The 140,059-nt window shown below is 41.3% G+C and overlaps 1 protein-coding gene across 1 annotated transcript; it reads left to right on the top strand.

The window, feature by feature from the left end:
• The first annotated feature begins 76,448 nt into the window (after positions 1–76,448).
• Positions 76,449–139,795, top strand: LOC126456375 (trypsin-like). Its single transcript, XM_050092132.1, has 6 exons — positions 76,449–76,506; positions 85,910–85,995; positions 91,287–91,384; positions 96,915–97,050; positions 120,633–120,749; positions 139,625–139,795. Exons 1-6 carry the CDS (start codon positions 76,449–76,451, stop codon positions 139,793–139,795), a joined length of 666 nt encoding a protein of 221 aa, XP_049948089.1.
• The last annotated feature ends 264 nt before the right edge of the window (positions 139,796–140,059 follow it).

Genomic DNA, 140,059 nt, shown 5'->3' with positions numbered 1-140,059 from the left:
TCCGCTCACGCCCCAACATCGTGCAGCCCGCCTCCAGTGGTGTCGCGACAGGCGTGAATGGAGGGACGAATGGAGACGTGTCGTCTTCAGCGATGAGAGTCGCTTCTGCCTTGGTGCCAATGATGGTCGTATGCGTGTTTGGCGCCGTGCAGGTGAGCGCCACAATCAGGACTGCATACGACCGAGGCACACAGGGCCAACACCCGGCATCATGGTGTGGGGAGCGATCTCCTACACTGGCCGTACACCACTGGTGATCGTCGAGGGAACACTGAATAGTGCACGGTACATCCAAACCGTCATCGAACCCATCGTTCTACCATTCCTAGACCGGCAAGGGAACTTGCTGTTCCAACAGGACAATGCACGTCCGCACGTATCCCGTGCCACCCAACGTGCTCTAGAAGGTGTAAGTCAACTACCCTGGCCAGCAAGATCTCCGGATCTGTCCCCCATTGAGCATGTTTGGGACTGGATGAAGCGTCGTTTCACGCGGTCTGCACGTCCAGCACGAACGCTGGTCCAACTGAGGCGCCAGGTGGAAATGGCATGGCAAGCCGTTCCACAGGACTACATCCAGCATCTCTACGATCGTCTCCATGGGAGAATAGCAGCCTGCATTGCTGCGAAAGGTGGATATACACTGTACTAGTGCCGACATTGTGCATGCTCTGTTGCCTGTGTCTATGTGCCTGTGGTTCTGTCAGTGTGATCATGTGATGTATCTCACCCCAGGAATGTGTCAATAAAGTTTCCCCTTCCTGGGACAATGAATTCACGGTGTTCTTATTTCAGTTTCCAGGAGTGTATTTACGAAATTTCAGTCACCAACTTTCTCTTTTGTTGAGCCCAGCCTACATAGGTAGGAATGATCATCAAAATAAAATAAGAGAAATCAGAGCTCGAACAGAAAGGTTTAGGTGTTCGTTTTCCCGCGCACTGTTCGGGAGTGGAATGTGAATTGCAGAGTAATCATGTAGATGTAAAAGCAATCAAAGAAGAGATACAATATCTAACACATGGCACCATCTGTTGGCATGAGAAGCAAGGACAAAAAGGCCATAAGAAATACGTGGATATTACAACTTGTTTACAGAACAGACATAAAATACATAAAAAATTTCTATAAGTGAAATGTGAAATTTAGGATATAGGATTAAATTATCATTCTTGTAAGGAGAATTATGCCAGTGATTAGTTTTACTTTTTGAAAATTTGTTATTATTGAATCACAAAATATCTGATTCTTGGTAATCAGTTGGTCATTAAGAGTTACATCTCCAATTATTCCAGCAAAGTTAATATTTTTTCACTTAGGCGCAAGTGCAAAATCTGGAGCGGATTTAGTACAGGTTCTGCGTGCCCTCTAGCTTTTAACTGCTCGGCGAATGAAGAGTTGTTTTTAAATGAACTTTTTTCAGTCACCATATGTTCCTGAAATCTTGTTCTAAACATTTAGCCAGTCTGCCCAAAGGCAAGCATTGTCCGCATGTTAATTTACAAACGCCAGAATGAGCGAATTTACCTTCACACCTAATTGTGTATAAAGTCATACTGGATCTTGTCATGAGTGGTGTAAGCTACGTTACAGCTCCTAAACAGCCTAGCGAGTTGATGGGAAAGGCAACCGAAGAACGCTAAGGCAACAAGCTTTGCTTTTGGAATTTCGCATAGGTGGTCTACTACAACTCTGAAGAATTTAATTTTTTGCTGATATGGATGACATGACGACGCGTGAATAATTGACTCACTGGTGGTTGGCTTACGAAACAAGCCAAAATTTATTTCCATAATGACGAGCTGAAAATGTCGTCGACACAATGACAGTAAAATACAATTTTTTGCAGAGAGCGGAAGCTTGCTGAAAGTGTTTGCTACTTAGTATATACATAGAGAGCAGCCATGTGAACACAAATTCTCCCATTCCGGTGTTTGTAAATTAACATGCGCTCTATGTCTTATGTCTTACACTGGGCATACTGGCCGGATGTCCAGAATAAGATTTCAGGAGCATGTGCTCACTAAGAAAGATGCTGTTAGAAGTAGTTCTTCATTCGCTGAGGATTTATAAGCTAGCGGACACGCAGAACCTGTAGTAAATCCGCCCCAGATTCTGCACGTGCACCCAAGAGAAAAAAAAGAAAAAAAGACTTTGCTGGAGGAATCGGAGATTGTGGCACACTCTCTAGCTAAAAATGGAAGTCTTAATGACCAACTGATTACCAAGAACCAGACATTTTCTGATTCAATGGTGACAATTGTTCCAAAGAGTGTAACTGAGTACTGGCATAATTCTCCCCACAAAGAATATCAAGAGCTCAGATGGAAACCCAATTCTAGGCAAAGACGGGAAAGCAGAAAGGTGGAAGGAGTATATAGAGGGTCTATACAAGGGCGATGTACTTGACAGTATTATGGAAATGGAAGAGGAGGTAGAAGAAGATGAAATGGGAGATATGACACTGCGCGAAGTGTTTGACAGAGCACTGAAACACCTGAGTCGAAACAAAGCTCCGGGAGTAGACAACATTCCGTTAGAACTACTGATAGCCTTGGGAGAGCCAGTCCTGACAAAACTCTACCATCTGGTGAGCAAGATGTATGAGACAGGCGAAATACCCTCAGACTTCAAGAAGAATATAATAATTCCAATACCAAAGAAAACAGGTGTAGACAGATGTGAAAATTGCCGAACTATCAGTTGAATAAGTCACAGCTGCAAAATACTAACGCGAATTCTTTACAGACGAATGGAAAAACTGGTAGAAGCTGACCTCGGGGAGGATCAGTTTGGATTCCCTAGAAATGTTGGAACACGTGAGGCAATACTGACTTTACGACTTATCTTAGAAGAAAGATTAATGAAAGGCAAACCTACGTTTCTAGCATTTGTAGACTTAAAGAAAGCTTTTGACAATGTTGACTGGAATACTCTCTTTCATTCATGTATTCTAAATTTTACATTTGGCTTACAGAATTTTTTTTGCATATTTGATGTCTGTTCTGTAAAAGAACCGTAATGCCCTTGTATGTCTTACGAACTTCTTGTCCTTGTTTTTGACGCCAAAATATGGACCATATGGTAGATATTTTATCTCTTCATTAGTTGTTTTTACATCTGTTTTTCTTCTGGCTCTTGTTTCAGATGTGTTTTTCATTTGCACCGACTTTAGCACTCGCTATACGTTTGACTTTAACCTTATTTTCTGCACTTTCAGACATCTAAACGCCACCTAGCTGAACTTCCGTCTGCTCCGTCGACAGCGTCCTATCACTGAGTCTCACGTAGCGCGCGCACATGTGGTCACGTATACGAGGGCGCTACGACATGTATACCAATTATTTGTGTCAAGATTAGAAGTATGTCCGTTTCTGAGCACAGCTGAATGCCTTCGCTGAAGTTAACGATAGTCAACTCTTTCACACTTCCACTACCAGTTTGGTTCTTCGTTGTTAATCTATGGCAACTTTTTCAAAAATTCCTTTACTTTTGAATTTTAGTTGCACACCAAAAGTTTTCCCTACTTGTGATAATGTGTACCTTCATTTCCTAAACTTAAGTCCCCCTTCACTCTGATGTTTTTTATAGTATATTAAAAAAGATTTCACCCCCTTCTTCTGCCAGATAGGACCGTAGCCTTAATCTTTCTTTATGTATTTTTCCCAAGTAGAAATCCTGTAGATGCCTAAAAAAGGGGAAACGCCTCAATAAAACTTCGGCCGTCTTTGCAGTATTGACTGTTTTTTCCTGCTGAAAATATATCACGTTTGCTGCACTATGGCCATAGAGTGTGAGGACTTACATTTTCGATAGAATCATTTCAAGATCTAATAGGTTACGTTTGTTAGACTTTATTGAAAATTTCTTGTTCGTTTCTTTCACTGTATAAGATCTCAACATTTGTTCAAAATGGTTCAAATGGCTCTGAGCACTATGCGACTGATTTTCTGAGGTCATCAGTCGCCTAGAACTTAGAACTAATTAAACCTAAGTAACGTAAGGACATCACACACATCCATGCCCGAGGCACGATTCGAACCTGCGACCGTAGCGGTCGCTCGGCTCCAGACTGTAGCGCCTAGAACCGCACGGCCACTCCGGCCGGCTCAACATTTGTCTTTAGGTTTTTGATTCGAAGTACTTCTCTTTCGACTTACAGCTGTACTTTCTTAGTACGTCATATTTGCCTCTTAGCGGAAGTGAGTCACTCTTCTTAGAATTCTTGACACCTCTTGGTGTGACGTTAGCCTAGGTCATGGCCGCGGAGTAATTCTGCGCACGCTCAGTGGCTACGGCCGCCGGCTTTCACAGACAGCGTACTAACGACGCTCCGCGCTAGGAGAGAACGCGGTCGTCAGCCCTTCCTTTCTCTGGAGTCAGGTCGGTCTCCGCAGCGTACAGTTTTTCTTCTACTTTTGTAGTGTCTTCGAGTCTCGAACTGATGAAGTAGTGGCTAAATTCCGCCACTAGTAATAAATATGCGGTATAGTTTAGACACAGAAATCTAACACAAATTCCTCTAGCAGGCTCTAGGCAACAACTTCTACTCTAATAGCCTGATGGCACTGAAAAATAAACATTTTGTTACGTGTATTTTTGTGTGTGTGAAAGATAGAGTTTACATACAGGTATTAGTGAAAATAATGTGGCGTATGTCCGCCCTTCATATGCATGAAGGCTTCAATTGTACAGGGGAAACTTCCGTGGAGGAATCTGATGGTCTTTTCAGGAATCGCAGATCCTTCTTCCTCAAGAGAAAAAAAAAAAAAAAAACCTGAGGTGTTCTGTTGGGTTCAGGTCGGGGCTCTGGGCAGGCCGGGATATTCCAGGAATGTTGTTATCTACAAACCACTGCCTAACAGGCGGTGCTTAATGACAGCCGTATCGTCGTGCTGATAAAATCATCCTCTCCGAACTGTTTCTGTAATATACGCGGTACAGATTGCTCTGAAAAGTTTCACAGGCTCCGACATGGTCGCGAATAAAACAGTGTCGTGTTTTTATAGAACATATCTGAACAATGGGCCTTGCCATTGGTGGAGAGGCTTGCATGCCTGAACGATACACATAGCCAAACCGTAGGTGCAACCACAACGAAGGGGTATCTGTTGAGAGGCCAGACAAACGTGTGGTTCCCAAAGAGGGGCAGCAGCCTTTTCAGTAGTTGCAGGGGCAACAGTCTGGATGATTGACTGATCTGGCCTTGTAACACTAACCAAAACGGCCTTGCTGTGCTGGTACTGCGAACGGCTGAAAGCAAGGGGAAACTACGGCCGTAATTTTTCCCGAGGGCATGCAGCTTTACTGTATGATTAAATGATGATGGCGTCCTCTTGGGTGAAATATTCCGGAGGTAAAATAGTCCCCCATTCGGATCTCCGGGCGGGGACTACTCAAGAGGACGCCGTTATCAGGAGAAAGAAAACTGGCGTTCTACGGATCGGAGCGTGGAATGTCAGATCCCTTAATCGGGCAGGTGGGTCAGAAAATTTAAAAAGGAAAATGGATAGGTTAAAGTTAGGTATTGTGGGAATTAGTGAAGTTCGGTGGCAGGAGGAACAAGACTTGTGGTCAGGTGAATATAGGGTTATAAATACAAAATCAAATAGGGGTAATGCAGGAGTACGTTTAATAATGAATAAAAAAATAGGAGTGCGGGTTAGCTACTACAAACAGCATAGTGAACGCATTATTGTGACCAAGATAGACACAAAGCCCATGCCTACTACAGTAGTACAAGTTTATATGCCAACTCGCTCTGCAGATGATGAAGAAATTGATGAAATGTATGACGAGATAAAAGAAATTATTCAGGTAGTGAAGGGAGACGAAAATTTAATAGTCAAGGGTGACTGGAATTCGACAGTAGGAAAAGGAAGAGAAGGAAACGTAGTAGGTGAATATGGATTGGGGCTAAGAAATGAAAGAGGAAACCGCCTGGTAGAATTTTGCACAGAGCATAACTTAATCATAGCTAACACTTGGTTCAAGAATCATGAAAGAAGGTTGTATACATGGAAGAACCCTGGAGATACTAAAAGGTATGAGATAGATTATATAATTGTAAAACAGAGATTTAGGAATCAGGTTTTAAACTGTAAGACATTTCCAGGGGCAGATGTGGATTCTGACCACAATCTATTGGTTATGAACTGCAGATTGAAACTGAAGAAACTGCAAAAAGGTGGGAATTTAAGGAGATGGGACCTGGATAAACTGAAAGAACCAGAGGTTGTACAGAGTTTCAGGGAGAGCATAAGGGAACAATTGACAGGAATGGGGGAAAGAAATACAGTAGAAGAAGAATGGGTAGCTCTGAGGGATGAAGTAGTGAAGGCAGCAGACGATCAAGTAGGTAAAAAGACGAGGGCTAATAGAAATCCTTGGGTAACAGAAGAAATATTGAATTTAATTGATGAAAGGAGAAAATACAAAAATGCAGTAAGTGAAGCAGGCAAAAAGGAACACAAACGTCTCAAAAATGAGATCGACAGGAAGTGCAAAATGGCTAAGCAGGGATGGCTAGAGGACAAATGTAAGGATGTAGAGGCTTATCGCACGAGGGGTAAGATAGATACTACCTACAGGCAAATTAAAGAGACCTTTGGAGAAAAGAGAACCACTTGTATGAATATCAAGAGCTCAGATGGAAACCCAGTTCTAAGCAAAGACGGGAAAGCAGAAAGGTGGAAGGGGTGTATAGAGGGTCTATACAAGGGCGATGTTCTTGAGGACAATATTATAGAAATGCAAGAGGAGGTAGAAGAAGATGAAATGAGAGATACGATACTGCGTGAAGAATTTGACAGAGCACTGAAAGACCTAAGTCGAAACAAGGCCCCGGGAGTAGACAACATTCCATTAGAACTACTGACACCCTTGAGAGAGCCAGTCCTGACAAAACTCTACCATCTGGTGAGCAAGATGTATGAGTCAGGCGAAATTCCCTCAGACTTCAAGAAGAATATAATAATTCCAATACCAAAGAAAACAGGTGTTGACAGATGTGAAAATTGCCGAACTATCAGTTGAATAAGTCACAGCTGCAAAATACTAACGCGAATTCTTTACAGACGAATGGAAAAACTGGTAGAAGCTGACCTCGGGGAAGATCAGTTTGGATTCCTTAGAAATGTTGGAATACGTGAGGCAATACTGACTTTACGACTTATCTTAGAAGAAAGATTAAGGAAAGGCAAACCTACGTTTCTAGCATTTGTAGACTTAGAGAAAGCTTTTGACAATGTTGACTGGAATTCTCTCTTTCAAATTCTGAAGGTGGCAGGAACAATATACAGGGAGCGAAAGGCTATTTACACTTTGTACAGAAAGCAGATGGCAGTTATAAGAGTCGAGAGACATGAAAGGGAAGCAGTGGTTGGGAAGGGAGTGAAACAGCGTTGTGGCCTCTCCCCGATGTTATTCAATCTGTGTATTGAGCAAGCAGTAAAGGAAACAAAAGAAAAGTTCGGAGTAGGTATTAAAATCCATGGAGAAGAAATAAAAACTTTGAGGTTCGCCGATGACATTGTAATTCTGTCAGTGACAGCAAAGGACTTGGAAGAGCAGTTGAATGGAATTGACAGTGTCTTGAAAGGAGGATATAAGATGAACATCAACAAAAACAAAACAAGGATAATGGAATATAGTCGAATTAAGTCGGGTGATGCTGAGGTAATTAGATTAGGAAATGAGACACTTAAAGTAGTAAAGGAGTTTTCCTATTTGGGGAGCAAAATAACTGATGATGGTCGAAGTAGAGAGGATATAAAATGTAGACTGGCAATGGCGAGGAAAGCGTTTCTGAAGAAGAGAAGTTTGTTAACATCGAGTACAGATTTAAGTGTCAGGAAGTCGTTTCTGAAAGTATTAGTATGAAGTGTAGCCATGTATGGAAGTGAAACATGGACGAAAAATAGTTTAGACAAGAAGAGAATAGAAGCTTTCGAAATGTGGTGCTACACTAAGAGATGAATACACTAAGCAGATTCAGAAGGATGTGGGTTGCAGTAGGTACTGGGAGATGAAGAAGCTTGCACAGGATAGAGTAGCATGGAGAGCTGCATCAAACCAGTGTCAGGACTGAAGACTACAACAACAACAACAACATCTGAAGATGGTCATTATAGACCGAAACGGGTAGTCTGATGCCAAAAAATCGAGACCGTAGACGTGTAGTAAAGGAAATTTTTTCTTCTAAAATGTGTTCATATTCTTCCGCATTTAGCGTTTCCTTAAGTGCAGTGAGAGCACCAAGCCCACCCTGACCACGAAGGACACACTCACACTCTAACACCACCTCCTCTGGACTTCAGCATTGGCATTACACATGAGGCAGGTAATATTCTCCAGGCTCTCACCAAAACCAAACCCTTCCATCGGATTGCAACAGGGTACAGGGTGAATCATCACGCCAAGCGATTCTTTTCAAGTCATCGACTGTAGAGTGGCGTCAGTCTTCATATCATTTCAAGCGTAGTTGATCACTGACTTCAGTAATGTGTACCTTATGAGGAACTGCTCGACCTTTGCAACTGATTCTTTTGAACTCCTCACACTAAGCAGATTCAGAAGGATGTAGGTTGCAGTAGGTACTGGGAGATGAAGAAGCTTGCACAGGATAGAGTAGCATGGAGAGCTGCATCAAACCAGTCTCAGGACTGAAGACCACAACACACACGCACGTTATATGGTAACTGGACTGTTTTTAGCATCCTTTGGAGATGACGAGTGATACCTTTCATTGATTTCATGTGATATTTTAACAAACACCTTCCGCAGTACTCGATGGTCTCTGTTCGACACTACATGAGGTCTGCCCGGTCTTGGTTTTAGTGTGGTCGTTCCTTCACGTTTCCCCTTCACAGCCACATCATCAACACTCAACTTGGATATCTTTAGAAGGATTGATGTGTCCCTGACGGATTCGCTACTAATTTGACATCCAGTGACTACTTCAAAGGCACTGACCTCTCCACATCGATCCATTCTGTTGTTACCATTTCTCTACTTACAATGCACCCCACCTCCATTTATGCTGGCGGCTCCACCTCTTACGACACCTAGTGACCAGTGCCATATTTGATAGGATTGTCCGGATAGTTTTGATCAAGTAGTGTATGTCTAAAATAGATCTTCAGTGCACAATAACGAACATTATTTTCCAGAGAACAGATTGTTTTCAGGCAAAGAACTTGTGGCTAAGGCAGGGCACGTTTGAAACGTACAAACATGCTGTGTAGTTACAGCACAAGCAACGCCAATATCAGCTGCGATAACTCAGGAACACTACAGCACGACAATGTGGTGTGGTGCTGTTTATGTCAATGCGTGATCTATATAGGATGTAAACAGCAAAATGGTTCAAATGGCTCTGAGCGCTATGGGACTTAACTTCTGTGGTCATCAGTCTCCTAGAACTTAGAACTACTTAAACCTAACTAACCTAAGGACATCACACACATCCATGCCCGAGGCAGGATTCGAACCTGCGACCGTAGCAGTCGCGCGGTTCCGGACTGAGCGCCTTAACCGCGAGATGTAAACAGCAGTCTCCTCACAAATCACCTAAGCCTGCAACTAGGACCTAGGGTGGAGGTTTTATGAGCTGTAACATATCTGCTAAGTGTCCTAATTATCACTACATGATGGTCGTCCAGAGCTTTGAATTACGCACTGTTGAAAATATTCCAACATGAGACAAAGTCTCATCGAACACGCTTTTTTTGAGGATGAGATTACAGCCTTGACAAGTGTATAAGCTTCTATGCCTGTGCAACAGCTGATGAGCTCTTATGCAAGCAGAGTGAAGTGCACGCTCACATCAAGGGCGTAATTTCTCTCGACCTGCACACTCAAGCAACAGCATGCCTGTCTGTAATTTATGTAACTTAGCAGCTCCAAAAATTCCCCTTAGAGGTTTGTTTGAGAATGTTCTTGGTGATGTGCGTTTGATCCTACCGCAGTAAGGTGCCTGGTATTCCTACCAACACGCTCTGATAAATACCTACTGGTAGAGAACTGAAATTTCCAGACCCTATTAGTACTAATTTTGTATTATTTTTGTGTTTTGTATACTGAGTGGCCAACAATCATGGCAAAGGTTGTCTCATTCTCTTATGTCGTTAGGGGAATTGGTCAGTTAACACACTCATACATGCACAAAAGGGTAACGAACTTCAATTAATTTATTTATCTTAAGTACACATAATAACTGAGTAACACATAACTCTGAATGCTGTAGGTTCTTCTGTGGTGCTGAGTTATGTACAATGACAGTAATATCCTTGTTAGAACCAAATAGTGTTGAGGGCTGAGACATTTATACACTAAGGTGACAAAAGTCACGGGATACCTCTTATTATCGTGCCGGATCTTGTTTTGCCCGGCGTAAGGAAGCGACGACGTAGTGCGAAATCAAGTCGTTGGAAACCCCTGCAGAAATACTGATCCACGCTACCTCTATAGCCGTTCACAGCTCTTAAAGTGTTGCCGGTCCAGGATTTTCAGCACAAGGTGACCCCTCGATCGCCAGCCGCTGTGGCCGAGCGGTTCTAGGCACTTCAGTTTGGAACCGCGTGACCGTTACGGTCGCAGGTTCGAATCTTGCCACGGGCATGGATGTGTGTGATGTCCTTAGGTTAGTTAGGTTTAAGTAGTTCTAAGTTACAGGGGACTGATGACCTCCGATGTTAAGTCCTATGTGCTCAGAGCCATTTGAACCATTTTGAACCCTCGATCATATGCCACAAATGTTCGATGGGATTGATGTTGCCCGATCTGGGTGACCAGATCATTCGCACGACTTGTCCAGAATGTCCTTCAAGCCAGTTGCGAACAACTGTGGCCTAGTGACGTGGCGCAATTTAATTCATAAAAATTCCATCTGTTTGGGAACATTAAATACATGGTATGCAAGTAGCCGAAAATAACCGAGGACCCAGTCCATTCCAAGAAAACACAGCCCACGCCATTACAGAGCCGCCACCATCTTCCACATCTACATCTACATGGCTACTCTGCAAATCACATTTAAGTGTCTGGCAGAGGGTTCATCGAACCACCTTCACAATTCCCAATTATTCCAATCTCGTATAGTGCGCGGAAAGAATGAACACCTGTATCTTTCCGTACGAGCTCTGATTTCTCTTATGTTATGGTGGTGATCGTTCCTCCCTATGTAGGTCGGTGTCAACAAAATATTTTCGCATTCTGAGAAAGTTGGTGATTGGAATTTCGTGAGAATATTCCGTCGCAACGAAAAACGCCTTTCTTTTAATGATTTACAGCCCAAATCCTGTATCATTTCTGTGACGCTCTCTCCCATATTTCGCGATAATACAAAACGTGCTGCCCTTCTTTCAACTTTTTCGATGTACTCCGTCAGTCCTATCTGGTAAGGATCCCACACCGCGCAGCAGCATTCTAAAAGAGGACGGACAAGCGTAGTGTAGGCAATCTCCTAAGTAGGTCTGTTACATTTTCTAAGTGTCCTGTCAATAAAACGCAGTCTTTGGTTATCCTTCCCCACAACATTTTCTATGTGTTCCTTCCAATTTAAGTTGTTCGTAATTGTAATACCTAGGTATTTAGTTGAATTTACGGCTTTTAGATTAGACTGATTTATCGTGTAACCGAAGTTTAACGAGTTCCTTTTAGCACTCATGTTGTTGACCTCACACTTTTCGTTATTTAGGGTCAGCTACCAATTTTCGCACCATTCAGATATCTTTTCTAAATCGTTTTGCAGTTTGTTTTGATCTTCTGGCGACTTTATTAGTCGATAAGTGACAGCGTCATCTCCAAACAACCGAAGACCGCTGCTCAGATTGTCTCCAAAATCGTTTATATAGATAAGGAACAGCAAAGGGCCTCTAACACTACCTTGGGGAACGCCTGAAATCACTTCTGTTTTACTTGATAACTTTCCGTCAATTACTACGAATTGTGACCTGTCTGACAGGGAATCACAAATCCAGTCACATAACTGAGACGATATTCTATAAGCACACAATTTCACTACGAGCCGCTTGTGTGGTACAGTGTCAAAAGCCTTCCGGAAATCCAGGAATACGGAATCGATCTGAACTCCCTTGTCAATATCACTCAATACTTCATGTGAATAAAGAGATAGTTGCGTTTCACAGAAACTATGTTTTCTAAACCCATGTTGACCGTGTGTCAATAGAACGTTTCCTTCGAAGCAATTCATAATGTTCGAACACAGTATATTTTCTAAAATCCTGCTGCATATCGACGTTAACGATATGGGTCTGTAATTTAGTGGATTACTCCTACTACCTTTCTTGAATATTGGTGTGACCTGTGAAACTTTCCAGACTTCGGGTACGAATCTTTCGTCAAGCGAACGGTTGTATATGATTGTTAAGTATGGCGGTAATGCATCAGCGTACTGCGAAAGGAACCTAATTGGTATACAGTCGGGACCAGAAGACTTGCTTTTATTAACCCTCTAACGGTAAGGTTGGGGTTGGATGCGACCCCAGCGAGTCTGTTTTGTTTATAACTCCCCACCCCCCTTTTCTGAGAGCGCTGTGGTTCCAGCTACCCTACCAGCCAGTCGTCCCGAGAACGCCGAGGAGGCTACGTCAGTCTGGTGAGTGACCTGCAGCTACCCTCTCTATCCGAAACCTACATTACCCGCTCTCGTGTTGGATACGACCGCACCTTACTGTTTACGTCACACTTATTAGTTTCTTTTGTGGGGAGGATTCAACCCCATATTGATGTTTATATTACATAAGTTTTGTTTCCTCTTCTAGTCTCTGACTAAAATAGCGCATCAACTCCGTAGAACTCCTGGGGAGATGTACAACGAGTTTCTCCGACAGGAGGCCGAGTCAGAGGATGGCGACAATATCGAAGCAGAAAACTGTTCAGAAACCGAGGATGACGCATTATCTAGTACTGATGACGAGGATGATGTATTTCATTGTGCGGCAGGAGCAGTCGAGTTTGATAATTCTCAGTCAGATGTAGATGATGAGAGAAATTTTGAGCTAGGTAAAGACTTAGAGACAATATGGACCAACAAACCCAGCCATTCAAAATTTTCTAGGACACCAGCGTCAAATAATCTTACTCATCTCCCTGGTCCACGGGGGGAAGCAAGGGCGGTCACTAGTGAATTGGAAATATTTTTATTATTTATAAATTCGAAAACTATAGAAAAAATTGTTTTGTCCACAAATCTTGAACTCGAGAAATCTAGGCAAAAGTACAATACGGTCCAGTGGTTTCATTCACCAACAGAGAGCGTTGAAATGAAGGGGTTGATGGGCCTTCTCTTCATGAGTGGTGCCGAAAAAATTCTATGCTCAGTGTAGATGAGATGTTCTCAGCAACCTATGGACCTCCGGTATTCCGTTGCACTATGTGCAAGAAAAGTTTTGCATTTCTTCTAGAAAACCTCCGCTTCGATGATAAAGCCACCAGAGAGGCCAGAAAAATCAACGACAAATTTGCGGCTTTCAGAGGGGTGTGGGACATGTTTGAATTTAACAGTGAAAAAAATTATAGTCCATCTGAATATGTCACAGTAGATGAGACTCTACTGAGTTTTCGGGGTGCCTGTCCATTCAAAACGTATATCCCATCGAAACCCAACAAATATTGGTTGAAAATAATGTCACTATGCGATGCAAGGACATTCTATTTTTTTCGTGGCATTCCGTACACTGGCAAGGGCAACAGAATAAGGAGGAGACCTGGAGATTTGCCTTTACCTGCCCAGTATGTTTTGCGCCTGACGGAATCTATCAGGGGTTCTAATAGAAACATTACAGCGGACAACTGGTTCTCCTCACGGGAGGTGACTGACGCCCTCCTCCAAAAGAAACTCACATTTGTAGGTACATTGAGGAGGAACAAACCGCAAATATCACCATCAGTCCTGCTTTCCGCTCCAGTAGGCTCTTCCACATTTATGTATCAGGACGACAAAACTTTGGTGTCATTTACCCCAAAGAAAAATAAAAAAGTTTTACTTATATCGTCTATGCACGTCTCTGGAGAGATAAATGAAAAATCAAATAAGCCTGAAATTGTGGAGCTCTACAATCTAACTAAACGAGGGGTCGATGTATTAGATATGCTTTGCCACAGCAGGACCACAAAAAGAAAATCGAGAAGCTGGCCCATGCGGTACTTTTATGCTGTTTTAGACATCGCTGATATAAAGAGTTTTATCATTTACAAAAGCAATAGCAAAATGGACAGCTTTTCAAATGACGCGAGAATATCACTTCTCAAAGATCTTGCGCTCTCTTTGACAAAACCTCTTATGGAAAAGAGGTTGAATAACGCATATCTTCCCCGTGAGCTCCGTTCGTCTACTGGAAAACTTTTAGAAAAAGAACCAATCGAATTAGACAAGCCTACCCAAGCACAGCCACTAAAGAAAAGAAGATTGGATTTTTTGACAGATCAAAAGATAGGAAGGGGAATGCTTTTTGTAGTAAGTGTAATCGTTCTATATGTGGGGAGCATAAAGTAATTATATGCCGTGGCTGTAAAGAAACTGAGATGTGATAAATTGTGCCAAATATGTATTTTCAGGGCTGTGTGTGATCGTTTCCAGGATGACATTATACATTTATTATTTGTTCCTATTACATTATGTGTACAAAGACATTTATTATTGAGAACTTTATATTTAGAAACTGCTGACACTATTATTATTTTCTACAATTAGTAAGAGATGTTTCTCATTTAGTTCCTATCTTTAGAATTTCTAAAACACTCAAGTTCCTAGTTGACGACTGAATCTATTGATTTTTACTATGTTTTCAATAATTTTGTAGAGAATATTTCTATTAAGGTATTTTTTTTGTAATCAGATTCCTATTTTTTTCAAAAGTACTTTATATTCTTACTTATTGACTATAAAAATAAAAAACTTGTCGTTATAACAAATATTATATGTGTTTAATTGATAATAAAACTTTTTCCCAGTATTTATTTTTTTATTTTACCCCGAAATATCGATATTTGGAGGGTGGGGTCTGATCCAACCCCACCTTACCGTTTATGTCAAGAAACTTCACCTTACCGTTAGAGGGTTAAGTGATTTAAGTTGCTTCACTACTCCGAGGATATTTACCTCGGTGCATGGCTTGGTGGGGTGCACATCACACGCGAACCTATCATCACCGATTACCAATTGAAATTGGGACTCATTTGAACAGGCCACGGTATTCCAGTCGTCTAGAGTCCAACCGATATGGTCACGAGCCCAGGAGAGGCGCTGCAGGCGATGTCGTGCTGGTAGCAAAGGCACTCGCATCGGTCGTCTGCAGCCATAGCCCATTAACGCCATATTTCATCGGACAGTCCTAACGAATACGTTCTTCATTCGTTCCACGTTTGTTTCTGCGGTTATGTACACAGTGTTGCTTGTCTGTCAGTACAGACAACTCCACGCAAACGCCACTGTTCTCGGTCGTTACGCGTAGGCCGTCGATCACTGTGCTGTTCGTGATGAGAGGTAATGCCTGAAATTTTGTATTCTCGGCACGCTCTTGACGCTGTGTATCTCGGCATATAGAATTCCCTAACAATGTCCGAAGTGAAATGTCCCATGCGTCTATCTCCACCTACCATTTCACGTGCAACGTCAGTTAATTCTCATCAGACGGTCATAATCACTTAGAACACTTGCAATACGGCGGCCGAACTCCTCCCGAATGGGGCCTCCCGGCTAACAACGCCATACGATCATTTCCAACTACACTACTACTCCCATTTTAGCTCCATACGTAACAATCATGTATAACCGTTCGCTCGACGAAAGATCCGTACCCGAAGACTGGAAAGTTGCACAGGTCACACCAATATTCAACAAAGGTTGTAGGAATAATCCACTAAATTACAGGCCCATATCGTTGAGGGGAGTACATACGTCCGATGCCCACAGTGTTAAATCTGTAATATTGATGACCCATTATCTCAGAACCTGTGACAGACAGAGATCTGAAATTTTTGGGATATATAGTATCACTCCTTTTCTGATTACTGAACCAGAATCAAAATGTACAGAGAAACAATTAGCGAATTATGATTTTTGAAATATGTTGTTCAATATTTTCTTTTAAAAGTCCACTTTTTCTTCCGTAAGTAAAAAAAAAACCGTTAGAGGTAGAGATGTTTTGGGAGGTTCAGTTGCTGCAGTGTACTAAGTGGTAACATAGTGTAAAAATAGAGATATGTATCTGTAATAGTTCCTGAGATAATGGGTCAAATAATTTTAAAAATGTCATTTCCGGCAAATCAAGTTCAAACATTTTATTTCATATTAACTTACACATGGAGGCATGCCAGCTTCTAGAAACAGCCAGGCCCTTAATCAGAATTATCTAGATCCTGCTCTTGACTATCCTGCAAACCTAGAAGCTTCCTTCTTTTCGTGCCTCTTGCTTTTTCAGTCATTTCTTCTGCTGCATGCTGGGTTTTTATGATCCTAAGTCGATACATTCGCTGAAAGTGAAGGAGAATTTTATCGTGCCTTCCTCCTCAGCATATTGGTCTCAAGCTACACAAGACCGAGTAAAACATATAGCATCATAATGATAAAATATTTCGAACAATCTGAATTTTCCGGTCTTCTGACATATTTTGAAGACATGTTGCATAAGAATCAGTATCTGTCAAACCCATACGGCCCCTCAGAACTCATCCGCATTTGCTTAATCAAATTTCCTGAACATTTGCGACATATTACTTTGGCAGGGCGTTGCAAAGACGACATTGAAGCTTTTCAGGGACTCTTACAACAATTGGAAATTGACACTGACAATCGCAGGGCGCGAAAACAGGAACAAAACAATTACAGGTCACTTGCGTCCCAATTCCGTGACGACAAAAATAGTAACTTGACACGACAAGGCTATTCTTACAACCCAAATTGTGACCAAAACAGACACCACACGTATGACAACCGTTGGCAGAGTAAAAATAATTACAGAGAAAGATTGCATTTCCAAAGTAATGAATATGACAGAGACAATCAGAGAAACAGACAATATGGGAACCAAAATAATTATTATCAACGGAGACAGTATAACTTCAGACGCAACAGTTCAGCGCGCAGTTACGATTCAGGGAGAAATTCTCCACCACGTGACCGACAAGAAAGAAACTATGGAATCTTCCGACATGACTACATACGATATAATCATAACGACAGACCTGAATTTCATCAGAACTGGCGGGATTCAAACAGGGTAGGGCCCTCTTGACAAGGTGAATTTGTCGAAGTTAGGTCTCCTAATCCTAATAACGACGCGCGCCAACGAAGAGACACAATGACTCGAACCACAGGCAGCCACGTGCGCCGGCTGGCTCAGAGAAAAATAACATAGACGCTCACCTTGAAAAAAATTCCAGTATTCTTTACTGACGTATATCGCATGATAATTGCGTTCAAGTTGAAACTCTGTGTACTAGGAAGAGTAAAGGTTTAAACCATATTTCACATGTAAAACCGTTTATTGAAAGATAATCTGCTTTTTAACTTAGTCTTTGCTATAAAATTTTTCACTTCACGTTACTAGTACGCTTTGTCAGACTTAGAAACTGTTAACATGTGACTATGTTTGAAGTTAACTATCCAGTCAATAACCAAGAGAACTTATTTAAACAGTAATTACGAATGCATTGTTATAGTGAACAGACGGCACAGTGTTGTTATTTGTACACTCTTGCTTGTTCGTTGCACGATTGCGTAACGACTATAAGGCTTACATACTTAGAACATACACTCCTGGAAATTGAAATAAGAACACCGTGAATTCATTGTCCCAGGAAGGGGAAACTTTATTGACACATTCCTGGGGTCAGATACATCACATGATCACACTGACAGAACCACAGGCACATAGACACAGGCAACAGAGCATGCACAATGTCGGCACTAGTACAGTGTATATCCACCTTTCGCAGCAATGCAGGCTGCTATTCTCCCATGGAGACGATCGTAGAGATGCTGGATGTAGTCCTGTGGAACGGCTTGCCATGCCATTTCCACCTGGCGCCTCAGTTGGACCAGCGTTCGTGCTGGACGTGCAGACCGCGTGAGACGACGCTTCATCCAGTCCCAAACATGCTCAATGGGGGACAGATCCGGAGATCTTGCTGGCCAGGGTAGTTGACTTACACCTTCTAGAGCACATTGGGTGGCACGGGATACATGCGGACGTGCATTGTCCTGTTGGAACAGCAAGTTCCCTTGCCGGTCTAGGAATGGTAGAACGATGGGTTCGATGACGGTTTGGATGTATCGTGCACTATTCAGTGTCCCATCGACGATCACCAGTGGTGTACGGCCAGTGTAGGAGATCGCTCCCCACAACATGATGCCGGGTGTTGGAACTGTGTGCCTCGGACGTACGCAGTCCTGATTGTGGCGCTCACCTGCACGGCGCCAAACACGCATACGACCATCATTGGCACCAAGGCAGAAGCGACTCTCATCGCTGAAGACGACACGTCTCCATTCGTCCCTCCATTCACGCCTGTCGCGACACCACTGGAGGCGGGCTGCACGATGTTGGGGCGTGAGCGGAAGACGGCCTAACGGTGTGCGGGACCGTAGCCCAGCTTCATGGAGACGGTTGCGAATGGTCCTCGCCGATACCCCAGGAGCAACAGTGTCCCTAATTTGCTGGGAAGTGGCGGTGCGGTCCCCTACGGCACTGCGTAGGATCCTACGGTCTTGGCGTGCATCCGTGCGTCGCTGCGGTCCGGTCCCAGGTCGACGGGTACGTGCACCTTCCGCCGACCACTGGCGACAACATCGATGTACTGTGGAGACCTCACGCCCCACGTGTTGAGCAATTCGGCGGTACGTCCACCCGGCCTCCCGCATGCTCACTATACGCCCTCGCTCAAAGTCCGTCAACTGCACATACGGTTCACGTCCACGCTGTCGCGGCATGCTACCAGTGTTAAAGACTGCGATGGAGCTCCGTATGCCACGGCAAACTGGCTGACACTGACGGCGGCGGTGCACAAATGCTGCGCAGCTAGCGCCATTCGACGGCCAACACCGCGGTTCCTGGTGTGTCCGCTGTGCCGTGCGTGTGATCATTGCTTGTACAGCCCTCTCGCAGTGTCCGGAGCAAGTATGGTGGGTCTGACACACCGGTGTCAATGTGTTCTTTTTTCCATTTCCAGGAGTGTATACTGCTAATGATATTTTAATGCAACGTCTTGGTTTACTTGAAAATACATTCTGGATTTAAAGTACTTTCTGAGAGGTACCAGTTGACACAGTGGTTAGTTTACTTGACGGCTACACGATTATATCACAATGCTACTAATGAGTGACACAATTTATATTATTGCTTTTGCGCTGTATCTGTTTCATATCTGCACAGTTTTTCTGAATTATTCTGGAAAGTAAAACAAGTTTTAGTAGCAACTTTGTGGTATAGCTACAATGAGACAGCCTTTTCCCTAGCACAACAATACTTTACAGTATAACACTTTCATGGTCACGATACTGTACGTAATAACTACGATATCTATATGCGTAGCATTTTGCTTTTGTTTATTACGAGGTAAGTACATTGACTTCTACAGAACTTTGCTTACGGACGAAGATAATTACGACACTTGGCACATTTTTTACCGTTAAGTAATGACAGAGATTACCTTACAACAAGATGCACAGTTTAGCGCTGCAGTACACGAATTTGAGTGATTAATTTTGAACTTAAAACATTTATTTTTAAAGATTTTTGAATTACAAAGCTACAAAGGTTTTCCATGATACATTTCATTCCATTGCTATAATCTGTAACACCTGAGGGTATAATTACATTAATCCTCAGGGGGTGCACGCCTAATTTGTGCACTAAACGTGGCAAGTACTATAAGCCCTAGCTAATAGGGTATTTGCTTATACAACTTTACACATCGGCACCATATATCTGTAACACAGAATTACACAGCTATATGATCATTTAACTGAGAGAGACAACCATTTTTTTTACTGTATCAGTGACACATTTTTACGCAATTACACAGTTGGATAACTTCACACTTATGAAATTGTATTTTGTCTGTACTTTGTGAAATCATCATATTTTTTCGGAAACATTTTGATACTATGAGAACTTTGAATGATGTATTTGGTATGGGATCATGATTTTTAAAGTACATTTGAGGTATGTATCATCCACGAGATAAATTTTAGCTACAGTGCGACGAGAGGAAATTATGCCTGTAACAGTTATAAACATTATCTGTTCGACATATGAAAAAATAGTGAAAACGATGATAAATATTAATTATTTATATAATGTTCTATGATGTAATTGGACATATCGATATGTATTGTACAAAGACAATGATAATTGTAAATTCCATTTATGATCTGCGTTTGTTTTCCTATGTTTTTACCTTTTGTCGGTTGTCTTTTGTAGGTTGCGGACGCATATCAAACTGAGGTCTGTTAAGAAATTGTAATTATTGGTTAATTATTACTTGAAAATAGAGTAAATTATTATTATAAATATGAGTGAATAATTATTTGTAACTTTAATTCTTCTCTCAGTAAGCATTATCTGTGTTAAATATTTCTTTCCGCTGCAACGAGCGCAGCCATTGATGATAGCGATTTGTATCGCGTTTTTGTCTGTGTTTTCCTTAGAAACAAAATCAAATGTTTGCTTGATGAAGTCTAAATAGTGCACAATACGAAAGTAGAATTTATAGAGTTTAATAAGCGTTTCAAATACTTACTTATTTGGTTTAACAATAGAAAGTCTCTATGAATTGTCTGCCGCCATCTTAACAATTATCTCAGCGGCAAATTCAAATTACACAACTCTGCAGACATAAATGCCGAACGTAATACAAATGTGTAAAAATAAATGTGCACCGGTGATCCCGAACTCATTTTAATGAAAATAATTCGAGTCAGATTGGATCTTTAAAAACAGTGCTCATAGCACAATCCTTATAAGAAACTTTTGTAGCTGATGTATGGAGTGAAATTAATTACGCACGAGTTGCGAAGAACGTTGTTCCAGGTAACATACGTCAGTGTTGTGCGCGGCTTATATTAGGTGGTTTTAATGATCATTTTGCTGAAGATAACTATTTCCATCATAATCAATAGTTGTATAGAATCTGTTGTATGAACTGTGATTTAGCGACACTTACACAACTTACAGACAACACTTTAACACAACGTTAACTTGGAGTTCCTTAGCAACTTGACCAATTCTTTATTTGGGAGAAAAATAACTTGGTAATTACTCAATGTAATAAAATAAGATTATAATTTTCATTTACAAATTAGTTAAATACCAAACCACTGAATAACACAGTGAACGCCACAGGTAGATGACACTATTGAAACGAGCAGAGAATTTTTTTAGGTTTTGAAATTATTGCAGAATGCTACGACGTTTTTGAGATTTGGCTAAGGTTTTATGATGTTATTATTATGACAACAATGTGTATTATGCTCTTGAGGTATGTTTATGATCAATAAGCTGACGCTATATGAGGAATTTGACTATGTTACATATTTATTATGACGAACTATTGAAGAAGTGTCGACGAATATGTTTATGTGTAATAAAGTAACGAATAATAAATAGTCGTTAGGGACTCTGATTTGTGAAAATGGATGCTGGAAACCAAGAATCGTACTTTAAGAGGTATGAAATGTGTGACCATGTGTGAATGTACCACAATGCTGGCGAAAATTTTTTGGACACTGATATATTTGTAGGATTTTGTTTCTACACATTTCTAACGCAAATTCCCGACCTGTGAAATTTTTTTTATATGAGACTGTGACTGTAGCGCAAAGTGCTGTCGTAAATATTTCGGTAAGAAAGCTAAGTGACCTTGACATAATGCATTGTGGGTGCCCAGTTGTACCAGTCGCCTAGAGAAAAAGCCACTAGGCGGAGAAAAAAAAAAGGCCATTAACCTCGCTATTGACATTTCTTTCTAGAAAACATTTCAAATAAGACACTCTCATACTTGAAACATATGATTACAATTTTGAGCTCATGCTTTCTGATTTTTACTGAAATGTCTAATGAAACGATGAGAAATATTTTATGTCTATACACCTGATTATGACTACTGTCTTTCTATTCTTTTACTGCCTTATGAAATTCCAAATGGCTAGTGAATGATGTTTCATGCTTTGCTATTTTATTTAATATCTAGTTTCTAGCTGCACTGCAGCATTGGTTAAAATAAAATTTAATAGATGTAGTAATGTAAATATTATCTGTCTACAGATCCATTAAACAGTAATTTTATGATCTAATTTCTTAAAAAAAAGGGAACACAAATAGGCATTTCCCTTCACAGGAATTGCATAAATAATTTTTTAATGATTTGGTAACTTGTCTGCTGGAGTAAGTTGTCGTGATGCAGCACTCTAGTGTTAAGATATGATATAGGTATTAGACATAACCATCTTTACTGTAACATTTTTTCTGCGTGAGCTTTGTCGTGTTTAGGTATAAGTTATAGCATTTGCTGCTGCAGTTTTCCAGGCATAGTGCTACTGAATTTCACTTTGTATTACTCTGTTAAGCCAGATTTACTACTGATTTATTTTTCTTGTTGCTGCACATTGGCTCATATTAGTTGTAATGTTGCATTTACTTCGCTAATTTATATTTATTGCTGCTAGCTTTGCCAATTTGCATTTTTTTTGTCATTGCTGTTTGTGTTAATTGTTTTGTGCTGCTGCATTGCCTTGTCCCTTAGTTTATGCATCTGAGCTCAGTAGATTTAAGTTCGCTTAAGAGGGTGTACTCTATATAGGAGAGCGAGTTGTGATGAATTGGAAGAAAGGCATTGAACAGCTATAAGAAAATGTTTTTCCCAAAAAAAGTAGTGTAGAGTGGAGAATAATTATTTTGAAAGAGGATATGAACAAAAAAGTAGGCTTTAGGAACAACAGGTTTAGACAGGACTTTTTTTGCGGAAACAAATGTTGAAATAAGAGGAAAGATCTATGGAATGAAGTTTTGGGTTGGACTGCAGTACCACCAGGCGTCTCACTGAAAACGAACCCTGTCCTTTCCTTTTGTGTTCTTCCGCTATGTGTTTGTGTACTTATAACACTTCTGTCCACTACTACTATAACATAACCTCAAATCTGAAGGCGGTTCGTATGATGAAATTATTTTTGTTAAAGCAATTATGGTATAAAGCAACCGAGCAGTGTTACCCTCTGAGAGGAATTTTGTTATGTTGACCGTGTTGTACCTAACGGAAGTGGCTTATTAGAAGTGAAAGTCAGAATTATGTAAACATTTAAACAGTAACAAATAACATTTTACCTAGCTACACTGTTTAAAGAGTAAAGAAAACGGTCACCAGCTTAATTAGGCAAGAGAATGATTAACATTCTTGTTTAAGAAATTAGGTATGAGTAACTTCAACAGACAAACACAGCCTATACTTTGCTACACGCGAGTCCAATGAACTCTGGCACCTGGATATAGTGTTTTCAGGTTAAGGTTGGGGTTAACAGATCAGAACAAACTACTGGCATAAATATAACGGATATCAATACACACTACTACTTTCATGGATTATTCAAACTGAATGGTCTTTATAACATTACTATTAATATTCACTGTAGAATCATAAATTGGACATAGGTTCAGTATTACTTTCTAAACATTTTCCTAGCCAACATAAAATTGTAAATGTAGTTCATTGAAAAATTATGAACTGGCCACAGGTTAAGCCTCTCTCAGCTAAATACTTTTCTATTTAGAATGAAAGTTAAATGGAATTCACTAGCAGGTTACTTCTCACTGTTTTATTGAATAAAGAAATTATTGCTTTCATGAATAGTGGTCTGTCTATTAATTATTATTTATCATGAGCATAAAGGATCCTATTACACTATCAATACACTTTCAATACCCAAAAGAAACAAGTGCTTAGCAAGCATGAGTATATAACTTTTCAAAACAGCAGTGTTCCACTTTTATTACAGTGAGACACAAAATTATCATATTTGTAAGATACTTACTCACCTTCTGCGATTTACAACAGGCAGCATTGTGATCATTTACTAAGCAAAACTTTATAAGCCTCAGTCTTAAGAACTTTTAATTTTGAAGTTGGCAACAACACTTTAATAAGCAGTTTTAATAGGAAAATTATTTTCAGCAAGCATTATTTACTTTAAATCACTCTCTTGCCACATTAACTTTAACTTTCTTTTTACTATGTTCAAGATGCATTAATTAGCAAAACACTGGGCTTTAATGTTCTTTCAGTAGGGACACTCGGTAATCACTTTAGTTCAAACAGAGAGGAACCTGAGAGGTGTTATGATAAGGAAAAAATCAAGGTAGGTACATAAATTCAGCTATATATTACCTTATATTTGAGCACACTAACACATCCAGTAAGCTGATCCTTCACTGTACATTATTATAGTATTCCGTTACAGTGATTGCGCAATTTGGTGGCGATTGCATGTTAGTAGGTGGATTTGCAGGTAGAACTGCTGGACTCTGTCATTTCTGAGTGGCAATGATAGATACCAATTCCAGAAAAATTCCAGCTCTTCATCCATCCATCCGAAGCATTGGAAAGCGTCAGGAAAAGCCTCTCTCGGAACCAGCACAATATACAACTTTCACATGAGCAGTTGACAATTTGGTAGCTCGTCCCCGACTGACTCTCAATTTCACCTTTTCTACCTAGGCCAACCACAATTTGCGCGCGCTTCACGGTTCCGTTCCTGAGGGGAACCACAACACCTTTTGCATATCACATAATTAAGAACCCTAAGTGAGGATCAGCAATTACATAACAACAGCCAAACATTTCAAATAAAACAGAACCTTTCCACATATTGACATTTCTATTAAAATTTTTTTTAAACAAGTTTCAAATATATACAGTAAGTTTTGTCTCCCTCCAATGGGAACAAAGAATTCAAATAACAGATACACTACATTGCATAGAATCAAATCATGACATCAAAGTCTTAACAAAGAAAGGAGTATACAATTTCGTGTTATCGATTCAAACACATTTACAGAAGCCCAACGATGTAACATTAAATAAAACAAAAGGCAAAATAAATAAATAGAGCATTAGAGCTATGGTGTTACATACTCTTGTGCATTTGTGTTTTTCCTTTCTTTATGTGTTTTGCTAATAAGATTTATGTTGTAGAATTTTTCTAATACTAAGCTACATTCACTATGATGAGGCATACTGTTATCCTCAAATATAATTTGGATTAATAATACGCTCTTTACTTTGTAAAGATGTTTGGACATTATTTTCGAAAGTTATTCTGTTCTTTTATGTATTTACTTATGTCATAATTCCTGTAACACGGATGTATATGTTTATTTCTATTTTTTTGTAAAGCCTGCGTTACTACAAATTTTATCTGTACTATTATGTTTCTAATGAGGTTTTCTGTACCTTTGTAATTGTATTCTCATGTTATAAAATTGTAATTGATACCAGTTCATCAGATTAAGTAACTTGTAAGCATTCATTTCAGTGCACACATTTCTGTTGGTCATAGTACAGGGTGTTACAAAAAGGTACGGCCAAACTTTCAGGAAACATTCCTCACACACAAAGAAAGAAAATATTTTATGTGGACATGAGTCCAGAAACGCTAACTTTCCATGTTAGAGCTCAATTTATTACTTCTCTTCAAATCACATTAACCATGGAATGGAACCACACAGCAACAGAACGTACCATCGTGACTTCAAACACCTTGTTACAGGAAATGTTCAAAATGTCCTCCGTTAGCGAGGATACATGCATCCACCCTCCGTCGCATGGAATCCCTGATGCGCTGATGCAGCCCTGGAGAATGGCGTATTGTATCACAGCCGTCCACAATACGAGCACAAAGAGTCTCTACATTTGGTACCGGGGTTGCGTTGACAAGAGCTTTCAAATGCCTCCATAAATGAAAATCAAGAGGGTTGAGGTTGGAGAGCGTGGAGGCCATGGAATTGGTCCACCTCTACCAATCCATCGGTCACCGAATCTGTTGTTGAGAAGTGTACGAACACTTCGACTGAAATGTGCAGGAGCTCCATCGTGCATGAAGCACATGTTGTGTCGTACTTGTAAAGGCACATGTTCTAGCAGCACAGGTAGAGTATCCCATATGAAATCATGATAACGTGCTCCATTGAGCGTAGGTGGAAGAACATGGGGCCCAATCAAGACATCACCAACAATGCCTGCCCAAACGTTCACAGAAAATCTGTGTTGATGACTTGATTGCACAATTGCGTGCGGATTCTCGTCAGCCCACACATGTTGATTGTGAAAATTTACAATTTGATCACGTTGGAATGAAGCCTCATCCATAAAGAGAACAGTTACACTGAAATGAGGATTGACACATTGTTGGATGAACCATTCGCAGAAGTGTACCCGTGGAGGCCAATCAGCTGCTGATAGTGCCTGCACACGCTGTACATGGTCAGGAAACAACTGGTTCTCCCGTAGCACTCTCCGTACAGTGACGTGATCAACCTTACCTTGTACAGCAACAACTTTTCTGACGCTGACATTAGGGTTATCGTCAACTGCATGAAGAATTGCTTCGTCCATTGTAGGTGTCCTCGTCGTTCTAGGTCTTCCCCAGTCGCGAGTCATACGCTGGAATGTTCCGTGCTCCCTAAGACGCCGATCAATTGCTTCGAACGTCTTCCTGTCGGGACACCTTCGTTCTGGAAATCTGTCTCGATACAAACGTACCGCGCCACGACTATTGCCCCGTGCTAATCCATACATGAAATGGGCATCTGCCAACTCCGCATTTGTAAACATTGCACTGACTGCAAAACCACGTTCGTGATGAACACTAACCTGTTGATGCTACGTACTGATGTGCTTGATGCTAGTACTGTAGAGCAATGAGTCGCATGTCAACACAAGCACCGAAGTCACATTACCTTCCTTCAATTGGGCCCAGCGGCGGTGAATCGAGGAAGTACAGTACATACTGACGAAACTAAAATGAGCTCTAAATGGAAATTAAGCGTTTCCGGACACATGTCCACATAACATCTTTTCTTTATTTGTGTGTGAGGAATGTTTCCTGAAAGTTTGGTCGTAGCTTTTTTGTAACACCCTGTATATGCACAATATGTGAGAAGTTGGGACTGTTAGTGTTTGCACGTGAGTTAATAATTCAGCAAGGGACTGGTTAACAGTATTGCTGGTTCTAAGGACAATTCCAAAAACTCTGTGAGCGCACAAGTCGTGGTTTATGGACTTGCTATATTGTCCGCAAGACTCTTCGATTGTGATTGGGAACCTGCACGGTCACAACGGATGGCTGCTGGTCATCTCTACAAGGACTGCAGTGGGTCTACACCTTTGATGACCCACCAATACCATACTCTCTACCAGGACTACAGTGGGTCTGCCCTGTGATGACCTATCTACCAATATTCTTCAAACCTTCGACTGACTCTGCTGTGGGTTTGCTCTACTGTGGCCCATTACCCGTCTGCATGTCAATAGACAGCACTGTCTTTCTGTTGGAAGGACAACACTACTTCTTCAAAACTGCATGGAAATCCCCTACTTCCGTGTGCATTTTCTTTTACTGCTCAGAGTTTGAAAAAAAAAAAAAACTGTGATTACTGTTGTGAAGAATGATCAGGACTGTCTTTATGAGAACAATTTTTGCTTTTGACCAACGTTGCATCAAAATGTGTGTGCATCTGATATTTTTGTTATTGTAATTATGAAAAATTTAATCAAACCATTATTGGCCACTGCCCAAAACAATTTGTAAAATTTTTTGTGGGGAGCATGGGGCTATGTAAGTAGGCTGTTTAGGTTTTTATGTTGGTAACGCCACGTAGCGCTCTGCATGAAAATCACTGACTATGCTGTGTGCAGTCTGTGGCTGGTTTGCATTGCTGGAATATTTGCTATTGTACTGTTGCACAGTTGGATGCGAAATGCGCACAGCGTTGCACAGTTGGAGGTGAGCTGCCAGCAGTGGTGGATGTGGGAAGACAGATGCCAGAATTTTGAGAGCAGACGATCTGGAGGTGTGTCCATCAGAAAGAGTAAATTTGTAATACTGGATATCATGAACTGATATATTTATACGATGACTTTTGAATATTATTGAGGTAAATACGTTGTTTGTTCTCTATCAAAATCTTTCATTTGCTAACTATGTCTATCAGTAGTTAGCGCCTTCAGCAGTTAGAATCTTTTATTTAGCTGGCAGTATTGGCGCTCGCTGTATCGCAGTAGTTCGAGTAACGAAGATTTTTGTGAGGTAAGTGATTCATGAAAGGTATAGGTTATTGTTAGATTGAAAGTCAGATTGCGTTGTGCTAAAAATATTGTGTGTCAGTTTAGTGTTGTTCAGAATAAGAAAAGAGCGAAATGTCTGAGTACGTTCAGTTCTGCTCAGCTGTTTGAAAATCAAGTGACGTGAGAGGTTTATCAGCACAGTAATTCACTAATTTTTTCTAAGGGGACGTTTCACCTCGTATTGGTGATGCCTTACATAACGAGTTGTTCTGCTCTCAGCACTACTAAACTAACTACAGATGGAATAGCCAAAATGCAAAATTTTTGACTGATACACATTTAGAATTTGTTTAAATAAAAACGACTTGGAACTGGTAGGCGGAATATAACTGACGAGAATGACTTAGATATGTTACTTGAAAATCCTACTATATTGTGAAACTGACTTGCAATTGTTAAGCCTATCATAAAAATTACAGTTGTTGTTGTTGTTGAGGTCTTAAGTCCAGAGACTGGTTTGATGCAGCTCTCCATGCTGCTCTATCCTGTGCAAGCTTCTTCATCTCCCAGTACCTACTGCAACCTACATCCTTCTGAATCTGTTTAGTGTATTCTTATCTTGGTCTCCCTCTATGATTTTTACCCCCCACGCTGCCCTCCAATGCTAAATTTGTGATCCCTTGATGCCTCGGGACATGTCCTACCAACCGGTACTTTCTTCTTGTCAAGTTGTGCCACAAACTCCTCTTCTCCCCAATTATATTCAATAACTCCTCAATAGTTATGTGATCTACCCATCTAATCTTCAGCATTGTTCTGTAGCACCACATTTCGAAATCTTCTATTCTCTTCTTGTCCAAACTATTTATCGTCCACGTTTCACTTCCATACATGGCTACACTCCATACAAATACTTTCAGAAATGACTTCCTGACGCTTAAATCTATACTCGATATTAACAAATTTCTCTTCTTCAGAAACTCTTTCCTTGCCATTGTCAGTCTACATTTTATATCCTCTCTACTTTGACCATTATCAGTTATTTTGCTCCCCAAATAGCAAAACCCAGTTACTACTTTAAGCCTCTCATTTCTTAATCTATTTCCCACAGCATCACCTGATGTAATTCCACTACATTCCATTATCCTCGTTTTGCTTTTGTTGATGTTCATCTTATATCCTCCTTTCAAGACACTGTCCATTCTGTTCAGCTGCTATTCCAAGTCCTTTGCTGTCTCTGACATAATTACAATGTCACTGGTGGACCTCAAAGTTTTAATTTCTTCTCCTTGGATTTTAATTCCTACTCCGAATTTTTCTTTTGTTTTCTTTACTGCTTCCTCTATATATAGATTGAATAACATTAGGGATAGGCTACAACCCTGTCTCACTCCCTTCTCAACACTGCTTCCGTTTCATGTCCCTCGACTCTTATAACTGCCATCTGCTTTCTGTACAAATTGTAAATAGCCTTTCGCTCCCTGTATCTTACCCCTGCCACCTTCAGAATTTCAAAGAGAGTATTTCTGTCAACATTGTCAAAAGCTTTCTCCAAGTCTACAAATGCTAGAAACGTAGGTTTCCCTTTCCTTAATCTATTTTCTAAGATAAGTCGTAGGGTCAGTATTGCCTCACGTGTTCCAGCATTTCTACGGAATCCAAACTGATCTTACCCGAGGTTTGCTTCTACCAGTTTTTCCATTTGTATGGAAAGAATTCGTGTTAGGATTTTGCAGCCGTGGATTATTAAACTGATAGTTCGGTAATTTTCATATCTGTCAACACCTGCTTTCTTTGGGATTGGTATTATATCTGAGGGTATTTCGCCTGTCTCATACATCTTGCTCACTACATGGTAGTGTTTTGTTAGGCCTGGCTCTCCGAAGGCTGTCATTATTTCTATTGGGATGTTGTCTACTCCTGGGGCCTTATTTCAACTTAGGTCTTTCAGTGCTCTGTTAAACTCTTTGTGGCATTCCAATTGGGGTAGTGGCCGATATTAAACATGAATAAAATATATTAATATGACAGTGACGGCTAACTACCATCTACTACTGAATCAAAAGCGATATTGTAAATAACTTGTATTTATTGTAAATTATCTCACGATAGAAATTAGATCATATTGAACAAATCATGAATGAAAACAAATTAAACAAATTGTACACTGTTCTTAGATATACTACACTGGTAAGATTGGCTCTCAGCTCTTCATGTTAAGTTGATGCGAAGTTAAATTTAATTATGCCCCTGGATAAGCAAATGGTAAATGCGATCTGACTGCGTTCCTATAATCTCTGTTGTGTCTGAAATAATATACACTTCGGACACCACCATCACGAAACAAACCAAACAACATGCAAAAAGACAAATAACCAATAACGAATCGTAAGCAAACTGCACGGATGCTCAGTGGATGGCAAGAACATGATCCAACAACTATTCCTGAACTTTACTGCCACTGCTGCAAGTTTTACACCATCTACCAGCGTGCTGGCTCCATCGATACTGCTGGGACGATGGCTGCTGCTGCGAAGTCGCTGAATTAAGATAAGTCTCTCAAGTATCTTGAGCAGAATAAACTACTCAGAAACTGCTAATACCACAAGCCCTATATTTCCTCTAAATGGTATACAACACTTTCAAGACTGGCTCAACAACCTTTAAGGTGCAGCCCAGTGTGTCTTGTACTAATGTGCAATCGAGTATGATAGCTCTGTGCACTGGTTGACTACGTTCAATGGTGACTGCCAGCCTATAAGGCGGAATCAACTGCAATTATACTAGTAGTCAATGCAATGCCTATCGTGGACGCTGATGTCCTACTGCAGCTGCAGACTCTAGATCATACACAGCACAGTATTCAGAATCTAAGTCCCTATCTCAGAGCTACCGAACTTTGCGACTGTCCGCTTTCACGGCACAAGACGCTCCCCTCCTGCCTCGCTCTGCACGATGCTCTTGCGACAATCTTGCCGCCAAACTCTAATCAGCCAATCCCGACGCTGCAAAGGCCTCCCACATCTCCCTCGCGGAGTGATACCGTTTCTCCACCTATCCAAAAATTTCTCTGTTCAAACAGCAGGCGTTGACCCTCAGCGTCTCCTGCACTTTCTTATGAACTGCCCAGTCAGAGCTCAGCCCATTTGCCGCTAAAACAGCGCGCGACCGGGTGGTGCCAGCGCGTACGTTGGACGCTCTCTGTCTGCTCGACATTTCCCCTCTCTCTCTCACCTGACACCCGGCGGTGTTCTTTTTGATGCTTGCCGGTCAGTGGCCTCATCCCCTGGGACCCCCTGGCCACTGCACAATGCTCTTCCGGCGCTCGCCGGCCTTCGCCTCGCCGGCTGCCTGTCCACTCCTCACCTCCATTGGCAAATTTACTTTGCTTACATCTACAGCATTATCATTACCAAAGCCAGTATTATTTCAGACATGTGTTTAATAAATCACGTAACTCTCTTTCTAATCCACCTAATAAGACTAATTAACCATTATATGGGTTTATTTACTTCAAACATGCAGAATAATCTGCGAAATGAACGTCACAAATGAAAGCCACTTTTGATCTTCACACAGTAGAATAGCTCCTATTTCATCTTCATCTACATTCTCTTCCATTTCCATAATATTGTCCTCAAGAACATCGCCCTTGTATAGACCCTCTATATACTCCTTCCACCTTTCTGCTTTCCCTTGTTTGCTTATTACTGGATTTCCATCTGAGCGCTTCATATTCATGCAAGTCGTTCTCTTTTCTCCAAAGATCTCTTTAATTTTCCTGTAGGCAGTATCTATCTCACCCCTAGTGATATGCGCCTCTACATCCTTACATTTGTCCTCTAGCCATCCCTGCTTAGCCATTTTGCACTTCCCGTCGATCTCATTTTTGAGACGTTTGTATTCTTTTTTTCCTGCATTATTTACTGCATTTTTATATTTTCTCCTTTGATCGATTAAATTCAATATCTCTTCCGTTACCTATTAGCCCTCATCTTTTTACCTACTTGATCCTCTGTTCCTTCACTATTTCGTCTCTCAAAGTTACCCATTCTTCATCTACTGTATTTCTTTCCCCCATTCTTCTCAATCGTTCCCTAATGCTCTCCCTGAAGCTCTCTACAACGTCTGGTTCTTTCAGTTTATGCAGATCCCATCTCCTCAATTTACCACCTTTTTGCAGTTTCTTTAGTTTTAATCTACAGTTCATAACCAATAGATTGTGGTCAGAATTCACATCTGCCCCTGGAAATGTCTTACAATTTAAAACCTGGTTCCTGAATCTCTGTCTCGCCATTATATAATCTATTTGAGATCTTCCAGTATCTCCAGGCGTCTTCCATGTATACAACCTTCTTTCATGATTCTTGAACCAAGTGTTAGCTATGATTAAGTTATGCTTTGTGCAGAATTGTATCAGGCAGCTTCCTCTTTCATTCCCTACTCCCATTCCATATTCACCTACTACGTTTCCTTCTCTTCCTTTTCCTACTGTCGAGTACCAGTCACCCATGACTATTAAATTTTCGTCTCCCTTCACTATCTGAATAATTTCTTTTGTCTCATCATACATTTCATCAATGTCTTCGTCATCTGCGGAGCTAGTTGGCATATAATCTTGTACTACTGTGGTAGGCGTGGGCTTCGTATCCATCTTGGCCACAAAAATGCTTTCGCTATGCTGTTTGTAGTAGCTTACCCGTATTCCTATTTTTTTATTCATTATTAAACCTACTCCTGCATTACCCCTATTTGATTTTGTATTTATAACCCTGTATTTACCTGACCATAATTCTTGTTCCTCCTGCCACCGAACTTCACTAATTCCCACTATATCTAACTTTAACCTATCCATTTCCATTTTTGAAGTTTCTAACCTACCTGCCCGATTAAGGGATCTGACATTCCACTTTCCGATCCGTAGAACACCAGTTTTCTTTCTCCTGATAACAACGTCCTCTTGAGTAGTCCCTGCCCGGAGATCCGAATGGGGGACTATTTTACCTCCGGAATATTTTACCCAAGAGACCGCCATCATCATTTAACCATACAGTAAAGGTGCATGGCCTCACGAAAAAATTACGGCTATAGTTCCCCCTTGCTTTCAGCCGTTCGCAGTACCAGCACACCAAGGCCGTTTTGGTTAGTGTTACAAGGCCAGATAAGTCAATCATCCAGACTGTTGCCTCTGCAACTACTGATAAGGTTGCTGCCCCTCTTTAGGAACCACACGTTTGTCTGGCCTCTCAACAGATACCCCTCCGTTGTGGTTGCACCTACGGTACGGCCTCCCCACCAACGACAAGGTCCATGGTTCATGGGGGGGGGGGGGGAATTACATTTACGCAAACAAATGCTCTTCACAAAAAAATAAAATAAAAAACTTGGTATCGCCTACAAATCTGGTCTCATTCAAATTCGTTCTACAGCAAAAGCACATAAATACATGAGTATTAATTACCTTATTGTAGATCGATGTAACAAATGTATAAAGATTCTTCATCATTGTTGCTTAATAGTATTTGTAGGATGTTCGTAATTAATTTTACCTCAAATCTTCTTCCTTGCATAAATCATTAATACACAAGACTGAAATTATTACACTGAATATTCAATACTAAGCGACCGTCCACTTCGGAGAATCGCGACAGCCTCTGGCGCACTATCGCTGCTACTCCTGAGGAACGACTGCCTATTAATGCGCTACCTAGGATAAGCTCTTTATTACACGTACTCTGCCTCAGCGATACCTGCCTCGCAGCGTTCTTTGACACGTACATCTTTGTAATCGATATACCGCTTATGCTCTTGGATAAGTACCTATTTCACAACATTTCTCTTACGTAATAAATTACATTACAATAACATGGCGATATTAGAGAACCACATTTAAGTACATGTTCATAACATACACTCCTGGAAATGGAAAAAAGAACACATTGACACCGGTGTGTCAGACCCACCATACTTGCTCCGGACACTGCGAGAGGGCTGTTCAAGCAATGATCACACGCACGGCACAGCGGACACACCAGGAACCGCGGTGTTGGCCGTCGAATGGCGCTAGCTGCGCAGCATTTGTGCACCGCCGCCGTCAGTGTCAGCCAGTTTGCCGTGGCATACGGAGCTCCATCGCAGTCTTTAACACTGGTAGCATGGCGCGACAGCGTGGACGTGAACCGTATGTGCAGTTGACGGACTTTGAGCGAGAGCGTATAGTGGGCATGCGGGAGGCCGGGTGGACGTACCGCCGAATTGCTCAACAAGTGGGGCGTGAGGTCTCCACAGTACATCGATGTTGTCGCCAGTGGTCGGCGGAAGGTGCACGTGCCCGTCGACCTGGGACTGGACCGCAGCGACGCACGGATGCACGCCAATACCGTAGGATCCTACGCAGTGCCGTAGGGGACCGCACCGCCACTTCCCAGCAAATTAGGGACACTGTTGCTCCTGGGGTATCGACGAGGACCATTCGCAACCGTCTCCATGAAGCTGGGCTACGGTCCCGCACACCGTTAGGCCGTCTTCCGCTCACGCCCCAACATCGTGCAGCCCGCCTCCAGTGGTGTCGTGACAGGGTTGAATGGAGGGACGAATGGAGACGTGTCGTCTTCAGAGATGAGAGTCGCTTCTGCCTTGGTGCCAATGATGGTCGTATGCGTGTTTGGCGCCGTGCAGGTGAGCGCCACAATCAGGACTGCATACGACCGAGGCACACAGGGCCAACACCCGGCATCATGGTGTGGGGAGCGATCTCCTACACTGGCCGTACACCACTGGTGATCGTCGAGGGGACACTGAATAGTGCACGGTACATCCAAACCGCCATCGAACCCATCGTTCTACCATTCCTAGACCGGCAAGGGAACTTGCTGTTCCAACAGGACAATGCACATCCGCATGTATCCCGTGCCACCCAACGTGCTCTAGAAGGTGTAAGTCAACTACCCTGGCCAGCAAGATCTCCGGATCTGTCCCCCATTGAGCATGTTTGGGACTGGATGAAGCGTCGTCTCAAGCGGTCTGCACGTCCAGCACGAACGCTGGTCCAACTGAGGCGCCAGGTGGAAATGGCATGGCAAGCCGTTCCACAGGACTACATCCAGCATCTCTACGATCGTCTCAATGGGAGAATAGCAGCCGGCATTGCTGCGATAGGTGGATATACACTGTACTAGTGCCGACATTGTGCATGCTCTGTTGCCTGTGTCTATGTGCCTGTGGTTCTGTCAGTGTGATCATGTGATGTATCTGACCCCAGGAATGTGTCAATAAAGTTTCCCCTTCCTGGGACAATGAATTCACGGTGTTCTTATTTCAATTTCCAGGAGTGTATAAACATGGAAAAATTGATTAACAATATAATGAGGAAAATATTTTGTGGTCAGTGTGGTACTAAGGACTGATTGCGATGATGTGGAAAAAGTAATCCTTTAAAAAGGAATTCGGTAGCCCTAATTTGTTCATTTGTAGACAAACCGAAATTACGAGATCGATATGACTGTACGCCGAGTTCAGTTTATTGTCGATGTCCATCATAAAGATTTTACTGGCAGCAGTGTTTTCCATGCCTCTCCAAATATTGGCTCTCCTTGTAATTGAGTGGCTTTCTCCATAAACATTTGTATTTGTAACAATCCACCATCATTCAAAAGCTCTGCCTTACGCGCATACTGCCGGCCACTATCTCACAACAACTGCACTTCACCTCGTTGTTCATTGATCTACGTAGCTCTCTCTCTCTTTCTCTCTCTCTCACTCACTCCCTCTCTCTCTCTCTCTCTCTCTCTCTCTCTCTCTCTCTCTCTCTCTCTCTCTCTCTCTCCCTCACTCTCTCTCTTTCTCTCTCTCTCTGTGTGTGTGTGTGTGTGTGTCTTTGTTTCTCTCTTTCCAAAGCTTAACAAATCTACTATTTTCACATTATTTAAAATGTGAATCAAATAACGTAAAATGTATCACTGAAGACTAAAAGCAATTATACCTTTCCTCAGAAAATACAAAAATTTACATTGAGGCGGCAGGATCCCCCTCACCCACTTGTCTCTCCCATCCTCTCCCATCCCCATCCACTGCCGCACCTGCATTCCCACATTCCACCTGCTCTCCATCTCTCCACTCTCCATACCCTCGCCCAAGGTGGCTTCCACCTCTCCCCGATGATGCCCTCATCCCCTCCATCTACCCCTCCTGCCAACTTTGATCCTCCTCTACTGTACCCTGTGTTTTTTCCCGAGGGCACCCTCTCTCCCTTCTCTCCCTCCTCCCTTCCTTCCTTCTCCCCCTGGGCTTCCCCTACCCCTACCTTCTTTCCTCCCCCTCCCATCTCGCCTGCCACTGGCATCTACACACTCCCCTCTCCCTCCTCCTCCCCTTTTTCCGCTTTTGCCAGGTCCCCAGACTAGTACACGTATAGTGAACTTTCGTGTGCTGGAGATCATCGCCTAGTGTTTGTGTGTACCGTCGTGTTCGTGCTCAAGTGTTCCAGTGTTTAATCGTCTGTGCTCCAACGTTCGCGTGTGTCATCTGTCATCTCTATGCGTGTCCACGTGTCTGAACGTTTTTACTTTGGACTCTGCGCCCGTGAACGGCTCCGTGTGTTTTAAATTTGTATGTCTACGTTTGTATATCCACCATGTCTGTTCTGCGATTGTCTTTTTTTGTATCATTAGTTTTATCTGTGGCCGAAGAGCAGCTTAGTATGCCGCTGCTGGCCTACCTGTATCAGGTGTGAAATTAACAATAAAGAAAAAAAAAAGCGTTCTTGTTGCAGTTCGCCGATTTCCTCGGAGGATACCTTACGCAGTCGAAGGCTAAACGTCAAGGGAGCGTCCTATGTATGGACCACGGCATCTCAGCCCGGAAGTGTTGAGTGATGACAACACCTGCTGTGAAAGCCTTCATTCTACACTCCTGGAAATTGAAATAAGAACACCGTGAATTCATTGTCCCAGGAAGGGGAAACTTTATTGACACATTCCTGGGGTCAGATACATCACATGATCACACTGACAGAACCACAGGCACATAGACACAGGCAACAGAGCATGCACAATGTCGGCACTAGTACAGTGTATATCCACCTTTCGCAGCAATACAGGCTGCTATTCTCCCATGGAGACGATCGTAGAGATGCTGGATGTAGTCCTATGGAACAGCTTGCCATGCCATTTCCACCTGGCGCCTCAGTTGGACCAGCGTTCGTGCTGGACATGCAGACCGCGTGAGACGACGCTTCATCCAGTCCCAAACATGCTCAATGGGGGACAGATCCAGAGATCTTGCTGGCCAGGGTAGTTGACTTACACTTTCTAGAGCACGTTGGGTGGCACGGGATACATGCGGACGTGCATTGTCCTGTTGGAACAGCAAGTTCCCTTGCCGGTCTAGGAATGGTAGAACGATGGGTTCGATGACGGTTTGGATGTACCGTGCACTATTCAGTGTCCCCTCGACGATCACCAGTGGTGTACGGCCAGTGTAGGAGATCGCTCCCCACACCATGATGCTGGGTGTTGGCCCTGTGTGCCTCGGTCGTATGCAGTCCTGATTGTGGCGCTCACCTGCACGGCGCCAAACACGCATACGACCATCATTGGCACCAAGGCAGAAGCGACTCTCATCGCTGAAGACGACATGTCTCCATTCGTCCCTCCATTCACGCCTGTCGCGACACCACTGGAGGCGGGCTGCACGATGTTGGGGCGTGAGCAGAAGACGGCCTAACGGTGTGCGGGACCGTAGCCCAGCTTCATGGAGACAGTTGCGAATGGTCCTTGCCGATACCCCAGGAGCAACAGTGTCCCTAATTTGCTGGGAAGTGGCGGTGCGGTCCCCTACGGCACTGCGTAGGATCCTACGGTCTTGGCATGCATCCGTGCGTCGCTGCGGTCCGATCCCAGGTCGACGGGCACGTGCACCTTCCGCCTACCACTGGCGACAACATCGATGTACTGTGGAGACCTCACGCCCCACGTGTTGAGCAATTCGGCGGTACGTCCACCCGACCTCCCGCATGCCCACTATACGCCCTCGCTCAAAGTCCGTCAACTGCACATACGGTTCACGTCCACGCTGTCGCGGCATGCTACCAGTGTTAAAGACTGCGATGGAGCTCCGTATGCCACGGCAAACTGGCTGACACTGACGGCGGCGGTGCACAAATGCTGCGCAGCTAGCGCCATTCGACGGCCAACACCGCGGTTCCTGGTGTGTCCGCTGTGCCGTGCGTGTGATCATTGCTTGTACAGCCCTCTCGCAGTGTCCGGAGCAAGTATGTTGGGTCTGACACACCGGTGTCAATGTGTTCTTTTTTCCATTTCCAGGAGTGTATGATCAAACGCCTCTGCGGGGAGGATACGTGAGCATCGGTTCCACGGTTCGGGAGCATGTGCAAGAAGAAGTCACAACAACTGCGTTCGCTCACCTTCCTGTTACGCTGCAGGGACACGCCAACTGTTCCGAAATTTCTGCAAGTGAAGAGAACGTTCCGCTCGGCACAAGCTCATCGAATTTACAGCCGTATGGAATCAGCAATGTTACGAGAGTGGATTCACCAGACGCGGCGAGCGTTGGCGGAAACCAACAGTAAGCTATTTCAACTTCATATTCTCATCAGTATGACGATTGGAATAAGAATGACAACTTTACATTTAGAACTATGGAAGTAAGTGAGGAAATATCAGTGATTTGACAAAAGACGAGGTTCTATAGCTTACTGAAGATCACGTCGGGAGGCACAAGAGAGGATAATTCTCGGACAGTTATTAACGTGTCATACAAAATCTTTACTGTAGAAGAAGTTTAAGTACTTACTAAGGGTGGAAATTTTGCAGTGACGCCCCGAATGGTTCCCACGGAAGATATTGTGGCTAATGTTGAGGCAGGTATCCGTCAGCTGTCACAGCAGTCTGGTGATGTTATAAGAATGGAAACAGCTAGAATCTTTCGCACATGTAAGCCACCTAATAGTAATCTACCACAGGCATAAAGGTAGGCACTGAGGGACATCAACGCAGATGAAAACATCATCGTGCTTTCTGCAGATAAAGGCAGCGCTACTGTCGTAATTAAGAGTAAAGATTATAACGAAAAAATCATGGACGCTTTGGATCCCAGCAATTACAAACAACTTCAGAAGGATCCGACATTGAGGATTTTAAAAATGACCCCTCAATTGGTGAAAGCGTCTTACCTCTCTTCAGTCGACAAGAAGCCACTCTTTAAATCAGAAGCTTACTCGCACAGACTCTATGGGTTACCCAAGGTCCATAAACCGCTGGTACCTTTGAGACCTATGGTCAGCGCAATAGGGTATCATACCCATGAGTTAGCTGGACACCTTGCCTCTCTGTTGAAACCTCATGTTGGTGGAACTGACAGTCATGTTAAAAATTTATGTCACTTCATCGATATTATTAAGGAAATTAGTGTGGGCCCTAATGATAACCTGGTCAGTTTTGATGTGGGGTCGCTGTTTACCATGATTCCGGTGAATGAAGCTATCACATGTATAGCGGACATTTTTCCTTGTGATATTTTGGCGTTATTCAGACATTGCCTAACAACAACTTATCTTCAATTAAATAATGTTTTTTATGAACAGATTGACGGGGTGGCTGTGGGAAGTCCTCTTAGTCCAGTTGTGGCAAACTTGTTCATGGAGAACTTCGAACAAAGGGCTCTGCAAACAGCTAGAGAAAGACCAGCCAGATGGTATCGTCATGTAGACGATACATTTGTTATATGAAGAGGAAGAGGAGCTGGCTGGATGCCTTCCTGATACATCTGAACAGTATTAATCCAAGAATTAAAAAAAAAAAAAAAACACTGATCGCTATCTGTAGAAAGATTGTAACCATCACCCAAGACGTAAAAGAGGAGTGATTAAAACATAATAGAGAGGCCGCACAAAATATGTGAACCAGCTCACTTAGATGATGAACACTTAGATGATGATCACCTTAGAGCGACCTTAAAGAAGAATGGGTATTCCAACAGATAGATCGTGCACTTCGCCCTAGACTGACAACCAGGACGGACGAGGATCGACAGCAACACAAGGGGAAAGTGTCACTGATCGCATTGGAAAAATTTGAAGCAAGTACGACGTGGAAACTGTTTTCAGACTCACCACGAAAATAAAATATTGTTTAAGATCCTCCAAAGATAAACGACATCCTCTACCTACACCAGGTGTCTATAAAATTCCGTGCAGTTGTGGAAAGCTCTATACAGGCACAAGAAAAAGAAGCGTCAACACTCGTCTGGGTGAACATAAAATGAACTGCCGCCTCGGACATATTGATAAATCGGCTGTAGCGGAACATGTATTTCAGGAAAGTGATCATGAAATAAAGTTTAGTGAGACGACCGTCGTAACAAAGACGTCGCATTATTATGCGCGAATGCACAGAGAGGCCATTGAGATTGCCAAACACTGGAGTAATTTTAATGGAAAAAACGAAGGCATTAGGCTGGATATGAAATGGATGTCAACATTGCAGCAACAGCGTGACAATCGATTAATTTCAATTGAGAAAGTTGGCAATATCAGAGATCATAGCACAGCCGACGTCACGTGATTGGCAGCGGCACCCTCTGGATGGCTTATGTGTACGGCGCTCATTCGCGCCGTCGTTGCAGTTCGCCGATTGTCCTCGGAGGATGCCTTCCGTAGTCGAAGGCGAAACGTTATGGAGAGTCTTAGGTATGGACCACGGCATCTCAGCCCGGAAGTGTTAAGTGATGACAACATCTGCCGTAAAAGCTTTCATTCTATGATGAACCATAATGTTGTATGCCAGCGAAACCTTCGCAGTAAACATGAAAACTGATATACAAAATCTAAAGACAGAAGAAAGAAAAATAATGAGGAAAATTTTGGGACCAAGATGGACCGAGAATGGATAAAGCCTACAGACAACGTCCAAAGTTGAAGAATATTCTAACATAGAGACAGACATGAGGAAAAGACGCCTCAAAATCTATGGCCACATAATGAGGCTTCCCGAACACAGACTAACAAAAAGAATAGTAAAATACGTAGATTCCCTAGCTAATGGAGGAGAAGGGATAGAAAATGTTAAAAAAGGCTTGGAATCAGCCAGAATCACAAAAGAAGAAATAGACGTAAGGAACAATTTTGGAATAAAAGTGGAAAAACGGGAAGGTAAACCAGAGACACGAGCCAGAAGAACCGGAACGAAATGGAGCGAAGAAAGAAGAGCTAAATTCTCGCAAACAATGGAAAACTGGTGGGAAATTAAAAAAAAAAGAAGAACAAGAAGAACGGAAAATGAACCATCTTTACTTAGCGTCTTCCACTCTGGGAGCTTCGAGGCTAATAATAATAGTATTAATCTCTCTCTGTCATATATATATATATATATATATATATATATATATATATATATATATATATATATATATATATATATAGTGGTCGGAAGGCATAGAAGGGGCCGATATTCATAGAAGACTTTCGATCTACAGTACGGGACCAGGGTTTTACCACAACGGAGTGTCTGCGAATGGATTGAAAAAATCCGAAATGGCCGCACAAGTGTTACGCACGATGAAGGAGCCTGACGACCATTTACCTCCACAAATGAAGAAACCATTGAGCGCTCACGTGAAGTGATTCTCTTATACAGACGATTAACTATTGACAAAGTGGCACATCCCCTGCAAATTAGTCATGGTTCTGCCTACGAAATAATCCACAACAGATCTTGGGTTTCATAATGTTTGTGCAAGATGGGCCCCAGAACAACTCACACAATTGCATAAACAATCGCCCTTGGACATCTGCAAAAAACATTTGGATCGCTGTGATAACGAAGGGGACAACTTCTTAGACAGGCTCGTTAATGGCGACTAAACATGAATCCATCGTTACGAGCCGGAGAGTAAACGGCAGATTATGGAATGGAAACATCCAAATTCGCCGTGCAAGAAAAAGTTCAAGACCCAACCGTCCGCAGGAAAACTGATGCTTACGGTTTTCCGGGACGCATAGATCCAGTACTGGAACATTATGGGGAAAGGGGCACAACAATAAACAGTGTACGTTACAGTGAGATGCTTACTGCCAGGTTAAAGCCTGCAGTTCGAAGCAACCGCCGAGGATTGCTGTCAAAAGGTGTTGAGTTGCTGCACGGGAAGGTCCGTCCGCATACTGCTGAAATGCACCAGAAACTCAAATTTGAAGTAGTAGATCATCCTCCATATTATCCCGATCTTGCCCCTTCTAACTATCACTTGTTTGGTCCACTCAGACAGGCATTAAGGGGCCGTCGATTTGCCTCGGACGAAGCAGTGGAAGAAGCAGTGCATTCCTGGTTCGCAGCTCAACCGAGAACCTTCTTTTCGGAGGGCATCAGGAAGACTGTACAACGATGGACCAAGTGCGTTGAAACGCAAGGAGACTATGTCGAAAAATGATGTTCTTGTAAGTTTCCTATTTGATTACAATAAAATTTTATAACTACTTTGCAGATAATACTTGACTTACCGTCGTAATTATTAAAGAACTAATGAAGGATTTTTAAGGCTATGTCTATGACTACTGGTATTTAACTTCTTGCTTGGAAATAAAAAATACGTGTGTCTGGAAATTCAACCCATACGGGAGTGTAATAGGCGATGAAGATTTTTAAGATAATACTTCGTTACACTAAAAATATTTAAACCTGACTTTTCGGTCAGATGTAAAGAAATATTTCTTACAAGAGAAAGTTGCTATGGAAATATCTCCACAAGAATGCAAAAGGCATTTTACAAAACTTTGAAATCCAGCTAACAGAATGGCTTTTTGGTCTGAGGTACATTCGGAAAAGACCATGCTTATATGGCCTTAATTAGTGTGAAAAGCTTGTGAACAACGTAAAAATTCGTGCAGACCTTACAGTCTACGCCAGCGAAGCAGCGAGCGCTAAGCTGGTTTTAAGATCGACTGATACCATATATTAGTGGCTGTAAAGTGGTAGATAAAAGTACACTATGTGAAGTTTGTTTAGTTTTCTTCATACTTTTGTTGTTCACAATCGTTTCTTTTATCGTATTTTCAATGTATCGTGTCACATCCTGTGGAATACATTTAGGAACGGTCTTGTACATTCACTTGTGACAGCGGCCACCTTGCTGAATAACGTGACGCTGCTCTCCTGCCTGCTGTTGTTTCATGCGGTGGTTGTGAACTTCCTCTTGGTTTGCCTAAGAGAGTGTGGGGACAGAGAGGGATTTGCGTAAGAGTAGTGATTAAATGTATGTAAGAGGCAGATGCTGTTCACAGTGATAGCTGGAACTTCAACTAATAGCATGAGGAGGCGGATGTCCTAGTTGGGTGTTATCATACAGTAGAAATAAAATACACAGCAACACGGTTTCTTGTCATCATGAAATCGCTGAGCGGATGTGATTCTTCTTCTTAACAGTGTGAGAGTGTCTGAGCGATTTCTGACGCGTCACTGGTCTCTCTCTCTCTCTCTCTCTCTCTCTCTCTCTCTCATATCTCATATTCTGAGTATCGTACGGCATGCCAGTCATAGTTACGTAGACTGTAGTACAATAAATAACAAGCACGCCTGTGGGCACCTACTACTATTTCCGACAGTGCTTTTAGAAACTGAGGATACTTGATACGCGATGCCTCTAAGACATTGTTTCACGTGTCTTCAGTCTAAAGAATTTTAATGTCGAACTTCGCAGCTTCTTTTAGCATCTAGTGACAGTAAAATTTCACTTTGACGATCGTTCCGTAACAGCAACTGTATGTACTGTGTACAACTAACAACGCAAATCTCTAGCAATAGTTTGAAGATGACACAGAGAAGTTCGAAATACTAAACGTCTTTTTCCGAAAACTGTTTCACTGTACAAGGCTGCCTTGTAGTTCCTCCTTTAAATCGTCGCATGAACGTCGAAATGACATATCGAAATATGTGACAGTGTGATAGAAAAGCAGCTAAAGTAGGTCGCAAGCTTGAAAGCCTGTGGAGTTTGAAAGGTGGCTACACTGAGCCACAGCTCCAGAGATTGCGCCAAAGAGTATTATTCAGCCGCCTCCACTGGCAGTGCTTGTTCATCCTGGCAGGGTCGCCACGTGCATGGGGGATTAATTATTAAATTTGAAAATACTTTTTAAATTTTTAGTTTAGCTGTCTGTCCGATTACATAGTCCCGTAAACGGTTGGCCCTGACTAGTTTTTGTCCGCAATCTGACTGCATGGAACAACAACAAAGAATGAAATGAAAATTTTCATTAACACAATTAATTAATTAAGTCCCCAGCAACTATAAAACCTGCGTAACCAAAGCACAAGTATAACTGTTCTGCGTGTGGAAGTATGACTCAACGTACACATCTGGCACGACTCTTCGTCAATAAGACGAGAAATTTTAAATACCATTTATACTGAAGTAATTAAGAAAAATAGAAATCCTATAACTGCGCAAGAAAACCAGAATTACACTCTAATACAAGAACACAAGCCAGATGCTTTGTTGACTGAACCTGTAATGACGCATTATTTAAAACATTGAGATAATAAAAAGAAAAGGAAATTTTTTTTTTCTTTTACCTTCATATATATTGATGAAAAGCACTCTAATCATTACAATATCTCCACACCGACTTGCTACTACCACATCTCAACAAGAACTTTTCAGTACCACATCTTAGCAAGCACTCTTCACTACGACATCTCAGCAAGCACTGACTACTACGAGTTCTCAACAAGCACTGCCTACCACGAGTTCTGAACAAGCACTGCCATTGGAGGTGGCTGAATAATACTCTCTGGCGCAATCTCTGGCGCTGTGGCTCAGTGTAGCCACCTTTCATATGCCCCTCCTCCACGGGCCAGAATTTGATGGTATTTTTGCCAGCATTGGTGGTGAAAATACCACCAAATTCGTCCACAAAAATACAGACAAAAATAAAAGATAATATTAATACCTAAATATCACATAATTAGTTAAAACTTTGGCTTTGCACTGACCTTTCAATAACCTAATATATAAAATACAGTAAGCAATACAACTTCTTTTCATACATGTGACTTTACATAATAGTTCACACAATACACAAAAAATCAGTTTATACAAATGTTCACATAAAATGCTTTCAATAATTAGTTCCAGCAGTAGCACCCAGCAATGGTCAACAGGTGCAGACACCAACAAGTGACATTATTTCCGTAGAAGCAATCCATCAGTGGCACCCAGCAATGTTGAGTAGGTGCAGACAGCAAGAAGTAACATCATTTCAGTAGAAACAGTTCTAACAGTGGCACCCAGTAGTGTTGAACAAGTGCAGAGACCAACAAGTGACGTTATTCCAGTAGAATCAGTCCATTAGTGGCACCCAGTAATGTTGAACAGGTGCAGACAGAAACAAGTGACATTATTTCCGTAGAAGCAGTTCATCAGTGGCACCCAGTAATGTTGACAGGTGCAGACACCAACAAGTGACATTATTTCAGTAGAAGCAGTTCCATCAGTGGCACCCAGCAATGTTGAACAGGTGCAGACACCAACAAGTGACATCATTTCAGTAGAAGCAGTCCATCAGTGGCATCCAGTAATGTTGACCAGGTGCAGACAGCAACAAGTGACATCATTTCAATAAAAGCAGTTCCATCAGTTGCACCCAGCAATGTTGAACAGGTGCAGACACCAACAAGTGACATTATCTCAGTAGAAGCAGTCCATCAGTGGCACCCAGTAATGTTGGACAGGTGCTGACAGCAACAAGTGACATTATTTCAATAAAAGCAGTTCCATCAGTTGCACCCAGCAATGTTGAACAGGTGCAGACACCAACAAGTGACATTATCTCAGTAGAAGCAGTCCATCAGTGGCACCCAGCAATGTTGAGCAGGTGCAGACAGCAACAAGTGACATTATCTCAGTAGAAGCAGTCCATCAGTGGCACCCAGTAATGTTGAGCAAGTGCAGACAGCAACAAGTGACATCATTTCAATAAAAGCAGTTCCATCAGTTGCACCCAGCAATGTTGAACAGGTGCAGACACCAACAAGTGACATTATCTCAGTAGAAGCAGTCCATCAGTGGCACCCAGCAATGTTGAGCAGGTGCAGACAGCAACAAGTGACATTATCTCAGTAGAAGCAGTCCATCAGTGGCACCCAGTAATGTTGAGCAGGTGCAGACAGCAACAAGTGACATCATTTCAATAAAAGCAGTTCCATCAGTTGCACCCAGCAATGTTGAACAGGTGCAGACACCAACAAGTGACATTATCTCAGTAGAAGCAGTCCATCAGTGGCACCCAGCAATGTTGAGCAGGTGCAGACAGCAACAAGTGACATTATCTCAGTAGAAGCAGTCCATCAGTGGCACCCAGTAATGTTGAGCAAGTGCAGACAGCAACAAGTGACATCATTTCAATAAAAGCAGTTCCATCAGTTGCACCCAGCAATGTTGAACAGGTGCAGACACCAACAAGTGACATTATCTCAGTAGAAGCAGTCCATCAGTGGCACCCAGCAATGTTGAGCAGGTGCAGACAGCAACAAGTGACATTATCTCAGTAGAAGCAGTCCATCAGTGGCACCCAGTAATGTTGAGCAGGTGCAGACAGCAACAAGTGACATCATTTCAATAAGAGCAGTTCCATCAGTTGCACCCAGCAATGTTGAACAGGTGCAGACACCAACAAGTGACATTATCTCAGTAGAAGCAGTCCATCAGTGGCACCCAGCAATGTTGAGCAGGTGCAGACAGCAACAAGTGACATTATCTCAGTAGAAGCAGTCCATCAGTTGCACCCAGCAATGTTGAACAGGTGCAGACACCAACAAGTGACATCATTTCAGTAGAAGCAGTCCATCAGTGGCACCCAGCAATGTTGAGCAGGTGCAGACAGCAACAATTCAGTACAAACAGTCCATCAGTTGCACCCAGCAATGTTGAACAGGTGCAGACACCAACAAGTGACATCATTTCAGTAGAAGCAGTCCATCAGTGGCACCCAGCAATGTTGAGCAGGTGCAGACAGCAACAATTCAGTAGAAACAGTCCATCAGTGGCACCCATTATGTTGAGCAGGTCCAGACAGCAGTCCATAATATTCACTATCACTAATCACACTGTTCATCAGCAGAAATTAAACATGTCCTAGTGGCACCAATCATGTAGAAAAAGTACAAGTAACAGTCCATAATATTTACTATCACTGATCACACAGTTCATCAGCAGAAATTAAACATTTCTAAGTGGCACCCATTATGTTGAAAAAGTGCAGGTAACAGTCCATAATATTCACTATCACTAATCACACAGTTCATCAGCAGAAATTAAACATTTCTAAGTGTCACACATCAATGTTGAACAAGTGCAGGTAACAGTTCATAATATTCACCATCACTAATCAGACAGTTCAGGCATGAACAATAGTTTGAATGCACATACAAATGCTTTTACAATGCTCTTACACTAAACATACAAATTCTAATAAACACACAAATGATATCAGATAATTGTCATATTAACTATTACAAATACACAAATACCAGTAAACCTATAATATTTATGGGTGTCAGTGCAAGCCACAACAAACAAGTAAAATAATATTTAGGAAATAGGTTGGGACTAATTATTTGGGATTAGGAAAGGAAAACACACAAAACACACTCACTCATCTTTCATCCACATTAAGTACTACTGTGTAATTGAATAGTGTTAACTGTGTAAATGTAACTCTGTCCAAGATTTGATGTTCATCATGTGTATCAAGTAGTAGTGGCAGCAATGTATAACAGTCAATAACTGTCAGTAAGCCAAGATATGCAAATACTTCCTCTCTCCCAAAAAAAAAAAAAAAAAAAAAAAAAAAAAAAAATATATATATATATATATATATATATATATATATATATATATATATATACTGCTTAGTGATTTGACAAAGTGTGTGTATAGACTATCTTCCTTCTACTTTAGTGTTCTAGTCTGCTATCTTCATCCTCCTTGTTCCATATAGACCAACAAAAAAAAAATATGCTCCTCACTTACTTTACCTCTTATACACCAAAACTCCAATAATCATCAGCATCACATAATCTCAATATTTCAATAATATCTCTTACGTTGATACATATAAACCTTATCATTAATAGCATTTACCTTACCTCTTGTCCACCAAAACTCCAATAATCATCAACTTCATATAATCTCAATACCTCAATAATACCTCTTCAATACGTCGACACATATAAACCTTAGCACCAATATCATTTCACTTCCATAACAACTCTTTCCTCTAGTCAGTCTCCTCGAACAAGTACAGATAAAATCCTAATGCAAACCTCATCATCCCATACAATCCGAAGACACACTGTCAACACACAACCTCTGTGTAATCCATCTGACCCAAATCTTCTACTCATTATGAATTATAAACAAAAGAAATGCATACATGACCTCTAACAGACTTAGTTCGAATAACTCTCAGTCATTAAGTACGATCACGGAGTGTGAATGATCATAATATTTCACAGTGTGTACACCACTTCAAGAATTATGGCAAACAGAAGCAAACATGTGGAGTATTTCTTGTGTCAAGTGTCACTTCCTATTTCAACTGCTCACGAAAAATGCAGTGTAATAACTGTCAATGGTCTAAACCTAGTTTCGGAATGTCATGTCATTAGCTTCCTTCCTATTAGCATAAATTTATACAGCTTCCATAAAACCTCAGCTCATGTGACTTCTATGAAGTTTCTTGTACTAATGTCGTTTATGTCGAATTATAGCAGTTCATTTTCCTATCTTAAAAATATAAGGCACTGAGCGTAAGCAAAACATGCAATAGCGAGTAAATATACCAGTAGAGAACAGAATGTCAACAAGTGGATGCAGCACAAATCTTACAACGAGGCTCTGCCAGGCGAACAATCTATAATTAATACAATAATGTGACCTAAACTCTATGTTCATACACAGTACATCAGCATTTCTATATACCAAATTAAAGAGTAGTTATGACAACAAAACAGAAATGTGTAAATATGCAATCCATAAGCAAGGCAGCAAATATGTTATCTAACATAATAAACAGGTCATTAGCATCATATCAGCATTAGCAAATAAATGTTCATATGTAATCTTAATAAGTAAACATGAAGGCGCAAGCAGATAAATCACAAAGTATAACTTACATACATATCAGCACAACTAATCAGGTGACAATTATAATTTACATAAATAAGCACTACAAACACATAATAAAAAATTATGACATCAGTGAAAAAGCATTGCAGCCAAGCGATGCATAATATATACAAATAACAACCCTGTTCATTAATAAAACATTGACAAAAATCAGCAAATGTACGCAAGCACGTCGCTTCACAAGTAAATTCATAGAACATGAAATTAGCACAAAGTATGAATCACGTAATTGCGAGCAGCAAATTACGTCTAAAGTACGTACCTAAGTGGAAATATGTTACCTGAAAAAAATAAACTCAATTAATAGTTACCTTTTTAGTTTATTAGTTTCTTCTTGGAAATTACATTCTTTCTGAAATTTTCTCGATAGCAAGTCCTCTTAACGTCGGAGACACACAGAATTTACCTGAAGCTCTTAAATACTTTATAGAACCGTGTCCTGAAAAATACTGAATGTTAATAACATAATTCATCAAGTCACTATAGCTTTATACTGAATTTAGTCGGAGAAATTAGACTGTGTATTTGTTTACGGCTGTCAGTGCATTCCCACTGAGTGCTCGATCAGCTGTAGGAAGCAATTGTTTGCGGTCAACGACTACCTTGTGCGTTGCACAGACTTGACTGTTGCTTTGAGTATGTGCCACCGCCAAAACACAGCGTGGTATCCTTGTATTCTCTGCATGTTTACATCTAGCTGTTAGTTTCTCTAAAGTATGTCATTCCACAAAAATTTTAACGTTAGATATATGATGTATTCCCTTAGAGTGTCGTGATTTAAGAGTTTCTACTTCAACAGTGTTATCATGAATAATTTTGAGAATTCTATATGGACCGTTATAAAGCAGAAAAAATTTGCGACACAAGCCTTTTCCTTTGTGAGACAAACGATGAGACTTAATTAACACCTTTTGACCAACTGACAAGATTTTTAAACGACCAGGACGCTTAGCTGATTTCTCTCTTCTAGCAGCCGCAGATGCAATATTTTGTAGAGCCAGGTTGACAACTTCAGAATGCCGCAGTTTCCGTGAAGGCAGAAAAGGAACGATTTCAGATATGCGATTTGTCGGTGCTTTGTTTTTTAATATCAGTATAGGCGGTAAAGAAGTTGAGTCATTAGGAAGTTCATTCAGAATGTTTTGAAAAATATGAAGATACTGATCCCACGTTCTGTGATTCTGATGGCAATAAAGACGGCACAATTTATTGATTTCCTTCATCCACCTCTCTGAAGCGTTAGATTGAGGGCGAAAAAGTGAAATGAAAATTGGTTTAATTTTACGACGCTGTAGAGTACGAAGCCAAATTTTAGAACGAAACTGTGATCCATTATCTGATATAACCTTATCAACATGACCAACTTCTTTAAGAAAATGTTTGATGAAAGCGTTAGATACTGAACGAGCTGTTGCTTTGTGTAAAGGTGTAAAACACACATATTTTTATGTCAACTCCACTGCTACGAAAATGTACGCAAAACCATTAGTATAACGAACCACTGGACCAAACAAATCGACTGCAGCCATGTCCTTTAATTTCGCTGGAATGATAGGAAACAACGGTGCTCTATGAGAAATAGTTGGCGGCTTAGCCTTTTGACATAATTTGCATTTGGCAAGAACAGATCGAATACGTTTTTCCATATTACTGAAGTATCAATTTTCCCGTAATTTATGAAAGCATTTTCTGGGACCAAAGTGTGCATAACTGAAATGCGTATACCAAATCAGCTTATTAACCCACTCATCAGGAATACAAACTAACCAAACAGAGTTGTCGACCGATTTTCGTTTAAAAAGAATGTCATTGCGAACTAAATAATGCTGTCTAATCGCTACGCTTTCCTTTCTCTTCCACTTCTCCTTAATGTCCTTCCAGATTGGATCCCTATTTTGCTCCTTAGCGATGTCCTGGAGCGAAGACGAAATAAAGTTCTCAAACGCAACACCTTGAATATACATCAAACAATAATTGTTTTCCTTGCAGTCCTCTTCAGCACTTTGTTTCAAACCCATTGGTGCACGTGATAAAGCATCAGCAACAATATTTGAAGAACCCTGTATGTAAACAATACTAAAATCAAATTCCTGTAGGTAGAACACCCATCGTGACAATCTGCCATGAGTTAATTTTGTCGACATAAGAAATTCCAGAGCTCGATGATCGGTGTAAACCTTAGTATGTCTGCCATACAAAAATATGCGAAATTTTGCGCAAGTCCAAACAACAGCCAAAGCTTCAAGTTCCGTAATCGAATAATTCTTTTCTGATTTAGAGAGAACACGACTTCCAAATGCAATAGTTTTCTGTACTACAACGCCGTTTTCTTCTATCTCTTGAAATAAATGTGCACCTAGGCTTTTGTATGATGAGTCCGTCGCCAAACAAAAATCTTTAGATAAATCCGAATGTGAAAGAAGTGGAGCAGCAACTAAAGCATCACGGAGTTGTTCAAATTCTGACTGAGCTTCCTTATCCCAACACCAATTAGAATTCTTTCCGGATAGTTCACATAAACGGGGTGTGGTCAAATCGTTCAATTTAACAAAGCGTCTAAGAAAATTACAGACACCAAGGAAACTACGAACCTCACGTTTTGTGGTAGGAACAGCATAATTACGAATAGCGTCTAATTTTTCTGGATCAGGAAGAATACCTCCTGTAGAAATAATGTGACCGAGAAATTTCACCTGTGAACGTCCAGATTCAGATTTTTCCAAGTTCACTGTAATGCCAACTCGTGCAAAAATACGTAATAATGAATCCAAAATTTTGTTATGCTCACTCCAAGAATGTTTAGCAATAAGAATATCGTCAACATATGAAGTAATATTGTCACGAAGATAAACAGGTAAAATTTCATTTAAACTACGAATGAATGCTGCTGAAGATACAGTAAGTCCAAACGGTAATTTCCGAAACTGGTAACAGTTACCAAAGGCTAAAAAGGCAGTGTATTTTCTACAATCAGGGTGGAGTTCTATTTGCCAAAAACTTGCGCGCATATCAATCGTGGATAAAACTTTAATTCCATGAAAATGTTGAAGAAGTTCATCTAAATTTTGTGGACGGTCAGTTTCAGGAATGATGATATTATTTATCTGTCTGGAATCCAGAACCAAACGAATTGACCCATCCTTCCTAAGAACAACGTGTAATGGGCTGGTATAAGGACTGACTGCTGGCTCAATAATGCCTTGATCTATCATGTATTGAAGTTCACTCTTAACCTTATCTCTGTAAGCCAAAGGAATAGCGTACGTTTTCCCGCGAAATGGTGTGTGTTCTTTTACTTTAAATAAATATTGTAAGCCTTGTATAGTTCCTGTGTGATGACTAAACACTGTAGCATGTGAAGTCAAAATGTGGTGCAGCTCTTCTCTTGCAACGTCATCTGGCACTTCAGCTTTCTTAACTTTTTCATTAATTAATTCTTCGCTATTAATTATATCATCCATCGCGTCTCTCTATCTATTGTCACTGTCATGAATAAACACACTGTCGTCATAATGCTCAACGAAAGCATCAGAAGTAAGAAACCTTAAACATTTTGTATCTGACTCAGATCTTGTTAAACACTCGAAAAATTTCAAACATTTCGACATTCCGGCAACAGTCAAATTCACACTTCCTTCTTTAAAGTTCAAAATTGCCTTATGTGTGTTAAGAAACTCCATACCTAATATAATTTGTGTACTGAGTAATGGAACAATAATAAAATTAGCAGAAAATTCGTATCCTTGACAAATGAAATTTAAGTTGGTCTGTTGTTTAACTTCCACACTTTTTCCAGAAATAGCGCCTCGAATTGTAGTTTTAGAAACAGGTAACACAGGACAGGCAATAGTTCTTACACATATACGAAAAACTGATTCACTAATGACGTTCAGTGGGCTCCCAGAATCTAAAACTGCAGTGAACTTATTCTTACCCACACATACTTCAATAACAGGATGTGAAAATGCGTCTACATTATTTTCCTTTTCGTCTAGCAAAATGTCTCTCATGTCTTCCAGGCGTACGTAGTGTAAAGTCGTAGTGTCATTACTTTCTGAACCGTCTATATTGCTGCCAGAAGCCGAAGCTACAAGTCATTGTCGATTGTTTGCGTCACGTCTTTGAGTATTCGCGTCATTTCGCGGATCAATTTCTACGATTTGCACTTGTCTCTCGGAATTTCTGTCACGCGGAGGATGCCAATTAGGTCCCTCCTGTCTGTTAGATGTAAATTCTTGGTTGTGTCTGTTATTAAAATTTCTATTTTCCTGTCTGTCTGCATGACTACTTCTTGTGTAATTTCTACTGTCACTTCTGAAATTATTATTCTATCTACTACCCTGGTTATTTCTGTAGTAAGAATTTCTATTACTGTATGAATAATTTCTGTCTTGATGATACCGATTACTGTTTCCGTATGATTGATCATTCCGGTACGAATTACCGTTATTATAATTGTCTGTGTAATTTCTGTTAGAACGTCTGTTATTGTCATAAGGCTGGTATCTATTGTCCTGTCTGTTACGTCTGTCATTCTCAAAATTACCCATATAACGCCCGTTCCGATCACTATCTCTTTTCTCTGAAAATCTATTGTAATTACTGTTACTGAAAAAATTACAGGAAGTCCCGTCGTCATTGTCATACTCGAGTTCTTGTAGCAAAGTCTTAAAAGTCTCAATGTCGTCTTTACATCTTCCGGCTAAAGCAATTTGTCTTATGGATTGTGGCAGCTTAGTTAAACAAATGCGAATTAATTCAGTCGGGCTGTAGGGGTTGGAAAGGAACTGATTCTTTCGATTCATGTCTTCAAAGTATTCTGCCGGCGTGCGGAACTCAGACTGTTTAAAATTACGCTGCATAATCAGACTATGTTTGACTCTGTCTTGTGTGTTTTCGGACCAATATGCCGATAGAAATGCATGATAAAAATCATTCAGATTATTACAATCTCTAATGAGTGCGCGCATCCGCGTCGCCGGTTCGTTTTCTAAATATCCACACATAAATTCCAGTTTGTGACTTAGTGGCCAATTTGGTGGAAGTGCGTACATAAATTGATCTAGCCATGAACATGGATGTATGTCATTCTTAGAATTACGAAAGATCTTAAATTTCCGAACAGTCAAAAAGTGTTTATAGTCAAAGTTTTCGCCTCGTGGCGACAAAGACCTATCGCGTCTGTCCCAGTCCCAATGTTGATTATTGTCAAGTTCGCGCGCCTGGCACTCTCTTCTTGCTTCTCGTAAATGAAACAGATTATTTTCTTCAAACCCCTCTGGTATCTGCGATTCTAAATTTCTTTTGCTGTCTTTTCCTATGATTTCGCCTTCAGTTTGTTTGACTTGCTTTTTTAATGCCTCAAATTCCCTTTTCACGCGTTCATTAAATTTTCCCTGATTTTCAACATGCTTATTTATGTTCTGGTACTCTTCGGTTACTGCAAATGGTAATGGAGCTGTATCATCCGAATCTCTGTCCCCATGTAAACTAAGATTTGTCAATTTATCTGAAATCTCCTCAACTCTTTCCGATAAGTCACCTATTTTTTCTTTCTGTTTATTTACGTCTTCTGTAAGTGTCGCGACTCGGGTTTCAGTATTGACACATTTGGTAGTTAACTGTTCATATTGTTGTGTTAGATTATTTATTCTGTCATTTGGTACGGATTCCTCGATTCTCTCAGATATTTCCTCCTTATCGTGTGCACGTTGTAAATTTAACTCTGAAAATTTCTGTACTATCACACGATCTCTTTCCTCCAGTTCTCTATCGTGTTCCCTTTGTCTAATCTCTACTGCAACTAATCTATTATTATGAGAATTCAAAATCGGTTGTACTTCTTCTCTAATTTCTTTCTTTAATTCATCTTTCATGTTTTTGAAACATGTCCCTATTCGTGAGTCTAACCGTGTTTCCATTGTTTCCATCTCTGTTTCTAAACGTGTTGCCACTGATTTTAATTCAGATCCTAACCGTGTTTCCATTGTCCCCATCTGTGTTTTTAATTCAGATCTAAACTGTGTTTCCATTGTTCCCATATCAGTTTTTAATTCAGATCCCAAAGTTCCCATCTCTGTTTTAATTGTTCCTATCTCTGTTTTAATTGTTCCTATTTGTGATCCCAGTGAGTCTAACCGTGTTCCCAAATTTAATATTGCACTCATCAACTGCTCCGTATGAACTAGTTCAAAATTCCTTTCGCCCCTAACATTTCCCACAAAACCAGCTTCCTTCGTCATAGCTGTAAGGCCATCTGTGTTCGATACTATTACAGAATCTTCTGTCGTTAATCTCGTATTCTGTGAATTTTCTGATTGAGAAAAATTTTGAAATGGTTCCGGACTATTTTCCCGACTTATTAAATTGTTTTCCACTTCATTATTCATCACACTGTTCTCCTGTGTTGGCGAGTTCGCCATGTTAACAATTTCGTCATTCTCACTATTCATCATTTTTGCCTTTTTCATTGATCGCGTAATCATTTACAAAATATACAAAACTCGTCACTGTACGAAAATTACACACAATGATTCCTTATCTCCAACAATACCATTCACACGAAATGTTTCCCTCAAACACGATTAACGAACAATTGAAATAATTGCACTAAATTGTCAAACGCGTATACAAGACAACAAAATTAAATTCTGGAAAAAATACCATTAGAAGAATGACAATTACCAAATCTACACATGCAAAATAGACTACAATTACTAAAAGTACAAATTACTACAACAAGACTACTGTCTACTATTTTTACAATCAGAAGAATTCCAAGGGACGATCCGAAGCAGCGGTCGCCACGTGCATGGGGGCTTAATTATTAAATTTGAAAATACTTTTTAAATTTTTGGTTTAGCTGTCTGTCCGATTACGTAGTCTCGTAAACGGTTGGCCCTGACTAGTTTTTGTCCGCAATCTGACTGCATGGAACAACAACAAAGAATGAAATGAAAATTTTCGTTAACACAATTAATTAATTAAGTCCCCAGCAACTATAAAACCTGCGAAACCAAAGCACAAGTATAACTGTTCTCTGTGTGGAAGTATGACTCAACGTACACATCTGGCACGGCTCATCGTCAATAAGACGAGAAATTTTAAATACCATTTATACTGAAGTAATTGAGAAAAATAGAAATCCTATAATTGCGCAAGAAAACCAGAATTACACTCTAATACAAGAACACAAGCCAGATGCTTTGTTGACTGAACCTGTAATGACGCATTATTTAAAACATTGAGATGATAAAAAGAAAAGGAAAAATTTTTTTTCTTTTACCTTCATATATATTGATGAAAAGCACTCTAATCATTACAATATCTCCACACCGACTCGCTACTATCACATCTCAACAAGAACTTTTCAGTACCACATCTCAGGAAGCACTCTTCACTACATCTCAGCAAGCACTGACTACTACGAGTTCTCAACAAGCACTGCCTACCACGAGTTCTGAACAAGCACTGCCAGTGGAGGCGGCTGAATAATACTCTTTGGCGCAATCTCTGGCGCTGTGGCTCAGTGTAGCCACCTTTCAAGTTGATGGGATACCAATACGGTTCTATACAGAGTATGAGAAAGAACTTACTGCTCTTCTAGCAGTAGTGTACCGCAGGCGGTGGAGCGGTCAAGTGTTCCTAATGAAAGGAAAAAAATCGCAGACCATTCCACTTTTCAATAATGGCTAGACATACACTCAAAACTATAGACCTGTGTCTCTGAGATTCTTGGAACATGTTTTATGCTCGTGTATTATGACACTTCTAGAGACCGAAAATCTCCTCTGTAGGAATCAGCATGGGTTCCGAAACAAATACGGTGTGAAACCCAGGTCGCGCTGTTTGACCACGAGGTACAGAAAGCTGCAGGTACTGGCGCACAGCTTGACGTCGTGTAACTTCACTTCCCGAAGGCACTGGATACAGTTCTGGTTGCCGCCTAAAGAACGAAGCACGTGCTTACGGAATATCGGTCCAGCTTTGTGACCAAATTAAATAGTTTCTATCAACAGAGCACAGCAGGCCGTACTCATTGGAGAGAAATCTACTGACGTAAAATTAGGTTTGGGCGAACCACAACGGAGTGCTGTGGCACCGTTATTTTCACGATGTATATGAAAGATTTAATGGATAAAGTCATGTGTCCCATGTGGCTTTTCGCATAGGATGCTGTTGTATACAGAGAAGTCGTAAACGCCGGAAAATTGTAGCGAAATACAGGAAAACCAACAGAGGAGCGACCCGTGATGCCTCTACATAAAGAAACGAAACGTGTTGAGCATCAATAGGCAGAAAGACCTATATTTTATGATCACACGATCGCAGGACAAAGACTGGAAGTAGTGACATTCATAAAATATCTAAGAGTACGTGTACAGAGTTATTTAAAGTGGAACGATGACGTAAAATTAGTCGCTGCTAAGGCGGATATCACATTGAGGTTCATTGGAAGAATCCGTGCGGTGTAGTTCAACCGCAAAGGACTACGTGGATACTCTGCAAACTACATTTAAGTGTCTGGAAGAGGGTACATCAACGATTTTCACAACTATTCTCTATTTGCCAATTTCGAACAGCGATCGCAAAAAAGGAACACTTATGTCTTTCCGTATGAGCTCTGATTTCCCTTATTTTATTATGATGATCGTTTCTCCCTAAGTAGGTCAGTCCCAACAAAATATTTCCGCATTCGGAGGAAAAAGCTGGTGATCGAAATTTAGTGATAAGATTCCGATGCAACGAAAAACGTCTTTGTTTTAATCATGACCACCCCAAATCCTGTATCATGTCCGTGACACTCCCTCCCCTATTTCTCCATAATACAAAACGTGTTGTCCTTCTTTGAACTTTCTGGTGTACTCCATTAATCCTATCTGATAAGGACTCCAGGCCGCGCAGCAGTACTCCAAAAGAGGACGGACAAGCGTAGTGTAGACAGTCTCTTTAGTAGGTCTGTTATATTTTATAAGTGTTCCGCCAATAAAACGCAGTCTTTGATTTGCCTTACCCACAACATTTTCGAATGTGCTCTTTCCAGTTTAAGTTTTTCGCAATTGTAATGCCTAGGCATTTAGTTGAATTTATAGGCTTAGATTTGACTGATTTATCATCTAACTGAAGTTTAACCGATACCTTTTAATATTCGGTGGGTTACCTGACACTTTTCATTATTTAGGGTCAATTGCCAATTTTCGCGCCACACAGATATCTTTTCTAAATTGTTTTGCAATTTGTTTTGATGACCTAACTAGACGATAAACAACAACAGCATCAGCAAACAACCTAAGACGCCTGCTTAGATAGTTTCCTATATCGTTTATATAGATAAGGAACAGCAAAGAGCCTACAACACTATTTAGCCAACGGCAGAAATCACTTCTCTTTTACTCGATGACTTTCCGTCAGTTACTACGAACTGTGTGACCTCTCTGACAGAAAATCATGAATCCAGTCGCATAAATGAGACGATATTCTATAAGCAAGCAATTTCACTACAAGCCGCTGGTGTGGTACAGTGTCAAAACCGTTCTGGAAATCTAGAAATACGTAATGAATTTGAAATCTCTTGTCAATAGCGCTCAACACTTCATGTGAGTAAAGAGCTAGTTGTGTTTCACGAGAACGATGTTTTCTAAATCCGTGTTGACTGTCAATAGACCGCTCTCTTATAAATGATTCATAATGTTCGAACACAATATATGTTCCAAAATCCTACAGCATATCGACGATATGATGTGGGCCTGTAATTTAGTGGATTACTCCTACTACCTTTCCTGAATATTGATGCGTCCTGTGCATTTTCAGGCTTTGGGTACGAATATTTCGTCGAGCGAGCGGTTATATATGAAACTTAAGAATGGAGCTATTGAATCAGAGTACTCTGAAAGGAACCTGATTGGTGCACCGTCTGGACCGAAGACTCACTTTTATTTAGTGATTTAACTTGCTTCACTACTCAAAGGATATCTACTTCTAAGTTACTCATGCAGGCAGCTGTTCTTAATTCGAATTCTGGAATATTTACCTCGTCTTCTTTAGTGAACGAATTTCGGAGGGCTGTGTTTAGTAACCCTGCTTTTCCAGCACTGTCGTCGATAGTATTTCCATTGCTATCGCGCAGAGAAGCCATTGATTGTGCCTTGTCGCTAGCGTACTTTACATACGACAAGAATCTCTTTGGATTTTCTGCCAGGTTTCGAGATAAAGTTTCGTCGTGGAAAATATTACAAGCAACTCGCATTGAAGTCCGCGCTAAATTTCGAGCTTGTGTAAAAGATCGCCAGTCTTGGAGATTTTGCGTTCGTTTAAATTTGGCATGCTGTTTTTGTTGTTCCTACAACAGAGTTCTGACCTGTTTTGTGTACCAAGGGGGAGTAGCGCCGTTGCTTGTTGTTTTATTTCGTGTAAATCTTTCAATTGATGTCGGTACCATCTCTTTCAATTCAAGCCGTATGTGGTCTACACTTACATTGTTAATTTGGAAGGAGTGAGGATTATCTATTAGGAAGGCATAAGTGAATTTTTATCTGCTTCACTGAATAGGTATATTTTTCGTTTATTTTTGGAGGATTTGGGTATTGCAATATCCAGTCTCCCTAAAACAACCTTGTGTTCACTAATTTCTGTATCGGTTTTGATGCTCGTTATTAGCTCAGTATTATTTGTTGCCAAGAAGTGTGTTTTCACAACCGTTTACTATTCAAGTGTGTTTTGACAACCATTTACTATTCGTGTGGGCTCATGAACTAACTGCTCGAAGAATTTTTCAGAGAATGTGTTTATCGCAGTTTCGGATTACGTTTATGCGTACTTCCGAATTTAGACATGTATTTTCGCCAACATATCGAGGGTAAATTAAAGTTCCCACCGACATGAGTCGGGTACCTATTTTAAATTAGTTCTCTTTGAACTTCTCAGCAATTGTATCATTTGAGTTGGAAGGTCGGTAAAAGGATTCAATTATTATTTCATTACGGTCGCCAAGATTGACCTGTGCCTAGACTAACTCACAGTAACTGCCTACTTCAATTTCGCTACAAGACAAACAGAAGAAAACACGTCCCCGACAACTGTGTTTAGCCTGTCCTCTCTGAACACCGTTTGGTTCTTGACAAACATTTCTACTGAACTTATCTCTGGTTTTATCCAGCTTTCAGTTCCTATAATGATTTGAGCATCAGTGCTTTCCGCTTGGAGCTCTGCTACTTTCCCAACACAGCTGCGACATTTCACAACTTTTACACCGATGGTTTCTGGATGTATGTTCTTCCTGTGTTCGACCTGCGCCCATTGAGACTGAAGCCCTTTTTGTGTTTCCCGGAGACCCTATAACCTAAAAAACCGTCCAGTCCAAGCCACACAACCCGTATTACCCGTGCAGCCGCCTCCTGTGTGTAGTGGACTTCTGACATATTCAGCGAAACCCGAAACTCAAACACCCTGTTACGCAAGTCGAGGAACCTATTGCCTACATGATCTCAGAATCGTCTGAGCCTCTGATTCAGACTCTCCACTCGGCCCTGCACCAGAGGTCCGCAGTCGGTCCTGTCGACTATGATGCAAATGGTGAGCTCCGCTTTCATCTTGCAAGCAGGACTGGCAGACTTAAGGACTTCGGTTAGCCGCTAGAAAGCGGAGAGAATCTTTTCTGATCCAAAGTGACACACGTCATTGGTACCTACGTGAGCCACCACCTGCAGTTGGCTGTACCCTGTGCTCTTCGTGGCATCCGGGCGGACCCTTTCCACATCTGGAATGACTCCTTACGGTATGTACACGGAGTGCACATTGGCTTCTTTCGCTCCTTGGTAGACATGTCTCTAAGGAACCTCATAACGCGCCTAACATTGGAGCTCCCTACTGCCAATAATCCCACCCACCGCGATTGCCCCGATCTTCCAGGCTGAGTGGTTTCCTCTGAAACAGGACAAGCGAATGCGTCTGGCTCAGGGACAGTCAGCCAGGGGCAGCAGGAGGAACCTGTTTGTCAGACTAGCCAGGGAGGCCTTAAGTGCGGCCCCATGGGAAGTCTTTCACCACCTGCCACGCCCCGAGGTGACCTCCGACTAGACCAGGGCTGAGGGGTCAACCTCAGTGCGAGCAGTAACTGGGTGGCCACCTGTGCGGACCGATTGGCAGACTCAGACGTTCTGGACGTCCGTTTTGGGGTGTGCCAGACATTACACCATCGTAGCAGTATGACTAACACTGCTGTATGGACTACCCCAGTTCATTGCCCTCCCTAACACAAACTGCAGTTCACGCTTTCAGCCCATTTTGCCCTTCTTTCATCCATGCAGCTTCGTTAGCTATGCTACTACGCTGGTGTAATCGCCAACACATCTGCCTAGTAAACTGGGCACCTGGGTGCAATTCTGGGCCGTAGCACAAATTTTAATTAATTTCTTCAGCTTCCATCATTATCGAAGAAAACGTTGAGACTTATATACCTCAAGGAAAATGAAACTCCATCACCGCAATATAAATCTAAAAGCCTATAGGGGCTCTGCAATTTCAGTATGGCTTTTTATAGCAAAACAGAAATAATGACAATAAAAATATTCGCTAGTACCTGGTGGCGATTACAAGGTAACAAAGAAGAGTACATTGTGTAAAGTGTGTTAGTGTGCTGAATTTTTAGTATGCAGTGTGTGTGTGTAACATAACGAAAATACATTTTTTCTTTATCAGATTTTCTATGTGTCATACGAGTATGTAAAATGCCTAGAACAGTGTCATCATAGTAAATGCTAAACTGTTCTGATAAAGAAACAGATATAAACTTTCACTGAAGCTCAAAACAAATTATATTTGGCAGTGAACTTTGCTTTCTTTGAAGCCCAAATTACCTTCATTCTTTGTGAGGCGGCCTGCTCAAGCTCCTCTGTCCAAGGAGCACTGTTTCTCCTTTTTGATTTCTCTTCTCTGTGTAGTCTGTTCGTCACTATTTTCTTAGGGAAGATATTGCTGTTACAGCCCTTTGCTTTGTGGAAGTTGGAGGTCTTCTTTGGTATTTCTAAAATAGGGCATTGTGGCTTTAGGGTTTGAATCTCGAAAGTCGAAGATTTTCTTGGTCAATCTGTACCCGTCCACATGTCTGAGGTGACCGTATGACTATACACTACGGCATGTGAAAAAGAGAGAGAGAGAGATAGGATGATATATGTACATACGTATCATAAACCCTTTCTCTCGAAAATATTTCTCTCCTTCATACCTCCTCTGTGTTACCACAGATGACGTGTCGCTGATCTCCTTTGTGCCAAGTTTGCAGTACAAGCGACGTGCCTGTTTCCTTCCATCGCCCTGAGTGAAATGCGTAAGTTCTAACCAATGTTCACCAACCTGCAGCCTTCTATGGTTGTTGTCCCCTACGCAGAAAACAGCTTGTAGGTCATGAATGCATTATCTTGAGGCTGTAAGAAAGTCTTATCGAGGACCTGTTACTTTAGAAATAATTAAAATTTTCAATCAGTTTGTTTACACGGGATGCCACTCGATTTTTATTGGCAGAACACGAGGATCTGCACAATTTCATTCCATATTAGAGTCACAAATAATTTCTATTCTTCGACAGATTAATGAACTGCGTATTTACGCAATTACAGATCTCACATTTACAAACTCGACATTTCAAATGGTTCAAATGGCTGGAGCACTATGGGACTCAACAGCTGAGGTCGTAAGTCCCCTAGCAATTAGAACTACTTAAACCTAACCAACCTAAGGACATCAAACACATCCATGCCCGAGGCAGGATTGGAACCTGCGACCGTAGCAGTCGCGCGGTTCCGGACTGAAGCGCCTAGAACCGCTCGGCCACCGTCGCCGGCTCGACATTTAAAATTAAGGCTTAACTGACACCGCCGCCGACAACATGTCTGTGTTCCGACACTGCCGAACCGGCTCTGATCTTACAGCCGAACCACTTCGCCCGCCATCCAAGTTAGGCGCGATCCGAAGATCACCGAAGTGCTTCGTCTACCTTTTCGTTTGACAGTTGTTTATTATTCTGCTGGTTATGAATACTTGTGAAATAACGGAATGACAGCTCGCGATTTACAGATGCTTTAAATTTGAATTGCAAGTAAATAAGCTGTTTAATTTTGCTAATATTAAAAACAGGAGATAATCATTTTGGTGCGCTATTTTCGAATGTAGCAGCCAATCGCGGAGAACGACCACAATTTAGGCGGTCTCTCTCACGATACCCATACCGAACAAAGCATCTGTCTTCGGCACCTCACACCACTTCTGCCTTCAGGACTGCTTTAAGAAGACCTTCGTGTAGCCGAATATGATGGCTGTAAAGCCAGAAATATTATGTCTGTAATTTTCTCTACTTTGCCATAAAGTTTCTTGTTGAATATTTTTTTGTGGATGCTATTCTTGTAAAAATTGAATCCAGTGAGGGGAATAGATGTAGATATGCGAGTGTACTTTACATCAGTGACAATAATTACAGGAATTAAGGTTTCTAGATAACGAGTAACATTATATGGAACAAAGTTCATGTTCTCCAGTATTATGAGTACTTGATCCATTTTCCTACTTACTATGGGACCGCCATAGCCACTCTCAAGTCCGGTTGAGAAAGGAGGAAGGAGGATGAGCAACACCTCGTTAGAAACCTTGTAACCTCCCCACCGTAATTTTAAAGAATTGACAATATTATTTAGGGATGCTAATGGACATTGCTCTAAGCGTAACCTGCCCACAATCAAATGTACTGACAATGGCAACAAAATTGTGAAATTCGCAATCTGACTCAACTATAAATTCTTCAGCAAAAAATTAAAGTCTATTCAGTGATAAGAAAATTCAATTAAACCGAAACATCGGTCTTTGGCCCTGTGTAAAACAATCAGAATTAGATTCTTACCTCAGTATAACTGGATGTCAAATTTCTGCTCTTATCTTTGCGCACGGCTTGGAGGAACTGCATTGCAAATAATAATATTCCTTTTTTCTGTGATTTTACTGAAAATTTTCTTTAAAAGAAGTGGAATGAAATGGGAAGTGCAACGAAATCTTTAGTTCAATAAAAAATAAAATTTTTGAAAAATGCTTTTGAAATTAAAAATTATTATTGGGGCACTTGTTGGAGAATAATTACAATAAATAAATTTTTACATTATCTAACGATTATATTAATTAACAGTATACCTCATTCAGCATCTTGATCAGTGTTGCCGACCGCCTACATCACACAACCGCACTGGGCTGCTACTACTGACCGACCGCTCTGCATGACGAGTATTAGAGTACAGCACGCGACGACTACTGACAGAGTACTGCTCTCAACTAGACAGAGCTACAGACTCGCAACGACTGACTGACAGAGTACTGCTCTGCATAGCGACAACTAGACAGAGCTACAGACTCGCAACGACTACTTGACAGACTCGCAACGACTGACTCACAGACTGAGTACTGCTCTGCATAGCGACAACTAGCGAACTGCTCGCAACACTCGCGCGGTCAAGCGCAAACTCTCTGGTCACAGATGCTACAATGCCTCGCCATCGCTGCTATGTTACATACGTGTTTCATAACCCTCCACTGGGGGGTCAAAAATTTGGCAGCGATGGTGAGTCATTTGGACTTGCCAAGCGCGGCAAAATTTTTCTTTACTTAACAAAATCCTACAACTTACAGAATATTTAAATGTTGTGCACACGCACTAAGTACCAAATATATCAGACAAAGACAAAATGTGAATACAAAACATAGTAGCAAATCAGAAAAATGTATATACAAATTTTTTGACAGATAACAAAGTGCACAGGCACTGAAAAAATTCTTTAGCATATTCAGAACAAATAAACAGACTGGCAAAAAATATTATGTTGACAAGTGACATGAGTGCACATGCACTGCAGTTCAGAAAATAAAAAAATGTATATACAATATAAAAGACAAGAGTGTACATATACTGTACTTCAGAACAAATCGAAAAATGTCTTTAGCATTTTCGCAATAAATAAACATAATGGCAAGAAAATCATGTCCAAAGTGCACATGCACTGAAAAATGTCTTTAGCATTTTCACAACAAATAAACATAATGGCAAACATCATGTCGACCAGTGACATAAGTGTACTCGCACTGGAGTTCAGGAATCGAAAAAAAATGTATAACCTACGAACAGAAATAATGTTACCAAAAAAAATGATTTTCATTATGTGACAAGAATTAGGATAGGAAAGGGAAGGATTGCATCATGGTTGTAGAACTTTAGATTGCACACAGCTGTTCTGAAAGTCCATATCTTTCCACAGAAGTATAACACCAAGTGACACAACTTGAAGTTCTTTTCCCATCAGAATTTATCAGTGTAGCCAAGACACTGAACTGTCGTAGTAATGTTCCATATTTTCATTTTGGCAGTAAATTAGGTACACCAAACAGTGGGACCATAATAATGTCTTCATCGCTCATGGTGGTGGACAGCATGTCGTGTCAACACCACACTCTTACAAGGCACACCAACGTAGAATTAGTGCAAAACCAAATATAGTGCTCCATGATCACTGGGATAAACAGGACAAATGGACATTGCAGTAATTCAGGGTAGTTAACTCATGAGGTGAAGGACATTATGTCACATAATATTGACAATTACAGTCTTCATTAGTAGTTTGTGGCATTCATAGCCCAGTTATTGAACATTTCTGTACCAAGTATGTAGTATTACAGAAAAATGTTCATTAATTGTTTTACATAGGATCAGTAGCCTTCTTTTCCTGGTTACAAAATATTATGAAATAATCGCATTCTTTTCAGTTACAGAGTATAATTAAGAATCATTAACCTTCTCCTAATTACAGTTAATTAATCATTTGTCATTCCAATAATAATCATTAGCCTTTTCCTAATTACAGTTAATTAATCATTTGTCGTTAATTAATCATTTGTCTAATTACAGTTAATTAATCATTTGTCTAATTACAGTTAATTAATCATTTGTCGTTAATTAATCATTTGTCATTCTAATATAGTAAGAATCATTAGTCTTCTCCTAATTACAAAGCATTATTAAACAGTCACATTCATTTCCAATTACAAAGTATGAACATTGAAAACAAGAGCTAATTAATGGCATAATTAATAACAATTCGTGGAGTGACATTAATTATTGGCACTCAGTGGCCAGCAAGTATTGAATAGAACCAAACATAGTTCATCATTCAGTATTACTCAGATCATTACAAAGTCAATATTAAAATCAGTTAATTACAGTCATAGTCTTAATAATCATGGGCATTATAAGTAGTCTCATTACAATAAACAGTGTTTCTCCTTCAGTAGTATTCAGATCATTACAAAGTCATTATTAAAATCAGTTAATTACAATCATAGCATTAATAATCGTGGGCATTATAAGTAGTCTCATTACAATAAAACATTGTTCCTCATTCAGTAGTATTCAGATCATTACAAAGTCATTATTAAAATCAGTTAATTACAGTCAAATCATTAATAATCATGGGCATTATAAGTAGTCTCATTACAATAAACAGTGTTCCTCATTCAGTAATATTCCGATCATTACAAAGTCATTATTAAAAATCAGCTAGTTACAATCAAAGCATTAATAATCATGGGCATTATAAGTAGTCTCATTACAATGAACAGTGGCAGTTATTAGCTAGTGACAAAGCATTATCTTAAATATATACTTTTTTTTTGTCTCATTAAGAAGTCATTACTGAAGCGACATACTATTCAGAGCTAATCAGTATTATTCAGAATTATTATAAACTAGTGACATTATGTGGGACTGGTAATACATTTTTTTTTTGGTAGCAATGCATTGCGTTGGGATCGATAATTAATTGCTGAAACATAACACTATTTGCTTTTGACCTATTGCAGCAAATGACGATAGGTAACGTCATTCGTCATGAGTCAGCTGTAGCAAGATTATGTAACAAGGCAGTACATGTGATCACATTTATAAATGATAAACACAAATGGGTAAAAATACAAAAAAAAATGCAAGTACTAGAACAGGTATAATAAGTAACAGGTTTAGTAAGTATCATGAAAAACTTCTCCTGGAAAAATTACAAAATGGATTATTAACCTGAAAGAAGAAACGCACACTATGCTGAAAAGTAGTGAACTTCGAATTAACAGGTAGTGAAATGTGTATAAAATGTGTTCCATAGCTGTCCTTTCCAAAACTTTCTGTCATCCTACTATGCAATATAACACCTGCTGTCAAAACAAACTGCAACAAATACTTAAATAATTACGTAGCATAAATACATAATTTCAACATTATCCTCATCTGTAAAGAAAAAAACTTCATTATCAATCACTTCATTATCCACATTATCATAACTTCATTATTATCATCACCTGTAAAGAAAAACTTCATTATTCATAATACCATATCCTTCATCATTATTCATCAGTATTCATTATCATCTGCAAAAAACACTTCATTACTCATTATACAACTATTCCTTATCTCTAGCATATTTCATCACTAAAACTAAGATGTGTAGTTCAGTCTGACAGCCTGCATCAATCACCTTGTATTCTGAAAGAAAAAATTAGTTAAGACTGCTATTCTGTGATGAGTATAGTATAGTCTTGTTAATGCTTGTTAATCCTGATCCATTTACTCTTCCTCATAAAGTTATTGCATCTCCTTTCGTTTATCCCGTAGGTGAAATTCCCATTTCTGTTGAATTTATTTCTTACATGCATCATTTCTTTCTGAAATTGATGACAGAGATTAATGTCCTGCACTTAAGTCATATACCCACTAAATAAGGACTGGTTTATGGTAACATACTTAAGCATACAGCATAACATGACAGAAAACGTAATACGTCAACGACATTGACAGTGTTCAGTTGCAAAAATGTACACAGAATATCACAATGCAGCAGCAAAAGGAAAAATGTAAAACAGTCACGATGTTGAGATATCATAGGGCAAAAAAAAAAAAAAGTCAAAGTCGACTGGTGTGTGTTATATCTTAACTATTTCACAGTGCATATAAACAAAACTGGAATACAATCATACATAAAAAGACAAAATGTGACGTTCGTTGTGTTCAGCTTGTATGTAGTGTAGTTAATAGAGGCGAGAATTAAAGACTTTAATGAAAAAATGTAATGAAATTAACACGTCATTAGCTAACATTGCATAATTAGTCATAAAGTACGTAAGTTCATCTGGAAAAATATGCACGGTCTGATGTGTAACGACAAGAAAAGCGACCTGCTAACCTTACCTTGCCGGGCACTTGCCAACAAAAAATACGATAATCATCAGTAATTAGTCACGTGAAATAATTGCATTAGTAAATGGCATCATAGTGTGGTGAATCATACAGTGGTTTCACTCAATAAACGGTTTAATGTTTGAGATATGGTGATTGCCTTTCGATTTTCTAGTTCTCAAAGTTTCGACGTGTACAACATTGGGGTGAGGGATGCTGCGAATCCGATACGGACCTGCGTATAGAAGTTCAAATTTACTGCACTTACCTTTTAATTTGCTGGATAAATAGTGTGTACGTACTAATATCTTCTGTCCAACGTGAAAGTCGCGGCGTGTACAAACCTGTTTTTGCTGTCTTCTCCGGCGCTCTGCGGCACGTTTGATGTTGTTCAGCGCAATGTCAATTATTTCGTGGTGTCGTAATCGACGAGATGTAGGAAATGTTATTAATTCTTTAATTTTGTTAGGTGGTTCAGCATTTTTCAGTATAACAGACGGAGATAGCATAGTGGATTCATTTGGTATGGAATTAATTACATCTTGGAATGAGAGTATGTATGTATCCCAATCAATATGTCTTTTGTGGCAGTATATTCGGCACAGCTTACCAATTTCTTTCATTAATCTTTCACAGGGGTTCGAAGAAGCGTGGTACTTGGATATATAGATCGGAGAAATGTTTCTGGCTCGTAACATGCGTGTCCATACGCTACTACGAAATTGAGATCCATTGTCAGAAATTACTTTCATCACATGCCCTACATGAAATAGAAAATATTTTACAAATGCTTCAGAAACAGTTTTAGCAGTAGCTTTGCGTAACGGAGTGAAAGGAACAAATTTTGAAGTGAGCTCAACAGCGACAAAAATGTAGCAAAAACCTCTGTTAGTTCTCGGAATCGGACCAAAAATATCTACTGCGGCCATATGTCTTAATTTAACAGGTATAATGGGATATAATGGAGGAATATGTGAAGTGGTGTCTGATTTAGCTTTCTGGCAAATTTTACAAGACGCTAAAACTCGTCGAATACGTTTCTCCATGTTGGTAAAATAAGAGTTCTGTCTCAGTATAAGAAAACATTTTCGTGCTCCGTAATGTGCGTAGCTTAAATGAGTGTACCAAATTAATTTGTTGACCAGTTCGTCAGGAATGCATAATAACCAATTGTTGCTGTCAGGATGAGAGCGGCGAAACAGAACGTCATTGCGTACAGTGTAATGGTTTCTAATCGTAACATTTTTTCTATCTTGCCAAAGGTGTTTAATTTCTTTCCACACATTGTCTTTATTTTGCTCCTTTGCTATGTCCTGTAATGACGATGAAATAAAGTTTTCAAATGCAACTTGCTGAATGTACATGACACTGAAATTTGTTTTGCAGAAGTTGGTTGCTACGTCTTGCTGATTGTTGCTCAGAGAACGCGATAGTGCGTCTGCTATAACATTTTGCGTGCCGGGAATGTAAACTATTGTAAAATTAAATTCCTGTAAATATAGTTTCCATCTACTTAATCTATCGTGAGTAAATTTAGCCGAAAGTAAAAATTGTATCGCTCTGTGGTCTGTGTATACGGTGGTATGTCTGCCATAAAGAAAATGCCTAAATCTCGTGAAAGCCCATACAACACATAATGTTTCCAGTTCTGTAACGGAATAATTTCGCTCAGCAGGTGACAAAATGCGGCTTGCAAATGCGATGTTTTTAATTACTGTAGAGCCATCTTCTTCAATTTCCTGAAAAATATGTACACCTAAAGCGGTGTTGGAACTGTCGGTGGCAATGGAAAAATTTCTAGTAAGATCTGGGTGCGATAAAAGTGGTGCATTCAACAAAGCATGTTTCAGGTTCATGAATTCAGAGTGTGCTTGCTTATCCCAAGACCAAATACTGTTTTTACCTGTTAATTGGCATAGTCTAGGCGTGTCTAAAGCAGAATGGTGAATAAATTTACGAAAAAAGTTAATTAAGCCCAAAAAACTGCGTAATTGCTTCTTCGTCGTAGGAACGGTAATGTCACGTAGAGCTTGAAGTTTTTCCGGATCAGGTGCAATGCCTTCTGCTGAAATTACGTGTCCAAGAAATTTTATAGAAGTTTTGCCAAAGTGCGATTTACTAAGATTAACTATGAGTCCTTGAGCATGAAAAGTTTGCAACAGTTGTTCAAGAATCATATTGTGTTCAGACCAGTTAGTTTTTGCAATAAGAATGTCGTCTACGTACGTCCTGATTCTGTCTTTAATGCAAACGTGTGTCGGATGGCGTCAAAATTAATAACATTTTCGTGAACAAGATTCTGCGTGCCTAAATTATTGCTTACGTTATTGGAATATGCAATCTGTACTGTGTCTGGTCAAATTCTATCGTACGTGCTGTTATTTACGGGAGAATATTGTGGCATATCCACTATATGAACTGTTCTGTTAACTATTCCTGACGTATTACGCTATGGATGACACCTATTGTCTGGATCATTCATGATAATGTGTTGTTGCTGATGTTGTTGCTGCTGAAAGGATCGACTGTTATTAAATGTACGCTGAAAATTGTGCTCATCATTCTTTTTACGTCTGTCCTGATAGTAATTTCTATACGGCGTATTGCTATGCGAGTTGAAATAGTGTGTTGTCTGTACGTAGTTATTTCTTTGCTGCCATGCGTTACTATTTGTTGGAGCTGGGACTATACGTGCACGCGGCGAAACATTAAAGTTTGGTTGACCTTGTAGACTGCATTGTTGGTTACGTATGCTAAGCGGCTGACTTTCATGCTATTGTAGTGAAAAACATCTATTGTTACTAAAATGTGGTTGCGACTGCCGAAAATTTGTACATACTGAAGATTACGATTTTATCTGTTATTAAAGTTACGGCGGTAGTTCTGGAGTGCCTAATGAAAATTGTCACATTCGGTAAAAATTTGTCACATCGGGTTTTCTTTACAAATTCTTAGTTCTACAAAGAGCAATAGTTAAAGAGCAGTTTTGATAGATATAAAGGATAGTAGAAGAGAAGGCAGCAGTGCAGAAAACTAAAGATGAAAACAGCACTACTACAGCTCGGGGCCCTATGCTCGCTACGGCACATATTCATTAAAGCGTAATGAATCCCCTGAGGTCAATCACGCACTGCAAATAAATTTTGGCTTTTGCGTTACAGGCAATTGCGGTATAAATTCAAAAACAAATAGTTGTATCCAAGTTAATTCCAGTTTCTGCATTATAGGCAATAGCGGTGAAAGCATAAAAACAAATTGTCGTATACAGCTCAAAGCGTGTACCTGTGTTCTGTCATTATTAAATTCTTTACATTTTCTGGCGGATAAAAATTGCTCGTAATCTACGTTCTCGTCATTGAATTTGAAAACACGTTCGGGTTTGTGTGTGAATCTGTTCGTCTGTGTCATTCCGGATTTCCAGTTGCATAGCTTTTCAGATTTTAAGTCGCGTGGCTTTTCGGATTTTAATTCGCGTAGTCTCTGTAAATTGTTCACATTATACGCACTGCGCGAGTCTGACAAATGTTCATAAAGTGGCGTCTGTTGTGGCATGTTATTAACTGAAATGTTTTTCATCTCTGTTACTTCTTGTTGTAAATTTGATAACTTCCTACGTAACGTGTTGTTAGATGAATCGATCTCATTAATTGTCTGCTGTAAATTTTGAAATTCAGGTGTTTGGATAAATGAAACCGGTGCAGTATCGTCTGATTTATTGTCATTAGTATTTTCGATAACATCAATACGACTGGCCAATTCATCATATTTTTCAGTCAGTATTTTAACCTGATCATCGGTTTTAGAATCAGACGCATTAATCTGTTTTTGCAACTTACGCGTAGTTTCGCTCAGTTTTTTAACATCAGCTTTGATGACATCGCAATCCTGTGTTAGATCTAATTGTTCGAATCTATCTGTCACTGTTTGAATATTTACTGTGTGTGTATCTGTTTTTGATTTAAGATCAGAAATTTCATCCCTTAATTCCGCGTTCGATTGTTCTATGGTATTAATTTTGTCGGACACTGTAGTAATATTATTGTCTACATACGTCTTCGCTTTCGCAAACATTTTACGTTTGTCCTCTTGTCTTTGTGCAGTGATTGTTTCCATGACTTGTCGTTTTACTTTGTTTTGATCTTGAATAAATCTGCGGAAACGCGTATCACTGTTCTGTATGTGCTGATTAAAGCGCTCGTTAATCTGAGTGTTTTGCTGTTCGAATTTCGCGTCTATCTTTGCGTCCACTGTGCGCGAAAGTTCTACCGTCATTGCTTTAAACTCGTCCCGTAATTGTGCAGCTTTTTCAGAGCATTGTTTAGCGACTCCGCTAATTTCGTCTCTGAGTGTTTCTGTTGCGGCTGTTTGCATTTCCCTTAATTCTTGCGCAACAGACTTAATTTCTTCGCTATTTTTTTGAGAACAAGCCTCAATTTCCACGCGCAACTGTTCCTTAGTGTCATGGCACTGCGCGGCAACGTCTCTAATTTGTTCACTAAGTTTGTCTTGTTTTTTGTCATTTTTATCAAATCTTTCATTAAACTGTTTGAAATTTTGCCGCAAAAATGCCATAATTGGATCCGATTCAAAATTAGCATTTCTATTCTCTGTGCTGTTCAATAGTGGATCTGGAACTTTCTCGCTTACTGTAACCATTTGGTTATTCTGACATTTAGAAAAAAGTTTGTCAGTCGAATGTACACTGTCAGACATTATTTCGGAATTAAATAAATCCGTCCTACTTTCAGTACATTGTTCATTTTCACTAGACAAATTTGTCTGTACATTACTTGAGTTTTCCGAATCGGGTGTGTTAAGCTGGGCAGCGCTCATTACAATAGAGCGTTCTGCGTCATCAATTGTCGCCAAATTAACAGACGAGACAATTGAGTTCGTTTGTTCATTATCAGGGTAAAAGTCATCACTAGTTGTTGGAATGCACTGATTGTTAGTGGACGCAGGATTGTCATGATTACACTGCGTGTCATATGTCCTATCGGTAAAGTTGTTTAAGTCGGTAATTTCATTCACAATACTTCGCGATACACTATTCACAGTCTTTCGCGGCATTTTTGCAATAGTCACAATTATTCACAAAACAAATAAGCACAATGCAAAAGCAACACACAAATACAACAGAGCAACGAATTGCCGTTGACCTGTAGAAAGAAAGTCACAAGTTAATAAAAGCGTTGCGCCAAATCCTAATTATATCTAAGCAAATAAGAGCAGATATGTGACTGTCGCTCAAAAGACTCTCAACGAAATTCGATCCTGGACTGGGTGTCGCCAAGTGTAACCTCCCCACCGTAATTTTAAAGAATTGACAATATTATTTAGGGATGCTAATGGACATTGCTCTAAGCGTAACCTGCCCACAATCAAATGTACTGACAATGGCAACAAAATTGTGAAATTCGCAATCTGACTCAACTATAAATTCTTCAGCAAAAAATTAAAGTCTATTCAGTGATAAGAAAATTCAATTAAACCGAAACATCGGTCTTTGGCCCTGTGTAAAACAATCAGAATTAGATTCTTACCTCAGTATAACTGGATGTCAAATTTCTGCTCTTATCTTTGCGCACGGCTTGGAGGAACTGCATTGCAAATAATAATATTCCTTTTTTCTGTGATTTTACTGAAAATTTTCTTTAAAAGAAGTGGAATGAAATGGGAAGTGCAACGAAATCTTTAGTTCAATAAAAAATAAAATTTTTGAAAAAATGCTTTTGAAATTAAAAATTATTATTGGGGCACTTGTTGGAGAATAATTACAATAAATAAATTTTTACATTATCTAACGATTATATTAATTAACAGTATACCTCATTCAGCATCTTGATCAGTGTTGCCGACCGCCTACATCACACAACCGCACTGGGCTGCTACTACTGACCGACCGCTCTGCATGACGAGTATTAGCGTACAGCACGCGACGACTACTGACAGAGTACTGCTCTCAACTAGACAGAGCTACAGACTCGCAACGACTGACTGACAGAGTACTGCTCTGCATAGCGACAACTAGACAGAGCTACAGACTCGCAACGACTACTTGACAGACTCGCAACGACTGACTCACAGACTGAGTACTGCTCTGCATAGCGACAACTAGCGAACTGCTCGCAACACTCGCGCGGTCAAGCGCAAACTCTCTGGTCACAGATGCTACAATGCCTCGCCATCGCTGCTATGTTACATACGTGTTTCAACCTTGATTCACCTGGCCCGGGTAATACAGTAGTAGCCCAAGAGGTCCTCTTGCCGGGGTAACGATGAAGACGTCCACGGCGAAAAAGACAGAGAAAGATCGTCGGTTACGCCAGGACTGGCGGAAGAGGCAGCCCTGATGATATGAAAGTAGGACGGAGAGGCCAGAGAACATCTTGCGGTAACTTCTAGGGCTAAAAAGCCTGGTTGTAATGTGTGTGCGTTCGTTTCCAAAATAAATTCAAGAAGCACGATGGCATAAAGAGAGCCCAGGTCGTCAAAACCACGGTCCACTATCCTGGGGAGCACTCGGCGTCTTGAAAGAGACGAGTCGGAACATCTCTGTGTATCCCGTACTTTTCTTTTATTTATATAATAAAATCCCTAACAATATATTAACGTACCAGGAGTTCGACACATGGCTTACATTACAATTCTGAGACAGTATTCATGACTTAAGAACGTAATTTCACTTTGTAGCGAAGTGTGTGCTGATTTGAAACTTCCCGGCAGATTAAAACTGTGTACCACACAAGGAGTCGAATCTGGTACCTTTGCCTTTTAATACCCATGACTCTCATTAAAGCAATGAATATTAAAAATTCCACGTCTTTTCTAAAGATCTATGCACTCCCCAAAAGCCGGCCGTGGTGGTCTAGTGGTTCCAGGCGCTCAGTCCGGAACCGCGCGACTGCTACGGTCGCAGGTTCGAATCCTGCCTCGGGCATGGATGTGTGTGATGTCCTTAGGTTAATTAGGTTTAAGTAGTTCTAAGTTCTAGGGGACTGATGACCTCAGATGTTAAGTCCCATAGTGCTCAGAGCCATTTGAACCAACTCCCCTAAACTTATGGCACTACTTCCTAGAATATAGAAGTAAAGACGATATTGTAGGCCTGGATACACAAGAAACTACTACACATTTTGCTTCTTTTGGTATCGACAGGAGGTATTTGCGATCCAAGATACATTTCAAAACACACGTAAGGATTTTAACTTCTGCAACACGTTGCACTTATTTGGCGCGCAGACTGTGTTTTTAAATCACACACTGGTGGGCAGTGGAGGTGCACTCACTATAATCTTCGCTCTCAGTCTACAACTCGCGTTTAGCTGGAATGTTAAACGACAACAGCATGTGCAGTTATCTGTGAATGATCAGGGCGAATAATTTTAAGAGACCTGGCAGGTGTGACACTACAACACAGGATGTCACTACTGATTTTCTTCGGAATCGATGCCTTTTCGACAAAATAGATACACATTAACACGGATGATTTATAGTTTATAGCGGACGAGGCTTCACGTGCGCTGTTATCTATGGATGATTACAGCGAATAATTTGAAGAGCATCTGACAGTCGTTTTCGCACAGCAGTTGACCTTGCCGCAGAAATTTCGGTGAACTCACGTAGACGCAGCATTTCTGGCGTCGAAGGAGACCTGTTAGCGACAGCTACCGTTACAAGAGCGGGGTGTTTGGCCAGACTGGTGGAGACATGCTGAGGTGGACGTCGCTTCTGCTTCTGGCGGCGGTGGCCGCGAACCGCGTCACGGGTGAGTAGCGGGTCTGTGTCAGGTGTCGGGGCGACTTTCACCTTCCGTTGGCCTGTCCCCGCGAAGGGGGCAATAAAGGATAGTGGGGCAGCCCATTTTAGCGAAATGTCGGCTCTTCCGGCATTAGGTAGGACTGTTGTTCTGGTGGGACACAAATTATTTTCACATGGAATGCTTGCTTTTAGGCTTCTTTTTGTGAATGTACGGTTGGTAGGACATGTTCTGAGGCATCAAGGGATCACCAATTTAGTATTGGAGGGCAGCGTGGAGGGTAAAAATCGTAGAGGGAGACCAAGAGATGAATACACTAAGCAGATTCAGAAGGATGTAGGTTGCAGTAGGTACTGGGAGATGAAGAGGCTTGCACAGGATAGAGTAGCATGGAGAGCTGCATCAAACCAGTCTCAGGACTGAAGACCACAACAACAACAACAACGTGTTTTCTATCCTGGATTCACCTTACAAAAAGCAGAAAATCACCAAAACCCTCAGTCAGGAAATCACGTCTGTGTTAAAGATTGGAACTTCTTGTTGTTTTAGAACAAGAATTAAATATTATCCCGAAGTCCGGGGGCATAATTTCTGCACAGATTTTGTTATACGTGCTGGCGGATACTTGTATTAGAAGTTCGGAAATAGGGCTGACGAAGGCCGCTCCAACTAGGCTGAAACGTCGGTTTATTTTCGTATTTCAAGTATTGTATTAGATGACGCGGCAGTAGGTCCAGAAGGATTTTAACGAGATAAATGTAGGATTTTCCCCTCAAACTCTTTTACTCGTGGCCTTCAAAGTGTACAAGGCCGACCAAGCCATTACGCTACATTCCAGGACTCGTCTCACGAAGACATGAAGACAGTTGCCTCGTTGAAACCTCATTTGGAGAAGTATATTTGTCTCACTTTGGCTACTAAATCTACATCTGTACACACACACACACACACACACACACACACACATACACAGACGCATATGCCGTGAACCACCATACCGTGCATCGCAGAGGAGACCTTATACCACTAATAGTCGTTCACTTTCCTCTTCCACTCACAAATGGAGCTAGAGAAAAAGCAACTGTCTATATGTCTTCCCACGAGCCCTAATTTTCCTTATTTTCGTATTCCTTACGCGAAATTTACTTTATCGGTAGTAGAATAGTTCTGCAATCAACTGCAAATGGCGGTTCTCTACATTTTCTCAATAGTTTTTCGCGAGAAGAACGTCGTCTTTCCTCCTCGGATTCCTATTTGAGTTGACGAAGCATCTCTGTACTACTCGGGTGTTGATCGAACCTACCGTTTACAAAACTAGCAGCAGGACTCAGCATTGCTTCGCTGTCTTCCTTCAACCCGAACTGGTGGGTGTCCCAAACGCTCGATCAGCACTCACAAAAGGGTCAAACTAGTGTTCTACATGCGACCTACCTTATAAGCGAGCTACAATTTCCTAAAAGTCTCCCAATAAACTGAAAACTACTATTCGTCTTCCTCACTTTTCCTACTCGTCTGCATTAACTTACATTTTTCTACAATTTAGAGCAAGCTCCCATTCATAACCTCAAACCGAAATTCTGCCTAAGTAAGTCTGTATCCTCCTACTGTAAATCGACGACGATATTTTCCCATTTACTACGGCGTCTTCAGTAAACAGTTGCAGATTATTTTTCATCTTATCTGTCAGACCGTTTATGTATGTATAGAATAAGAGCAGACCTACCACACTTCTCTGGGGCACTCCCGAAGATGCCCTTGCCTTTGATCAAAATCCTCCGTCCAGGCTAACTTAAGAAATGCAGGAAGATCTCCAGCGGATAGGCATTTGGTGCAAGGAGTGGCAACAGACCCTTAACATAGACAAATGTAATGTATTGCGAATACATAGAAAGAAGGATTCTTTATTGTATGATTATATGATAGCGGAACAAACACTGGTAGCAGTTACTTCTGTAAAATATCTGGGAGTATGCGTACGGAACGATTTGAAGTGGAATGATCATATAAAATTAATTGTTGGTAAGGCGGGTGCCAGGTTGAGATTCATTGGGAGAGTCCTTAGAAAATGTCCATCAACAAAGGAGGTGGCTTTCAAAACACTCGTTCGGCCTATACTTGAGTATTGCTCATCAGTGTACCAGGTCGGGTTGACAGAGGACATGGAGAAGATCCAAAGAAGAGCGGTGCGTTTCGTCACAGGGTTATTTGGTAAGCGTGATAGCGTTACGGAGATGTTTAGCAAACTCAAGTGGCAGACTCTTCAAGAGAGGCGGTCTGCATCGCGGTGTAGCTTGCTGTCCAGATTTCGAGAGGATGCGTTTCTGGATGAGGTATCGAATATATTGCTTCCCCGAGGAGATCACGAATGTAAAATTAGAGAGATTGGAGCGCGCACGGAGGATTTCCGGCAGTCGTTCTTCCCGCGAACCATACGCGATTGGAACAGGAAAGGGAGGTAATGACAGTGGTACGTAAAGTGCCATCCGCCATACACCGTTGGGTGGCTTAAGGAGTATAAATGTAGATGTAGATGTAGACGAACACTGTTAGAGCCGCGACCGCCGCTTGCAACGCATTGAGAACGATGCAAAAATGTCGTACAAGGTGAAATACAATAACGCAACCTCCAGGCTAGGTTAGCATCTGCATTTAGGTTGAAAGCTGCATTTCTTTCAGTGTTTCCAAATTTGTGTCCATCTCCTGTAGGAACAGGAGAGGTAGAATAAGTCAAATAACACTTACAATTAATTCTTAAACTGTCTTGTCGTTGACTTGGGCCTATCGCGCTTCACCTCGTTACGGCCCTGAAACGCAGACTCACAGAAGTCCAGACCTACCTCTTTGACGTAAGTTTGTTGTGGAATTATAGAAATATTATGTGCTCGCGGTTAATAAAAAATGTTCGTATGTGTTTGAAGTCCTAAGGAACCAAACTGCTGAGGTCATCGGTCCCCAGACACCCATGCCCGAAGGAACACTCGAAGCACCGGCGGGAGGGGCCCCGCAACGTGTTTTATCAATTTTGTTTGGAGATCAGAAACCCTCTCTGTTGGAAACAACACTACCTTCGAAAGCACTGATAGTATGAAAGCCAGATTGTTCCTTTTATCACGAGATTAAGGTTCTAATTAGAGGATAGCTTCCCGAGTTCGTGTTTCATGACGTCCAGAAAACCTCCGATACAGTTCCGCTCCATCGAACAGTTAGCTAAGTACATATTTGCAAGATGTTGGAGAACAGAAGACTTTCTAACCAATTGCGTGCTTCTCACACGTCGCCTAGCGAGTACTTACACGAACTGGTTCACTCAAGTTGCGTCGAGATTACGTCTCTTGCTCGCGCAACATTGTTTCAATTGCCAAGCGCGGCTGACAGTACTGCTCACACGGCATCGCTTCGCTCCGGAACACGCCGTTATCGCTCCAGGCCACTAACTTCACTTCGTCAGAAGAGAAAGTGAGTGCTGCATACACACAGGCCAGTTACTGTTCACGAGGTACGTAAACGACGTGACGTATAAAACGAACCACCAATATTACAGCCCGGTATCCTTAACGTCAGTTTGAGCTTATTTTAATTTCGAATGTAATTATTTTCCTTGAGATAGAAAAGCTTCTGTCCAAAAATCAGCGCGATTCTAAAAAGCATCATTCATGCGAAACTCAGCTTGCTACGTTCAACCGATTTTCTGCGAAGATGACCTGTGCTAAGACATCAAGGAATAACTTCCATGGTACTAGAGGGAGCTGTAAAGACATATTACATCCTACAAATAATTGATCGTGTAGGACACAAGTGTTACTCTGAGGTCTCACGGGATAAAAATTCGTGGCAGGGCACATCATACAAACCAGAAAGACCGATAAATTAAAAAAAAATCCTGCGAATCGTGGATGAAGGGCAACTAGCATATGATATATTCCTACATTTGCGGAAAACGTTTCACGCAGTGCCCCACTGCAGCCTGTTAACGAATGTCTAAGCTCACGGAATATGTTAGTCGCTCGAAGACGTCTTAAGTCGTAGAAACCAGCGCTCTGTCTTCGACAGCGTGTGTGCCTCAGAGACAAAGGCACCGTCAGGAGTGTTCCAGGGAAGTGATGTAACGGATAGGGTGAACAGAAATTTGCGTCTGTTTGCTAACGACGCTGTAGTATGTTGGAAACTACCGTCTTTGAGTGACTTTAGGAAGATACAGTGTGATTTAGAAACAATCTCTTTTTGGTGTTATGAATGGCAGCTTGCCCGAAATATAGAAAAATCTAAGTTAATGTAGATGAGTGGGAAAAGCAATCCTGTTATGTTGGAGTATGGTATTAGTGGTGTGCTTCTCGATAAAGTGTCATCGATTAAATTTCTAGGCGCTACGTTGCAAAGCTATATGAAGTCGAACGAGCACGTAAGGTCGATTGTAGGGAAGGCGAATGCTCGATTTCAGTATATTGGGAGAATTCTAGGAAAGTGTAGCTCATCTATAAAGGAGACCGCATGCAGAACACTTGTGCGAGATATTCTAGAATACTGCTCGAGTGTTTGGGATTCTCAGCAGGTCGGATCAAAGGAAGGCATTGGAGCAGTTCAGAGGCATGCTGTTAGATTTGTCGGAACAAGATAGCAGTGCGAACTCAAATGGATACCCCTTGAGAGAAGGAGATATACCTTTTTGCCAAATTTTACTGAGAGAGTTTAGAGAATAAGCAGAATGACTCTACTGCCATCAACGTAATTTTGTCTAAAGACCGCTAGGACAGTACTCGTTCAAATTAATACAGGAGATAGAGAACATCAAAACAAATAGATTTATGATTTCGCGGTTTGGCTAGCCACAACGTAGTTACACGATAAAACATTTCAATTAAAAAACTGCGAAAATCTTATAAAAAACTTTTTGGTAGCTGCATTATGTGTTAGCAGTTCCTTTATTAGAAGATCACACAGTGCTTGTGTACACTGCCTGCGTCTGCCGCACGAATTTTAGATGTTTCGTCTTGTAAACATCCAGTTTAGGCGATCCAGGCAATTCGATCGCCATCCGAACGTTGGGAGGCCGTGTATTTTAACGAATCAATGTTAAATTAGTTGTATGTGTACACCTGAGGATGCGGTTAAATCATCGCGAAACGATTATGTGTGATCCTGTAATAAAGCAACTGGTAACAGTTGATGGGGTTACCAAGAAAGTTTTAGAAGATTTTAATACCTTTAAAAAATTGAAATAACTTATCGAATATATATAGAGTTCTGGTTCATATGACCACTGACGACGATTTTTGTGATGCTATGGACGATTTACACACTAGGCAGTTTAGCATGCTAATTACAGCATGGCAATCAAGGGAACTGCTCGAATGCGTGACCACTGGCCCGTATGCACGCGGTACATTGTTGGGCCATTGATTGTTGTGTCAGTTCGAAGATTCCTGGCGTATCTGCAATGGCGCCTGCTACGACGGAAATTCTAGCAACGAGATCTTCTTCTGTTTCCGCAACTATTCCATACACCAACCGCTTGATATTCCTCTCCCGAGGAAGAAATCCAGACAACTGAGGTCAGGTGACCTGGGTGACCAGGTCACACCCCTGATGCATTGATTCCCAAAGGAACTCTCAAATGATTCCTCACAGAAATGCTGAAATGGGCTGGCGTCCCACCGTCCTGAAAGCACATCATTTGTCTGACGCTCATATGTACAGCCTCCAGCAGTTCTGGTAACCAATGTTCCACGAAAATGTGATATCTCTGTTCGTTTAGGTGGAGTAGGAGTCTATAGCCCAATCAACTTATCACTACCACCCACTCAGTAACACCGAATCGCTGTTCATGAGCACGAAGTCGAGTAGCTCGTGGATTCACATGTGCCCAAACATGCGAATTGTGGATACTGAAACACCTTGCACGGGTGACAAATCCTCGTCGGTGTACAGGGCCTCGGCCGGCATTACTGGGTGCAGGGCAGTCTTTGTAAAAACCAATGTACGAACTGCCTGTGTTGAGAAAAATCTTCAGGTGCTAATGACGCCACGCGCTGAATATGGAAAGGATAAAGCTGCTGGTACTGTAACACATTCCAGACAAGGGTATATTTGGCACTAAGGATGTGTTCAATACTTAGTGTATTTGTAGATGGAGTGTCTTCAGCATGTCGCAGAATCTCGTCTATCATTTCGGCAATTCACACTGTTCGATTCTGACTTGTATCACGCATACTTGCACGGGAAGTGCCTATTTCACGCAGCAGGTGATGCCGACGTCCGAATGTTTGGTGTTGTGGAACTTGGCGGTCGCGAAAGCGCTGTCGGCATCCTCTCACTGCAGTTCATCCATTCACAGACCCGTATTCCGGACGCATGTCAGCCATTTCAGTGTACTTAAACCGCTCCATGTACACTGTTGTTGTCGTCACAAGGCAGTAATAACTGCGACTGAATCGTTGTGAGGATTGGTTTGTGCGGAGCTCAACTGCGCGGTTATCAGCTCCCGTACAAAGTCCCAATTTTTTCACAGTCCAGTTTTTTCACAGTCCAATCTACCGACTGTCACGAATGATGAGGACAACACAAACACCCTGTCTCCGGGCAGAGGAAATCCCGAACCCGGCTGGGAATCGAACGCTAGCCACTAGACCACGAGCTGCGGACATGAATTGCTATGTTTACAAGTAACTTACTGTTATTGTCACAAGGCGATGATGGTTACGAATGAATTGACATGTTTCCGAGCAGACGTCAGATCCAACCATACGTACACAGGGCAGTTTTGTATGTCAGCACAAAGTCCCAGTCAGCACACCGAAACAACAGTATATGCCAGCACCACTGACAAAATGTTCCCTAGCTTTAGGACTTGACTTCGGTGCCCACACGTTCGTTGTCGAAATATACACTCCTGGAAATGGAAAAAAGAACACATTGACACCGGTGTGTCAGACCCACCATACTTGCTCCGGACACTACGAGAGGGCTGTACAAGCAATGATCAAACGCACGGCACAGCGGACACACCAGGAACCGCGGTGTTGGCCATCGAATGGCGCTAGCTGCGCAGCATTTGTGCACCGCCGCCGTCAGTTTCAGCCAGTTTGCCGTGGCATACGGAGCTCCATCGCAGTCTTTAACACTGGTAGCATGCCGCAACAGCGTGGGCGTGAACCGTATGTGCAGTTGACGGACTTTGAGCGAGGGCGTATAGTGGGCATGCGGGAGGCCGGGTGGACGTACCGCCGAATTGCTCAACACGTGGGGCGTGAGGTCTCCACAGTACATCGATGTTGTCGCCAGCGGTCGGCGGAAGGTGCACGTGCCCGTCGACCTGGGACCGGACCGCAGCGACGCACGGATGCACGCCAAGACCGTAGGATCCTACGCAGTGCCGTAGAGGACCGCACCGCCACTTCCCAGCAAATTAGGGACACTGTTGCTCCTGGGGTATCGGCGAGGACCATTCGAAACCGTCTCCATGAAGCTGGGCTACGGTCCCGCACACCGTTATGCCGTCTTCCGCTCACGCCCCAACATCGTGCAGCCCGCCTCCAGTGGTGTCGCGACAGGCGTGAATGGAGGGACGAATGGAGACGTGTCGTCTTCAGCGATGAGAGTCGCTTCTGCCTTGGTGCCAATGATGGTCGTATGCGTGTTTGGCGCCGTGCAGGTGAGCGCCACAATCAGGACTGCATACGACCGAGGCACACAGGGCCAACACCCGGCAACATGGTGTGGGGAGCGATCTCCTACACTGGCCGTACACCACTGGTGATCGTCGAGGGGACACTGAATAGTGCACGGTACATCCAAACCGTCATCGAACCCATCGTTCTACCATTCCTAGACCGGCAAGGGAACTTGCTGTTCCAACAGGACAATGCACGTCCGCATGCATCCCGTGCCACCCAACGTGCTCTAGAAGGTGTAAGTCAACTACCCTGGCCAGCAAGATCTCCGGATCTGTCCCCCATTGAGCATGTTTGGGACTGGATGAAGCGTCGTCTCACGCGGTCTGCACGTCCAGCACGAACGCTGGTCCATCTGAGGCGCCAGGTGGAAATGGCATGGCAAGCCGTTCCACAGGACTACATCCAGCATCTCTACGATCGTCTCCATGGGAGAATAGCAGCCTGCATTGCTGCGAAAGGTGGATATACACTGTACTAGTGCCGACATTGTGCATGGTCTGTTGCCTGTGTCTATGTGCCTGTGGTTCTGTCAGTGTGATCATGTGATGTATCTGACTCCAGGAATGTGTCAATAAAGTTTCCCCTTCCTGGGACAATGAATTCACGGTGTTCTTATTTCAATTTCCAGGAGTGTATTTCTTTTGATGTTCTCTACCTCCTATATTAATGTGAAAGAATAGTTTCAGAACACTCCATACAAACAGTAAAGCTTAGACGAACACTTTATAGAGATTCAAAGTTATTTCACAGCCGGTAATGACCAATTGTAATTTAGTTTAAAACATAAATAACGCTATTCTGGGCAATGAAGCAGACGGTTCAGTCGCAATTTCTCCTTAACGATATTTTGGATTGAAACATCATTGTTATCTCTGCGAACGGTTTCAATTTCGGGGTTGTAGAATCTACCTTATAAGACTTCCGATGCAGAGTGAGTCCCTAAGCTGGCGAATATATCGAAATTGGAAGGACGTCAGCGTAATAACAGTGCGATCACTTCACTCCTGTCAAGGTATCTGACAGCACCAAAAAACACCCACCTCGCCCCCTCCCCCTACCCCTCTTCCAACCAGATTCTTTAGAGAATCCAACTCCGACGCACGTATAAAATGCCTTGTCCCATTATCGTACAGTGCTATGTATTTGCAGGTACATTCAGCGGTGTATGTGGACACTATTTGTAAAATATTTCTCCAATAGAGTTAATAGTAAAGAAGTAATAAATTAAAATACTGAGTCTTATGATGAAGTATCTCGTATGAACAGCGAAAATGTGGTAAGCGATAAACTAGTTTCCTTTTATCATTCTGAGCGCGATGTCAGCGACAAAGAGTTTTGCAGACATTTGAAATAAAGTGTAAAGTTTGTTGGAAGTCGCTAAGCCCTCTCATGCTCAGATATTAGACGAATATAGTTAAGCTGTCTCAAAACGTCTCCACAGTTTCTAAGTTTAATGTGTTGAATTACTGTGTTAAACCGTTAACGTGAGATTATATATCTTAATGAGAACTGTGATGCCATTTTAAATATTTAAATTCGGTCAATAATTCAGTTGTGTGAAATACTGAAAATCTAATCTTTGTTGGCTCTGGAAATCTTTAAAATAGGCAACATGCATCTGGTGCATCGCTCAACGGCCGCGCTGGTACCGGGCCTGACTCAGAGTTCTGTCGGGATCAAAGACGAAATATCATCTTTAGAGTAGTCCTCTAAGCTCTGTGTGTTATGGTTGTGTATTACAGGCGCCACGACGATGCAGGCGGTGTCGCCACTGAACGGAAGAATAGTTAACGGCGAGCCAGCTGAACGAGGCGAATTCCCGTCACAGGTGAGTACCCGCCATAAATCCACTTTTCATAATCACCAACCACTACTGGATAAATATCTCCTCTGTAACTTTGCACGCAACACGTTCTGCAACTATACGCATTGATGTTCCTCTTGCAGGTTTTCTAATTTCGTCTACCGAAGTTCCATTAGGTCGTCACTCAGTCTTCTCTCTTCCTTTGCAATCCATCAGAGAACTTCCCCTGCCCGATGAACATCCATCGCCAAACTTTTCCTGCCCATCTCCATTTCATTTTTGTTAGAGTCAGAAATATGTCTGTTTCCCTATCCATTTCTTTGTTTTCTACTCCTTCCACATAGTTCCTAGCTTACATCTCTCCACTGAGCGCTGACCGACATTAATTTTTTGAATGATTTTCGTGTTGAAAGCCGTTGTCTTTTGCCATTACTAAAATCTCGTAAAACATTCTGATTGTAAAAAGGAAGCGTAGTTCACGAAAGTAATTCATGATTATTTTTCGTCTTCTGTCATTTGTTGTAGATCCAATTATTTTCTACAACTCCGTAAGTGCAAAAATAGTCAACTTGTTGGTAACTGGTACTATTTCGTTTTCGAGGTATCGATGTATATTAATTTATTGCGGCATTATAATATTGGTTTTCCAGACTTACTCTGTTAAGTCCTTCCATTGGTTGTTTATCTGATGTATGCACAATAAGTGCTACATCATCAGCGAAACGCAGGTGGTTCCATATACTAAATTAACATGTATTCCGTCTTACTTTATCCAGTTTAGGACCATGACAAACACTGGAACAACAGTTTAACTAAAGGGAAATTTGTTCGAGTTGGCTGCTTTGGACGTGGAATTAATTCAACAGCTGCTCTTGAAAATTGATAACCATACCGGGACTCGAACCCAGATTCTCGCGAACTCTCGCCTCGACCGCCTCGGCCATCCGGACACGCTATCCTTCCGACTCAAATTCCCGACTGCTGTTCGCCTCTGATGTTACAACCTCGTTCATATTCCTCGTCGCTCGCAGCCTCACTGTATTCCCGCTGGGGGATGAACGATGATATGCATCCTCATTGAAACAGTCGTATGCCCGCCGAGGTGTACTTATAGGTATTTTAAGTAAGGAAGCAAGTGTTCAAAAAACATAAAATAATTTAATACAAATTTTTGCTTCAAGGCAGCAGTTGGTCCACATCGTCGTCCAGTAGGTCCAGGCCTTTCCCTAGTATGAATTAAACTACGGTTATTCGAATCTCGTGATTTATTATTCTTCATTTTTTCCATCTACCTGTATTCCTACAACTTCACAAAATCATTTCCATTAGAATGCCGATGCTGGAACATATTAAGACAACAATTGAGATTGAGAGAAATCCGACGTGACGCTTTGTCTTATACAAATTCGACTCTAGCGGGAGAGCATTTCAGAAGAACAGTTTCTGGAATATTTTACAACTATCAACAACGGAAGTTTATCTAAGCGTTTTTTTAAACAATTTCATTGTTGATTTTGATCAGAACCTTGTAAACGAAGTTTTCAGTATTGTTAGGTCTACAACTTTGCTTCCGCCGTTTTGCAATGGACGGCAGTAGCGGCAAGTGAGGTTCAGGTGGTTGGTCATAGCTATAATACAATAAGCTTAGGCATCTGTAAACATAAAGCCATAAAAATATTAGTCGATTTGTGATTGCAGCATAAGGTTATTCTCCATTAAGTACGTCAACTTACTTACCCATTTCTCGCCATTTGCGGGAAGTTTTAATTTTTTGCTTTAACATGAAGAAATCTGCGGCTGTGGCTCTTAAAATGCTGGGTAAGACCAATGGTGAGGAATCTATTAATGGAAGAACGTGCAGAGAATGTTTTCAACGCCTTAAGAACGGTGATTTTGATGTCGAAGACCGGCATGGCGGTGGAAGACAGAACGTTTTCGTAGCTACTGAAACAGACGAAGATAGTCACAGGACATCATTATCGAAAGCAATTGATGCTTTCGAGCTCAGCACTGAAACACAAACGGCCACAATACAGCGATAGACACGTAAAGGTAATTTTGCAGCAGGTCAGTGCTCGACCCCATGTCGTAAAACCCGTCAAAATATACATTGAAAAGTTGAAATGAGAAGTTCTGTCCCTCCCGCCGTATTCTCCATACGTTGCTCTCTCTGACTACCACCTTTTTCGATCAGTGGCATACAGTCTGGCTGACCAGCACTTCCCATCATACGAACAAGTGCAAAATTGAATCGATTCATCGATCGCCACAGAAGACGCCCAGTTCTTCCGCCACGGGATTCGTATGCTATCCGAAAGATGGGATAATATAGTGGCCAGCGATGGGCAATACTATGAATAATAATTTTTTTGTAAAATTTCACAATAAATCCCCGAACTTCGAGAAAAAACGGCGGAAGCAAAGTTGTAGACCTAGTACGTAATCAATATACTCCTCAACAGTCAACGGCCTTGCCGTCAGATCATCGAAGTTGAGAGCTGTCGGGCTTGGCTAGTACTTGGAAGGGTCACAGTCTGCCGGCCAAAGTGGCCGTGCGGTTCTAGGCGCTGCAGTCTGGAACCGCGAGACCGCTACGGTCGCAGTTTCGAATCCTGCCTCGGCATGGATGTGTGTGATGTCCTTAGGTTGGTTAGGTTTAAGTAGTTCTAAGTTCTAGGGGACTGATGACCACAGCTGTTAAGTCCCATAGTGCTCAGAGCCATTTGAACCATTTTTATTGTGATAATATATGACTAACCAAAATCCTCAGTTTAATTACTGACAGGTTAAATTAATACTGACTACACATAATGTAACACGCCCGGAAGTACATATGGGTGGGGTACGTTAAACTGACTTCTCGTTTCGTGACCGTTGCTTTTCTTGACCGTGCGCCCTGTCCACACCACGTACCTGATAATCCCGCGGCGGTAGTACTGTTATGCTCCACACTGCTGTTGGCTTGCCTGAAATTATCTATCGAGATATGCAAGCGGGTTTAGGGGAGCCACTCGACGTTAAAACACAACACTGTCCTATGTCTGTTATGGACATCTACGAGGTGCATTCAAGTTCTAAGGCCTCCGATTTTTTTTCTAATTAACTACTCACCCGAAATCGATGAAACTGTCGTTACTTCTCGACGTAATCGCCCTGCAGACGTACACATTTTTCACAACGCTGACGCCATGATTCCATGGCAGCGGCGAAGGCTTCCTTAGGAGTCTGTTGTGGCCACTGGAAAATCGCTGAGGCAATAGCAGCACGGCTGGTGAATGTGCGGCCACGGAGAGTGTCTTTCATTGTTGGAAAAAGCCAAAAGTCACTAGGAGCCAGGTCAGGTGAGTAGAGAGCGTGAGGAATCACTTCAAAGCTGTTATCACGAAGAAACTGTTGCGTAACGTTAGCTCGATGTGCGGGTGCGTTGTCTTGGTGAAACAGCGCACGCGCAGCCCCTCCCGGACGTTTTTGTTGCAGTGCAGGAAGGAATTTGTTCTTCAAAACATTTTCGTAGGATGCACCTGTTACCGTAGTGCCCTTTGGAACGCAATGGATAAGGATTACGCCCTCGCTGTCCCAGAACATGGACACCATCATTTTTTCAGCACTAGCGGTTACTCAAAATTTTTTTGGTGGCGGTGAATCTGTGTGCTTCCATTGAGCTGACTGGCGCTTTGTTTCTGGATTGAATAATGGCATCCACGTCTCATCCATTGTCACAACCGACGAAAAGAAAGTCCCATTCATGCTGTCGTTGCGCGTCAACATTGCTTGGCAACATGCCACGCAGGCAGCCATGTGGTCGTCCGTCAGCATTCGTGGCGCCCACCTGGACGACACTTTTCGCATTTTCAGGTCGTCATGCAGGATTGTGTGCACAGAACCCACAGAAATGCCAACTCTGGAGGCGATCTGTTCAACAGTCATTCGGCGATCCCCCAAAACAATTCTCTCCACTTTCTCGATCATGTCGTCAGACCGGCTTGTGCGAGCCCGAGGTTGTTTCGGTTTGTTGTCACACGATGTTCTGCCTTCATTAAACTGTCGCACCCACGAACGCACTTTCGACACATCCATAACTCCATCACCACATGTCTCCTTCAACTGTCGATGAATTTCAATTGGTTTCACACCACGCAAATTCAGAAAACGAATGATTGCAGGCTGTTCAAGTAAGGAAAACGTCGCCATTTTAAGTATTTAGAACAGTTCTCATTCTCGCCGCTGGCGGTAAAATTCCATCTGCCGTACGGTGCTGCCATCTCCGGGACGTATTGACAATGAACGAGGCCTCATTTTAAAACAATGCGCATGTTTCTATCTCTTTCCAGTCCGGAGAAAAGAAATCGGAGGCCTTAGAACTTAAATGCACCTCGTATATTCTGAGACGATATGGAAACCACAGGTTGCACCGTTTACACTCTAAATAGTAAATGTTTATCCCAATGAACAATCGTGATGATTAACAGTCCAAAAAGATCATTCGGACGAGCGTACGCGTAACCGACACGACGCGGGTGATTGTTGATGATTCTGAAGCCGAATGATCGAACGAAAGTTCTTACGCTCGTCACACATACAGATATCCGGTAATAGTCCTCCTTGTCACTAGTAATGAGATAACACTGTTTGTAAAGCTAATTTTTCTTAGTTCTCAGTTCTCACTTGTACGAGCGTGCGCGTAACGGTCGCGGCGCGACTGATTGTTGATAATGTGCAAACGCGATGATCGAACGCACGTCCTCACGCTCGCTACAAGACACTGGCACTTGACTACACTCTTTTATGGTAATTAATTTCTACTGATTCACATCAGTTCATTTTGGGAGACCGAACACGGCGCGGATGATTGATACTGTGCGACACGCAACGAGAGGATACACAAATACGTTATCGGCGGCACTGATCATTTTTAATTACATCTTGACGCACTTTCCTCTGAATTACTTCCTTATTTAATCACTTCCCTAGAGTAGCACTTGTAGCAACAGTTCAACCTGAATACTAACAGTGCTTCTTGCATACAGAGCTACACACTATACAACATAACAGTTTCGTGTCCCGTGCTCGACTCTCTACGGACGTGGCTTCCCGCAAAGATACTCCACAACTAAGCCAGCGGTATGTCAATAAGCTTACAATAAGTATCATGGGTTTCAACATTAAAATGTATTGTGAAGTAGAGGTGTGATTCTGTTTCAGTTAGTACGAAACAATGATATCGGTTTGTTCATATTGTGATTCTGGCCTGTATCCTTATACCGTACAACATCCACCGATTCATTTTGTACTGACACGTAAGTCTGGTGTTGCAGCTGTCCCTGCAGAAAAACGGCGCCCACTGGTGCGGTGCGTCCATCATCGGCGGCTATTGGGCTATCACTGCAGCTCACTGTGTGGACTCTGTTGGCAGGTGAGCGGGTTTATTTACTGGCTTAATTTTTATTCAGTTGGATCGCAGTGCCAGGACCAAAGTGCACGCCATAACAAACAGGAAGAACTATGTTGGTACACTTTCCAGATGTACCCCTGTAATAGAAGTTTAATATACTTTGTTATTTCATTTTACAATGATAGCATTCACGTTATGTGTGTTGCAGTCGTTTGTGAAATTACGAAATTTACTCTGGAAAAGTAAGGTTTTTCCATATGTGAAAAACTGTTTTAAAGTACAACATCGTCATGTACATAGTGCGACCATATGGGTTGTCAGGGAATGTGCATGTGGTGTGGATGACGAATCCGAGCAATAATAATTGTCCGAACTAGTTTAACAGTTTCTTTCTCTTGCGGATTTTGTCGTAGTTAATCAATAATGATATGCTGCAGGAAAGAAGGCAAAAAATTTCTCCCATTACACGACAGATTTCCAGCAATGACCAACCAAAAGCCTTCCACACAGGCACGCATGGGAAATCCATGTGACAGCGTCCAATGACTGTTCCCACGGTCGGAACCTCTGTGTTTTCACTTGGTCTTCAGAACTTATCTAGTCAAAAGGATTCCTTTTAGTGTCTCGCATAATGCAGTTGTTATGAAATACTGTCCGCCCTCTCCACTTCTGCTACCCAGACATGGAAGACTAGCGTTTCCCTGTTCTGTGAATGTGTGGGGATGCCTTTCAGCAGCAAACAGTTTTATGATACTCCGGTCCTTCTAAGTCAACTTGACCGTCGCAAGCCTGGCAAAGAAAGCCCCAAAGGCAGCAGAAATAACAGGTCCCTTTCACAATACTAAAAGGAAAGGAGAAAAACAATTAGCTGTGCAGTCATTTGCAGTAATGAATATTGTCTGTAGTTTTCATGCAGCGTTAAATAATTGACTATACTAATGAGTGCGATGTGCACGTTACATTACAACAGTAGGTTATGTGATAGTCCCGGCATAAACTGCCACTTAACAATGTGATTTAGAAGTCGGTCACTGTATTGAAACACTCGCCAGAAAAAGAATCATGTTTTCGTATCGACGCTCAGTCCGGAACCGCGCGACTGCTACGGTCGCAGGTTCGAATCCTGCTTCGGGCATGGATGTGTGTGATGTCCTTAGGTTGGTTAGGTTTAAGTAGTTCTAAGTTCTAGGGGACTGATGACCACAGCTGTTAAGTCCCATAGTGCTCAGAGCCATTTGAACCATTTTCGTATCGAAGCCACCCTACAGGTACAACACTTTCCTGTACTCTTCAAAATAATAAAAAAAGGATTGAACTCTGAATTTCCCGAATAAACACAATTAGAACTATAATAATAAAAAGAGTATTACATAGCGGAGAAGTACTTCATTTCCTATAAAAACACAGAAATTAACTTCGTCAGGAACAAAATTCTGTAGTGAGCTAGTACTCAAAGCAGTTAGAATATAAACGGAAGTCTAGTAAGGCATTATAACAGGTACCATCTATGATAGCAGTATGACATAGTCATATCCTTTACGCATCTCTGGTTCTCTGGAACATTTGGAGTTGAGCACACCTTTGCCGGCAGGAGACATTATCAGGGTGTTCAGTTCAATAACCAGAAATCCTCCCCCCCCGGCCCCTCTACCCTCCCCTTCCCCCTCCCATGATTCTTTAAAGAATCGAATTCCCACGTATAAAACAGCTTGAAACGTAAGATTATCTTACAGATTAGTTAATATGTTTAATATGTGACGTTAAGCTTGTAAGAGAGTAAAAGTTATATTCTGTTTAAATTCGGTCAATAATTATATGAAATTCAAATTTCGGTTGCCGCTGGAAGTCGCTGAAAAGGCAACCTGCTACTGGAACTCCGTAACATGAAGTAAGTTAGCCGTTTGGCGGAATAGACGTGTAAGAAGCGCTATCGTTCGCGTGCTTTTGTGTGTGTGTGTGTATGTGTGTGTGTGTGTGTGTGTGTGTGTGTGTGTGTGTGTGTGCGTGTGTATGGAGAAAGGGAGGAGGCGTTATTCAGGTTTCACGTGAAAAGGTCCCACAAAAAATGGACAGTTTTCAGATGACAAAACACGAGTTTCGAAGTTTTCCGTCAATGGTAGTGTAACAATGACTCATTAATCGGTTTATTCGGGAATAGGTTGGCGTAATTACGTACATATGAAATTACTGGATAAATCAGTCTCTTTATTCTTACTCAGCAGCGTACTTTGCCAGGTTATGTTATTATTTAGACAATTATGAAGGATACCGTGAACTACTGTAGCATGATAGTTTAATTTAGAAAACCAATGCAGTAATGGCACATTTTAGTGGGAAAGTGGAGCTAAATTTAACTGCTAATACGAGCATAGTTGAGTGTAACCATTGTTAGGAAGTGCGTTATTTTCGAAGTCAATAAACCAAATACATACTAGTTGTCCTTCCAAAGCAACCCTATCACTTAAATTGCGGACTGTATTACAACAATATTCGTGAAGAAAAGAGAACGTTTATTCTTTTTGGCAACATACTTGTGTTCTGTCTATTAACCATCCTTTACCTGCCTCCGATGGCGTGGATGGGTAATTGTTTCGGTTAAGAGTAAACAAAATATAGTGGGAGAGAGGTTACAATGTACAGGAAATAGGAAAGTGAAATAAAAATATTCCTATAGCAAAAGAAATCCAGTCGTATTAAGAACCGCTATAGAATGGAGGAATATGTTTCCTGGGAGGTACGTCGAGGACAAAGCTCGAGGACGTAGCTCCGTGGAGATCTACTGTAAAGATGGAGAATAGCTCGACCTTCCTGGCAGGGATATGATCACCATTGGCAAGTGTCGCCAAAGCCTTGATATCAAGGGCGGAATTTCAGGAGCGTGACAAGGCTCAGCTCGCAACGTCGGTGCTCACACCCAGTGAATTATATATTCTGGATGGACACTGAGCCCTCAGTCACGCTTTGCGTGTATCTACAAGTAAGCATCGCTGTATGCAGTGCAGAGAGCGACGAACTGGCGCCTACGCAACTCATCACGCCAGCGACTGGAGACCGCGGCAAGGAATGCTAGTTTTCAAGTGCACTGACTGTGAAATGCTCTCACGATACGTTGGCGACGAAAACCAAGAGTAAAAAGTAAATAAAAATTGAAAAGAGAGCGAGAGACTTTATTAGAATGGCGGGTGAGTTCACTGAAATAATGTGCTACAGAAGGATGGGGAAAAAAGTAAGTGTTCTGAGAAAAAGTGATGAAGCACAACAAGAAAAATGTCTGTGAAAAACATGTGGATAGGTCAGTTAGTTACCTTTGTGTACTGTTCTGTAAGAACAGTGTGTGGGGGAGGAGGGGGGGAGGAGGTAAAAATAGTGCAAATAGATAAGTACTGAAATGTGCCATACAGGTCATCTAGCTGTAAGACATACAGTGATGCTTAGATGTGAAGAGATAGTAGATGAAGGAGAGAATCAAAATAGTGAAAGAGAAGTATTAAACAAAAGATGTCTTCGTCTGTGTGACCTACCCTCACGTGGGGGATCCACATTCGATCCCTGGTACTGCCAATGGTAAAACTGGTGGTAAAATTGACCAGAGTACACTCAGCCACCTGATTGAGCGGTATTGAGACAACCTCATGAATCCAGAGAGCGGCTCCAGGAACACTCTTCTGAGTTCAAACGCTTCCATTGGCCACCGAACTTCCCACACATTAAAATTATTGAGAATACCTGTGATGCCTTGTAACGTACTCTTATGAATTTATGAACAGTCCTGCAGGATTCATGGTTTCAGTTCCCTCCAGCTCTACTTCAGACGTTAGTCGAGTCCATGCCACGTCAAGTTGCGGCACTTTAGCGTGTTCGCGGGGGTCCTGCACGACGTTAGGCAGGTGTGCCAGTTCCTTTGGCTCTTCAGTTTAGAAATATCACAATTACTATGACCGTTAATGAAATGATATTCAATTCATTATGAAGCTGACGAATGAAGCTATGAAATGTGTGAGGTTATTTTTTCTTTTTTACAAATCCAAGCTGCGTCGTTGGCCTTTGACATCTGACCATTTTGCTCCAGAGATGACTGTCAGCTGATCGGCGTTGCTGCGCTCCTTGCCGTCTCCTTCAGACTCAAATGAAAGACTGCTACATCCCACCAAGCCTTAATTTTCATGTCCAAATAATAACTCCATTTCCCCTTCCGTTCCCCACATAGGACCATGGTTTTTGTTATCATCGTCACTGTTGGTTGAGCTCATGAGGTCACCTGCCAATAGCCGCCGTTCTAATAAAGTCTCTCGCTCTCTTCTCAACTTGTCTTTATGTTTTACTCTTGGGTTTCGTCGCTAACGTATCGTGAGAGCATTTCAAGGTCAATGTACTTTAAAACTAGCATTCCTTGCCGCGCTCTCCAGCCGCTGGCGTGATGAGTTGTGTAGGCACCAGTTCGTCGCTCTCTGCACTGGATACAACACAAAGCGTGACCGAGGGCTCAGTGTCCGTCAAAAATATATAATTCACTGGGTGTGAGCACCGACGTTACGAACTGAACCTGGTCCTGGTCCTAAATTCCGCCCTGGCCAGCAAGGGTTTGGCGACGCTTGCCCATGGTAATCATTTCCCTGTCTGGAAGGCCGATTTGCTCTACTTCATTACAGTAGATCTACACGGAGCTACCTTCGACATCTCTCTCTTGTTGAGGAAGTTCAGTCTCAAACCATTAACCTGTTCCTGCTGTTCCAACTGTTTCCCTAATTTCTCTTTTGCATATTCCCAATTCGATTGATGTTAGAGCTCAAGTACTTAAATGTGTCTTTCCTCTGTTATTTGCGTCATCATGGTTATGTTTCATTGACTTCTGGTGGTGCTATGCGTTTCTTTCGGGAAACATTCAAATATGTCCTTCAAGTCCTAAAATAGAGCATGAGAAATCTTGGTTTCCTCCAGAAATTTTCGCCTGGCCATTGAAAGTGTGATGATGAAATCCTGGATGCTTCCCTTTAGGCGAAAGCCATACGGCCATTATAATTTTTATTCACGTCCTGCCTGAATGTAGTTTGTATGATACCTGAGTAGATCTTTCCAGATATAGAGACAGTAATGGTTACTACATTCACAATTATCCTCCTTCTTAAGTTTGTGAGTGACTGCTTCGGCTCTCCACTCTCTTGAGGTTTACTGTGTCTTCTTCTACACATACAGCACAGTTTTAAGTAGCAGGACTTCTGCTTATTCTCCAAGAATTTAACCATCTCTGGTTTGATGCCATTGTGCTTTGTTGTCTTTCCACTTTTTAGCTTCATAACAGCTATACGCTCTTCTCTTACTTCAAGTTCTTCATTTGCTTCTTGTATTTCTTCTCTTGGTCTTCTTACATCTGATATTCACTCGAATTCAGTAACTGTGGAAGTATTCTCTGCCTCGCTCCATTATTTCTGTTTCTGTTGATTTTTAAGAATTTCCGAAGGAATTCCCATTCTAGTGTACACTGAGATGCAGTATGCAGCAATAACAGTTTTTTGTAAGATACAGATGCAGTAACAAAGTCTTCTGTCTGCAGCTACGACGTTATGGAGGTGCGAGCGGGCGTCACCAATCTGGAGGAGGAGGGATCACTCCACGCGGTTGACGTCATCACCGTTCATCCACAGTACGATCCGTCTGACTCTTGGGTCAACGATATTGCCTTACTTAAAGTGAGTATTTTGTAGGTGCAAGGAAACTGAAAAGTCAAGGCTGTTAAAAAATTTCTAGCAATGAGGAAATTGGAAGGACAAGCAGTGTGTACGAAATATTTACGGAAAAAAGAGAAAACATTTGATATGTTTAAACAAGCGTTAGGAGAGGACCTTAGGAGCCGGAAGCTGTGCTACGAGTGAGATCGAGTGCTTTGGCGACCGCAGAAAGTCGTTCGGCGAAGTCCCGCTGGCTAGACGTTTTTTCACGTCGAAAAATGAATGACATGTTTACCTGACACGATCATTCAATGTAGGAGGCAATCTATAATTTTGTATCGTAGTCTTCTTTTAAAAACTAATTAGTCTGTCAAGATCGCTTTGTTAACTCAGTTACTTTGTTACTAGTTTCGGAAATAGGTGTTGCCATCTTCAGATCCGTAAAACCGGGCACTGGTAGTTATATAATACAATATAATTCGAATATTATGAATTACCTCGAAGAAAACGGTCTATTGACACACAGCCAACACGGTTTTAGAGAACATCGTTCCTGTGGAACACAACTAGCTCTTTACTCACACGAAGTGTTGAGTGCTATTGACAACGGATCTCAAATTGATTCCATATCTCCAAATTTAAAGAACGCTTTTGACACTATCTCACAAGCGGCTTGTAATTCAATTGCCTTCTTATGAAATATCGTCTCAATTATGTGACTGGATTCGTGATTTCCTGTCAAAGAGGTCACAGTTAGTGGTAACTGACGATAAGTCATTGAGTAAAACAGAAGTGATTTCTGGCGTCCCCCAAGGCAGCGTTACAACCCCCTGCTATTCCTTGTCTATATAAACGATTTAGCAGACAATCTGAGCTGGCGTCTTAGGTTGTTTGTAGATCAAGCTGCCGTTTATCGTCTAGTAAAGTCATCAGAAGATCAAAACAAACTGTAAAACGATTTACAAAGGATATCTGTATGGTGTGAAAAAATTAACCCTAAATAATGAAAAGTGTGACACCATCCACATGAGTGGGCAAAGGAATTCGTTAAACTTTGGTTACACCATAAATCAATCAAATCTAAAGGTCGTAAATTCAACTAAATACCTAACAATTACAACTACGAACAACTTAAATTGGAAAGAATACATAGAAAATGTTGCGGGCAAGGGGAACCAAAGACTGCGGTTTACTGTCAGAACTCTTGGAAGATGCAATAGAGATTGCCTACATTACCTTTATCCATACTCGTTTGGAGTACTGCTGCGTCGTGTGGTATCCTTACCAGATACTATCTACAGAGTACATGGAGAAAGTTCAAAGAAGAGCAGCACGTTTTGTATTATCGAGAAATAGATGAGAGTGTGTCACTAACATGATACAGGGTTGGGGGTGGACATCAATAAAATAAAGGCGTTTCTCGTTGCGGTGAAATCTTCTCACAAAATTTCAACTACCAACTTTTTCTTCCGAATGCGAAAATATTTTGTTGGCGCCGTCATAATAAAACAAGGGAAATCAGAGCTCGTACAGAAAGATATAGTTGTTCGTTTTTCATCGCACTGTTCGAGGTTGGACTAATAGAGAATTACTGTGGTCGGCCTCGGTGGCCGAGCGGTTCTAGGCGCTTCAGTCCGGAACCAAGTGGCTGCTACGGTCGCAGGTTCGAATCCTGCCTCGGGCATAGATGTGTATGGTGTCCTTAGGTTAGTTAGGTTTAAGTAGTTCTAAGTCTAGGGGACTGATGACCTCAGATGTTAAGTCCCATAGTGCTTAGAGCCATTTGAACCATTTCGAATTATTGTGAATGTGGTTCGATGAACCCTCTGCCAAGCATTTAAGTGTGATTTGCGGAGTATCCATGTAGATATAGAGGTAGATGTAGAATGCTTAAACTACCTCATGTGACAGATGATGTAAACTCTGTACTACGTTAGCAGCACTACCCGGTTTAATGGACATGACGATGATAGCATACAGGGTGGTCCATTGATAGTGACCGGGCCAAATATCTCACGATTTAAGCATCAAACGAAAAAACTACAAAGAACGAAAGTCGTCTAGCTTGAAGGGGGAAACCAGACGGCGCTATGGTTGGCCCGCTACATGTCGCTGCCATAGGTCAAGCGGATATCAACTGCGTTTTTTTTAAATAGGAACCCCCATTTTTTATTACATGTTCGTGTAGAACGTAAAGAAATATGAATGTTTTAGTTGCACCACTTTTTTCGCTTTGTGATAGATGGTGCTGTAATAGTCACAAGCGTATACGTACGTGGTATCACGTAACATTCCTCCAGTGCGGACGGTATTTGCTTCGTGATACATTACCCATGTTAAAATGGACCATTTACCAATTGCTGAAAAGGTCGATATCGTGTTGATGTATGGCTATTGTGATCAAAATGCCCAACAGACGTGTGCTATGTGTGCTGCCCGGTATCCTAGACGACATCATCCAAGTGTCCGGACCGTTCGCCGGATAGTTACGTTATTGAAGGAAACAGGAAGTGTTCAGCCACATGTGAAACGTCATCCACGACCTGCAGCAAACGATGATGCCCGAGTTGGTGTCTTAGCTGCTGTCGCTGCTAATCCGCACATCAGTAGCAGACAAACTGAGCGAAAATCGGGAATCACAAGAACGTCGGTGTTGAGAATGCCTCATCAGCATCGATTGCACCCGTACCATATTTCTATGCACCAGGAATTGCATGGCGACGACTTTGAACGTCGTGTACAATTCTGCCACTGGGCACAAGAGAAATTACGGGACGATGAAAAATTTTTTGCACGCGTTCTATTTAGCGACGAAGCGTCATTCACCAACAGCGGTAACGTAAACCGGCATAATATGCACTTCTGGGCAACGGAAAATCCACGATGTCTGCGACAAGTGGAACATCAGCAACCTTGGCGGGTTAATGTATGGTGCGGCATTATGGGAGGAAGGACAAATGGCCCCCATTTTATCGATGGCATTCTAAATGGTGCAGTGTATTCTGATTTCCTACGTAATGTTCTGCCGATGTTACTACAAGATATTCGCCAATGACAGAATGGCGATGTACTTCCAACATGATGGATGTCCGGCACATAGCTCGCGTGCGGTTGAAGCGGTATGGAATAGCATATTTCATGACAGGTGGATTGGTCGTCGAAGCACCATAGCATGGCCCGCACGTTCACCGGATTTGACGTCCCTGGATTTCTTTCTGTGGGGAAAGTTGAAGGATATTTGCTATCATGATCCACCGACAACGCCTGACAACATGCGTCAGCGCTTTGTCAATGCATGTGCGAACATTACGGAGGCGAACTACTCGCTGTTGAGAGGAATGTTGTTACACGCATTGCCAATTGCATAGAGGTTGACGGACATCATTTTGAGCATTTATTGCATTAATGTGTTATTTACAGATAATCACGCTGTAACAGCACGCGTTCTCAGAAATAATAAGTGCACAAAGGTACATGTATCAAACTGGAACAACCGAAATAAAATGTTCAAACGTGCCTACGTTCTTTAATTTAATTTAAATACCTACCTGTTACCAACTGTTCGTCTAAAATTGTGAGCCATATGTTTGTGATTATTACAGCGCCATCTATCACAAAGCGAAAAAAGTGGTCCAACTGAAACATTCAAATTTATTTACGTACTACACGAATATGCAATAAAAAATGGGTGTTCCTATTTAAAAAAACCCAGTTGATATCGGTTTGACCTATGGCAGTGCCATGTAGCGGGCCAACCATATCGCTATCTGGTTTCCCCCTTCAAGCTAGACAAGTTTCGTTCTTTGTAGTTTTTTCGTTTGACGCTTATTTTCTGAGATATTTGGCCCGGTCACGATCAATGGACCACCCTATATATGATCTAAAGTAGTAATTCAATAATTTCGCTTACGTAACGATCTTGGGAAATTAATTGGTTTCCAAAAGAAGACTCCAATAGAAAGTGTTTATCATTCGCAACAAGTGAGCATGACATGTAGAGCGTCCCAGGGGTGATTGTGGACATCATCAGTTATGGACGAGAGAGGAATTAGAGTGAGGCTTTGATGGAGAGCTTTCACTCGAACTGCGGCGCTATCGTTTTTCATGGCGTAGTTCTGTTGTGAGCACCTTTGGAAAGTGGTTGATGTACGATGAAACGACGATCAGCGGACAAAGTGATGGACGTCCACCCCTCGTCACAGAAGATAGAGGCTGGAAGCTTGCCTTCTCTGTAAAGCCGGAATGGCAGTGATCCGTGACAGATATGACGACAGACTGTAATGCAAGGCGCAAATGTTACGGAACACACCCCTACATGTTCCCATGTCGACCCAACAACTCCGACAATTACGACTGCAATACGCACGGAATCATCGAGATTTGATCGTAGACCACGGAAACGTTTCTCATTACTATGGATCAATGGCTGTATTCGGATACATGGTCATCCAGGTGAATGGCAGCTCGAAACAAAGCAACACGCCACAGACTCGGGCTGGTGAGGACTGTGTTATGATAAGGGGGACATTTACTTGGACTTACCTGGGACTTGTCATAGAGTCAACGTCCACACTTTTTACATCTGCCTAGCGAGTGTGCTAATATGTGCAAACTTAGCCTACCACTCAGCGCACAAATGGACAAAACATCTGAACTGTCTTCTCAAGCTCAGGGTGTTAAACAGACATTACAAATAAATATGAACTTTGCACTGTAAGGCAGCTAATATTAGGTGCAAATCGTAACAAAAATCATTACGAACGCTGCTGTCACTTAACTAGAATGCATGAGTTAATAAAAGTGAAAGTTTGGGATCTATTCTAGGAAGACAAAACAGCTATTCCATGTTTTATGCCACCTATAAATTATCATCAGTGCTTTGAGGGGTCAAGTGATACACAACAGTCATGTTCAATTATTTTTGACACTCAGTAACAAAATATTTAACTCTTGGACATATTGAAACACGTATGTAACGCAGCAGCGATGGCGAGGCATTGTAGCATCTGTGACCAGAGAGTATGCGCTTGACCGCGCGAGTGTTGCGAGCGGTTCTCAGTCAGTAGTAGTCTTTGCGAGTTAGTTGTCGTTGCGAGTCTGTCAGTTCAGTCGTTGCGAGTCTGTAGCTCTGTCTAGTTGAGAGCAGTACTGAGTCTGTAGTCGTCATCCAGAGCGGTCGGTCAGTAGTATCAGCCCAGTGCGGTTGTGTGATGTAGGCGGTCGGCAACAATGGTCAAGATGAGGAATAAGGTATACTGTTAATTAATATAATCATTAGATAATGTAAAAAATTTATTTATTGTAATTATTCTCCAACAAGTTCCCCAATAATAATTTTATTTCAAAAGCATTTTTTCAAAAATTTAATTTTTTATTGAACTAAAGATCTCGTTGCACTTCCCATTTCATTCCACTTCTTTTGAAGAAAAATTTCACTAGAATAAAAAAAAAACAGAATATTATTATTTGCAATGCAGTTCCTCCAAGCGGTGCGCAACAACAAGAGCAGATATGTGACATCCATTTATTCCGAGGTAAGACTTTAATTCTGATTGTTTTACACAGGGCCAAAGACCGATATTTCGGTTTAATTGAATTTTCTTGTTACTGAATGGACTTTAATTTTTTGAAGGATTTATATTTGAGTCAGATTGCGTATTTCACATTTTTATTGCCATTGTCAGTACATTTGATTGTGGGCAGGTTATGCATAGAGCCATGTCCATCAGCATTTCTAATTAGTATCGTCCTTTCTTTAAAAATTTTGTGGGGAGGTTACACTTGGCTCCCCATTTCTATTAAGTATTGTCTATTTCTTCTAAAATTACGGTGGGGAGGTTACACTTGGCGACACCCAGTCCAGGATCGTATTTCGTTGAGAGTCTTTTGAGCGACAGTCAGATATCTGCTCTTATTTGCTTAGATAATTAGGATTTGGCGCAACGCTTTTAATAATATTGTGACTTTCTTTCTACAGGTCAACGGCAATTTGCTGCTTTGTTGTATTTGTGTGTTGCTTTTGCATTGTGCTTATTTGTTTTGTGAATAATTTTGACTATTGTAAAAATGCCGCGAAAGACTGTGAATAGTGTATCGCGAAGTATTGTGAATGAAATTACCGACTTAAACAACGTGACCGATAGTAATTGTGATACGCAGCGTGGTGATGACAATCCTGCGTTCACTAACAATCAGTGCATTCCAACCACTAATGATGACTTCTACCTTGATGATGAACAAACGAACTCAATTGTCTCGTCTGTTAATTTGACAATTGATGACGCAGAACGCTCTATTGTAATGAGCGCTGCCCAGCTTAACATACCCGATTCGGAAAACTCAAGTAATGTACAGACAAATCTGTCTAATGAAAATGAACAGATCACAGAAAGTAGGACGGATTTATTTAATTGCGAAATAATGACTGATAATGTGCATTCGACTGACAAACTTTTTTCTAAATCTCAGAATAACCAAATGGTTACAGTAAGCGAGAAAGTTCCAGATCCACTATTAAACAGCACAGATCATGGAGTAGGTAATGTTAATTGGGATCAATATATGGCATTTTTGCGGGAAAATTTCAAACAGCTTAATGAAAGATTTGACAAACTTATTGAACGGACCGGACAACAGAGTGAAAGTTTCGACAACCATTACAAACAACTTAGCGAAACAATTGATAAAAGTTTCGAACTCACAAACGAAAAACAAGACGATCTTAAAGAACAGAACAAACAAGTTAGTGAGCAGATTACAGCTGTTACCGTGCAATGTCGGGACAATAAAGTACATTTACGTGAGGATACTGAGGCTTGTGCTAAAAACAGTAATAAAGAAGTTGGCACTGTTGCACAAGAATTAAGTAGCACACGTGTAGGCACAACAGAATCACATAAAGACGAGATTATTGGAGTCACCGAACAATGTTCAGCAAACGAAACACAGGTACAAGAAATTAATGCAATCACTGAACAATGCCCTAAAAACGCAGTACAGATTTGCGACGAAGTTAATTTAGAGTCAGTGGAAGTTTCACACACTGCGAATACGGAAGTCAATTATAAGAGTGAACGACAGAACAACCTAAATGTCGAAAGTGTTACAGTAACAGAGTTGAAAACTATTTCAGTCACCAATACGTCACAGAATCCGCCACGTTGCGAGCATTTGCCTGACTCACGCAGCGTGTATAATGTGAGCAATTTACAGAGACTGCGAGATGTAAAATCCGAAAAGCCACGCGACTTAAAATATGAAAAGATACGCAACTTGAAGTACGAAATGACACAGACGAACAGATTCACACACAAACCCGAACGTGTTTTCAAATTCAATGACGAGAACGTAGATTTCGAGCAATTTTTATCCGCAAGAAAATGTAAAGAATGTAATAATGACAGCGTACAGGCACACGATTTGCACTGTATACGACAATTTATCTTTGTACATTCACCGCTATTACCTGTAATGCAGAAACTAGCTTTGAATCAGATGCGACAATTTATTTTTGTATTTTCATCAGCATTGCCTGTAATGAGGAAACTAGAATTAACATGGATACAACTATTTGCTTTTGAATTTTTACCGCTATTGCGTGCAACGCAAAAGCTAAAATTTATTTGCAGTGCGTAATAGACCTCAGGGGATTCATTACGCTTTAATGAATATGTGCCGTAGCGAGCATAGGGCCCCGAGCTGTAGTAGTGCTGTTTCATCTTTAGTTTTCTGCACTGCTGCCTTTTCTTCTACTATCCTTTATATCTATCCAAACTGCTCTTTAACTATTGCTCTTTGTAGTATTAAGAAACATGTAATGAATATCCGATGTGACAAACTTTTACCGAATGTGACAATTTTCAGTAGGCACTCCCGTAATGACAACTACCGCCGTAATTTTAATTACAGATAAAATCGTAATCATCAGTATGTGTAAAAGTAAAATTAACAGCAAACGCATTTTTTGGTAACAATAGATGTTTTTCACCACAATAGCATGAAAGTCAACCGCTTAGCATACCTAACCAACAATGCAGTCTACAAGGTCAACCAAACTTCAATGTTTCGCCGCGTGCACGTATAGTCCCAGCCCCAACAAATAGTAACGCATGGCAGCAAAGAAATAACTACGTACAGACAACACACTATTTCAACTCGCATAGCAATACGCCGTATAGAAATTACTATCATGACAGACGTAAAAAAAAAAAATGATGAGCACAATTTTCAGCGTACATTTAATAACAGTCGATCTTTTCAGCAGCAAGAACATTAGCAACAACACATTATCATGAATGATCCAGACAATAGGTGTCATCCATAGCGTAACACGTCAATATGAAATAACAGAACAGTTCATACAGTGGATATGCCACAACATTCTCCCGTAAATAATAACACGTACGATAGAATTTAACCAGATACAGCACAGATTGCATACTACAGTAACGCAAACATTACTTTTGACAAGCAGAATTTTGCTCACGAGAATGTTATTTGAAGCATGCTTTGTTGAATGCTCCACTATTATCGCACCCAGATCTTACTAGAAATTTTTCCATTGCCACCGACAGTTCTAAGACCGCTTTAGGCGTACACATTTTCCAGGAAATTGAAGAAGATGGTTCAATAGTGATCAAAAACATCGCATTTGCAAGCCGCATTCTGTCACCTGCTGAGCGAAATTACTCTGTTACAGAATTGGAAACATTATGCGTTGTCTGGGCTTTTACGAGATTTCGGCACTTTCTTTATGGCAGACATACCACCGTTTACACAGACCATAGAGCTATACAATTTTTGCTTTCAGCTAAATTTACTCACGACAGGTTAAGTAGATGGAAACTGTATTTACAGGAATTTAATTTTACGATTGTTCATATTCCCGGCACACAAAATGTTATAGCAGACGCACTATCGCGTTCTCTCAGTAACAATCAGCAAGACGTAGCAACCAACTTCTGCAAAGCAAATTTCAGTGTCATGTACATTCAGCAAGTTGCATTTGAAAACTTTATTTCATCGTCATTACAGGACATAGCAAAGGAGCAAAATAAAGACAATGTGTGGAAAGAAAATAAACACCTTTGGCTAGATAAGAATAATGTTACGATTAGAAACCACTACACTGTGCGCAATGACATTCTGTTTCGCCGCTCTCATCCTGACAGCAACAATTGGTTATTATGCATTCCTGACGAACTGGTTAACAAATTAATTTGGTACACTCATTTAAGCTACGCACATTACGGAGCACGAAAATGTTTTCTTATACTGAGACAGAACTGCTATTTTACCAACATGGACAAACGTATACGACGAGTTTTAGCGTCTTGTAAAATTTGCCAGAAAGCTAAATCAGACACCACTTCACATATTCCTCCTTTATATCCCATTATACCTGTGAAATTAAGACACATGGCCGCAGTAGATATTTTTGGTCCGATTCCGAGAACTAACAGAGGTTTTTGCTACATTTTTGTCGCTGTTGAGCTCACTTCAAAATTTGTTACTTTCACTCCGTTACGCAAAGCTACTGCTAAAACTGTTTCGAAAGCATTTGTAAAACATTTTCTATTTCATGTAGGGCATGTAATGAAAGTAATTTCTGATAATGGATCTCAATTTCGTAGTAGTGTATGGACACGCATGTTACGAGCTAGAAACATTTCTCCGATCTATATATCCAAGTACCACGCTTCTTCGAACCCTTGTGAAAGATTAATGAAAGAAATTGGTAAGCTGTGCCGAATATACTGCCACAAAAGACATATTGATTGGGATACACACATACTCTCATTCCAAGATGTAATTAATTCCATTCCAAATGAATCCACTATGCTATCTCCGACTGTTATACTGAAAAACGTTGAACCACCGAACAAAATTAAAGAATTAATAGAATTCCCCAAAAATCGTCACCTACGACACCACGAAATAATTGACATTGCGCTGAACAACATCAAACGTGCCGCAGAGCGCCGGAGAAGACAGCAAAAACAGGTTTGTACACGCCGCGACTTTCACGTTGGACAGAAGATATTAGTACGTACACACTATTTATCCAGCAAATTAAAAGGTAAGTGCAGTAAATTTGAACTTCTATACGCAGGTCCGTATCGGATTCGCAGTATCCCTCACCCCAATGTTGTACACGTCGAAACTTTGAGAACCAGAAAATCGAAAGGCAATCACCATATCTCAAACATTAAACCGTTTATTGAGTGAAACCACTGTATGATTCAACACACTATGATGCCATTTACTAATGCAGTTAATTCACCTGACTAATTATTGATGATTATCGTATTTTTTTTCTTGGCAAGTGCCCGGCAAGGTAAGGTTAGCAGGTCGCTCTTCTTGTCGTTACACATCAGACCGTGCATATTTTTCCAGATGAATTTACACATTTACGACTATTTCTGCAATTATATTTATGTGACTACTTATTGATGATTATCGTATTTTTTTTCTTGGCAAGTGCCCGGCAAGGTAAGGTTAGCAGGTCGCTTTTCTTGTCGTTACACATCAGACCGTGCACATTTTCCATTTTTTTGTGTATATGACTGTACTCCAGTTTTGTTTGTATGCACTATGAAATAGTTAAGATATAACACACACCAGTCGACTTTGACATTTTTTTGCCTTATGACATCTCAACATCGTGACTGTTTCACATTTTTTTTTTTGCTACTGCATTGTATTATTCTGTGTACATTTTTTCGCATCCGAACACTGTCAATATCTTGGACATATTACGTTTTCTGTCATGTTATGCTGTATGGTTAATTGTGTCACCATAAACCAGTCATTATTTAGTGGGTATAGGATTTAAATGCAAGACATTAATCTTTGTTCATCAATTTCAGAAAGGAATGATGATTCTAAGAAATAAATTTAACATAAATGGGAATTTCACCTACGGAATAAACGAAAGGAGATGCAATAACTTTATGAGGAAGAGTAAAGGGATCAGGATTAACAAGCATTAACAAGACTATACTATACTCATCACAGAATAGCAGTCTTAACTAATTTTTTCTTTCAGAATACAAGGTGATTGATGCAGGCTGTCAGAGAGAACTACACATCTTAGTTTTAGTGATGAAATATGCTAGAGATAAGGAATAGTTATGTAATGAGTAATGAAGTGATTTTTTGCAGATGATAGTGAATACTGATGAATAATGATGAAGGATATGGTATTATGAATAATGAAGTTTTTCTTTACAGGTGAAGTTATGATGATATGGATAATGAAGTTTTTTCTTTACAGATGAGGATAATGTTGACGTTATGTATTTATGCTACGTAGTTATTTAAGTATTTGTTGCAGTTTGCTTTGACAGCAGGTGTTACATTGCATAGTAGGATGACGGAAAGTTTTGGAAAGGACAGCTATGGAACACATTTTATACACATTTCACTACTTGTTAATTCGAAGTTCACTACTTTTCAGCATAGTGTGCGTTTCTTCTTTCAGGTCAATAATCCATTTTTGTATTTTTTCCAGGAGAAGTTTTTCATGACACTTACTAAACCTGTTACTTATTATACCTGTTCTAGTACTTGCATTTTTATATTTTTTACCCATTTGTGTTTATCATTTATAAATGTGATCACATGTACTGCCTTGTTACATAATCTTGCTACAGCTGACTCATGACGAATGACGTTACCTATCCTCATTTGCAGCAATAGGTCAAAAGCAAAAAGTATTATGCCTCAGCAATTAATTATCGATCCCAACGCAATGCATTGCTACCAAAAAAAATGTATTACCAGTCCCACATAATGTCACTAGTTTATGATAATTCTGAATAATACTGATCAACTCTGAATAGCATGTCACTCGAGTAATGACCTCTTAATGAGACTATATTCAAAATAATGCTTTGTCACTAGCTAATAACTGCCACTGTTTATTGTAATGCCTGTGATTACTAATGATTTGACTGTAATTAACTGATTTTTAATAATGACTTTGTAATGATCTGAATAATACTGAATGATGAACTATGTTTTATTCTATTCAATACTTGATGGCCACTGAGTGCCAATAATTAATGTCAATCAACGAAATTGTTATTAATTATGCCATTAATTAACTCTTGTTTTCAATGTTCATACTTTGTAATTGGAAATGAATGTGACTGTTTCATAATGCTTTGTAATTAGGAAAAGACTAATGATTCTTAATAGATTGGAATGACACATAATTAATTAACTATGGTACTGTTTAATAATGCTTTGTAATTAATTAAGGCTAATAATTCTTAGTATATTGAAATGACAAATGATTAATTAATTAACTGTAATTAGACAAATGATTAATTAACGACAAATGATTAATTAACTGTAATTAGACAAATGATTAATTAACGACAAATGATTAATTAACTGTAATTATACAAATGATTAATTAACTGTGATTAGACAAATGATTAATTAAAAACAAATGATTAATTAACTGTAATTAGGAGAAGGTTAATGATTCTTGATTATACTCTGTAACTGAAAAGAATGCGATTATTTCATAATGCTTTGTAACCAGGAAAAGAAGGCTACTGATTCTATGTAAAACAATTAATGAACATTTTTCTGTAATACTACATACTTGGTACAGAAATGTTCAATAACTGGGCTATGAATGCCACGAACTATCAATGAAGACTGTAATTGTCAATATTATGTGACTTGATGTCCTTCACCTCATAAGCTGACTACCCTGAATTACTGCAATGTCCATTTGTCCTGTTTATCCCAGTAATCATGGAGCACTATATTTGGTTTTGCACTAATTCTACGTTGGTGTGCCTTGTAAGAGTGTGGTGTTGACACGACATGCTGTCCACCACCATGAGCGATGAAGACATTATTATGGTCCCACTGTTTGGTGTACCTAATGTACTGCCAAAATGAAAACATGGAACATTACTACGACAGTTCAGTGTCTTGGCTACACTGATAAATTCTGATGGGAAAAGAACTTCAAGTTGTGTCACTTGGTGTTGTACTACTGTGGAAAGATGTGGACTTTCAGAGCAGCTGTGTGCAATCTAAAGTGCTACAACCATGATGCAATCCTTCCCTTTCCTATCCTGATTCTTGTCACATAAAGAAAAAATTTTTTTTTTTTGGTAACATCATTTATGTTCATAGGTTATACATTTTTCGATTCGCTAAACTCCAGTGTGAGTACGCTTATGTCACTGGTCGACATGATGTTTGCCATTATGTTTATTTGTTGTGAAAATACTAAAGACATTTTTCAGTGCATGTGCACTTTGGACATGAATTTTTTTTTTTTTTGCCATTATGTTTATTTGTTGTGAAAATACTAAAGACATTTTTCAGTGCCTGTGCACTTTGTTATTTGTCAAATAATTTGTATATACTTTTCTGATTTGCTACTATGTTTTGTACTCACATTTTGTCTTTGTCTGATATATTTTGTACTTAGTGCGTGTGCACAACATTTACTTTATGTACTACATCTAATTATTCTTGCCAGTCTGTTTATTTGTTCTGCATATGCTAAAGAATTTTTTCAGTGCCTGTGCACTTTGTTATCTGTCAAATAATTTGTATATACTTTTCTGATTTGCTACTATGTTTTGTACTCACATTTTCTCTTTGTCTGATATATTTTGTACTTAGTGCGTGTGCACAACATTTACTTTATGTACTACATCTAATTATTCTTGCCAGTCTGTTTATTTGTTCTGCATATGCTAAAGAATTTTTTCAGTGCCTGTGCACTTTATCTGTCAAAAAGTTTGTATATACTTTTTTCTGATTTGCTACTATGTTTAGTATTCACATTTTGTCCTTGTCTGATATATTTTGTACTTAGTGCGTGTGCACAACATTTAAATATTCTGTAAGTGGTAGGATTTTGTTAATTAAAGAAAAATTTTGCCGCGCTTGGCAAGTCCAAATGACTCACCATCGCTGCCAAATTTTTGCCCCCCGAGTGGAGGGTTATGAAACACGTATGTAACGCAGCAGCGATGGCGAGGCATTGTAGCATCTGTGACCAGAGAGTATGCGCTTGACCGCGCGAGTGTTGCGAGCGGTTCTCAGTCAGTAGTAGTCTTTGCGAGTTAGTTGTCGTTGCGAGTCTGTCAGTTCAGTCGTTGCGAGTCTGTAGCTCTGTCTAGTTGAGAGCAGTACTGAGTCTGTAGTCGTCATCCAGAGCGGTCGGTAAGTAGTATCAGCCCAGTGCGGTTGTGTGATGTAGGCGGTCGGCAACAATGGTCAAGATGAGGAATAAGGTATACTGTTAATTAATATAATCATTAGATAATGTAAAAAATTTATTTATTGTAATTATTCTCCAACAAGTTCCCCAATAATAATTTTATTTCAAAAGCATTTTTTCAAAAATTTAATTTTTTATTGAACTAAAGATCTCGTTGCACTTCCCATTTCATTCCACTTCTTTTGAAGAAAAATTTCACTAGAATCAAAAAAAAACAGAATATTATTATTTGCAATGCAGTTCCTCCAAGCGGTGCGCAACAACAAGAGCAGATATGTGACATCCATTTATTCCGAGGTAAGACTTTAATTCTGATTGTTTTACACAGGGCCAAAGACCGATATTTCGGTTTAATTGAATTTTCTTGTTACTGAATGGACTTTAATTTTTTGAAGGATTTATATTTGAGTCAGATTGCGTATTTCACATTTTTATTGCCATTGTCAGTACATTTGATTGTGGGCAGGTTATGCATAGAGCCATGTCCATCAGCATTTCTAATTAGTATCGTCCTTTCTTTAAAAATTTTGTGGGGAGGTTACACTTGGCTCCCCATTTCTATTAAGTATTGTCTATTTCTTCTAAAATTACGGTGGGGAGGTTACAATATTGAACTGATGATTGGTTCAAATGGCTCTGAGCACTATGGGACTCAACATCTTAGGTCATAAGTCCCCTAGAACTTAGAACTACTTAAACCTAACTAACCTAAGGACATCACACACACCCATGCCCGAGGCAGGATCCGAACCTGCGACCGTAGCAGTCCCGTGGTTCCGGACTGCAGCGCCAGAACCGCTAGACCACCGCGGCCGGCAACTGATGATTATAAATCGTTATCTCTACATATGAAAAAATTTTATCACAGGGAAGAATGATTAAAAATCTTCATCAACTCATTTACATATACGTTATCGTAGCTGGTAAGTGCACTGGGTTGGTAGAGAATGGATTTACTTTTTCAACCAATGAAGAAATTCTCATGTACTCAATGTGAGGGTAGGTTAGTATCCTAGCTCTTGATATTCAACGGTCAAAGCGTATGCAAGTTGGAGTGAGCAAAATCTCGACTCACCATTTACTGTGACATAATGTGCGATGGTACTTTACCAAGCGGCATCTGCAGTGTTGTCTCCGTGCTGGATCTGAAACGCCAAATCCCTTTTCTGGCCTTGACTGAATTCACCCAGTCTCAACTTTCCTGAATTCCTTAGAATGGTAATCTTTCCCTAGTCGAAATAATGGCTATTGCACACTCACTAAGGGTTGGAGTGAAGTGCACAATTTCTTTGCCCGCAAAAATTACCACAGGAATAATTAACTACCTCTTTGCTATCTGTCACCATGATACGTGAAGCATAACGTCCACACTCACAGAAAGCAAAGCTTTCAATGCCCGCGCTATTTTCCACACACTTGTGCGATCTGCCGTGAGATGAGACAGATATCTAGCTATTTTAGTTCTCAAAAATGTTTTTATATAGTGAAGATCACCCCACTGTGTCGCGTCTGCGTCGCCCAGTATGGCTTCAGCCAACCGCCATCTTGCTAGAGGTGACTTTTATTTTTCTTGCTGGGTCACAGCCTAGCCTTGTTAATGCTGTGGAGCCACTTACCCTTGGTCCCAGCCGCGTTTACTTTAAAAGGAATATGTATTGTTCTCACCTTATCCCTTTCTGCGCTGAAGCTCACTGTTCTCTTGTTAAGTGGGGTTTTCCGATGCCATTAACCACCTGATCGGTTCTTTGTTTTACAAGAGGTGGAGCCCCTCCACGCCCACACCGGCATGATGGCCAACTCAATAGGTCTACCGCCATCTCTGCTAAGGGTTAATTCTCACTAAAGCGAGGTGTCGCAGGCTGTGGGTACTGCGAAGTTTGCATACATCTGGTTATGGTTAACCATTAATACGCGCTCATCTGGAGATAGATTGGGTCAAAGTCTAACGAAGGGTGGCTGTTTAAAGGGCAGAGGAAAAAAATTGCCAATTGAAAAAAACCGCTGCGATAGTTAGGTTGGGTGGTAAGAGCAGTAGCGGATGTCTTGCTGTCTGCGATAGGTCGTGCAAGGGTAGGCTTTGTTAGTTGTGGGTGTCATGCATGTCGATACCTTGCGCGTTGTGCGCTGGTGTTGCTCGGTGGCTGCCACTGGGTGCTGGTGTTGGGCTCTCGTACAGCTTCAACAACCTGTTACAATTAGGTTTATCATCGTTTTGTGTCTGATAGTTCATATATCTGATGCACAGTGTAGGGTGATGTTGGCGAATTGTTTGTGCGTCAGTGGGCGAGCTCGTCGGTGTCTCTGCTGTGGCCTGTTGGTAGGCTCCAGTAGCAGCTGTTAATTGTCAGTCAGTGTTGCTGACATGCAGGGGCTTACCGGCGTTTGTCGCTTGTTGGTGTATGTTAGTTTACCATAGGTGGCTATGCCCTAGCTAGTAGTGTCTTTGGCTGCTTATGCTTCCACCTATGATTGCGATCATAGTTTCCCAGAGTGAGGATGAAAGGATTGTTCCAGTGTCTCGAGTCGTGTGGCGTGTTTATTGAATAGCTCCTTGTGGGTTTCAAGACGGTATTTATTGTGAAGATCCATGGTGCGTGTGTAGCATGGAGCATTGCTAATGATGCGTAGTACTTTTTTCTGTATGATCTGCTGGCGGCGCAGTCGTGTAGGGGCTGCATATCCCCAGACAGGAGCTGCGTACTTCATCTCCAAATTGCATTTCGCTTAAACACGTTTATTCACGCCCCTGTCCATATATTGGTAGATATTGTTTTGTTAGTTTTTGATACATGAGATTACTGCAATTGCCTTTTGTTGATGTAATATAAATATATTTTCTGAGGAACTCATACAGTATCGTACTGTTGTTATGGATCAACTTCATGTAAGGTCCGTAAAATCTGGACACCTTACAGTAGTGATCGAGGACACCGTAATAGCTGTGGACTAGGTGAACATTATTATGGACAAGGTGCATCCTTTCATGCTCAATGCTTTCCCCGACAGTGGTGGCATCTTTCAGCAGGATAACAAGGGCAATGCTACAGCGGTTTCAGGGGCAAGATAGTGAACTCATGTTAAGATCTTGGCAAGCAAATCCCCTTGGTATGAACCTGATGGAACACATCTGGGACGTTATTGGAGGCAGGTCTGCGCCAACAGTCTCGTAATTTCTGGGAATTGCGTGACCTGTGACTGGACCCGATGCCACGTAACTCCGGTGACCTACCAAGGACTTGTGTAATCCACACCACACAACATCGCTACTGTATTGCGTTCCAAAGGTGGTCATGGTGTTGTGGCTTTGATGCAAATCACATCCTGGCGTATAATCTTTGCCACCCATAGTGTCGATGTGTCTGTGGAAAGCCTCTCGGTGATAGGTCCCCGTCCATTCCCTAAAGAGCGATCTTCTTGAAGGTGCAAGTACCAGATTACAGTACTGGCAGCGACTGAGCCGTCGCTATTGTTCTCACATTTTTTGCCATATGTTATTTGACCTCACTGTAAGTTGAGGTATTTGGCCGGATGTACTAAATACAGAAATGGATGTGGACGTGATACGCATTGCGCCCCCTTTGCAGGGTGTTCCAAGTACTCCTTTGTTTTGTTGGAGGCCTGGAATCCAGAGAAAGTTCCTTATCTCTGCTACACAATTCCGTTCTGCATTATGTCAGTAAAATGAACGTTGATTTCAATCCGCATTTTTGAGGTATTAATCGCAGCTGGTATCACTCTTAAACCTAGCAATACCAACGCATTTCCATAATGTGTAATGCGAGGGGAGGGGGGGGGGGGGGGTTGAGAAAAGGATAATTCTTCCCCAAAAATTTTCCTTTATTGCTGTTAAATTTTATCAGTAACATACTTTCTAAGTAGTTACTGATGTCTAAGTAGAGTCCAGAGCCAGAACATATCTTTTAGAATAATCTTAGCAATACCAACGTATTTCCCATAACGTGTATACTGAGGTGAGCGATACTTTATGGGCTGGCCGGTGTGGCCGAGCGGTTCTAGGCGCTACAGTCTTGAATCGTGCGACTGCTACGGTCGCAGGTTCGAATCCTGCCTCGGGCATGGATGTGTGTGATGTCCTTAGGTTAGTTAGGTTTAAGTAGTTCTAAATTCTAGGGGACTGATGACCTCAGAAGTTAAGTCTCATAGTGCTCAGACCCATTTGAACCGTTTTGATACTTTACCACTACAGCAAAAAATTTGGAAAGGTACAAATTTCCTTAACCATCGTTGAGTTTTATTCAGAACATACTTTTTAAATACATATAGTCGTGTGACAATGGTCCCGAACCTGAAAATATGGCTAGGCGAAAAGTCACATTCACTACTATTACTTAAATTTTTCGGGTAAGTGTTAATGAAAAATTTAAATCACTTACGGAATCTCATATACCAAATCATTAAAAGCAATAAATACTTTTTCAGAATGTTAAAATATATAATAAATGACTGGAGAACAATGTTTTCAATGTCAGCATGAAGTACCCCCTCCCCCACCCCGCCTTGAGAGTGTTAATGGGTCATATACGACTCGTCTGCTTGCGCTATGATTTCCTTTGTGATTCTGTGCTGCCGCTTTTTCCAGTGTTATCTTCACAGTGCTCACGGAAACAGTACATGGGACATTGAACGATGTTCTCAAGTACACTTGTAAATTAACATTTCTTGAAATTTTCCGAATGAATTAAGCCAGGTACAGTGACAGCATATACGTCTATACGTCCCTAAATCCGACAGAATTCCCCCATTTCAAGACCCTTACAGAAGATTTGATATATACCTAAATTTTAGAAATAAAGTAGGTAGTGTCGGCTTTTCCATTAAGCAAAAATTTTTGTTTTAGCGTTTAATGTGTTTTCTCCTGACAAATGATAACTGTAGGTCGTTGTACACAGGTGCTGGAATATCTGATCATTTACCGCGACAATTCATTCCCTCATTTCTTTTCCGTCATTGCGTAGTAGAATAATTTCATATTTCACTGGCTTACAGCAACTAACAACCATTTAGTTTTAAATTTGTTTAATTAATCTTTAGCGTTATTGTGTGCTTTCTCCAATCGATCTGTGGCTATAGAAATTTTAGAATACATTACAAACATGATTCGGACATACCTTATCCTATCAGCGATACATACCTTTCTTTTATTCCAGTATATAATTTTGGGTATATTTTTATACTGTAAAGTATCTGTATTTTCTCCTATACTACGGTTAGTCGTTATGTACGTAGTGTTTACAGAGTTCGAGAAAAATAATATCAAAGTTCACGTGATTTGGTGCAAATCACTCTTGGTATCCAACACATCCTTATGACCACCTTGAGAAACAGTTCAAAAATGGTTCAAATGGCTCTGAGCACTATGGGACTTAACATCTGTGGTCATCAGTCCCCTAGAACTTAGAACTACGTAAACGTAACTAACCTAAGGACATCACACACATCCATGCCCGAGGCAGGATTCGAACCTGCGATCGTAGCAGTCCCGCGGTTCCGGACTGAGCGCCTAGAACCGCTAGACCACCGCGGCCGGCTTTGAGAAACAGTCACCATTAGTTGTTATCGTCGTTTTACACCGCTTCTACCAAAGAAACATTTCAGTTACGCAACAGATGTTTGGGATAGTAATGGATCTATATTGTTGTCTAACATAGACTATAATGGGGTGGCAAAATTCAAGTCCGGAGTTTTGCTAGGTCTCGGAAGACATTGTGTTTCATAGAAATTACAATGAAATCCACACCAGTAGCTGCTTGCAGGCGTTGATAACTATCAACGGGGTCAGTTGAAAATGTGTGCCCCAACCGGGACTCGAATGGAGGATATCCTGCTTACATGGCAGACGCTCTATCCAACTGAGCCATTGAGGACACAAAGAAGAGTGCGACTGCAGGGACTTATCTCTGGCATGCTGCCTATGAGACCCACACTTGCAACTTATTGTCCACACACTACATTTGTAGTGGCCCTGCTCACTATACTCATTACTCGCTGCAGTCAATCTACCGAAACCCGTAAATGATTGATCTATGTGAGTACATCCGAGCTGAAGAAGACCATTGGCCGGTAAGCCTTATCTATATGAAAATGGTATCCGTTCTTTCGGACATGTCTGAAAGAACAGATGCCATTGGTGATCTTGCAGCTCTCGAAGAATGAAATCACAATAAAATCCAGACCATTAGCTGCTTGCAGGCGTTGATAAACATCAATGGGGACAGTTGAAAACGTGTGCACTGAGCGGGACTCGAACCCGGGATCTCCTGCTTACACGGCAGACGCTCTATCCGACTGCGCCATCGAGGACACAGTCGCACTAGGCTCTGTGTCCTTGCCTGGATGTGTTTTTTAGGCAGTTTTCCACATCCCACTAGGTGAATACCGGGCTGGTCCCCACGTTCCGCCTAAGTTACACGACTCGCAGACATTTGAAAACGTTCGAACTATTCCATGGCTTATACTAGACGCAGACACTTGGGGTACACTAATTCCGTCCCAGGGGGTTCGGGGTGGCGGCAGGAAGGGAATCCGGCCAACCTCTGAAACTAACACTGCCAAATCAATAGTAACACGGTGGACCCCGCGTTGCAGCGGGACACAGGCCCTAAGAAAGACAGAAAGAAAGTGCTTACGTGGCTTTTTTCCCGTGAAAATTTTAGCAGTACATTTCATCGATGCATCTCAGGGACGTGAAAGAAGGCAAAAGTATCCAGGATCAAGGTTAAATATAATTTACTTTTACTGTGAACTAAACGTCGTTGATTTTTTTCTCTGTCAAAAATTAAGCACAGATAAAAAATGTCTTTCATTATCTGGTTTTATCTTGGGCCTAGAAAACTGAAATGTACATTGTTTATATTTTAAAACTACTTTTTCGAAGCAAAAAATGATATCAATTCTTGCTTTCTACAGCGACCAGAGATGCTAGGCTGATAGTTAATAGTGGCCGGTTATTGAACAATGGACTATCGCTTAGTGAAATGTTCGCTACGTTAAAATTTCAGAAAAAGAACATCAAGTTTTATCATAACAATGCTGTTAGCTGTCCGCATTCTTTACCCATTAATAATTTCAGTCTCTTTTAACTATCTCCCAAAATAATGGTTCCTGTTTCTTTAGCTGATTTATCCAGTTTGGGAAAAACTCGAGATCTTTATAATCAATGGAATAAATTGAGTAACACACAATTTCAACAATACTGATATCTACATCTACTTCTACATCATACTTCGCAACCTACCTAATGGTGTGTGGTGGAGGGTACTTTCGGTACCACTATCTGATCACTCCAACCGTGTTCCACTCGCGAATAGTGCGTGGGAAGAATGATTGTCGGTAAGCCTCTGTACTGGATCTAATATCTCCAATTTTCTCCTCGTAGTCAATACGCGAGATGTATGTGGGAAAAGTAATATGTTGTCCGACTCCTGCTGAAAAGTGCTGTCCCGAAATTTCGATAGTAAATCTCTCCGTGATACACAACGCCTCTTTTGTAACGTCAGCTAGTGGAGTTTGTTTATCATCTTCGTAACGCTCTCTCGCCAGCTAAACGATCCCGTGACGAAACGCGCCGCTCGTCGTTGGATCTGCTCTATCGCCTCTATCAGTCCTACCTGGTAGTGATCCCAGATAGATGAACAGTACTCAAGACTCGAGAGCACAAGTTTCTTATAAGCCCCTTCTTTCGTGGATGTGTTAAATTCCCTTAAGATTCTTCCGATGAATCTGAGTCTGGTGTCTGCTTTTCCCACAATCTGTTTTATATGGTCATTCCAATTAATGTCGCTCTGGATAGTTACGCCTAGATATTTTACGGCCGACGCTGTCTCTAGCTGCCGGCTGGTGTGGCCGAGTGGTTCTAGGCACTACAGTCTGGAACCGCACGACCGCTACAGTCGCAGGTTCGAATCCTGCCTCGGGCATTGATGTGTCTGATGTCCTTAGGTTAGTTAGGGTTAAGTAGTTCTAAGTTCTAGGGGACTGATGAGCTCAGAAGTTAAGTCTCATAGTGCTCAGAGCCATTTGAACCATTTGAGCTGTCTCTAGCTGTTTGTCATCAATAGTGTAGCTGTACAGTAGTAGATTTCTTTTCCTATGTATGCGCAGTATGTTACATTTATTTGCGTTCAGGGTCAACTGCCAAAGTCTGCACCATTCATTAATTCTCTGCAGGTCTTTCTGCAACTTCTTTCTATCTTCTGGCGTTGCCACTTCGGTATAGACAACTGCATCACCTGCGAATAGCCTTAAAGAGCATCCGACGCTTTCTACTAGATATTTTACGAGTATATCCATTGTTTCAGCTTTCAGTTGACAATTATATATCACATCGAAGCGATTAGTGCTAACGGACTAGGTTCTTACAGAACAGATCTTTACATAGTGAGAGCGAGACACTATGCTCTCTATTACTTATAGGTTAATACGAACAAACTAATTCTAATCTAGACTAGTGTTCTTACTCCCTTACTCTCTTAGCATTCTTAGGATTATATTGTATTCCTTTTTTGTGAGTAATACTTAAATATTTCAGTTAAACTAATTAAAGGTTATTTTTGTTAAAACTACGGCTTAAGGCCGTCAAAGAGTGGTTACGATCTCCAGTCACGAGTCTATGCACTTTCAAAAAATTATTTCACACTCATAGTTTCCTCCAATCGACACGGAATTTACTTTTCTTTTTCCAGAAACGATATTCTTGTTGGGAGTGCCTCCACTTCCTCCGCTTATGGTGAACAACCTCTAACTAACCTCTCCATACATGGGATGTTAACCATAATCTTCCTTCCTTCCCCCTCAGCCGTTGCTTATTTCTACTTTGCGCTACATTAAGGCAGGTGACAAGGCCTCTTGTTATTGCTGTTTACATGGAGTTGTACTGGAAATTTCCATATCGTGGGAATCCTATGACATACCAACTCAGGAGCTCTCACCTGTGTCCTCTACAAAGTGTAAGCAGCCTTTTGGAGAGCCAATTTGATGCATCACCCACCCATGGGATGCTGAAAAGCTAGAGTATCTGGATCTGTAAGTCGACCATGTGCATACTGCATGTAAGTATTCAACTCAAGCCACTAGTTTCAAGGAAAAGACGACAGTCCTCATGCAGCACTGAACTACCACATCATAGTTAAAGTTGATACAAGCCAATCCCAAAGTAAATTACAAGGCAGAGAATTTGCTGATGTAAAGGCCCAGACCAACTTTTACAATGAATGTTTTCTTTATCAGTTTTGAGTGGCACTATTTCCTTTGACACTGTGTTCCCCAGTTACTCAGGGGCTTTAATTTCAGCAGTTACACTACTATTGTTCCGCTTGTGCAGGTATCACCAGCCTTTCCAATTGATGGGGTCACGGTGGCGCCAGTACAGCTGCCAGCGCAGGGGGAGGAGGTTCCAGATGGCGCCAACGTCACAGTGATCGGATGGGGAAGTCTCTGGGTAAGAACTGTCTACCTACCTTCAAATATCAGTTCGTCAAGAACTGACATTTCGTTTTTCAGTTTTTTAATTCTCACTTTGTGCAGTGCTAGTATCTATTTTAATACATTTTCATACGCTTCTGTTTCAAGTTGTTTTTTTACAAAATGTTTGTCATCTTGGTAAGTCAGCTATTTGTCTCACTATGCTAGATTGTTTAACAGTTAAGATGTCAGATAAAAACTTGCCAAAAATGCGAGGAAACGTTCATAATACTGTACTAAAATAGCGTGCTGTACGTATGCTGCACGATGTGTTTGCAAACATCATGCCAACGGTGCCTTCTGGTAGATCAACTTCAGACAAGTGTACCTGTTGTAACCAGCTTTTCAGACGGCAATGGAAGGGGAATAGGCTGGTGTTCCTCCGCCGTACGGCAACATGTGCTCGTCACCTACAAGACATTCTCCAGTCCGACTGGCGACTCTTTCCAACACCTAACAAGGGGAACTCCCCATCGCACCCCTCTCAGGTTTAGTGGTAAGATGGCTTAGTGGATAGCCCACCAAAAACTGAACACAGATCAAGCATGAGAACACTAAAAAGTGTAGTGAACTGTGCAAAAAGAAGGAAAACAGAAACGGTATACAGTCCAAGCTTAAGATGTACAATATCGAGCGAAATGGCAGAAACTCGGCGTCGTGGCTGTGAGGTCACGGTATTGGTCTTCAAGGTGGAAGACTCGTGTTCAAATCTCCCTCGTCCCCCCCCCCCCCCCCTTTTCCTTTTTAAATTATGAACTTTCCGTCAGGTCACTGACGTGCCTGTTCTCCTTCTGCAGTCATGGAAACTGTCATACAATGTGTTGGCTATAGAACATGAGGCATGTGGTAAGAGTGTACACTACTGGCCATTAAAATTACTACACCACGAAGATGACGTGCTACAGACGCGAAATTTAACCGACAGGAAGAAGATACTGGGATATGCAAATGATTAGCTTTTCAGAGCATTCACACAAGATTGGCGCCAGTGACGACACTTACAACGTGCTGACATGAGGAAAGTTTCCAACCGATTTCTCATACACAAACAGCAGTTGACCGGCGTTGCCTGGTGAAACGCTGTTGTGATGCCTCGTGTAAGGAGGAGAAATGCGTACCATCACGTTTCCGACTTTGATAACGGTCGGATTGTAGCCTGTCACGACTGCGGTTTATCGAATCGCGACTTTGCTGCTCGCGTTGGTCGAGATCCAATGACTGTTAGCAAAATATGGAATCGGTGTGTTCAGGAGGGTAATACGGAACGCCGTGCTGGATCCCAACGGCCTCGTATCACTAGCAGTCGAGATGACAGGCATCTTGTCCGCATGGCTGTCACGGATCGTGCAGCCACGTCTCGATCCCTGAGTCAACAGATGGGGACCCTTGCAAGACAACAACCATCTGCACGAACAGTTCGACGACGTTTGCAGCCGCATGGACTATCAGCTCGGAGACCATGACTGTGGTTACCCTTGACGCTGCATCACAGACAGGAGCGCCTGCGATGATGTATTCAACGATGAACCTGGGTGAACGAATGGCAAAACGTCATTTTTTCGGATGAATCCAGGTTCTGTTTACAGTATCATGGTGGTCGCATCTGTCTTTGGCAACATCGCGTGAACGCACATTGGAAGCGTGTATTCGTCGTCGCCATACTGGCGTATCACCCGGCGTGATGGTATGGGGTGCCATTGGTTACACGTCTCGGTCACCTCTTGTTCGCAATGACGGCCTTTTGAACAGTGGACGTTATATTTCAGATGTGTTAGGACCCGTGGCTCTACCCTTCATTCGATCCCTGCGAAACCCTACATTTGAGCAGGATAATGCACGACCGTATGTTGCAGGTCCTGTACGGGCCTTTCTGGATACAGAAAATATTCGACTGTTGCCCACTGCGATCCTTCCCTGTATAAAATTAAATAAATTGTTCTCTAAGATTTTATCATTCACTAACTAGAAGCCGACGACCGTATAATTGAAAATATCTTGCCAAGCGTACCGGACAGAAGATCAACGTTTAGGCGAATGAGGCTTGATTTTTGCTTCCTTCATTAGAAAAAGAAGAAGAGAACGAAGAACAGCTGGGAATTCTGAACTTCAGTCCATATTCAGCTCTAGAATCCTCATTTTTGAGAAAGAGTTTTAGTTAAACAGTTTCAAATTTATGAAAATAAAGGGTCTCTGTGCTTTACAAGGACAAAGTTTCAGATTCTCAGTTACTTTTGTCCTTATACTTAAATTAATTATACGGATTAACTATAAAATGTCTTAAACAGCACAAGGAAAATACTCCGCTTAAAAAGAAAAGAAAAAAAGAAAACTGGTCCTCGAAGCGGAGGAACGCATGTTGAAGTCTCCTTCCGACCAGTAATTTTAGTTTTTCCTTTTTTTTACTCAATTGGCTTGATGCAAGGGCTGGAATGGTTCGTTTCATAGGAACACGGCCAATTTCTTCCCCAGTCGGCTCCAAGTCTAAAGAGCCCGTCGTCGTTGCGCCGTTAAATGTTTCTTTCCTCAGTAGCTGCTTTGCAGTTGAACTAAACTTGAAAAATAGGAAATTACAAAACGAAAATCTGAGCAGTTACTGTAAATGACAAGATTTTCTCACAAGCCGGAGTGGTGCTGTTTGTGTGGGAAATGGTGGCTACTTTCTTTTCCGAATTGGGCAGTAATTTTAAGGTGACGAAAAAATGTTGCATTAGAAACGTAATGTCTCATCTCCGCTTGCTCGGACAGTGGGTAAAATGTAATACGTTTGGCGAAGTTTACAGTCCGAGACACAGGACATGTTATTTAGTGGAGAAAACAGTCAGTTTAATGTATTTTTTTGTTTGTTACGCCGTTTCGTCTACAGCCATCATCACAACTTTGCAAAACGGGGTTCAGTGGCAGTATTAAAAACTTGAGCCTAATCGGAAGTCCCATCATCCTCAGGAGATGCAGTTTCCGAAAAAACTTTGTTTTGTAATTTAGGAGCGTGTGGTCCACGTGCCACACGTCCAGCAATGTGTACTCTATCCGCGGTAGTACAGAAAGTCATGTGGAGGCTTGGATATGGGGAGAGAATAATGAATTAATGGAGAAATCTATTCTTCAGCAAAAAAATCTTGCTTCAGTTTTGTAACATTCCCGATAGATTTCGCCGCAAATATTCACTGGAATGAAGAATGGAGCCTAAACTTAATTTTTGATCTTGGCTAATGTGTAAAGATCATCAGCTTGCGAAGAGAGATTTTACAATGATATTACAGAACTGGATACTAATACGTCTGGAAGTCCTTCCCTTACACCTCGCTGTTGCAAGCGTGAGGCTTGTTTTTCGCTTCCTTCATTAGAGAAAGGAGAAGAGAACGAAGAACAGCTGGAAGTTCCGAACTTCAGTCCATATAGGTTCCATTGGACTGAACGGCGGTGTGGAGTTCTAATATTCTGAGAAGTGTAATTTTTTAGGCCCAAATATAAGGTACAAAAACAAATAACGGTTAATGTCGACGCACCCAAAACTGAAATAGTAGCAGTCACACGGCTCTCTGATTAGACATGCACGCATGTACACTATAAGGAAAAAAGAAACAAAAAAGACGCACCACGAAGGAATTATCCGAGCGGGGTTGGAATCACTAGAAGTGATGGCAACATATAGACAAATAAATGATTACAGTTTCAGAAAAATTGGATCATTTACTATAGAGAAAGAGCTTTACAAATTGAGCAAATCAACAACGCATTGAACAACATCTGGCTCTTTTGCAAGCAGTCATTCGGCTTGGCACTGGTAGGTAGAGTTCTTGGACGTTCTCCTGAGGGATATCTTGCCGAATTCTGTCCAGTTGGTACCTTAGATCGTCAAAATGCCGAGCTGTTTGGAGGGACTTGTCCGTAATACTCCACACGTTATCTACTTTGGAGAGATCTGGCGACCCTGGTGACCAAAGTAGGCTTTTGTAAGCACGATGAGGATCAGTAGAAACTCTCATAGTGTGCCGGCGTTGTCTTGCTGAAACGTAAGCCCAGCATGGCTTGCAACAAGACGGGGCGTAGAATATCATTTCTACTACTTGTCTTCGTGCTCGCCACACCCAGCAACGTCGCCATATGTCTCCTCAGTTGAGGACGTTAGGAGCATTATGGGCAAGGCCCTCCAACCAGCTCGGGATTTTGACGATCTAAGTCACCAACTGGGCAGAATTCGCCACGATATTCCTCAGGAGGACATCCAACAATCCTATCAATCAATGCCAAGTCGAATATCACCTCGCATTACGGCAACAGATGGACCAACGCGTTATTGACTTACTCGATTTGCGAAGCTCTTTTTCTTGAATAAATCGTCCAGTTTTTATGATACTGTAATAATTCGTTGGTCGGTACAAGTACGTCACATCTACCGAATTTTTTCCCGTTCGGATTATTCCTTCGAGTTTCTTTTTAAATATCCAGTAATGACTGGGGCGGTGGCTGTAACATTTCCTCATGTACTATTCACACGATTCCTCTTTCTATCCGCTCTAAATAAAAACGTGCCAATTGCCACAGTATGCCTATTGCCGAGAGTCCGCCAGCGTCTAGGGCGACGCGCTCAACACTCGTACATTCGACTGCCGCCACTGATTTCTAGTCGACGCCTGCTACTTAACTGACCTCAGGGACACAGAGCTGTCGGTGCTGCAGCCTGATAATCGGCGCCTACACGCACTTTTGACCTCTGCTAATAAACAAATAATAAGGCTGATCCGCTACAGTTTGTAGAATGATTCTCGTTACACATTCTTGTGGGCGCCATCGCAATGAGAGAAACGTCGCAGAAAGAGACTAGTTTGGTGGTGATTGAGCCACCAAACGCACGCTGATTTAAATCTTCCTCATTTGTCGATGAAATATTGTTGATTCCTAGAGCCACAGGGACGCCAAACTGTAAAGTTACAGACTTGAACTCCATGACCCACACTGCCGGTTCATAATAAATTGGCCTGTAGCTGATATATTATTGGGCTCTAGAGCCACAGGGACGCCAAGCTGTAAGCTCCATGACCCACACTGCCGGTACATATCAAATTGGCCTGGTGGATAATATTTTTGCAGTTGGAAACATCCAACATATAGCGTTTTTGGTCAATGTCAAATTTAGGAGCGTTGAAGATTCACTGCCCGCACCCTCCGCCGGGCCCACCCTTCCCTACTTCTGAGAAGCTTCACTAACACTGTATTGAAACTGTCGAAAGCTTGCTTCAGAAATTTTTCTAAATTTTAAGCACGATCAGTATACATTAATTAGAAGTTTTGGAACTTTGGAAGGGCTGCAATACAGATGGTTGGGGCATCACGCTGTGTTACTGAATGGACGCGGCAGCTGGAAACTTCTGCAAAATGGAAGCTCGCGGACCGTACGGTTGTTTAGGGGAAAACTTCTAAATTGCAAACAGATTCAACGTGCAGTTCTGGACTACATTCCAGTCGACGAACTGATTTGCAACGGTTGGAGATTTTTCAACGATGAAGACGTTCATAAAGCGGTTCTCGGATAGCTCGGTGACCTAGGTGCGGATTTCTATCGTCGAGAAGCTGAATCATTGATATAGCGATCCGATCGTTTTCTTACAGAACTTAATGAATATGTATATCTCTGTCGCTTTGAGGTGTAGTGTGGGCTTGAAGAAAAGATACTTGGCCTATCATAATAATCTATAACTTACTTTTTTAAGGTCCCTTCTTGCTTGTTACTCTTTGTGTATCTGAATTAATGAATAAGTTAGCAAAAATACAACTGAGTGACATAACGAGAGACCTAAAGAATTTGTGTCCGTAATTTTAGGGATGGTGAATATCTGATGTTACCTTTTGGAAAACTAGTTCATCAATTCTGACGCATTTAGTGTCATCTGAATAGCAAGTATCTACATCACATGTTATTTTATGATACACAGTGCATTAGACGCCATGAGAGAAGGAAATACGGCCACATTTCATTAACATCCGACATTAGAAATCTATACCAATTATTATTTTTTGAAGGTCGAAGTCCAATATTAAATACACTTTTATTGGCTGCAAAAAGAAATTTTTCATTGAAATCCTATCATCGACTTTGTTCGGCAGAGTATCTGTAGCAGTCATAAATTCTTCTAACAGAAAAAGATTTGTTGTTGTTGTGGTCTTCAGTACAGAGACTGGTTTGATGCAGCTCTCCATGATACTCTATCCTGTGCAAGCTTCTTCATCTCCCAGTACCTACTGCAGCCTACATCCTTCTGAATCTGCTTAGTGTCTTCGTCTCTTGGTCTCCCTCTACAATTTTTACCCTCCACGCTGCCCTCCAATACTAAATTGGTGATACCTTGATGCCCCAGAACGTGTCCTACCAACCGATCCCTTCTTCTAGTCAAGTTGTGCCACAAATTTCTCTATTCAATACCTCCTCATTTGTTATGTGATCTACCCATCAAATCTTCAGCATTCTTTTGTAGCTCCACATTTCGAAAGCTTCTATTCTCTTCTTGTCTAAACTATTTATCGTCCACCTTTCACTTCCATACATGGCTACACTCCATACAAATAGTTTCAGAAACGACTTCCTGACGCTTAAATTATACTCGATGTAAACAAATTTCTCTTCTTCAGAAACGCTTTCCTTGTCATTGCCAGTCTACATGTTATATCCTCTCTACGTCTACCATCATCAGTTATTTTTCTCCCCAAATAGCAAAACTCCTTTACTACTTTAAGTGTCTCATTTCCTAATCTAATTCCCGCAGCATCACCCGATTTAATTCGACTACATTCCATTACCCTCGTTTTGCTTTTCTTGATGTTCATGCTATATCCTCCTTTCAAGACACTGTTCATTCCCTTCAGCTGCTCTTCCAGGTCCTTTGCTGTCTCTGACAGAATTACTATGTCATCGGTGAACCTCAAAGTTTTTATTTCTTCTTCATGGATTTTAATTCCTACTCCGAATTTTTCTTTTGTTTCCTTTACTGCTTGCTCAATAAGATACAGATTGTCGGTATTGGAATTCGGAGTATTAATTCTGGTGATGCGTGTAAGTCGGTAGAATGTTGAAGTGACCTCTGTATGAAAGCTCACAGTGTCGATATCAAATCGATCATCCTAATTCTCTGAACTTGCAGAGAAATGTCGATTACCTAGCATATGGATTTTTCATAATATTTCGTATCGTGTCTAACAGGAAATCACCGGCCAGATTAAAGAAGTATTCCAGCTGTCGAGTTAGCAATCGATTCCTCACTGATGAATTCGCGAAAGTTTCCGCTTTATTACAGTCCATCGAATGACCCGCAGTAAAGCAATGTTGTGTAGTTTCTGATTTTTTACTTTTAAGGCGGCCAAGGTGGTGCTGGTGCTATAGAACCCATTACCTAGAGTGTTTTTGGTTTCACTTGTATAATAATCTGCCACATTCACACGGAATCATGTGTTTGTATCTTACTGCCTTGTGTAGAGATATGTCGTTTTTCACCTAGCCCGTAAGGCTTGAGGTTATAGCTGGAGGCTGAAAGGTCACATTAGCTTAGAGTTTTCTCAGTACTTATTATTCTAGCGAAAAGCATGCTCCTTTAATGACATAAATATTGAGAGGACTTACTTGTGCGGTCTGTATACACTAATTTTTCACCAATCCATAACCAGTTATTTCTAATAAATTTTGCTTGCAACTCCCTACGTGAATATGTGACCTTGCAATGATGTATGTATAACACTTCCCCGATTACTGGTATCAGATTTAAATGAGTGATGTAATTGTACCATCTTTCTTCTATTTACATTAAGACTATTTGCTCGTTTCAGATGAGTTATTTTGATTCCTTAAAGATGCAATTTTCTAAATTTCGATAGTTGAATGGTATCATGGTGTCTTTACAGTGAGGTTCTAAGGACAAACTCTTCATTTTGCAGTACCAAGGACCAAGTACAGACGATCTGCAGAAAGAGGACTTACACAAATGGAACCAAAAGGTGTGTGCATCGATTTGGGGTGACATGGGATACGCCATTTACTCGTCACAGATCTGCGCTGCTCGTTTCGAGGATCTGAACTACGGTACTTGTCATGTAAGTATTAAGGCGCTGTCGGCTGTAGACAAAAAGGGTTGTGTGCTGAGCTTAACGAGACACGTCAGTCTGAGCGCTGTGCTACACACACACACACACACACACACACACACACACACACAGTCTGCAAGAAGCAGGCGTCGTGAGATATCGGTACGAAGGTTGCACTGTTCTCGCTACAGCAGGAACATTCCCCGCTGGTCGCAGTGACCAAATCCTGGCCGTTTTAAGGTGAAAAAACCGTACATGGTGTGTTAAGGAAGGAGTCTGAAGCATTCTTCACAGGTTGTAGATAAGAGTTTTCCTGTTGCTGTTTATATACAGGAATGGGTTGAAGGACGGGTATCACTTCTGGATTTACGACTGTCTGGTTTGGGAATTGCTATTAACAGTACTCCCAGACTGGAATAGTTACGATCGTGCACAAGAACCATCTAAGATCATTAAGACAAGAGTTCATCTGAGCACCTTCATAGGAAGATAATGGGCCTAAATCTATCCTCACATTCATGCGAGAGGCGTCTAATAGTTACCGAAACGAAACTCTGCCTCAAAATCTGGCAGAAAATTTAAAGATATTCCGGTTGTGTGTAACATATACCAACGACAAGACACAATAAATACCTTCACTGCATTGTAACTATGGTAATATTATGATGACAGCTCTAATAATAGAGAGTTTCTAAACACGGTTTGCCGAAATTCTTTCATCAAAGAAGATGCAGAAAAATCCCAGAATTCTAATGAAGAACAGTTGCTAACATGACTAAGTTGGAAGTGGATATAGTGAAGTAACTTAAGTTATTTTATAGTCTTCAGCCTGGACTGTATACCAGTTAAGGTTCCTTTTGTGTATGCTGACGAAATATCCCCATTTTTAGGATTCATATACAATCGCTCGGTAGACAAAAGCTCCGTATATAATGACTGGAATGGTGCTCAAGACCAACTAGTTCACGAAAAAAGAAAGAGGAATAATCCGCTGAATTACAATACGTATCACTGACGTCGATCTGCAGTAGGGCTTTGAAACATATACTGTTTCCGATCATTATGAATTACGAGGGTAATCCCAAAAGTAAGGTCTCCTATTTTTGTAAGTACAGAACTCTGTCTGTGTGGCAGTTGGTCACACTGTTATGAAGAGTGCTTCACGTATTGTGTGTAGTCCGCATCTCGTGGTCGTGCGGTAGCGTTCTCGCTTCCCGCGCCCGGGTTCCCGGGTTCGATTCCCGGCGGGGTCAGGGATTTTCTCTGCCTCGTGATGACTGGGTGTTGTGTGATGTCCTTAGGTTGGTTAGGTTTAAGTAGTTCTAAGTTCTAGGGGACTGATGACCATAGATGTTAAGTCCCATAGTGCTCAGAGCCATTTGTTTTGAGTAAACATACGCACGCAGCGCTGAGGCGTTCAGTCTTGACTTGGCAATCGTCGAGAATGGAGCTCCCGTTGTATGTTACCGCCAAGTGCGAATTGCGCGAAGTTATTCGGTTTTTGAACGCAAAGGGCACTGCGCCGATTGAAATCCATCGCCAATTGACGGAAGTGTATGGAGAGTCGTGCATGGACATCCAAAATGTTCGTAACTGGTGTAGAGATTTTGCAGTTGGTTGGACCGAAATTCACGACGAACAAAGGAGCGGGAGATCGTCAATTTCTGAGGAGACAGTGTTGAAGGTTGAGAAAAGGATGAGTGAAGATCGGCGGATCACCCTGGATGATCCCTACACGTTGGTTCCTGAGGATTCCCGAAGCACCGCTCACAGTATTTTAACGGAAACATAGAACTTCCGGAAGGTGTGCGCAAGATGGGTGCCACGGATGCTGACTGAGGACATGCTTCCCGCGCATTTCTTCAGGGCCTTGCGGCCGAACGGGACAACTTTCTGAACTCAATTGTCAACGGGTGACGAAACCTGGGCATACCACTTTACACCTGAGACCAAGCAACAATCACGCCAGTGGTGGCATCCTTCTTCGCCAAAGCCGCGGAAATTCAAACAAACACAGTCTGCCGGTAAAGTCATGAAAACGGTTTTTTGGGATCGGAAAGGGGTACTGTTGGTCGACTTTATGCCCACTGAGACCACAATTAACGCTGACAGGTACTGTGAGACTCTGAAAAAACTCAAACGGGCAATTCAAAACCGAAGAAGAGGAATGTTGAACAAGGCCGTACACATTCTCCGTGACAACTCTCGCCCACACATCGCTCGGCAAACCGTTCCTCTCCCGCAACAGTTTCAGTGGAACATAATCACACACCCACCCTGTAGTCCTGACTTGGCGTCAAGTGATTATCACCTGTTCTCTAGGTTAAAAGAACATTTTGCCGGAAAGCGATTCATCTCCGACGACGAGGTGAGAAGAGATTCATAACTTTCTGAACAGCATGGCGGCGAGCTGGTATGACATGGGCATGCAAAAACTGCCACAGCGTCTACAAAAATTCATCGACGGAAATGGTGATTATGTCGAAAAATAGCTAAATGTTCAAGCTGTAAACTGATGTAAACTATTGTACAAATAAACAGGCCTATGTACTTATAAAAAAATAGGAGACCTTACTTTTGGGATTACCCTCGTATCTCTAAGAACTCGATCTATTGATACAGTCACTACCGATTCAGAAAGTATCGCAGTACAACTAGGTTTTTGTTCTCGTAGAGTAATAAATGCTTTCGACAGGTGACCTCAAACTTCTTGTGTATGGCTACATACACAATGGTAAGGAGAGATGGGGTACATAATGGTTCGACAACTGCGGGCGTAGTAAAGCTTGGCAGGAGTAGAAATGATAAGCGAACAAGTTAACACAGTAAACAGAAGATTTACGTAACTCTTATTTCGTCAAGCATATCAAGACTCATTACTTAGTGCAGCAAGAAACAGAGTCCATCTCATACAAGGGCAACTAGGATGCAGCTCGCTGTACTAAGTATGAACGAAGCTGTCGTAGCGTTGAGACTCCAGTGAGATGAGTCGCTGCCGCCGGCCATCCTATATTGGGGGGAAAGAGAGGGCGCTCGTGGTACAGAGCCATTGGAGCTGTGGTTCACTCAGTGGGAATGTACCACTGGGCCGACCAGATCTCGCACGACAGCTGGAAGCATCAGACGGAAACTTGCTGTTCCTTTACCAATTGTAGTAAACGAGTGGGTGTTCTACTGATGCCTAATACCACAAAACTGATTCTATGTTTCTAGATTTTCAGAAGGTTTTTTACACCAGTCCTCAAATGCAGCTTCTAATCACATTGCCTACTTATGGAGTATCGTTTCAGTTGTAACATTCTTTAAATAAATACATCTTTTTTTGATTACATTGAATGAATGTGTAACGTTGTTGAAAATTCTTGAATGATATATTGAATGAAGAATGGATTCCAAACTGGAGTTATCGTGTAGCGTGTAAGTGGTGTGCTTACTCTGCGTTACTGTTAGCAAAAACTTTATACCCACTGATTGGGCAATGCAACTCCCAATACCAATAAAGAAATACAGTCACTGCAAAAACACATTCAGCCCCTTAGGCATTGAATCCTCTGACCCTGTTCAAAACTGATAACCTTGGTCCCTGTGCACATAACAATAAATTAATTTCTCTTAAGCAGCAACAGTGGACCACTTTATATTCTAGTCTCTCATTAAAAAAAAAAAAAAAAAAAAAAAAAGAAAAAACTGTCTACAGGCTCAGCATTGTGCAATGCAGGCCATAATACCTTGAAATGCACATGCAAATCTTTTGGCTGAGAAATGAAAACATATAAGAAAAATGCAACCTCTTTGTAAAACATATGACCTGGACAAGGAGGCGGTACTGATTGTAGTGATTTTCCAACACTGGGAATTTTAGCAAAAATTGTATTGCAAGTTAAGTTTGTCTTTTCAAAAACATCTGACAATTGAAGTTATATTAGTCAGAAAAGTACATCATATTTACTGCCGGCCGGTGTGGCCGAGCGGTTCTAGGCGCTTCAGTCTGGAACCACGCGATCGCTACGGTCGCAGGTTCGAATTCTGCTTCGGGCATGGATTTGTGTGATGTCCTTAGGTTAGTTAGGTTTAAGTAGTTCTAAGTTCTAGGGGACTGATGATCTCAGATGTTAAGTCCCATAATGCTGCTCAGAGCAATTTGAACCATCATATTTACTGACTGATTCACGAACAATGAGATTTATACAGCCAGTATTATCTAACCTCACTAAACCAGCATAAACGCAAATCATCAAATGACTTATAGCTGTGTTAACACATCTTAGGAACATTACAAAAGTGACATAGCTAACTATCTTTTATCAAATCAGTTTATGTACATTCTGGTGTTACTCAAAATTACAAAGTATCAGCCAACTTATCTATACCAACGGGCTAGCATAACGAAAATCATGATTATTTAATATCTTTACCTTCCTTGCATGAAGACTTCTGCTTACATGTTCTCGTAAGCCGGCCGCGGTGGTCTCGCGGTTCTAGGCGCTCAGTCCGGAACCGCGCGACTGCTACGGTCGCAGGTTCGAATCCTGCCTTGGGCATGGATGTGTGTTATGTCCTTAGGTTAGTTAGGTTTAAGTAGTTCCAAGTTCTAGGGGACTGATGACCACAGTTGTTAAGTCCCATAGTGCTCAGAGCCATTTTGTTCTCGTAATTCCTACGTTAATATAACAGTTGGTGGCTTCACAGAACACACCACAAAAACCGCCTACTCCATCCTCTTTCGCTCACAGACAGCTACCTACAACTGTGTGCCCAGTGCTCTCTTACTCCAACACTGTAATCTCAGACCGGAAACAGTAGTATGCGGTTCTAGGCGCTACAGTCTGGAACCGCGCGGCCGATACGGTCGCAGGTTCGAAACCTACCTCGGGCATGGATGTTTGTGATGTCCTTAGGTTAGTTAGGTTTAAGTAGTTCTAAGTTCTAGGGGACTGATGACCTCAGATGTTGAGTCCCATAGTGCTCAGAGCCAGAAACAGTATCTTTGGCTCTGCTGTCGTGCATAGTCAGCGACCCGCATTATAAAGCCTATCAGAGACATACATCGTTTAGAAAGTCGTATACTAGGTTCATTTTAGTTTACATTAATATTATTGTCGTATTCGGGTGCCACATATACAGACTCCTTGCACCGTTGCGTGACTGGATTCCTCATTTTCTGTCAGAGAGGTCACGGTTCATAGAAATTGACGAGAAGTTATCTAGTGAAATCGAAGCGATGTCTAATGTTGCCCAAGAAAACTTTATAGAACCTCTACTGATATTAATCCGTATAAACAGTTTAGGATGCAGCCTGCGCAGCGCACTTGGATTGTTTGCTGATTATGCTGTCGCTTACTGCCTAGAAAAGTCATTAAGAAATCAAAAGTAAACACTAAACGATTTGGAAAAGATATCTGCATGAAACTGTCACTTGACCTCGAACGATAAAAAGTGTGAAGTCCGTCAAATGAGTCCTATAAAAATTTGCTAAATTTCTGCTATGCCTTACAACACAGAAATTGAAAAGCAGTCGATTCAAGTAACTAGGAAAACACTTAAAAACAATTTAAACTGGAACAACCATATACTGTAGGGAATGTGAATCAAATACTGCGTTTTAGTGGCAGAACTCTTAGAAGATGCAACAAATCTACAATGCCTACTCTGCGCTTTTTCGTTCTCTTCTGGAGTGCTGCTTCGCAGTATGGGATCCGTATTAGATAGGATCGACGGAAGATATCAAAAAATTTCAAAGAAGATCAGCTAGTCTGAACTCTAGTGTTGGCCAGGCAGGGGTTAGACGGTTGCGACACTAAAGCTGTCTTAGTCATTCTGACAGTGAGGCAGATTAGCGTTTAATGTCCTGTCGACGTGTCCACGCTTTAAGTAGGGTTAGCAGGAGCGATTAACTTATTTGGCACCAAAAGCATGGTCACCCGCCGATTCGGATGAGAAGTCTGTATTTGACATTGTACCAATTTTACATGAGCTGACTGGATTGATAACCTCCAATTCTTCTCTGGAGTTAAAAATCGATCCAAGAAGGATCAAGCAATTTTTCTAGCTCTCTCAACACATAGAGTGAAGAAAACAGAAATCCTCACCTCCACAAGCACTTTCCTATGCCAGAACGGTAACTGACTCTCATCTCTATGAATTTATTCGTGTGGGAAATCGTTGGTGTAAAAACCAGAGTAGAAACTTGAGCGGAACTGGGTGGTAGGATCGCGGCTGCCTGGCCGTTGGTACAACAAACGACAGGGACGTTTGAGTGAGTGCGACAAATCGCTGTAATGCAGGCATCAAGGATAACGCGCTGTCATATGAGCTGAAGGTGTTGTCGTAAGGTGTAAGTTCATTATCTGATTAAAAAAGTAAACATTTAATTCTGACCAATATTTCCTCATCTCAAATTACTAGGTTTATGATATTGATCACTAAGTTAATTATTTCCATTTTTCTGCCACCAGTCGCATTTAACTGTCCCATGTTTCACTTAATATATTGCATATTTCTGGAAAGCTTCCTCAACATCAGTCTTTTATGCATAGAAATACATTTTACTTAAAGATAAAATGTCATAATCTAAATGAACATAGAATACTGCTTTGTTGACCATTCTGATGGTGAGGACTTTTAACATTGCAGCGCGTCAGCAATCGTGAATGAATTTAATGATTATAAAGAATTTTACGCATGTATATTAAGCCAGTTACATTATTTGGCCTTTCACGTCAACAGCTATTAATACATAAAGGTAGTTTGTCTGTTCCACGCTATATGCGTTCACAGACCTCACTTGATGAAGCTTCATGGTTCAGTATCTCAAATATCTGATTTTAAGAAACTAGTTTAGCTTTAGGTACATATCCAATAGCACTATTCAAAATGACCTCTGTCGGTCATTAGATGTTAAGGGCGATGAAGGCGACGTTGTACGTCCTTTCACGCAGTTACATTAAGCCTATCATACTAATTTAACCCTTTTTTGGTCAATAGCGCTTAGAATTTAATATAGTAACATCACACGCTTATCCAAGCGTAGTCATCAAGTAAAATCACCGACCCCAAATACTTGAAAAATGGGTTATTCATCCCCCTTATTTTTAGCCTGCTTCTAGCTGATGGTATTTTGCCTATCCTGCGTGCATGCGTTTTGACCATCCGTAGAATTTGCGATCCCACATATATAGTTTCAGCCTATCCACGTTCCATAAGCCTATAAAATCGTCCTCGAGCTAGGACATTATACATACACACGCATTAACTTCCTGCGACTTTCACCCGCTCATCGGATCACTTTCGTAACACATTTTATGCCAATCACATGGAAGAAGATTTCTCAATTTGCGCATGCGCGTTCCTTTCTGACATTCTCACAGCCTAGCTGCCGGCGCCACCTCAGTTTACCTGAGAGCCCATGGCCCACCGAACGTTGGCCGGGGTGAGGAAGCACGCTTCTGACATTTGAGCCAAGTACTGCTATTGACATGGTACACACGTACCGTTTATTTTACATTTTATGCCAGTCTTTTGCCCTTTTGGGCGTTGTCTATTAATATTGGACCATGCCTCTTTAGGAAGTTTGTAGTTTTAGTGTGTTCCGAAGAAGGCGTGGTTATCCGCGCCGAAACCTTGGTCAACATCCGGTTTCTGTTTGCAATCGAGGCGGATTCTTTATAATCATTAGTCTGATCGTGTATTGGCTATTGGGGTATTTGCAGGGGGAGGGGAGGGGGTTAGGGAGGGATACATTGCGTGGACGGAAATCCATGTCCAGTGTCAGTTTACCTGTCAAAAGTATTTCATCAAAACAATTCAAAAAATAAAAAATACGTGACTTGCAACTATCTAGCAACAAATAGCTAGTCGACAATTCGCTCACTGATACAGTATGGGCGTTTGTTGCAGCTAGACGTATGTACAGAATATGTAAATTGACCTTAATGTACAACTTGTAAAAACCTTAGAACACTGTAACAGCTACAAGTTTACTCGAGAATGGCGCTACAGCCGAAACAATGATGTAGCAAGGAACTACTGATTAAACTATTTGCAGCTTGTCTGGAGTCATTCATTACAAAATGTCATGTTATGACGTATTTTACGCTGCAACCCCGGCCGAAAAGGAAACAGTGCCACATCTTAAACCTGTTGCTTTAGAACAGCCTTAAGGCTACTAAAGAATATTCAGTTTTTTGGATTCAGCTACGTCATTTAGAATAGTATCTCCATTTTTTAAAGGTTTAAGACGCTGTCTGTAATGCGACAGATAATCTCTGGAATAGGTGTGTCCCCCTGTGGTTCGCTGACCAGCTTGGATAAATGACTGGATGATCAGTCATTCCAAGAAATCGTATTACTCTTGCGAACTGAGAAAAACATTCCGCATGACAAAGTGTGGCCAAGAGGTCATGCTTAGGATTAAGACATTGGAAACCAATTCTAAACGTGAGAGGGCAAAAAAGTTCGAATACACTGATCAGCCAAACCATTACGACCACGTCCCACCGTGACGTTGCATGCAGCCTGGTGGCGTTACGGTCACGTGACGCGGTAAAAAAAAGGTATGTAAATGGAGCAGACGAGGACGGGGGAAGGGGGAGGGGGTACCCTAGCGAAAATATGGGCTGCAAATCCATTGAGACAATCGACTTTAACAAAGGGCTGTTTATTATCACTCAGAGCCAGTGAACGAGTGTCTCGAAAGCGGTGAAGCCAGTCGAACATTCGCGTGATACCATCATGTGCATCTACGGAAAGAGCTGGAAGGACAGTGAAACTATCACCAGGCGGTAAGTGGTTCGACGTCCTCGACTCTCCACAGAACGTGGGTTTCGGAGGATTCTCTACTCTGTAAAGTAGGATAGACGATTACCTGTGGCATCTCTGCCGAAAGAGCACAATGCTGGTGCACGCACAAGTGTTTCGGAGCACACCGTTCATCGTACGTTATTGAACACGGAGCTATGCAGCAGAGCATCCCTACATCTTCACATGTTGACCCAACGACATCGTCAGTTACGATTGCAGTGGGCACGGGACCTTCGGGATTCGACTGTCGTTCAGTGAAAACGTGTCAGCTCTTGGGGTTCTAACAATACCACCACTTGCAAAGTAGGTTAGAAATCAGATTAATAATGTTGCTCACGCAGCATATGTTCGCTTTATCGGGCAACAACAAAGTTATTGACTGTGGATGGTATCGTCAGAATGGAAATAATGAAGTCACAGTAAAAAAGTGGGTCGCTCGCTATAGGGAGCCATCACTGCGTACTCAGATCAGCGGCTCGTTATTTACGCAAATTATATGACCTGTGCGCAGACACATAATGCCACATACGTCCATATACCTACCAACGAGCTGTCGAATCCCTGACACGCAGAATCAGTGATGTATTTCGTTCCAAAGACGGACAAACAAGCTATTAAGCAAATGGTCTTAATGTTTTTGCCCATCAATGTATTTAGACTAAGGGAGGTGATGTACAGCTTTCGACAAGCTGACTATGCCTCGCTGTCTTGTGTTGTAACCTCAAAAGCTCTTCACATTGTCTCATGGAGCAGGGGCATCTGATATGATTGAGGAGAAACCAATCGGAGTGGGGCGTTAAACGTGACAACTTAGGCTAATTACCGGCAACTTGTTTGCTTTCACGTTCACAACCACGCGTGATAGCAGAAAATCATTAAGTGGTTCTCTGCAAATGGGCTCTCATTAAACTTTGACAAAACGCCGTATATTTAGTTCCACACAGTAAATGGAATGACACCATTAATAAATATAGACTTCGATCAGAAATCGGTAGCTAAGGTAGAATATTCAAAATTTCTAGATGTATGCATTGATGAGGGGTTGAACTGGAAAAAACACACTGAGGATCTGCTGAAACGTTCAGCTACTTAGGCTATTAGGGTCATTGAAAATTTTGGCGATATACATCTGAGTAAATTATTTTACAACGCATATTTTCATTCTCTGATTTCGTATTGCATCATATTCTGGGGTAACTCATCATTGAGTAAAAGAGTGTTCATTGCACAAAAGCGTGTAATCAGAATAATTGCTGGAGCTCATCCAAGATCATCTTGCAGACGCTTATTTAAAGAGCTAGAGATCTTCACTGTAGCCTCACAATATATATATTCACTTACGAAATTTGTTATTAACAATCCGAACGAATTCAGAAGTAATAGCAGTGTACATGGCTACAACACTAGGAGAAAGGATGATCTTCACTACTCAAGGTTAAATCTAACTTTGGCTCAGAAGGGGGTAAATTATGCTGCCACAAAAGTCTTTGGTCACTTACCTAATAGCATCAAAAGTCTCACAGATACCCATATAGCATTTAAAAGGAAATTAAAAGAATTTCTTAATGGCAACTCCTTCTACGCATTAGATGAATTTTTGGATATAGTAAGTGGGTAATTTCCCAACCTCCACAAAAAAAAAAAAATTAAAAATATTGAGTATCATGTAATATTTTGTCTAATGTAATATCTTGTATAGACACCTTTTATTAACCTGACACGTTTCACATCATTATGAAGTGTCGTATTCATGATCTATGGAACAAGTACTAATCTAATCTAATCTGAACACATGTCGCATTTCGCAAGTACTCTAGACTACAGCCCGTTCGCCGCAGACAGATTTGACTTCCTTTGTTAAGAAGGTAAACCATTGAAAATGAGCTAAGCCTTCCTAGCTCGAAGAAAGCGATATTTGAAAACGTATTTTCCTGATCATAAATGTCACCAATGAAACCTAATGTCCTTGAATGGCTTCCGCAGGGTGATTCTGGCGGTCCAGTGCTGCACGGGGGCGTGCTGCAGGGTCTGACGTCATGGGGGTACGAGTGCGCCACGCCGCCCTACCCCGGCATCTACACACGGGTCGCCAGCTACGTCGACTGGATCCATCGCCACACCGGCACCTCGTCGGCGCCCAACTGGCGCCATTAAATCTGTATCACTAAGTTGTCCCAACTCCATCAGATTTGTAGTGCTACCATGCTGTGCTGGCAACTAAAGTTCCTGCTCAGTTGATAATAAAAATGGTAAAGAACAAATTTTTTATTGAGTTGGTATCATTCCAGTGCCCTAGTTTTAGTTTTAGTTATGTTATGTTCAGTAGATCATTTTCACGATTAGTTTATCGATTTGATGTGGAACAAGTCAGATTACAAGATATATATGTATTTAGTGCAAATATTAATATTAGACCCG

Source organism: Schistocerca serialis, chromosome 1 (genome assembly GCF_023864345.2).
Source record: "Schistocerca serialis cubense isolate TAMUIC-IGC-003099 chromosome 1, iqSchSeri2.2, whole genome shotgun sequence".
Lineage (NCBI taxonomy): Eukaryota > Metazoa > Arthropoda > Insecta > Orthoptera > Acrididae > Schistocerca > Schistocerca serialis.
This window is presented reverse-complemented; position numbering and strand designations above follow the sequence as displayed.

Excerpts from the sequence above, each read along its gene's own strand:
- LOC126456375 (XM_050092132.1), top strand. The coding sequence starts at position 76,449 with ATGCTGAGGTGGACGTCGCTTCTGCTTCTGGCGGCGGTGGCCGCGAAC. Across the intron at positions 91,385-96,914 it reads TGTGTGGACTCTGTTGGCAG|CTACGACGTTATGGAGGTGC; the intron begins GTGAGCGGGTTT and ends TTCTGTCTGCAG. Across the intron at positions 97,051-120,632 it reads ACGATATTGCCTTACTTAAA|GTATCACCAGCCTTTCCAAT; the intron begins GTGAGTATTTTG and ends CCGCTTGTGCAG.